Source organism: Manacus candei, unplaced genomic scaffold, assembly GCF_025592945.1.
Source record: "Manacus candei isolate 608988 ecotype Guabito, Panama unplaced genomic scaffold, ASM2559294v1 h1tg000109l, whole genome shotgun sequence".
NCBI lineage: Eukaryota > Metazoa > Chordata > Aves > Passeriformes > Pipridae > Manacus > Manacus candei.
In genome coordinates this window covers 1484750-1606645 of record NW_026138157.1, presented here as the reverse complement: position 1 = coordinate 1606645, position 121896 = coordinate 1484750, and the positions used below count along the sequence as shown (strand labels likewise).

General features: G+C 40.6%; 1 protein-coding gene across 5 annotated transcripts; it reads right to left on the bottom strand.

Moving 5' to 3' along the window:
• Nucleotides 1-1066: 1066 nt before the first annotated feature.
• CDC42BPB (CDC42 binding protein kinase beta) lies at nucleotides 1067-94243 on the bottom strand. Of its 5 annotated transcripts, XM_051769473.1 has the most exons (38): nucleotides 93847-94235; nucleotides 65901-65992; nucleotides 54705-54788; nucleotides 51113-51208; nucleotides 46789-46937; nucleotides 43398-43491; nucleotides 41402-41602; nucleotides 39316-39564; nucleotides 38281-38360; nucleotides 37129-37295; nucleotides 36921-37040; nucleotides 34906-35039; nucleotides 32292-32534; nucleotides 30644-30754; nucleotides 29942-30186; nucleotides 29661-29766; nucleotides 28970-29094; nucleotides 28129-28234; nucleotides 26369-26517; nucleotides 25702-25796; nucleotides 25535-25614; nucleotides 23001-23090; nucleotides 22489-22578; nucleotides 21989-22094; nucleotides 19483-19619; nucleotides 18767-18906; nucleotides 17125-17206; nucleotides 13781-13997; nucleotides 13317-13379; nucleotides 9994-10590; nucleotides 6920-7017; nucleotides 6724-6808; nucleotides 6449-6569; nucleotides 6238-6355; nucleotides 5262-5300; nucleotides 5024-5132; nucleotides 4861-4931; nucleotides 1067-2816 (listed from the first exon to the last, which is right to left on the bottom strand). In XM_051769473.1, exons 1-38 carry the CDS (start codon nucleotides 94022-94024, stop codon nucleotides 2685-2687), a joined length of 5199 nt encoding a protein of 1732 aa, XP_051625433.1. In that variant the 5' UTR covers nucleotides 94025-94235; the 3' UTR covers nucleotides 1067-2684. The 5 variants fall into 5 exon arrangements, 4 of the variants coding, with proteins under 4 accessions (XP_051625433.1, XP_051625430.1, XP_051625431.1 ...); XM_051769470.1 differs by lacking the exon at nucleotides 5262-5300 and having other exon boundaries at nucleotides 93847-94229; XM_051769471.1 differs by lacking the exon at nucleotides 5262-5300 and having other exon boundaries at nucleotides 22489-22563; nucleotides 93847-94228.
• Between the last annotated feature and the right edge of the window lie 27653 nt (nucleotides 94244-121896).

Here is a 121896-nt window from a genome sequence, read left to right as displayed (position 1 = left end):
GAGGACTTGGGAAGGAATTCTGCTTGGCCAGACTTGAGGGAAGAAAAAAAAATGAAAGAAAAGAATAATGTATTCATATGAGCAATTAATTTATTTTTCTAGAAACGTTCTCCTGCTTAAATTATAACCAAGCCCTGGCACTGCTGAGTGCTATGATTTAATACCCCCATAATTAAAGACTTTGTTGTCATCCTAAGTCCTCACTGTGCAGAGAAAAATCAGCTCAAGAGCAGGAGAAATCTTTTTTAAAAGTCAAAGGCTGATTAGCATGAATACTTGTGAGAATGCTTCCGGCACACAGCCTCAAACCTCCTGTCAGCTATCACCCCATCCCCAGGATGGGATGGGTGCACTCTCCCAAGCCAACCTGCCCCAGTCTGCCCAGCTAGGTTTGGTCAGGCAAGGAATAGCAGGGTCCAAAACACCCACTAAGGCCTTCTCTGTTAAGGGTGAGCCAAACCAAGAAGCAATTCAGGCACTCCATTATGGGTGAGGGATGTTTACCCAGAACACACTAGAGAAGATATTGCTCTGCTCTAGTTACAGTGGGCTCTCTGATGCTCAAATACCAGAGCATGAAGGGAGCTTTAAAAAAAACCACCCTATATGAGGGGCGGCACCATTCACACACCAATCCTTGAAATGTTCCTAAGCCTTTCTTTGGGACTACTGCTTTGACAACAAGTCAAAAATATTTATTGTTTTATCACCCTTAAGATGCCTGAATAGATCCTGCAGCCTCCTTACTGTGCTTCAGCCGTAAGGAAGCAGTCACATAAATCGATTAAAAAGGAACTAATAGGGCCAGTGACTCAATGAAATGACAACTCTAACACAAACTGAGGGCACAACATTTTAACACTGTATTCCACCCAAAGGACTTCTGTCTCTCCTGAACATTCATTTACCTGCAGCAACTTGCACCTTTCTCGTAGTGTTCGCCTACAGAGCTTCGAAGTATCTTTCAGTTTATGTAAAACATCCATGTGAACGAAGGGAATTTACCATGAGACTAAAGCAAGTGTCAGTGGCAGATTGTTTTCAGATGTCAAGACAGACGACTATGAACTTTAAAACCTCCCTCTTCTGCTTTATTGACAGGTAAATTGTTCAAAAATGTTCTCACAATTCAATAATTACAAAGACTTAGACTTACATTAAAAAAGTAAAAACCAGAAAACCCCCAAAGCAGTAGTGTCCAGCTCTAACTGAGCCCCTTTATCAAGAATCTGAGAAAAAGAGCAAGTACTGTCGAACACTTAACGTAACAGGATTAAATGTTGACTAGAACACTCAGTTTAAACTAAAGATAAGTGCACGTCCTATACAGTGTTTCAGAAAAGAACATTAGCCATTGGCATATCATTAGCCCATTTAAACCGAATTTTAAATAAGTGACATCCAACTGTCATAAAATTGGCACAGAAGGCACACTAGTGTGACAATGACAAACTGGATATGCCAGCCACGGAATTAATTACAAGCTTTTAATGAAACATGGTCACAAATCCTTGATTACTAAATGTATAATACATGGAAGCATGAGATTAAATATACACGCAAAACATCACTGCACGTGGGCCATCGCAAAATATACAGGAGTGTGTTGTGCATTTTTCTACATGATCAATACTTGATTAATAATCATGGGGTCTTCATGCAGGTGAGGATACAGTTAATGAGAAAAGCAGCACCCCCAGTTACACATCCTTCACGTTCCACTTTGGTAGCCAATAAAGCAGACTGATGTTTTAGTGCGATATAGTCCCTCAGGTCAGGCAGACTTCGAGGGCAATGCGTCCACGAGAAGGCTTGCTAGCTAAACAGCGTAGTGTGTCCTTACACCAAAAAACCCAGGAGAAACAACTTCTCAGGAGGAGATAGGCAGGAACTAGGAGTAAAATTTTTTTTTTTTCACAGCAGTAATTACCAGTATTTTAAAAGCCCTGACTAGTGACTGATGAGGACTAAAAAGCAGGGAATGGGTAAAGAGATAACTGGCAGTAGTCCTATGTACAAGACTAAAAAGTTGGTAGAAAGATAGAAAGACAGTTATGCAGCTGTATATGTAATGGCTAAATGATTTAAAAGGCCACAAAACTATAACCAGCTTTCATTTGACTTCCTGGTGATGTTGGAAACGACCTACAGCTTCCTAGCATTCTCCTTAAGATTTAGGAAACAAACAGTTATGGGAAAAAGGGAGAAGTGTATTCATCTGAGGATGTAACTAGACCTGCTCACATTTCCTATTTAGAGGTCCAAATTCTGTCTAAAAGGATTTCCTGCTAATCAGACATTACATCATTCTATAGAAAAATAATATTCCTGATATTGTAGCAACATTATCAGTATCTCTCTCTATTTCTCTTTCACCATAAGAATAAGACTATTTACTGGTGGCCTTAAATGCTCCTATGCAATAAAACCATGTCACAGCTGTGCAGAAAGGAACCAACCATAGCTGAGCAGTGAACAATTCTGCATAAAAAGCTTGATCGCTATTAGTAAAGAATTTTCTTCATTTCAATAGTTTGTATCTACAATCTGGATATATAATTATTCTTGTACAACACTAGAGAGTCTGTGTCAGTCTTGGCACTAGCATCTGAGTCAGCTTTGCCCTGCTCTTGAATACCATGGAGTAGCGGATGACCGGAGCTGGAATGGTGAGAGCGGTAGTGTTATGCGTCACAGGTTGACTGGTCCAGTCCATCTAGCGTAAGCTGATTCCTATGAGGAGAGTTGGGACTTGGGGGACCGCTTGGATTTGAGCTGTTAGATGGAGTAGAGTGTTTGGTGGAGTCTGAATCAGGCTGTTAACGAGAAACATTAAAAAAATTATGTTTACTTAAAGTGAATTCTTTACACTCAAGAGCTTTCAAAGGTACTCAAAAATTAGGGTGAGCAACACCTACGAAGCAGTGTGCATTACATTAATTTCATAGTTAAACATTCATGCAAGTACTTCCATTATCATCAACAGGCTGTAGTGTAGTCCCAAAGGTGACCTTCTGACGTAACAGGAATTATGGTAAAGTATGTGGAAATCGCTACATCTCCAGCTCCTCTCTGTTAGCCATTGCAAAACTTTCCTGATGGAATGCATCTGTCTGTTCACTGTTGTTCAGAACTTACCAGCCTGCAATTTCTAGGTAATTTTTATAGCCCCAGAGGAGGTTTATCTACCCATGTAAACATGTAAACAATTACAGCCAAATCATCCTCAGTTTGGTGAGAAGGAAGGAAACAAGCATGTGAACTGTCTACAAAACAGCAACAAGCATGTGAAGTGCCCGACAAAAGAGTGAAGGTTGCCAAGAATCAGGCTGGAGATCTGGAAACAGAACAGACTTACTGGATACATCCTACGTCAATATCTAATAAAGACTATCCACAGTTATTTCCCCAGTGTTAGATTAGTTGTTGGATATTTGCCTTCACAGCCTGGTCTCACTTCAACAGGATGGCTGGCAAGATTCCCACTATTTTGGTGAGTTACAACTCTGAGCACTGCACACATTCACAGCTAATGAAACACTGCACAGGAAAAACTGGTACCATTGCAGCAAGTTATTTTCAAGAAAGGGAAATATATATTTAGCAAATAGATTGAAAGGTAACATCCTTCGAGAACACTGTTCACAAGATTTTGCATGGCTTGAACAATAATAAGATCATCTATAACAAGATTATCCTAACATGATCCAGTTCATGCTGCAATAAAGCCAAAAGCTACGGGGAAAAAAGTATAAAGCCAAAAGGTGTTATTAGAGCCTCTTTCCAGTTTCACACTACAATTTTTGAACATTTAGAAAGTCACAAGATATTGTAAGATACACCAAAAGAGAAAAGATTGTAAAAAGTCCCCTTTAGAATCTATCATTTGTGCCTACAAACTGCAAGTATTTTTACAGCATGGAATATAATGGAATTTGGAAAGGATGTGCAGAATAACTAAGTCAACTAACATAGTCCATCATCATCACCACCTTTGAAAATCAAGCCTGTTTAGAGATCCCCATTTTCCTGTGCTTTTAATGGCTTACTGAAGGTGACAAAGGAAGTCAGAACATGACTGTAATCAGAACTCTGGACTTGGGGTGTACTAAGGCATCCTGCAAAGGTCTGGCTTCAGGAAAACATGCTTAAAAATCCAGAACGTTACATGGGCTTGCAGTTGGGTATCAAAAAGCACTAAAAAAGATCTTGATCTAAGCGTTTGTCTCGCAGGACCACTAACACTTTCTTTCCTAACACTTTAATTGCACAGACAGTCCCTCAGGAAAGCTTGGAAGAAGCTACACACATGATAAATCAAGGAAGCAAAAATCATATATCTTCTCTATTTAGATTCAAGAACACCAGTTTTGTACAGCCTGGACACTTTTGGTTTGGTGACTACTGGCATGTACTCTTACTAAAACCAATTTTATATATTTTAAAATATGATTTCTTCTCAAGTTACATGACAAAATGTCTTCCTTAAGGCAGCACAGAAAATTACTTAACGAGTCATATTACTTTGCTATTCTATGCTAATAGCACAGAGAACAATTTTAGGAGCTTTGAGGACATTTCATCAATTAGTCAAATTTGCCTTGCCTATAAAGCTTAATCCAAGACATAATACTTCTTAAAATATCACCATAAAAAGATCTTTTCACAGCTTTGCTTTTGTGCTGGCATATCTAACTTTCAAACGTATATTAAAGGCTGGAAAAAAAACATTTGTGGAAGGAAAACATCTCCATAAACGTCTCTATGAAATATTTCCTAGGAAATGTAATTTATTCGAAAAAGAAAACAACCTACGTCAACAGGATATCACCAGTCTTCCTTTAACAAAAGCTATTTTACCTCTTTGTCAAACTCCTGGTCAGGGTCGGACATACTTCGGGAAGGCATGGCCACTCCCACATCACTGCCACCTGGAGGGAATAAAGGAAAAAAGGCAGGTTTACACCTCTTGTTGATGCCACAGATTACAGTGCAGAACTGACAAGCTGCCTTCCAGCCTTACTTGATGAGGGCCACGAGATGTAGGTTTTGTTTCTCTGCTGCTGCTGCTGCCGTGAGAGGTTTGCTGCAGACGGACAGGTTTTTTCATCCTGTGCAGGAGGTAGGACACTCTACAGTTGAGATGAAACACCTTGTTAGCCAGCAACAAAGGCTATCCAACGAGAAGTTGTTACTCATGAAAACTTTACTGTGCTTTTGAAGCTATTACAACCCAGTGTTGGTAGAAAAACTGAACTTACTTGACCACATCCACATATTTTCAGTAACAGACACAAACCCTGAGAAAGACAGAGAAAAAACTAAGCCCCATAGCAGCCACTAGAACCTGTCAGCCAGCAAACCCTATATGAAGGGGCAGGGACTGTACCAACAGCTCTGCTTTCCTTCCTCCTCCTGCTGAAAGAACAAATGCCATACCCACATCTGGGCTATCTGAGAAAGACAAGAGAAAGCCTGACTAACAGCTATGAAATGGAGGGTACATACAGAATGTAGAAATGTACCTTCACACTTGCCTTCCCCTTGTGGACTTAACACTAAAATAGCTCACAAAATGATGTATTAGTTAAATACAAAATAAAATTAATGCTAGAAAGCACTGCAACTCACATGCATTTTAGTTACCTCCACAGCATTAGTTTTTTCCCTCTTGTTATTGCTCTAGAATTGGCAAAGTGCCACAAGCATACCATTCCAGTTCCTAACAGTTTGTAGCTACTCCTACCCTTGCTAGGGAAGCAGAGGAGGGACAGGAAGAGGAAGAAAGCAGAGGGGAGCCTTGCAGTGAGGAATGGTCACTCTGGAGAGAGAATTCAGCAGAGATAGGGCTCATGTGATAGACGTGCTCAAAGCCTGTTGGAGGTGATATCAAGAGCAGAATGTCGAGAGGATGAGGGGAAAGGAAATTCATTCTGTTATTTTAAGAAGAGAAACGAGAAAAAGGAAGGAGGAGAGACGGATTATTTACAAAACTACTAACAAGCTCCTGGCAGTGATATCTGTTTCATTCAGTGTCTCATTCATAAGCCAGCTAATAGTATTTCCTTGCACAGGATTTAGAAGCATTACACAGCAGGAAGGTTCACCTTTCTCAAAAGGCTTTAAAGAAGAATTTGGTACAGAGATAATACTTGAAGCCCATACAGCTCATCTTCACAGTTTTTGTGATCAAGAACAAATGCACATATATCTCTCTCCCTTTAAAATGTATTTTACCAGTGGGAGGTCCATGAGAACTTGCATTCCATCTCCTGGTCCCATATGAGCCACGTGGTTGAAATTTGTTGGGTTAGAAATCATCTTTGACCTTAGCTCAGGGTCTCTAAGCATTTCCCTAAAAGAACAGAGTGATTTTTTTTTAATAAGCATTCCCAGTCTCTGCATGTCATCATACACATTAAGTTATGTGCCACAATTAAATTCTTACCGCCTTTGTTGTAATCGCTCTTCCTCAGGAACTTTAAATACAAATCTTCTTTTGCTCCTGGTTCGAAGCATTTGCTTCTTGCTGTTGTCAGATGTTTCTGGTACACTGAGGCCAGCTCCTGCTGTAATACCACAATGCCATTTCACATATACAGGTACACACTGACCCAGATGTATCCAACACAAATTTCATCCGATGCAAAGGTAATAACACGGTTAAATTTACTCAGTTAGCTTCATATCAGTTCCCCATTTCTCCCCTTGCCCTTTGCTCACCTGCAAACTTGTTCTTGAAATATATTAGTCTTGGTGGCTCGCAGTTAAGGAGGTTCAGTGTGCCATCCATGTTTAATGGTCTGATCTGTTTTGAGGAAGGAGATAGCGAATTAACTCAAGCCCAGCATACACCATGAAGAAACATCTCATTTGAAATTAGCCCAATTAAGTTCAATATTCAAGGAAAATTACTTACCCTTCGCAGGCCAATAGTCTGGACCCATTCCATAGTGTTAACATCAAATACATCAACACCATACTCGCTATACACTGTTACATAAGAAGAATTGCAACCTGCACAGATTAAAAACAAACAGAAAACCCTAATGTCATTTCAGTAGTCCAGATCTGACATATATTTGAGCAAATTTCAATACTTACAAGTTTTCCACTATGTGTGAGACACATTTTAAAACACTGTTTCAAAGCCCCAGTTTCAAATAGAATTTTTTGTGATAATAGACTTGCTAATGACAACTACCAGCATCATGGAAAGATTTTCCATGTATTTTTAAAACTTCACGTTGCCATTTCATGAAATTGCAAAATGGCATCTGAAGTTTTCACATGCATACAAATTTGCTAGGTGGTAGGAAGTGAGCAGCTAGCTTTTCTATGGATTACTTCATTTCGGAAGCAGCAAACTAACGATACATCTGCTGTGTGCAGAGGAGATGAGAGGGCCACCATCTGTGAGCTGGGTCGTGAACTCATGATGCAGATCTGTTCTCAATTTCCTTCCTCTTTTGCCAACAATTATCTAGCTTTAGATATTCATGTATGGGTGCTTTCATCAGGTTAACATAAAAATGTCACAGTGCTTAAAGCCCATAACTCATTTTCTTTTCAACTTTTTTTTCTTAAAGCATAAAAGGCATCAGCAGACAACTTTATTTTAGGCCGAAAGAAAAGCGGAGATCTCTAGAGCTTCTGCTCATGTAAAGGCTGTGTTCTGATGTAAAGAGCAGTTACTAGAAACTTATGGGATTTAATAGAGAAGAGATGCTTCAATAAGCAAAATGAAAATAACCCAAAAGGACACTAAACACATCACAAAATCTTCTTAGAAAAACTGAAGTAAGGTGTAGTGCTAGTATTAAATTCATTCACACAAAGCCTTGGACAGCTATCATATATATGTATCACAAAAATAATTTATGGTCAAGTATTTATTACAGGGGGTCACAGTTGGCTTGGATGTTCAAATCAAAGGAGAGAACCAAGCATCAGGCAGAAACACCAGCTGCTTCTGCCTGACCAGCTTGTAGCCAAGGCTGGCACTTGCGAGTCAGAGCTGATGAGCTAGACCAGATCTTGACTGGTTCCCAGTGAGACATGTCAGTGTCTGCACTGGGCTTGCCCAGGCTACAGCCTGGAGACCTGCTGGCTCCAATGCTTTGCACTAGGCTGCACTTGAGCCAAGCAGCCCCACGACACCTGCACTGACTCAGCACAGAATCAAGCTGGTGTAGCAGCAACCCAGACAGGCCACCCGGGATAACAGAGCTGTGCGAATGCAGCCCCTGCCCTCTCCATGTGTGAGGGCACCAAATGCCCCAGAGACAAATTCTCTGCTGTACCCTTAAACCTCTGTACATGGTGCTTTACCACAGTAGAAACCATAACAGGGGGAGAATCAGTTCCACTTCAATGATCTCTCCTATGAAGGCAGATTGAGAGAGTTGGGGTTGTTCAGCCTAGGGAAGAGAAGGCTCCAGGGAGACCTTATAGCACATTTCAGTACCTACAGGGACTACAAGCAAGCTGGAGAGGGACTTTTTACACAGGTATGGAGTGATAGGATGTAGAGTACTGGCTTTAAACTGAGAGTGGGTTTAGATTGGATATTAGGAAGAAATTCTTTCCTGGCAGGCACTCAAACAGGTTGCTCAGAGAAGCTGTGGAAGAAGCTGCTCCATCCCTGGAAGTGCTGAAGGCCAGGCTGGGTGGGGTTTTGAGAAACTTGGTCTAGTAGAAGGTGTCTCTGCCCATGGCTGGAGAGTTGAAACTAGATGATCTTAAAGATTCTTTCCAACCCAAACCATTCTGTAATTTTATGACCTCTTGAAGGGAAAGTTAAAAAAAGCCACCATCACTAGTGACAGGCACCAGGACTGAGGATGGAGGACAAGCCTAATGAAAAGGGAAGTAATCCAGGTTCCTTTGGCAGCGAAAAATGTTGCTCTTTCTACAAAAACAGCCCTAGGCCAGTGCCACTCAGGATTGCACATACAAGAAGGTTATAACAAACACTTCTAATAATAACAGACAAGACCATTAACTAGCAAGTCTAGTTTGCTGAAATGCAAAAAACTGTAAAGCTGATTAAGGAAAAGGAAACATTAGTTTTAGCTAATGGTGTTTTAAAGTAAATTTGCCACTACATTGTTTCCTTGGGCCTTTCCTTCAGACTTCTGTAAAAAACTAGGTCAGTGTAAAGCAAGCAAACAATTTCAGTCCAAGACAATTAAAATTAAACAAACTGCTATTATGGCCTGGCCTGATCAAACCAACATGCACCTAACTCCTTGTTGCACTGTTTAAACAAAAAGCTATTTCTTGCCTTTGATCATTCAAAATTTTTTAATTGCTATTTGAGCTCCAAATAGGAATCCCAGTTTTATCATCACCTGCCTTTGACTACTGAATACTGAAAAATGCTCTGCATGTAACCTCTATCCTACCTAGCTGATAAATCAATGCTCCTGAAACATGCAGAGTAGTTGAAAAATTACCCTCCACCTACACTATTTTTGGAAATTCTCCCCCTAAAAAATAAAGCCAAAAGGAGAAAAAGTACTACCAGTTCTGCCAAAAAATTAGTACTTTTACCTCTTGTTATCTTCATGAACCTTTAGAGTTGCAGTTACATTTCTTCTTCAGCTTTCTATTGTACTTTGAGTACAGGACACAGAAGACATCCTACGGACAACTAGATATTTACACTCTCTAGGGGAACAAAAATCTTTATAGAATTTCACAGACAGGTAGTCTTGCACTGTCCTGCATCCAGGATTACTGTCTGTAGAAATTATTTTGCATTCTGCTATTTATTCTCTGTGTCCTGAACAAGACAGAGCTTTTCTTGCAGCATCCAGGATCTCCACATCCAAAACTACCATCAGGAAGAACTTATGTGTCTGTTAACTCACCGAAATTTAAACTGTAGATATTCAAAGACAAACCGAAGCAAAATTGAATACAATGCTGACTATTTTTAGACAAGTAAAGCAGCAACAGGGATATGGCAACAGAAAAACATATACATACTACAGGCAACAGGAGTTGCAGGCCACATTAGTTCCTGCATGCGTGACCTTCGACCTTGCGAATCGACGTATACTCCCATATGGCTGAAGCAAAGCAGGTATTCCTCATTACTGAGCTCCACAGCACAAAGGGCATCAAAAGACTGCTGTGAGAGGAAGATAAGCGAGGGGTCATTAGGATTTACCAGGTTTATAGATTGTCCATCTCCCTGGATGGTCAACAGAGAGAACCCAGACTGGTAGCCAACACAGAGCTTGTCCTTGAACACTGTCATCCACTGTACAATTCCCGGAGCCTGAATTTCACTGAATTTTTTGTGGAAAGGTTTAGTTCTGTGAATTTCATAGCAAAAAACCTGTCGCTTGACAGCCACAAACAAACAAGTAGAAGAACTCTTCTTTAGTGTTCCAGTTGTAATCAATTGGCAGCCTTTAGTTTCTGCAAGCTTAATGTCAAAGTTCCCTTCTGACCCATCCAGAGAGGCCCAGGGGTAAAGGTGGACGTGATGGTTCCGACCACAGATGAGGATGATAATTTTCTCTTTGGGAGCAAGCTCTATCTGGTACACCTTCTTGCAGTCAGCAGCTCGGACTATCACTGCAAAGGAAACAAGAGATGCCATAAGTTAAACAGGAAAAAGCATCAGGCCTGGAAACACTGCAGTATTACACAGTGATGTCTGAAAACGAATCTAAACACAGACATGTACCAGGTGAGGAAGAGCACTTATTACATGTGTTCAATCTCTGTTATCAATTCAGAGAGCAAACAATGAAGCAATTTATAATTTATTGATAAAAAGTCTCAACAACACTTTGTGGGAAAAGGATGCTTAACATGTGGGATAAATGGAGAAATTTTTTTATATAATTTTTATATAATATCATGTGTCCAGTGTCAGATACCACATTTTCTAAAATGGGTCCCACCTTCAGGAAAACATCGGCATCTTCAGTAAATTTTAGAGGAATTCCAAATTAGCAGAATACAATGAGAAGAAATATAAAGTATTTAATGCTGATAACTGAGGAAATAAAATGCAGGCAGATCTCTCAGCCAGATAAGAAAGCAGTACAGTAAGTGAGTGTAAAACACCTATATGGAAAGGCAAAAAATGCTGTGATGGGGAAAGGATAAGAAGGAATGGGTTTAAGCTGCAGGAAGAGAGGTTTAGGACAGGCACCAGGAAAAGCTACCCCACAGCAAGGACTAGTTAGGCTGCCAATGGCAGCTGGGGAGTTTCACTGTTTGAAGCATTTTTTTAAAGCTGGGTTAGAGTCAGCTAAGGGGGTTAGGTACAATGTGTTCTTCTTTTGGGATCGTGGCTGCACAAGCACTTTCAGGAATGCCATGAGTATTTCATGGAGTACAAATAGATGGGAAATACTAAGGTAGGAAACATAATAATCATAAGCCATATCTATATCAAATTATAACTCATTTTCTGTTAGCTGAATGCATTAAAAGTATTTGTAAATGATAATTAACAAAAAAAAAGGAGAAATATTAACTGGAAATTATATGCCATTTTTTCAGTAATAGTTGAGTAACGTAGCCAAGTTACCGAATTCTGTAAACTTGGTAACAAGACTTTGGCTGTTTAGATCACAAAGCCAAGTGCTGTTGTGGCATCCCTCCACTTGCACAAACAGATGATATGTCTGAAGAAATTCTATGAAATAATCAGCTGTTGGAACTTTGCCAGAGAGAAAAGATTTTTTTCTAGCTCCAGCTCTAGCTTATTTGTCAAGAATTAAGTGGTCTTCTGACCAAAGATCTTTGATATAAACATCTGGCAGTTAATTAACACTGAAAATTACAAATGCCATAAAATGAAAAAGAGATTACCATTCATAAGAATGCTATTAGCACACAGAACTGGCCATAGAAAACTCCTGCTAAATATCATTTACCTTTAAACCAAAATTGACAATTCATTTTCACATTTACACATGACACGGTGATGCAGGTAATTGTTCCTTTATGAAATAACCTTTCAAATTAGACGTACAATTTTCTTTAATGCAGGAAGCTGTACTGGAATCTCTGGAATTATCTGCATCTCAAGTTATCTTTATATCTAACTACTCAGAGAATGGTGACCACTGGAAGCTTACTCAAAGGAATGGCATTCATTACTCCTAAAAAGAATTTCAAATATGTGCTGTCTCCATGTATAAAGCAGTTTCTCCTGGAACTGGGAAATGTCTTATTCTAAACAAGATGAAGCGATAACATTTTGCTTTTTGACTTAAAATTACATCCCTGATGTAATTTAATTTTGGAAGTCAAAGGAATTAAAAACCTGTATTCATTAGTCTACTTTTACATTGAAATAGAAGTTTTAGCATGACTAAAATCCCGCTTTCAAATAGCCACATACTAAGTCACGTTGAAAAAGGAAATCAAGGAAATCACTGATAAGACCAGCCCTCAGGAATTATAGAATCACAGAATCAGCTGGGTTGGAAGGGACCTCCGAGATCATCAAGTCCAACCCTTGATCCAACACCGCCGTGGTTACTGTCTGAAATTCAACAAAGGGAAGTGCAGGGTCCTGCAATCTGGAGAAGAACCCCAGGCACCAGTACAGGCTGGGGGCCAACCTCCTGGAAAACAGCTCTGTGGAGAACAACTGGGGGACACTGCTGGACAACAACCTGTCCACAAGCCAGCAGTGTGCCCTTGTAGCCCAGAAGGCCAAAAAAATCCTGGGATACACTATGAAGAGCATCACCAGCAGGTCAAGGAAGGAATGGACACTGTGAGTCTTCAGAAAGAACTTCAGACTACACTAATCCCATTTTTCCTTAAGCAGAAGGCAAAGTGCACTAAGAACAGGAAGGAAAAAGCAGGTTCAGGATGAAGCATGGAGTTAAGGAAATAGATGATGGAAGGGAGCAAGGAAGCACTTGGCCATCATCGGTGTGAAAGAGAATGTGAGTGGTTGTCACATTTCTGGAAGAAACAGACAATGAGACATGGAGGCTTTGATGGAAAGTCTACAAACTCTGTGTGTGCTGTGCATGCTCTGGGTGCTCAGACATTTTGCTACCTGCTGTGGGAACACAGTTAAGGTGAGAATGTGTCAGAATATGCCCAGTAACTCATCCCTTTAATTTCAGCCAGTCAACTGAATGTAATGATAATGACCAAATTAGTGCTTATATCTCACATTCACTTTTCCTTCTCATCAATTAAGTGAGTGCTTAATACTTACTACACATGAAAGGCTGTTGAGCAACCTATATTACAGCAGTACTAAAAGTTATGGAGCTCATTATTCTGTATGTAATTACTGCATGCATTATGGCCTAACTTACCATCACGGGTCACCTCTATCACATACAGTCCTTCTTCTGAACCAATTGCTATTCTATCTCGATCTAAACCAAAAGAAAAAAAAAGAGCTATTAATTCAGCTACACTTAATCTTGTCTTCAAAACAGACTGTTTGATTTGAACACCTGAAAAAATTTCTGGACAAACAAGATTTTCAGCAGCAAATCGATTTTGTTCAAGTTCACACAGTCTGTCAAAAGCATGCTACATACCATATTGCTAAAACAACCTGCTAAACAATTAAACAGTATTATTTACCCCAAGTAGATGAAGAAATCTGAATCTCAATGCAAGATTAACATTTCCCCCCATTATTAAATTCCTATGAAGGAGTTCAGCTGAGGAATTTATTTCAAAGTGTCAGTGCTCTCATTATGAAGCACAAAAGCTCCATCTAAAAGGTCCAACAACCCTCACACACTTATAAAAGTTAAAACAATCATACCTACAATAGCAGCAGCTAAACTTGCTTTAATAAGAGGCAGTGTACTGTCATAGGCTTCTTGTGGAATATGCACAACCTGGTTCCTTAGTCTGTTTTTGTGAAGGATAGACTGCAACCCTTCTAGGATTCCAACCCATTTCCTCTTTTCATTCTCATTTTCCGTCAGGATCAGTAGAGAACAAGACTTTGAAGGCAAACCTAAGAGAGAAGCTGTAACCTTTTAACAGACAGAGAAAGTGAAATTAGTTAGAGTAATAAAAGCCCTTTTTGTCATGCAGAACTGTGAAAATGAAATACACTTTTTCATAACAATGCAATGATGTACGTGGGGGGGGTTGCACAACACAGCGAATACGGCCACAGTGCTTCAAAGAAACAAACTAAAAACAACCACTGCACAAGACACAGTGGTTTTGTTTAAAAGTACTCAGTCTTGCTTAATCATTCTGGATCCTAAAATAAGGGCAAGGAATGCTGCATTCCTATCCTTCAACAATCAATACATGGCAGTAAAAGGTTCCTTCCTGCTCTGAACTGGAATTTCAGTAGCATACTATAGTTTGTCCTGATCCCTCCTATCCATGACATTTTAATAACTTATTGAAAGTGACACACATGCCTTCTGAGCTACATGCATTTAAACCCAAAGGCATTGCTATGATCGGTTCTAGATCTTGATTTTGCTACTTAATTTTCAAAATATTTGTCCAAGGGGAGGAGCTCATCATATCTGCATTCAAAGCTCTGGTGGAAAGCGATGTTTGAGACCGAAGTCTGCCTTCTCCTACATGCCCTAGGTAAAACATCCTATAGATCTCAAAGCAGAATGCATTCTAAACAAAAAAACTATCCAGGAACTTCTGTTGCCTGAAGTATGCACTTACTAATTCTTAATATTAGTTCTGTGTCCTGCATGAAGAGCTTGAAGGGTTTGTGAGATCATGGGAACTATGCTTTCTGTCACAGAAAAAAGTAACAAAAAGTGCAAAAGGGCAAATCTGAAGGGTGTAACATGGATTAACAGACCTTCAGCCTATATGCTTTCGTAAGAAAATCATCATAAAGGTGGATAATGTGGTTATGCAACACACATATTTCCTGAAAAGAGAGAACTGCACAATAACACTCATGTAAAACATAAAATATATCTGAAAATAAACCTGGGACAATAGGATATCAAAGACAGGACTCCAGAAGTAAGATGAAGGCGAAGGGAGGTAGGAAAAAAACCAAGTAGTTTGCGATTGTTCACAGCTCTTATTACTCTGCATAGAGTTTTTTCATGTCTAAACTGTAACTAGGCATTATTATTTTAAAGACAGATTTAGGCATAATGGATAATATTTTTAAGTTAGAAAACAAAACCAAACCAGACTCCAGCTAAGGCTTTCCCTTTGAAGTACCACCATGTATTACTCCTCTCAGTCTTTTGAAGGTGGCATCTTACATATAGTCAAATGCAGGAAAAAATGTGAGAAGTCATATGCATATACCTTGCATTATTCATCATACAAAAATCCAGCATTTGCTAGGAAACTCAAGATTTCTTAACTCAAACTGCTAAGCTGTGGAAACACTCCAATACAGACTGCAGTATCTAAATGGCAGGACAGCCCAACATCCAGCTTTAAAAACTGGTTGCCAAGTAGAAATGTTGGAGTCTGAGACAAGTCCTTCCTCTTCTTGAATTCATGAGGGGTCAGAGGTGGTCACAGGTCATTTTAGTGTTTGGCAGCATTCTGGTATTGCTTTCTGCTGGTGAAAGATCCAGAAGAAATGAAAATCTGTCTTTGGTGGGCCGCCAATATCATGTGTTATGTTATATGGCACATATGAAAGAAGGACTACATTTTTACACAGATTACATGAAGTAACAGTTTTAACTGTTATGTAGAAGCTACTCTGTGTCTTTATGTTAGCAAGAAGCAAATCTAGAATTAAATGAAATTAAGAAAAGAGACTCTTGCACCAGATATTAATGGTTTCCAGATTTAGAAATTTCTTCTTTTGAAGGGGGACATAAAACTAAGAAAAAGAGGTGGACTTTGGCAGCATCTCCTCTGGTATCTAAATGGATTTACTCACACACCAGGCTTCCAGTTAATTTATCAGATCTCTTTAGCAGCAGATAATCTGATCAAACCATGGAGATATTTTGTAATGTCTCTCTCTACAAGTATTATTACATGCGGATATTTGACAGAAGTTTTATTTTTTTCTTAGATGCTCTTTCACTTAAAAACTGCAGGCAGAAATTAGAGCAGCAAGTCAGGCAGGCTAAATTGTATGGATGCCTTGTTCTTAAACGAATGAACCACCATTCTGCATAGCATATTTTCTCTCCTCAGAAGCTCTTTCCCACAGTATTCCACATTTGCTAATTTAAGAAGAGAGCAGGCAGATGGAAATTAAAAAACAAACAAACAAACAAAAAAACCAACAAAACTCAAAACAGAAACATGTAAGAGGAAAATTAAGGTAAAGGTAGTAGTAAACTAAAGCATAAAATTCCACTGCAGAAAATATTTCTAGAAAAAAGCAGAAAAGCAAAGACACATAGGCAGTCAAGTACAAAGACATTTCCTAAGTAAAACCCTAAAGGACCAAATGATAGGGACTGCATGTGACTGTCAGCTCTTTGCTTTCCATGTTTCACTGACTTGATTCTAAATGACTGAGGATCAGAGATGTTGAAAACAGTGAGTTTCTGTATTCAAATGCAAGGGATTATAGATACTGGCTACTATGTACTCTGCTCTAAATTTTAAAATTCCAGATTAAATGTAATTCACATAAAACCTAGGAAAGAAGTTCCTGTTGTTAAAAACTAAATACAGCATTCAGATAGAACCTAAATCAGCTAATTATTTTCTCTTATTTTATTTTTTCCTACTGTACTTAAATACGTAATTAAAGAAACTGAAATTTCAAATGTATTTCTTAAATACAAGATAATACACAGCAGACTAGAATCAATGAGCACAACCCAGCTTCAGAATATTCTATTACAGCATCAGTTCCTAAAGCAAGAGTCCAAAGCTAAGCAAGAAAAAACAGAATCTGGTAATACCAATGCAAGAAGAGACAAAACATACTGAATTATAATCAAGAAAATAAAAAAAGCCAAACTTTTTATACAAGGAAGCAGTGAAAGAAGGAGAACTTTTTTCTTTACAGTTCAGATATGAGTACCACCATATTGTTCCTCTACACAGCAACCCTTGTAAATTCTTACACTTCTGCATAACTCAATCAACATTATATATGGATAATGTATGCCATTCTCAAAACAAAACACTGGTATTCAACTTGCATTTCATTCATGAGTAAATTGGTTGCCATACCCTGAATATACAAGGGATGTCTTTACGAGTTGCATGTATTACATCCGATGCTAGGACAGAGCTCACACAAAAATCTTCATCTCTAGTAAGAAAGAGAGCAAGAGAATTACATACAAGCACACACTAACATTATTCAGCACCATCTAATCGGTATCACCACTGTTCCAATAGGCTGCCATCTCCTAACACCGCACAGAGGTCACAACTGCCATCACTGCTTTGTTATGCTCTAACCATCCTTGACCCAAACAACTCACAAGCTTCAGTTATGTTTCTACAGCATTTGGTAACTCAGTCCACCTGAAGTTAAGTGGGGTGGCTTTGTGTAGTTTTGGTGTACCAACCACACCTATTCTACAATTAGAAGCAAGAATATTGCTCTTCCAGCCCAGCAGACACATTAGAAATGAATAATTCATACCTCAATGTGTAGCAAGAGAGGGGCCTTTGGAAAAAAAGAAAAATCACATAAAAAGCTCTTGGCAACATAATTATAGTTTGTGGAATTCAAATAAGGGTTTTCAAAACAGCTAGATTTTATTCTCTATTACAGTAAAATAAACAGACATCAGAACAACTTTTGCATTTCAGAGTGCTCCACCCCAGAGGGCTTGTCTACACAAGCCTTTTTAAACTGAATTTGACCAAGTTGATCACCATAATTGCCAATTTTAGTGTAAAGATGACACTAATGTCTGAAACTTGCCCATGATAAAATTTATAGCTGTGGTGGTTAACATCTATTAAAAACATCTAAGAATCCTCAGAAGACAGCCTCAAAGAGGTAGCTACAATAAGCAGATAAAGGATGGGACAGTTGGTATAATATCTGGCTGAGTTGCTTCAAGCAATGTACTGATGTGAATGCTGCTATTTGCAATACTTCCACGTTTCTGCTCCCACTGCCAGCATGTCAGAGAGCTGACACTGACAGTTCTCAGTGACTGTGAGGACAGCACAGCACTACTGGTGCAACCCCACGCTACTACTGTCTGGAAAAAAATATAGATCAAGGTGCCTGTGAATGCAAACTTTATATTCAACAGAGATACAAAGGTGCTGTAACATTAAAAGGTATTACACTTTCTTGATATTTCCATAAATTTTAATAAAAAACCCTCTTGGTTACTCTGATCACTGTAAGTCTCAGATCTTTTGTAGACAGTGTTCAGTGGTTCAAATGATTCCCCATGAAATAATAACTCCTTTGAGATGGCAGGGTCAGAGCCATTTGCAGTGTAAATTAGCTGGTGCTCTTCTGCAGACTACTTCAGTTTTTCTAATATTGCTGAAATTATTTGCTATGGGATGATCTGTGACTCAATGTTGAGGTCAGAGTGCACGGGAAAAGCAATCTACCAAAGTACATTTGCTTCCCACAGACGCATATGGAAGTCTAGGAAGAAGCATGCTAATTCTGTAAATATTGGTGACAGTACTATAAGTGACTACAGAGTCACTTAAGTGACTTCTTGCTGAGCCCAATCTATCAGCCTAAACTTAGCTGCAGTCTATATACAGAACACACATATCTTCTCAGACCAGAGCTGTCATAATGTTATAGCTTCTTGTGTACTATAAATAAATACCACTGTTAAGAAAAAAGTACAGAGGATTTCTGCTCTGTCATAATAATACAAACCTGAGATCCAAGACTTGACTTGCCACAACTCCAGGCTGAGTGGATTTTCCTTCAGGCACATCATATAAGAAGAGTTTACAGTCACAGACAACTGCATAAGCCCTCTGCCACCCCTTCTTAACTCCTGTAGGCTTTGGGACCTGTGTATAAATAACTGATTGCTTATTAAATGTAAGCACACGTAGTAGACACAGAAAGCAAGACATTTAGAAAAGATTATACTAAGATCAATGGAATTACAACACATTCTACTTGCCCTTCCAAATAGTATGAAAAATGTCAAGTAATCAAGCAATCATTTCTCCTCTCTTAAATTCAACCACTCCTTGTTACAGTTTAATAAATATACTCAGGCTTGTATAAAGGTATTAGGCTTGTATACTGCACAGATGCCAAAATGGTAGCACAGTTTACCTTTTATATTGTGTTTACATCAACAATGACAGAAATTCTTTCTTAAACCATTCTTTTTTTTCCCTTGCTGCTTATGAACATTGTAACTACTAATCTACTGACCTTCAGCTCTTGTAGTAAAACCAAGTGTTTCTCCCACATCTAAAGCAATAAAGGTTAAATAAGTTACACGATGGCACACAGAGCCTTAGGGCTTTAGCACTATTTAGGTGATCTGTTTAAACATACTTAGAGGTTCCAAGCTGCATAGCTGTAAGTGAAGTTTAGTATTCTTCTCTTGTCCAAGAACAAAAGACTGTTACCTTGACATAACCTTTATAGGCGGTTCCTATTCCTCTTTGCACATCTACTCCAAGAGGCCTTTTGGCTTGCTCAGGGGGTATAGGGCAGACCTGAGGTGCACTGTCCTTGCAGGAAACATGGCATGCAAATGAACACACTAAGTACAAAAGAGAAAATTCACAGTGAAATGCATGTATGAGTCAACAGGTGATTAATGTAGTCTACACTCAGCAAATTAATTAATCACACTGAAACTGGTAAACAGCTCACTTGCAATAGCTCACTATGCTGAAGGAGTGAACACACTTAGATATTGAGTGAGACTCTCCAAAGCTCTTTTATTTCCTCTTTTTAGCCTATTACATCCACAAAGGGCAGGAACTGAGTTCACATTTCAAGGAAATGGAGTTTGGCAGCCTCACTGACGTTAAGCACCAACCAGTGACAGAAGAGAAACAGTATTAGTAAAGGAGGAATAAAAATTACAGGATAGTGATAATAGCTGTTTAATTTGATCCAAGTATGCAAGGACACTGCAAAGACAAAGTAAAACTAAATCAACTAAAAAGACAGAAAGGGTTAAACTAATAAATACAAGATACAGACTTGAAAGCATAAATGAAATAGAAACAACGGACAAGGACTGAAATACTGCATGAAAATGGCATATATATATATATTGCCCAGAGATCAAACAAGTTCAAATAAGCAGCAAACATCTATACTAGTCATTGCATGCTTTCTTACCATTTGCACCATTTTGTACCCCTTTATGCTGCACCAGTAAGGGACAAAGGTCTCTATTGTCTCTTGCCTATAGAGCACTTCATACAGAAGCAGTACACACAAAAAACTCATATGCCATTTTACATGAGACAGACTACAGGAACTGCAGAATGAGTTAATGTGTTATACTGAGGCATTCAACCCACAGCTTATTGGTCAGATCTTTCCACAGAGATTCTGCTTAATTTGTCCCAGCTACCCTGTTTCTACCAGTAGGCTTGGGAAGGCAGCAGGAGAAGGGCACAACACTCTGATCTATCCTGTGTATTTTTCTAACCATATTCTCAGAAGTGGGAATCTGGCAGCTATCCTAGGTACATTTAGTCCTGTAATTATGAAGTGTCAAAGGATTCCAAAAAACCTGGAAACAGCCTGCTTCTGCTAAAGCCATAGACTGGGCAACAAACCTCCTCCTCATGATGCCTGAGGGAAGAGACAGCAGAGAAGGCAGCCCCGAGCAGGCTGCCTGGCTTGTTCTTTGAGCTACTGTCTGCTCCCAAGAAGGCAGGGGTTACCAAAAAGTCATACATGCAAAGTACTGTAGGTGCTCCCCAAGACCAGGTAATAAACTCAGCTCTTCGAGGAGGTATCGTAACTATTTAGGACTGTGCATATCAAGGCACACCAGTTGTGGAATAGGGAAAATCCACAGGATTTTCACAGTCTGTTTCACAGGCCTTTGGAAGCGTAGCTGTATTTTACCATAGTCTCCAGCATTAAAAAGAGGAGGAACTGGGAAAAGCAAGTGATTGAGAGTGGAACATGGCAAAGTTTTGTTCTACTGGAATCATCTCTATTCTTATGTGAATGTGATTCTAGTTTTTTCTGTAGCTATTAATATCTGCTGTGGAATAGGCAAACTGGAAAACTAATGATGCAGAGCTTAATCAAAACACATGAGACAGAAGAGTGAAGCTGATAGCTACACTAAGGGAAAAAGACAGTTTCAAGCTTGTAGAAAGAGACCCAAAACAAAAGTTCAGAACTGTCAGCAACAGGAGACAAAAGGCAGCCCCAGGGCAAGTGCTGGCAGAGTGACAGGTCCTCTTGGGGAAGAACTGCCACCAGAAGATCTGCCAGGAAAAAAAGCCCTGAAGGGCAGATGAGGCAATCTAAATGTGATACTGAGGGTGTCAGTGGAGAGGGTGTCACTAGCAAGAACTAAGCTGGGCACAGAAATAAGGTTATTTATACTGTAGTGCCTTCATCGGATTTGTGACCTATTTAACTGAGTTCATGTGTCCAATCAAGATACAGTAAATATTTTCAAATAAAAATACCTCCCTATACTTGAACACAGAATTCAGTAGTGACACATGCATCAGATAAAGCATTTTAAATAAAACTAATGGACAGCAAGACAAGCTACAGATGAAATAATCTAGCAAATGGTCCTCTCAACATTCAGGGTTTATGATTAGGATAACATAAAATAGACATAATCAGATCATTCCCATAGTCTTCTCTACTACAGCAACAGAAACCAGTCCTGCCCTCCCCGCCCCCTCCCTCGCACTGTAACAGCACTAATGGTAGCAGAATTAATTAGCAATATGAAATCATACATCATCATCATACTTCTAAAGGGATGCAAAAGAAAGGAGAACCATTCAGTGGCAGCCACCCCTTTCATTCATTCCCTCCCCAAAGAAATGGGAAATGGTTGCCTTCAAATACATTAGTGTTTTGGGATGCTTTTCAAGGGACTTGCTGAAAATATAAAAAGTTTCACTGACTCACCGTCACAGGCATAACCTTGTCGAACTAATCCCACCATAAGAGAGGTGCAATGACTACACTGAGTAGGACTTGTGAATGACTTGATATTGAGCTGGTGAGCTTTAGGCTGAAAGATACATTCAGGATAAAAAATAACTTCATTTTCTGGACTTAGGTAATGCAAGCACCTCCCTTCACCACCCTGTATCAGTGCGCACATTATGAAACCTGGGCTTCTTTTATGTAAATGCAGCTTGTAAAAGGTGCTGCAAGACAACAGTATCAGTTTTATTTCCAACTGCAAAAGATACTCAAACTAAAACCTACAGCTATTTTTTATCCTCCCCTACAACAAAACAAAACCCATCCATACACATTTGGAAACATTTGATTAAAAACACAGACCTAACAAACACACATATGACAAACCCACACAGGACAAGAACAAACACAGAGGGCTAATTTATAGATTATACTTTTTTCCTTTGTTCTTTAGAATAAGGTCAGCACAGTCCCCCTACCTTTGGTACAGCTAGAGAAATGGACTGAATGGTGGGGGAAGGAGCAGCAGGCATCCTCTGAAGCCGAATTGGTTCCTGAATCACAAGAAACTGTAATTGAGCAAAATAAGGCTTCAAGAATTTGTGTCAAGATTGGGGTAGCAAAGCTTATTGTCTTCTGATTTTTTTTATTTTTTTGAATATGATCAAAAATTTAATTGTCGTAAACATCACCATTCTGATTTAATAGAAACAGATTGTGTTTTAAAGCACTCACAGGAAAGCCTGCACACTAACAAATAAGCAGCAATACAGAAAACATGAAAATGAGGTACATCAACATACAGAAAGGCAGCGAAAAGGCTTCATTTGCAACTGTCTTCAAAGCAGGTGAAATTAACACTGAGACATTGCAAATAAGCAGCATTCAATCCTGTTTCTTCACGATGAATGCTGCAATATGTATTTTTGTGAACAAGACAGAGAGACTTTCTAGTGAATTACTCTTCAGGGCAAAATAACAGCTTTCTTACTTCTTGTTGTTGCTCTGCAGTTACAACTGAAGTAGATGGTGAAACTTCTGACTTGGGACCCTGCATTTCCTGCTCACTAATAGAGCTGGTCTGCAAAAGCAACAGCAAACATGTTAGATTAGATACCACGTATCTGAATGAAGCATTCTCACAACAACAGAATGGAAACAAAACCCAACGTTGGTTTCTAGATGAAATACACAAACATCTAACAACCTTCCACTCTGAAAAAAGATCTTTTCTCAAAACAAACCCTGCCACCTGATGGAAAAGCTGGGCGTACTGAAGTGCAAAACCTCATAGCAGGCAGCTACAATGCTGCAAGTCATCTTCTCACAGCAAGGCTGTGTCTAATCTCTTGCATGCAGGTATGGAATAACGTTTGAGAAGCCTGGCAATCATCCCTAAAATAGCTGATTTCTCATGGTAGCTTACTACACTAGGATTTTTCTAGCACACAGCAGCCAGAAAGTCTGCCACAAGAAAAATTCTTAAAGTAGTAACACTCAATCTTTAAAAAAGTTGTTTAAAAATGTCTACTTAATCACAGTGTCTTATATTTCACTAAAATTTAAGACTAGCATCCATTACAAGCCATCTATTAATTTCACACTTAAATTAGCAACTACTAATTGCCAGCACAAGGGGGAAGTATGCTACAATTCCAGAGCTAAAGCAGCTGGGTGTGGAAGTAGGACTCTGCGTTACTGTACTCTGAGGAAATCATAAAAACCATGATTAACAAACATCAGATTAGACTTCACATCAGTGATGTAATTAGCACTAAAGGCAACAAGTAATGAATCACTCACTTCCCAGCCAGTTTAGACAGGAAGAAGCTTCGCTCAAGTTCAGTTAGCTCACTAAATATGTTCAGATACTTGTTATTTTTGTGTTGTTATGAACTGATCAGTAGGGTTGGGCCATTTAAGATCAAATTGTACCATTATGTAATATGAACAATTTCAAAATGCTAAGTGTGATTCAGCTTTAGCCATATAGATAGTCAAACTATAAAACAAGTAAGCCTCTAAAGAGGTTTAGTGGATTAAGTTACAGAGAAATTAAGGAAGCACAGTATCTAATTTTAGAGGGCCATTTTTACTATGACAGGTCACAACAAAATAAGGACACAAAACTACTATCAAAAACTTACTTCTTCCCAAAAGGCTAGCAGAGAAGATGTAGACGAAGAAGAAACAGAATCCTTTGTTGTAACAGATATGAGGGATAAAAACGATCGCTTATCACCCATAGGAAAACTTCAGATAGAATATTAGTTGGCTAACTAAATAAAATGTTTTATACGGCCAAATGATGTTTATTCAAACTAAATTAACCCCAGTGCAGATGATACAAACTATCTTTATAAGTACATGTGAAAAAAAATTGCCAATGTAAGTCATTAAGCACAGTATCAGCAATTTTAATGTAATTAATCAGAAAATGCCACCTGTATTTTCACAGAGACTATGTACTTATTTCAGGATCTGTAGAATGGAATCTTGTTTAGTTATGGGCTTGATATTCTACATGTTACTTTTTTAAGTATATTGGTACTTTTTAAAGCAATGTTTCCAAAAATCAAGGTCAGTAGATAAAAGTTATTATTGAGATAGTAGCATATATCATGTTTCTCTCTCTTCCCTCCACCTCATCCATATAGCACATCTAAGAAAGTCAGCATGGACATTCTGTGGCTGGGAACAGCATATACACAAATTGTATGCAAATATCACAGCATGCCCATAGGTTTTAACCTGAGCCCCCTTAACTCCGCTTCATAAACAGATTATTCTCTCCAGTTCGAGCTCTTGGTTTTATCCTTAACTGTCTATGCTTTGCAAAACAACATTTAAAAAAAAAATCCCAGAAAAATCTCCACGGATCAAGAGTTCATGAAGTAAGGAAATGTGATTCAATGTTGCATTTAACAGCTGCTTCCTCGGGGAATGCACAAATCATTTAAAGTGAAACGCCTACTTGGAGCTGTGATTTGTATGATTAGTTTTCTAAGGATCACAGGGTGTGTCACGATAAACTTATTATACAAACATCTGTGGGTCCTCTGATTCTCTTCCCAGCTCCTTCTACTCTAACCACTCCATTAAGATCTGGAGCCAACAATTTTACATATCTGTTTAAACACTCCTTGAACTGTGTGAACACTTTTCCTTGTAATAATCAGCATCTTCCAACTGCAAAGCATTTAATCCCTTATTTGTAACAGGGTGTGCCAGCATTTCCAAAAGACCCTGAATATATTTCATTTAGCCAAATGTTTGATATTAACCTAAACAAAGCTAGAATAGAAAATAATTAATGTGAACTTCTGAGAATATGTCCCAAAGATGCCAGCTTCTCTACAAAATGCCAAGCAATCTGACATCTACTGGGCATCCAATTCTGTGCCACGCTAATTTGGCTAATATGCCAGATCCAAATGTGCCATATAGTGCCTAAGAGTTACTTTAACATAATAAAAATATAATTTGGTTATCGCATTTTTGTAGTTATTTTATGTAATAACTCACTCTGAAAGTCAAATCACGTGTAAGAGGAGAGGTGTTGAAATAGTCAAAAATGGAATCTTGAAAATCTGGAAGTTTGAGACCTAAAACCAAAAGGAGAACAGGTTTAGCTAAAAGGCAACGTCACAGGTGGTGTTAGAACTTTGTTAAAACACAGTAACTCTAATTACCTGAATCTGTTCTGTATTTTTCTTCCAGTTTTTTCTTCAAACCTTCCATCTCTTCCAACAGTTCTCTATTTTTTGCTTCTGATTCCTTTAATTTACTAAAGCAACACAATATGATCAAAATGCAATCTGAAATGTCTCAAAGGCAGGAATGGCAGTGCACAAAAGTTTCAGAAAATGCCTTTTTTTTGAGGAGCTTGGGGTTTTTTTAAGAGATTATTTTAAGGCTGATTAATTTTACTTTTCCCATGAATAGACACCTCAATACTTGACTAGATATTTAAAACTGTAGATATTTAAAACTTGAGATTTCTGCTACCCTTGCAGATACGTGGTATTATTCTAATAGCAATTTGTTTTTTAATTCCCAAGAACATGCCTAACTCTCCAGTTAATCTACTAAATGGTAGTGAATTTGCTTTGAATTTGCTCTTATGCTTTTTTTCCTCAGATGCCCAAGATTTATATCTTAGTATAGCAGTGAAATCTTGAAGAAATTTTTACAGTTCTCATTTGACTATGGAAGAAACGTGTAGTCAGTAGAATGGGATCTTTCTGGCAAAGTCCAGTATCCCAGGCACAAGGGGCCATTTTAAGAAAGTTGCTACTATTCTAATCAGCAGTTCAGATCAGTATATTAAAACCTAAACAGAACAAAAGGTCTGATTACCTTTCAAAAGATATGTTTGCATCTTTAACTTTTCGTAGCTCTTCTTGAACCAGTTGTTTGGCACGAATTTCTGCATCAAGAGCAGACTGTAATTCCAGCCTGGCTGACATATCCAACTTCTGACTGCGTCGCACTTTCCAAAGTGGATCCTGTAGCATAAGTTACTGAATATTAGTATCAACTGCCTAAGGATAATTCAGTTCTTGTCCAAAGACATAAATTAGCTTTCACACTGGTTCAGAGAATGCTCTTTTAATTAGTAATGGACAGGATACCTGTTGCATGAAAATCAGTCAGTAGTTGGACCTCATTACACAAAAAATGAAGTAATGAGCTATTTTAATACTGGTTATACCATTAACACAATATGCTTGAAACCAAAATGTTAGATCACTGAGCATGGAAGTCAAACCAAGAGAACCCATTGAAAATGGCTAGTTTTCACTGTCCAATCTAGAGGAGAGTGTAAAACTTGCACAGTGACATAATGGACTTTCAAACATGAGATAAATGTCAATATTTAATGTAAAACATACTAACATAAAATACAGCAAGAGTAGCAAAATTATGAGAAAAAAAAAGAAAGAAAGAATCCGGGTCTTGAGATACCCAAGATACCTAGAACATTTGCCTAAGGAATTCTTATGCTTGCTAAGTAGCATATGCTACACTTCTGCATGCACCATGCAATTCTACCCTACTACTCCCAAAAGCTAAAATTCTGATCTTTTCCAGGCATTTTTCAGTATGGACTACATTTCTGATATTCCCTAATGAATGCCTCTCTAGTCACACACGAACTTGAAAATAACAGTCATGAAAAATGAGAGGCATTTTTTATGTTGAGAAGTAATTGCCTTAGATTAGGTCCTGCAGAAGTTACAAAACCAGTTGTAATAAGAAGAACAGACAGCATTCTTTATTCTGGCAGTAGCTAAGATGAAAATGTCAACTGCATTTGATCCGATCTTTCTTCCTATTAAACCTCTCAGTATTATAATCACCTCTTGACGATGTAAGCAAATGTTAGCTCACAGAAGTAATAACTTTCTCTTATTCTCCCATATTCATAGGTTTGGAAGGGGTGAGTAACTTCTTAAATGTATAAACCAGCAGCAGATGGACTCTGCATGGCAGACTGTGCTGACTGGCATTGCTAGGGATGTGGGCTTCCATGCCAAGCTGCAAATGGTTCTCCCTCTCCTTCTGTGGGTGTTTTTCTCTTTGAAACCCTACTCCTTTATGAGAGCTCTTACAATTTGCAGATTTTTTTGGGAATTCATGTTACTGCTATATGGGAAAACTACAGAATAAGGTTTCATTGTTCTGCATATAAATGAAGCTACATGCTTTCAGCATGTCCCTAGTTTGTGCCAGTATCAACCAGTTAATACTTTTTCACTGAAGAAAACATACTTCGTTATCTCACTGTAACAGCAGTTAAAATTATTCAGTTGCATCTAACATGGTGAGGTACATTTCTGTACTCCCCTTTAATGGTTTAAGTTATTGTTTCTTCTCTCCTCTGTACTGTTTAAAGCAGTTTGTGATGGCAGATATTAGTATGAAACAACTAACCCCTGTAATTATCAAATTCTGATCAGATTAGCTACTTGGATTTTACAAGCAATAACTAAAAACCAGAAAGCAGAGCAAGGGATTTATTAGAAAAGAATTCTGATTATGTACAGGTAGCCAAAACTAAAAATGTAGCTTCTCAGACATCCCCAGAACAGCCTGAATGCTTGCTATTTTCTTACCAGTGTTCGTGACCCCAGACTGGAACTTCTCAATGATTCTAGTTCTTCTGTCATCTTGGAAGCTAATGCCTGGAGATAGCCACGAGCATCCTTCTCATCACTTACCCTGTTGTGCAATTACAAAAACCTGTAACTTAGCAGTTTCATGGCTCATAGCACCAAATAGTGTATCACCAAATTATCAGAGTGTCTGCACTGGATTTAGGGACATAACAGAAGTGGACAGAGCAGGAAAAACTCTCCCAGCAACAGAAAACTGAATATATCTTAGATTGCCTACTTTAGATTTTTCTTTTATCTGATTTTCTTGATTGTAGCAGTTGCTAGGGAAACTGAAGTTTCCCTTTCGCCATCAGCAAGAGTTCTGCAGAGATTCACTGTTATAGTTTGGAACATGATCTGCATGTTACTGCTTAGTTTTTATAAGGGCTACCTTCCAGTCCTTTTTGTTTTGGATGCTGAAATACTTGCACACATATTGCTAAAACAGTGAATTAGAGAGGGAAGAACAGACCTAGGAATTAATTCCAAGTGTACAGCTAGTGAGGTTTTATATTTTAACGTGGACGTTTAAAATCATGACCATCTTCCTGACTTAATTTATCAAAATATTCCAGATTGGACGATTTAATAATCGCTTTAGAGTTGACACCAAAACTTTCTCCTTTGTACTTGTTGCAGTGGCATCTGACAATTTCAACAAAATCAACACTCAGAAGTACCATGCTTTTATTCATCTCAGACACAGAGAGAGGGCCTAGTTATACATTTAAAAAAAAAAAAGCCAATCAATATTTCAGAGTTGAAAGTGGCCATATCTGGATCTCTAAACAGCACATACCATTGAATAATTTCTGCAATCTGAGCTTCCCAGTGAGCAACAGACTCCTTCTTTGCTGCTAGATCTTGAAGTTCATCTTCTAGCTGTCTGTTCTGTGCTGTTAGTTTGTCCACAAAGGAGCAGAGCTGAAACAAAAGATTAGTTTCACCTGTGACTTATGCCAGTTTCACTGACATATATATAAAAGTTGTCACTTTTTATGTATGTGTATGTTTAAACACCTATAGAATCTGAACAAACAAGACCACCCTGGGCTATCTGGGAGCTCTAACACAGAGCAAAGGACTGGAAGGGGTTCTTTACTGTGGATCTGCCAGTTCACACAAAATAATCTAGAACAAAGGAAAAGAAAATGCAAGTGTAGAGGTCAGAGAGGAATAAGGTTTAACTGTAAGCCATCAGGAAGGCAGGCAGTCTATCAATGCTTCCCTCTCTGAGCAGCCTTCAGGAAGAAATCAGTGGATGATGTCCTCTGAATTGTGGGAATCAGTCCCCCAAAGAGCAGTACCAGGATGCTGAAGTCAGTATGTAGCGAAATCTGACATTTATATGGTGAAAATGACATTTGTTTTATTCAGATAGTGCCTGAACATTCACAGATCCTGTTTTGATCAATGAGTAGACTACTTCAACACCAGACTAATGACGTAAGAATTATATTTTGCTTAAAAATATTTCCTAAAGTAATTACCCTCTCATTTTCTGTTGTTAGCTTTTTGTTATCTTCCAAGAGCATAGATCTTTCACGCTCATATTTCTCTTTCATTGTTCCTACTGCTTCCTCCATTTCACTGTGCCTAAGGAGAAGGACAAGAAATAGGAACACTTTAACATTGCTAAACCTGTGGGATTTTCAAAAGGGAATAAATAGAGTTAAGGTGAAATAGCAGCCAGCACAGGTACCTTTGCAATGCAATACATACAGGCAACAAACAGAAATCCATAGTTTAGAAATTATGCCCAAAATCTTACCTCTCTCGCTTTGTTTTCTCTAGTTTATCCTTCAATATCATGATCTCTTTCTGCAGTGCAAGCTGATGGCTCTCTGAATCATGTACTTCCTTTTTCACATTTTTTACTTCTAAAACATGTGATGCTTCTCGTCGGACCAACTCTTCTTCATAAAATAAGATTTTCTTTTCCAGCTCAGACTTAATTTTGGAAAGTTCCTGCTGATGTTCTAGTGTGGCACCAGCTGCCCGGCCTCCCTGCTTCAGCTGCAGAAGAAGAGGAGAAACCATCAGGAAGAGGCCATGATCTTTATATTTTGGGAATATTCTTTAAAGTCAGAATTGTCCAATTGTGGCAATTTGGAAAAATTTTTATTTGGGCACCAAGTGATTTAAAAGAGACCTGTCTCCAAGGATTAAGCCCCAAGTAACTGCTCTGCTTACATGACCCTAATAAGGAGCTGAAATGAGTTGCAGAGATAACAGATTTGGACCACATTAGTTTAGTATCTGCTTAAAGTTTATATAAACTGGGTATTTTCAAGACATTAGTGTCCAATAAGTAAAGTGTTCCAAGCAAAAAAGGCAAATAAATCTGGACAGGTTAGGTCAGGTTTCTAGTAATGCTGTAGTTTTCAAGTCTCCCACTGGTATCAACAGTTGAGTAAGCAAAACTATTGCAGCCCCTGGGCCACGAGTAAATATTTGTCAAAAAACATGTAACCTTTAGAGCTTCCAGTTCATTTTCCAGTTGTTTGGAGAAAACCTCACTGTGCTCACGAAGCTTGCGTTCTTTTGATGCTTCTGCTACAACTTCTTCGAGTTGGGCTTCCAGCTGTAACAAGTAATTTTAGGTCACTTCAACCCATGACAGCATTATCTGTATCATTCATTTCCTTTCCTCCATATGGACTAGCAGCAAGTTATATTTATTTCTATTTTAAGTTATACCACTATAACAATCATCTCAGAATGTCATGATAATTGTTTTGCCTTCAGTGATTCAGGCATCCATCTGTCTCATGCAGCAAAACTATTATTTTATGACTCTTTGTACTGATATGAACTACATCAAACCCATTCAAGGATAACTGCACAGCTCCCATTAAAGCAAAGAGAAGGAAATGGCACTAGGACGTCACTGCAGTTGTGAAAGAAGACAGTCTCCCATGTTTACAGGTCAGCTCCATGCCTCAGTATCTAGTAAGGCAGCTTAAAAATCTCAATCTTTGACCCAAATCACTGCAAAATACTTCAAATATGAACACTGAACATTTTTGCCTTGCAATTATGGAACAAATAAGCTTGATCATCCATTTATTGACTTCAGAAAGCTTATCAGAAAGACAATTTGGATTTAGTGGCAACTAAGGCAACTTGCAATTCAAGCAATAGTGACACAGTTTCAAAACCTGACAGGAAGAGTAAAATTTGTTTTTCTGTGTTCAAATTAAACTCACAAAGTTGTTTTTAAAAGGCTTGTACTTAGAACTGTGGGACAAGATAATGAACTTCTAGACTATGTTTTGAATAGAAGATTGATAGAACTGTTACGAAAGGGAGTACAGAGGAATTTTTAAGAACAAAGACAGGAGATTTTAAAGCTCTGCATGGAAGCATTTAACTGAATAAAGAACAACACTTGAATGCCCGCTGCACTCTGCTCTAGAGACGAGATGCCAGAGCTCTTTGCCAGTTCCCAGTTATCTACCACTTCTTGTTCATGGATAAAAGCCTGAGAAACTTCATCTTTTACTACACTTTCATAGACTGCCCTTCAATTCATTTTCCAGTAGTTTATAAAGCTCTTGAATTTCTCTTCTACACTTCACCCAGAGAATACCTAAAACATGATGACTTTTCAGTGATGAAAACACTTTGGATTAACCACAGTAGCTTTTTCTTATGCCCTCTTCTGGTTATCCACTTCATCTTATGTAAAACTATAAATTGCCTTGAATACTAATTGGAAATTAACTTGTTTAAAGATATTACAGATATTCTTACAATGACTAGAGAGGAAGGAAAACCACATATTTAATCTGTATCACTATTCCTCCCTTTAGCTGAAGAGAAACATTCAGTTAAGAAAAACAGTGAAGTTAGAATACTCCAACCTCAAAGCACATGAAGAACTCACTGAGCTTTCTAGGTTTCAAGCTGACTGTGAGTCAGAGTCTACAAGAATCAAAACACAAGAACTAATAACCTGGGTATGTAGTAAAAACAGCTTCCTCCAGATTCAAATCTGAGTACAAACAAAAAACCCCAAGAAAACCCAGAAGACACTCCCAGTTTTTCAATACAATCAGATATGAGATACTGATAAGCAGCAGCTGAACAAGTTACTGCTGGTTGTTTTATCAAGCTACCTCTTTCCTTATCTTCTCGGATTTACGGATGTCCTGTCGCAGAGCATCAATCTTCTGCATGCTCACTTCCAACTCCTCTTCTTTGTCGCGAAGTTGCCGGGACAGCTTCTGCTTTTGAGACCGCAGGTCTCCCATCCTCTCACTGAGCTCGGAGAACTCCTGCACAGCCAACTTTCTTTGCTGGTGGGCATCCCTCAATTCTTTGGACTGCGTCTTTAATCTCTCTGAGGCTTCTACAAGTTGCTGGTTTAAATAAAAAATATAATAAAAAGAGTAATTTGAACTCCATATATTCTTTCCAAGAAGAAAGACACTGGACCTACGTAAGCATGACTTGAAAGCTCAACCACCTCACATAACTTCTAAAGATTATTTCTAATTCTTAATTTTTCACAATTGTTTGAGGTTTTTTCCTGGCTAAGCAGCTCCAGTAAGGTACCAAGACAGTCATTTCTCTGCTTCTAGTGTGGCAGCTCAAAGACTACCTTTGGTGTAGCCTTTCCTGTTACTCATACACTCTGGTTAACACACAGAAGAGAGACTGTTAAATTCTAAGGTACAAACAGCCCAGAGATTTTGGCCCACAGATTACTTTTGGATTCACGTGAATGCCCATGAACAATATGGCTAGGAGGCTTTTCCAAAACTAGTTATTCCAATACAGATAGCTTTTTTTTTTAATATCATTAAAAGTGGTATGTAGCATATGCAACTCCCTATTTACTTTACTGCAAAATATTTTGCTGATTTAAACTAAAAACTGATAAATTTTAGGAAGCAAACAAAGGTATAATTTACAGAGCAGCAAATAAAATCAGCAATTACGTAAAAGTCATCATCAGTCTTAAGCAGTAATTAACCTTTTGGTATAACAAAGAGCAAGTGCTCCAGGAAAGAGCTGGAGCAGTGACTTAGCTCTATTAACTCTTTCATATATATATAAAAATACACACACATACACATATATATATAGATCTGAGTTTAACTCCTGTGTATATTATCATAGAATCACAGTATAATTTAGGCTGGAGAAGACCTTTAAGATCATTGAGTCCAAATGTTAACCCAGCACTGCCCAGCCCACCACTAAACCATGTCCCTAAGTGCCACCTCTCCACGTCTTTCAAATACCTCCAGGGATAGTAACTCCACCACTTCCCTGGGCAGCCTGTTCCAATGCTTGTCAATCCTTTCAGTGAAGAAATTTTTCCTAATATCCAATCTAAATCTTCTCTGGTTCAACTTGATTTCATTTCCTCTCATCCTGTCATTTGTTACTTGGGAGAAGAGACCTACCCTCACTTTACTTCAACCTCCTTTCAGGTAGTTGAGCAATAAGGTGTTCCCTGAGCCTCCTTCTCTCCAGACTAAACAATCCCAGTTCCCTCAGCCACTCAAGGCCTCATAGGACTTGTGCTCCAGACCGTTCAGCTTCCTTGTTGCCCTTCCTCGGACTCATTCCAGCACCTCAATGTCTTTCTTACAGTGAGGGGCCCAGAACTGGACACTACTTAAGGTGTGGCCACACCAATGTCAAGTACAGCACAACAATCACTGCCCTGGTCCTGCTGGCCACACTATTGCTGATACAGGCCAGGATGCCATTGGCCTTCTTGGCCATGTGGGCACACTGCTGGCTCATGTTCAGCTACTGTTGACAGGACCTCCAGGGCCTTTTCTGCAGGGCAGATTTTCAGATGCTCTGCCCCAAACCTGGAGCATTGCAAGGGGTTGTCACGACTGAAGTGCAGGACCCAGGTCTTCACCTCGTTGAATCTGTTACAAGTTTGCTATTTATCCCATCCCCTCTTTGGGGAGAGAAGCCCTAATTCCTATGTGACCATTCTCAGGCACTTCTCTGGTTTTACCACATCAATAGCCCTTATGTCTTTGCTGCTGCATGGATCGCCATCCCCTATTTCCACTGAGATGACAGACTGCAGGGCCTTGCTAGCACATGATCCCCCAAACACTGGTATGCCACCCACCCCAGCTTATCTCTATTGAGCCTGGTTTTATCCCTTTTCCCCCTTCAAATCTAGTTTAAAATTCTTTCAATGAGCCCTGCTAACTTCTGTGCAAAGATCCTTTCCCCCCTTAACACAGGTGTACCCCATCTGTCACCATCAGGCCTGGTGTCATGTAAACCAACCCATGGTCAAAACCCCCAGAATTCTGCCAGTGGTACCAGCCAGTTATTGATCTGCTGGTTCTTCCTCTTTCCTCCCTCATCATTCTCTGAAATTGGAAGAATGGAGGAGAACAATATTTATGTTCCTGATCCCTCAACAAGTCATCCCAGGGCTCTGAAGTCTCTCTTGATTGCCCTCAGATTTCTATTGAAACAGTTAAGAATAATTAAACAGCTTAATTAAAACCATTCTTTAGGTATTCATTCTACCTAGCAGAACGCATCTGAAATAAAAAGCCCAGCAACTTCCAAAAGAGAAAGAGTGATACTTCGAGAAGCTACTGTATGCAGAACAGGTTCCCTAACATCTCAGTATAGTTCTAAAAAAAAGCATTTAAAACATTAAAATTGCAATCACAACATAACTATTCTACAACTACATTACATGACCATTTTTAAAAGTATCTGTCTTTGGATCAATACCTTATGAAGGTCCTCCTTTTCTTGCCGCAGTACTCTGCACTGTTTTTCTAGTCCTTTCAACTTGTGTATGGAGTCCTCATGTTCTTGTCGAAAAGCCACTGCATCTGCAAGCTGTGCTTCCAATTTACTTACATCTGTAGATTAATACATATTAAAGGTAAGTGGTCCCAAATTAACACCAATAAAACAAGCAACATCACTCATGCAAACTGGCATCACTTTGCTTGGAAAATAAACTTCTTTCCCATTCCCACCATTTTAGACTGTGTGAGGTAATTTTGGGGCATTGATACCTCAAAACAATTTTATTTTTCTCAGCCCCTTAAAGAAATTCTCCCAAAGACTGTGAACTCTAAGTGAAAAGCCTTAGCACAGGGCTTGGTTTTGTTTTTGATGAATGCAACTTCTAGCCCTTGAAAACATTAAATAAACTCGAGTTGTTCCAATTCTAGTTCTAGTAATGTGTTTCCTAAATAGTTTTTCACTATGTGACAAGAAAGGCTACAGTCAGTCCTTAGTGCATCCAACCAGACAGGCAAGATATTTTCTAGACTAGATAAGAACTAATAGTCTGGGAAGGAAAAACTATCCTGGACGAGGTGAGCTGGAGACTGGATTGCCCATATTACTGGCATTTTGTTCTCTCTTTACTCTCAAAGAAAAATAAACAAATTTGACTTGAAATTAACGCTTTTAAGTGCAAAAAAAGCCCAAAACCACTAATCACCTCTATATATTTCTGCTCAGTCTTAGAACTGGTAATAAAATGAACCACCATTCTCCATTTGGTTTTAATTACTACCTCTTTTAAACAAATAAATAAGAAATTGCATAGGGAATAACTGTCTCCCTCAAGTTTCACTGATGTCAGTGGCAGAACAGGAAACTGGACCCATGTATTCAGGAATCCCAAGCATTGCTGAAAGCTTGAAGCATTATTCCTTTCCTCACTTCTGCACAAACTTCCTCCCACCCTAGATGAACCAATGTCACTTCTTTTTAAATCAGGACATACTGCTAGAATTTATATTTAACATTGGCTGAAGGAGCTAGATAAACCTGAACCATCTGCAGAAGTAGCACCTTAATCTAACTATTGTTAGATTCAAACCTAATTTCAGAATACACAAGAATGGCTTTTTTTGGAAGGATAATCTATGTAGGAGAGCTGAACAGATTTTTGCAATGCTTACACCTACAAAAGGGGTATATTGCCAAAATGATGGGGAAAAAAAAAATAAATCGGCATCAGCAACTCCACATGTGAACTCACATATGCTATATTATGGGACCCTATAAAGCTCTCAGCCAAATCATTGAGATTCAAAACTAACATTTTGTTTATCACTGATTCCCACTTAAAAATTAGGTGCTAACAGGAAACTTGTATGGATAAACTAATAGCATTGTCAAGCAACAGATTTTCAGTGATATGGATGAGTCAGTCTTCCCTCAGGACAGATGCCAGTATTTGTTTTTCTGCAATGCTCAGTGATTCCTAATTAATGCATCACCAAATAGAAACACAAAGGGAGCAGGAGCTCAGAAATATTTAAATGTGAACTATTATTATACATCTCCCCATCTATTCCCTTATGTTACTAAAGAACAACCACACTTCTCTCTCCCCTATCTCTTACACCTGCCTCCAAGTAAAACCCCTCCAAAACAGTGCTCTCCCCAAAAAGGAGGAGTAAGAGAACATAATCTCCTGAGATTTTTAAGGAAACAAACATCACACAAAATATTTAACTGAATCCATGCACACAATTCATTGTACTCTAGACTTCCCACTCTAGTATATGCTATCAGGTCAAGCAAGTGGAAGAAGTAGTTAAGCACTCATTTGGAAAAACTGAAATGTCACTTCATATTGAAGGAGGATTTAAAAAACTCTTTTGTTTTTCAAGTACCTCAAGAACATTAATTCTACGTATTGCAAAAACACAGCACATCATGTTACTAGGAGAACCAAAATAAATTGCATTACTATAATTACCATGTCAGAGGCTTACCTGTTAATTTGTTCTTCAACCGTTCAATTTCTTCATTTAATTTTTTAATCTCCTTATCTCGGCTTGTATTTACTGTAACACACATTGGACCTTGGAGGCTCTGCACTGTCTGTGTAGATTCTTAAAATCAGAAAAGAAAGGAAAATATTTTCAATAAATATGTTCCAATGACCAGAAGTAAGAATCCAAACAAATACAGACCACTAACCTTGCAGTTTTCTGTTCAAATCCTGCTTTTCTTGCTCTAATTTCCGTATTTTCTTTTCATAGCCTTCTATTTGTGAAGTGTTCTTTAAGTCACGTTGTACATCTGTATCTTTGGTTACAGTGTCAGACTGCATCACACTCTTTAAAGTGCCTCTATCAGATAAAGAGCTGAAAACAATTACATAAGTTAGAACATTTTAATAAATACAGCAGTCTATAGCAGTGACATGCTGGGATTCCACCAAATAGGCACCTTAAATTTACAAGAACAATTAATGCAGTAATTGTTACTGTAGAGACAACTGTCAGGGCAAAGTTATTATTCCCTAACTACTGTCCATGCTGTTGTAGAATTAAGATACCTGCATGCAGGACTTCAGTAATGCAGACACACATTTCACTTCACAAACTGCCTAAATGATTGGAAATGTTAACTCTCCAATTCCAAAGGTTACTACTATCTGGCAGAGAAAAGGAAGCAGGTAAGTGTACCTGCACCGAGATAGCTGAGGGACAAACCCCAAAGTTTAAAGCATGACAAAGATGGATTTCAGTTAAGGCTTATGATCTCCCTCTGAAAAGGATGAGACGTGTATTTTGGGTTCACAGGGTAACAAACCCCAACAAAGAGAAAAAACAAAGTAACAAACAGGGCAGAATATCTTAACATGAGAGACAAGAACACGTTTGAGAAATCTCATGGAGATCTCTCTACATGGAGGCCATTTCAAAGATGTGCAAAGTGAGCCACTTTGTCCATGCTCAGAACCCTCTGTGTTAACTTGGCCTACCAGCAGGACATTGGAGCAATGAGATAATCCTGAACAGCTACTGGAAGATGTCCAGCGTGGACAATACTTGCTCTCAGCCTCACAGTGCAGGGACAGCAAGTTTACACCCAACTGCAATTGACACATCTAGTCCCCTAACTTTCTTTCATTTCCAATAGATAAAATATTAAATATAAAAGCATCTAATCTTGGCACATATAATCAAAATATGTTAAGACATAGGGGAAAAAAAGAAGGATACAGGTTTATCCAGAAGTATACCTGTGGACATCAACCTTTCTACATGTTTCTAAAAATGAGAATTTCCTAGAATTAGTTGCATTTGGGAAACAAGTTTAATGAAGAACAAATCCTTTGCTTACCTATCAGTTGTGTATGTAAACCCAACGAACGGTAAATGCAATCCAGAAAAGCCTGTATGAGAACTTGGTGGCACCACTTCCTGCATGAAAACAACATGCATGAAAACCCGAAAGAGAACCCACACAGAGTGAAAGGCATTTGACTGAGCCTCAACAGCTAAAAGAGAGACAGCTAGTGGAAACACTTTTCTTAGTACACCAACTGACAATTGGCAGTTATGCTCCATTGTCCCTGAACAAGCTTTATTTCAGATTAGGTCACTTAATATAATGACCTGAATTTAGGAGCCTCTTGAACTGGCACTTGAAAGGGCAGCATTTCAACAAGTTCAAAGCAGAATGTAGCCAGTAAAAGAAAATCTGAAATACCAAGTTCCTAATTAAAAGTGACCTGGCACCAAAATGCATGCTGTTAGTTTTAGTATTCTAGTTACTGTAATCAAAAAACGTGCCAAAAGCTCTTTATTTCTTGGAATACAAGCTGATGAACAAATTACCACAAAAGCTCTCTGCTCTTCCTGACACATTTGCAAACTATGACACAACAGAAATGCAGGACCAGAACTCCAATGTTCCCTACTCCAAAAACCAACCTCCCAGTTCTTAAGTCAGTGGAGAAGTAGCAGTGTGAGTCCTCTCACCTGGACAGCTGTGATTGCAAGCTGCATGGAGAATTTATGTGTATTTCTAAAGACAGATATTTTTTCACCTTTGAAAAGGAATAAATCCAAATACTGGCTCCTTGTAAAGGTTAACTGAAAGGGCAACTAAAGGTTTTTTTTCCCCACCTAAGTATGTTTTAACTTTGGCCATGTAACAATACTTCATTTTGGCAAGTGCTACCACTTAGAAAAGCAGCTCATGACTTCTAATAACCCAAAACATCAAAGAGATGAAAAACTTGAATTTTTCACCTTTGAAGTGACTTATTTTTCATCTCTCACATTATTTATTTTGAAATAATTTCTCACTACTACCTTTCAGTGCAGCAAGGTTGAACACTTCCATTAGTAATATTTAAAAACAGAGACTCACTGGATTTCTTAGTACATCATCATCTACATCAAAGTTTGAGGTGTCAGAAGGACTGCTAACTTCTGGAATGTAAGGTGCTTCTAGGTTTCGGATGTTATCCCAATTAAGTCCTTCAAAAAATGCATGAGACTTAAAATCCTCTATTCCATTCTGTCCCAGTCTACGCTCCCTGCTGCAGATAAGTCGCTGAATAAGATCTTTTGCTTCTTCAGATACATCTGTAACATGGGATGGAAACTGAAATCGTTCCTACAAAACAAAACAAATAAGAGAAGTTTTTAGAGAAGGAATCTATTCTGTAACTTCCAACAGTAGTTTCAAAAAGAACATGCTAGTAAAACTGGAAATGAATAGTCAAATACTGTTCTAGTTCCAGCGAGCAGTGACAGGAGCACAATTCAATACATTCAGTGATAGACTTTTTGTCTTAAAATGGATTTTGAGGACAAGAAATCATTTTTCAATTTCTTTAATACAGATATGTTTTAAACTAACTGTGGTTACAGTAACTCTGTTGGGAAAAGTAAACCTTTTTTAAGATAAACCAGAATTTTAACACACTGCAATATATTGAAGATTATACAATAAAGACAGGCCCCCACTGGTACTCTTAGTCAGAGATCCATTGATCTCCTTAAGATTTATTCCTTGAGATTTAATTAATTTCAACTCTTAAAACCCCATGATGACAGTTAATTCTTTACCAAATGTTGTTATGTTTAAGGATGTATTTTTCTAATTTATAGGTTAAACACCTGTTTTTCTTACCAAAATTAAATCTACATTCAGAAAATATTTATATTATCATAAACAAACATAAGATATAAAAATTGTAATTATCACTAACAACTGAAATTACCATAGATAGAAAAAAATGGGAAACCTTTATTTGTATTTTAGCTTGCTACTACTACCACTGCTGTATCGTCAAGAAGGGCTTTTTGGTGTTTGGTTGGTTGGGTTGGTTTGTTTGTTTTCCAGTAAAAGACAATAGCATATTTATACATATCATAGAATCATAGAATGGTTTGAGTTGGAAGGGACCTTAAAGATCATCCTAGTTTCAACTCCCCTTTCATGGGCAGGGATGCCACCCACTAGATCAGGTTGCTGACAGATATATATAAAAATATATATTTATAATACAACTTTTCAAGTTTAAAAATGAGATCATTAAGGACCAAACCAGCATAAATGAAATTAAACTTAAAAACTTCCAATGAAAAACATACAATCATATTGACTGTGTGTCCAAGTGAGATTAAAATATTAAGTTTGCAGGACAGGTTACATTTGCAATCAGTTCACGCATTGAAGGAATTAAAGCAAGAGAGATATTAATATTCATCACAGCAAGGGTGTTAGCTCTGGTAAGGATTTCATGTCTTATCCATCACTGCCTCAGTGCGAGAGTCAGCACTGTAAACCCCAGAAGAGTGCACTCATCCTGGGAAGAAGAAAATGCAATAATAACCCTATTGCAACAGCTTCTGGCTACCTGGGATGAGTATGCACATAAACATGTCCTTCTAATACAGCTCTTGAAAGGGCACGATGAACTGTTTTATTCTCACTCTCTAATGTTCAAAATGCACCCACAAGTTCCAACTCTTCTCTACCACTCTGACCCTGGGCAAATGCCCAACCTCAGGTTCTTCATGCAGCTCATGTCTACACTGACTGACTTGCCTGTTGCCTTTTTGGTACTGTTATCAGTGTGACAGAAAATGTGCACAGCTGTGTAAATAATGCATTACTTCATTTCTCCTGCACTTTCCAGAGGAAACTTGCATTGGGCCTAACATAACAGTAGTTTTTAATTTTGACTTTGCGATGACTGCTTAGATTTTCCAATGAGAACAACATCAGCATTTAGAGAAAAATTTCAACTTGTCAAACAATTAAATTTCTGCAGTTCAGAGAATTGAACATTCCTAAAACCTGAACCATCAAACCTACACAACATGGCTCTAAAACACCGTGAAAAAGCTAAGAACTACCATCACTTTAACATCTTCAAGTGATAAGTTTCTCTGTAAACATTATAAACTCTGTGTAAACACAAGACATGTAATATAGCTCTTACTTCATGGTTCATAATCTTCCCATAGGTTTCCACTAGTGACTCTGCATAGAAGGGTGTTTCCCCATATAGCATTTCATACATGCAGACACCCAGTGACCACCAGTCACATTCGGGCCCGTATTTCCCCATTCCGTCCTCCATTGCTTGCAGGATCTCAGGAGAGATGTAGTCAGGTGTACCCACTGCTACTGATGACTGTACCTTGAATATAAGGCAAACATAAGTCTCATAAGTTTTCAGGTTCTCTCAGCAACTTTTTTAATTCACACACTACTATTTCTGACAAACAGAGACAGCAGGACATGAAGGAGAAGGAAGAGATTTATAAATTCCCAGTAACATAACAAAGAAAATATTAAGAAAGTAACAAAGACTGCAAAGATTAAGTTCCAGTCTACTGCTACATAAAATCAGTTGATACGTTTTATTCTGTAGACAGTAGAAACCCAAAATAATCACAGCTATTGTGAAAGCAGAAAGACAAAATATGTTTTTCCTTTGTGTCTGTTTATACTTTAAAATTGCAATTGGCTGCCAGAAATTGAAATGAAAAATGGATAAGTAGGGAGACCAAGTCCTACTCCTGAATTTTACACTTTCATTTGAAGATCACAAAACAGGTTTCTTGGGTAAGTTTTATTATGTCGGAAATTAGCCAAATGTTTATTGCCTAATGTGCAACTGGATACAATACAGGGGTAAGGTGGGGAATGCCCCTGTGCCCAAGTAGTAGAGAAGACGTGACCATGAGGCCAGTGGCAGAACAGCTCTGATCTCTAGGAATATGTTCTCAATTCCAATAGCTCTTTCATTTTGCATTTTAATATGGTAAAGCCTTGGCAGGCATTTTATAACTAGAGAACATCACCAAGATGTGAGCTTGTGCCAAAATCAGTGAATGATGCTGCATGGCATAGTTTGGAAGGTCTGGCACCCCTGCAAGTGCCCTAAACTAGGCAAAATAAACAAAAAAACATCATGCATAATTTAGCTTTTAGAGGTATATCCAGTCTGGTGCACAAGATGGTCCATTACCATCATGTTGCTGTTCCATTTGTCAAAGGCATATAAAACAAACTGCTTATTAATTATAGAATCAGACAATCGTTTAGGCTGGAAAGGACCTTTAAGATCATCATGTCCAACTGTTAACTGAGCACTGCCAAGTCCACCTAAAATCATCTCCCTGTGTGCCACATCTACACACCTTTTCAATACCTCCAGGGATGGTGACTCCACATTTGTGTGTGTCTAAGTGGTGTAGTCTAAATGGTCACTGACCATTCCCCCTTGGATTGTGGGGACTTCATTTCTGCTCTCCATTACCATCTTCCAGCCCATGGGGCTCATGACCCAGAGAACAACTGCTCTTACTATTGAAGACTGAGGCAAAGAAGACATTAAGTACCTCAGTCTTCTCCTCATTCTTTGTCATCATATTTCCACTTGCATATGTCACCATATTTCCACTCCAATAAAGGAGGGAGATTCTCCTTAACACTCCTTTTGTTGTTAATACATTTATGGAGACATTTTTGTTTTTTACAGCAGTAGCCAGACTAAGTTCTAGTTGGGCTTAGTTATGTCCTCACTTGGGATGACTTATACTTAAGTCTGTCATGGTTTTTAGGGTTCTTGGTCAAATGTGATTCTAACACATATATAATATCAAATTTGTCCTTTTTTAATAAATTTGGATAGTTCATAAAAATCTCCTGAAAACTCCAATGATCAGTAGGAGAAAAAGTGAAAACCAGAAAAATATAGCAAAGTATAACTTTAAAAGTTTAGCAGCCTGTAAAACGAGGAGATGAAGACATCAGAAATGTGTTTAAGTACGTTAAGTTACACTCTTCCCTCAATTTTTAGCATATCAGATAGTCTACAATATACCACATCCCGATGCACACTGCTGATGTCTAATCTCCTTAAGATCAGCAACTCACTTAAAAGGTCCTACTACCAGCAACCCAATGAAATTTTACTTCATACATACTGTGCCATCTTCACTCATTTTCAGACAGGACCCAAAGTCTGCCAGTCGTATGTGGCCGTTCATGTCCAAAAGAACATTATCAGGCTTTATGTCCCTGTTAGAAGAGAAAGAAGTGAAAAGATTTAAGCATATATAGTATTAGCTCTGATTGTAAAGATTATTCTCGCATCAGAATAACACAGAATTTTAGATTGGATACCCCCTGATGCAAACGCTTTTTACTGTACTATTTATTACCCTCTCCTCCTGCCCAACTTCAAATTTTGCCTACAATATTGAAGATGTACACTACATCAGATTTTTAAGCTCAAAGTTCAACACTGAATGGTCAAATAACCAGGCAGATCAATGACAATGAGTCTACCAACTGTGACAAATAGGCAGTTTACTCTATCAACATAATTTCAAGATTATATGCATTGTAATACATTGTTTAGAGGCAAGAACAATAAAAAAGACAATCTTTTAATCAAATGTTGGGTTTTTTTGCCAAGACTTATAACTGACTTCTAACTTCTTATCTAGGACTATTTTTTACTGTGGGGAATTTTGTTCAGCATTTCTGTTCACTAGTATTTTTATTTGCTATTCAAGTCTTTCTATACACTATTGCACAGCATATTTGCTTCTAGGAATACCTAAGGATCTTTGCATCCTGTGTACAGGCAGCAGTTACCCTACAAGCCACTGAATTCATCCAGCTCTGGGCTCAGGGTAATACTATTTCAACAGGATACAGTAACATTAGAAAGTCTCCAACCTCAATCTGCATCTTTCCTGTTCTTACATAGATATAGCTGGGTATAAAATTATATACAGCATGATAAAGCTACTAAATTACACAAACTAACATTCCTGTTTCATTCCAGCTTATTACTTGATATTCTTTTTAATATCAGGAAGGTCACTAAAAGGATTTACTGAAGAGCATATTTATTTAATTTCGTCCACCAATTAATGACATTTTATTTCATCACTTTGCATTCAAATTCACATGAAGTGAAGTATCAGCAAAAGATAATCATTCAGACATTCACGTGTTGTTTGTTTGTTTGGTGTTTTTTGGTTGGTTGGTTGGTTGGTTAGTTGGTTGGTTTGCTGGGTTGGTTTTGGTTTTTTGTTTAGTTTTTGTTTGGTTTTGTGGTTATTGTTGTTTGGTTCGGTGAGTGGGTTTTTTTTAATTAATAGCCTTAAGATATCCCAAATGACTTAAGAGCACCTAGCCAATATATTGGGAAGTTGGCAAGAAAGGAAGAGGGAAGAACAAGAGCAGAAAGCAAAACCGACTCACTTTTGTACCAATTCTGCAGGTTAAAAAGGAGAAAATCCATTTCTTCCAAGATAATATATACCAGTCTTCTCCCTTCCTTTAGCCAACAATACCCAGGATCAACTTCCAACATGCCAGCACACCATCATGCCATTTTTGAAATATTATTTTTGATCTGAGCTAGCCAAGAAAAAGATAACCAAGCCAATAAATGTGTTGATTTGGGTGGGGAGAGTTTTTTGATATTATGTTTATTCAATTAATACTATCTACTTGTAATATATAAAATCACATGTGCTTTACCTTAAACCTTCAAAAGTGAAGTTCCAAATGCCACTACCTGTGCCCAAAACTTTAAATACTGTACAATACCTTCAGCTTGATCTTTGAGGAGATGACTAGAATTACTAGTTGTAAAAAAAACCCCCGTGCTCTAATACACCTTGCTACATAGATGTAGAAGCTCACAATGTTTGATTTTTAAGGTGCTGAATTCTGGTTTCACACTTGAGGAGACTTGTGAGAAGAACCGTGATAGGTTTAACAAAGGGTCCTCATATGTGTAAAAATCCTGCCAACCTGATACATTTTGATTCAACACAAACTTGCATTAACCTTTTTTAACCAAAGGTTACTGCTCTGCAATTAATTCCTGAAATGTCACTAATAATGTTGCTCATTAGCAGTATTAATACAAAATAATAAATGCTAATCTATGCCTGTCAACATAAATTTAAATGCATATTTATTTGTGATAATACAGAAAAATATGTGCTGAGAAAATTAGACTATGTCACTATGCTATTCCAATAAATACTTTAGCAATTTTGTATTGTTAAACTTATTCTGTACATTTCAGTTCCAGATATTGTCAACATTCCTTAACGGTCCCATAACCACAAGTGAAGCTCAATAGTTGCAGGGGACTATGAAAGCTAATATACAACTATACAGTAATTCATTTGTTTTTTAAAGAACACTGCTCACAGTGCCATTTGCAGCATGAGGCAATCTCATGCAACACTTCTCTGCTTCACATGCAGATCTCACTTGCCTCAGGGACCATTACTGCTGTTCAGAAAGGCTTAATTCCTCATCTCTGAGCTCCACTGTTTCCTATCTACAGCTAAAAGGTTGTATAAGCCTTTAAAGGGTCCTTGAAACCCTCTCCAGAGCAATCATGCTCCCTCCTAATCCATTCCAGTCACCAAGCAGTAATTTCTTGGGCATTCATACATCTCTTATTCAAAGCATATGTTTTGGCCTCAGAGTCATCCATTCCTATTGTCACAACAGACATTCACTCAGTCCCATGAAAAGATGTAGCCGGTCAGGTAGTCAGGTCACCTTCTTCAGAAATGGATGCAAGGTGCCTCTGGTGAACTTCTCCAAGGTTGTAACATTTTTAAATCCCCATATATTGCCCACATTTACTCACAGGAGTTCTGCAGAGTTTATATATCTTTTCTAATTGATTTTTAAAACAGCAAAGTCTGAACAGAAGAGTTCAAAGCATTATAGTTTGAGAATTCCCTGTGCTTTTCAAACATTAATTGTACTGTTACAAACCACAACCTGAGTTTACACGATAGTAGTCAGTGATTCAGAATACACATCCTGTGTACAAAAACAATTAGACTGATATGTGCCCACTGATTACAAAAACTGTCTGAGATGACCTCAGGTAAGCAGATGCACTGATGTTATCATGGGCTACCCGTGCATAAATTTTGCAGAATGTCCAAACATCTGTATAAAGCTTTCAAACTGCTTCAAACTTCTAGGTTGGCTTGGACAAAAGCAAATAAATATTCATTAGGTGAACTAAAAATAAGCCAAGAACCCTGATTAAAAATAGAAGCTTCAGTAAAAGGTTAGTCAGATAAATGTCACTGCTTCAAATATCAATCTATCAACACTTGATATTTAAAATGTAATAGCTTATACAGCTATTATAGAGTTACACTAAGCATGTACCCACAGTAGTTTGCCTGTGGCTACTGTGATAATTTGTATACGCAGCAGTATCTTTAGGATTAACTTCATATAACTGTACATGTATTTCCATGTACAGTTCCATGTACAGTTTCCATTACATTGCCAAATGAGATGGTATTTTACCTGTGCACATAATGCAGTTCGTGTATGGAATGTATAGCAAGCACCATTTCACCAATGTAGAACCTAGCCATATCTTCTGGAAGCTTGTCTTCAAACTTACTGAGAAGTGTCAGCAAGTCACCACCAACATAGTAGTCCATCACTAGATACTGAAAATGGAGAAATAAAGCAGTCAAGTACTAGGAGACAGTTGGGAAGAAAAAAACCTCAAAGTTCACCAGTTAATCTCCGAAAAAAAACTTTCACTACTTTTTTTCTGTGCCTGTGGAATGCAGTCAAAATTGGTGATCTTCTGTTTTATTTTTATTTGCTTACTTAGTATAAAAAGATACCATATTCCTTTAATAATCACAGTAAGAATGACACATCAGCATTTAGTTCTTACCATAAAAAACCTCCAAACAAGATATGGCAACAACAAACAAGTAAATCAGAGTTTATTGTGTTATCACACAAGGAAAATGATCTAATATCACAACTAATGCTCGTTATCAACTCTTTAAATAAGAGATGATGGAATTAAAAAACAAGTATAGTGAAAAGCGCTATTTGATGCAGCTTAGTCTAAAACATACACTTCATTACTACTGTTATTTTTGGTATAATTCCATACTATTAGTTGTTCCAAAAGTAGCATTTATCACATCAACATCTTCAAATACTCATCTTGGCACATTCCACATCATGGATGCATAACATAGCTGGCAGGAGCTTGACGACACTATACGTTACAGATGCCCATGACAAGCCAAAAGCGCTGTCAAGCCAGAGGCACCAAAGTGGGAAATTTAAAAATCAAAGATTAATCGTCTTTTGAATATATTTCAATGGAAAAGTAAAGAGCCTCCTAGGCCAAACAGCCATTACCCTATCCAGGGAAAGGACCAATAATGATAGGGTAACATGAAAGAAGAGGACTTGGGTGTGCTATTTGTTTTTCATGTCACAAAATAAGGATTATGTTTGAGTTATTCCCTAGCAATAGCCACCTAAATCCAGACCATCATTTTAAGTATAATGACTTTATCTAGTACTACCAGTCTTGAGCCATTTTGTTCCATGCTTCCCAAAATAATTTGATATGTGGGTTTAGGACTAACTTTGCTTATTCTGGAGTTAAGTTTCCAAAGCAGTCACGTTATCTTTCTCCTCAAAGTAAAACAACCTAAAATCCACTGTCCCTGCCACAGATTCATCTTCCACAAGGGAAGGAAATTAAAGAATGCAAAGGAACATAAAGTGCAATACTAACCGTTTCCTCACTATCTTTTGGCTTAAAAGAGTGACTCTGAACCATCAGTCTTCTAAAAGGGATATTGTCCTAAAGTATTTTCTCTCAAATTCAAGGCAAAGAGACCTTACAGAGCCTTTTGTGGTAAGTGAAATATCCTGCCTGTCAGGGACAAGGTAATGCACTTCCCTTAGCTCCCAAAGCATTTGTAACTCAACAAGAACTCAGCTGACCCAGAAGCAAGGAACTTGGATCAGAGAAAGATCATGAGACCTCTTCTATAAGAAAGTCAAATTTTATTCACCTTTCAATTCAGAACAATCTACTTGCCAGGAGGTGCTTCCTATGGGGTTAAAATAAAGGCTATTCTGATGCTGAAATCTAGAGGCATTGCATTTCTTCCAGGGAACTGACTACATCAAACAGGGTGAGAGTAGTTAGAAATCAAAGGGAAAAAAGGATATCAAAATACTCTTACGAGTACTCAGAAGCCTTTAAGAGGCTGACAGCAGACAAACATATATGCCCCTTCATCATGACTGAGACTGGGAAAGAAAACTAACAGATTTTAATCTGGAAGAGACAGAGAACTTCAGGTCCCATATAAGTTTTTAATGTTCATGGACTATGTTTCACCTACATCATATCTGCTTCAGCAGAATCACCAAAGACTTACTTAACTCATCTTGACTCAAGATGGCTCTATGAAAGCTTTCTAAGAACCAGAAGAAAAAAGTCATGTTACCATTCCCATGTATTGTCATTTAAGATTTGGCTGTTTAGAAAACAGTAATGTATGACGTATTTACTTCAAAGGTTTTAAAACTACAGAAGCAGAACCCGAAAATGAACTCCAGAAGATATACATTTTGTAGAATTTTGTATTTCTTGATTAAATATAAGTTCTGCATTATTGAATGCTCTATTAATATTAAATAGAGCCTATAAAACCCTAGTTACTTTTAGACTCTTCAAAGGCAGGTGCCTTTTCTACTTTGCTACTTTAACATCTTACCTTCTCTTTGTCTCATTCCGAACCCTTTGTCATGCAGCCAGAAGAGACAAAGCCCGAGGTGTGGGAAGACACCAAGGCTGTCTCTCTGCTTCAGATTTGGCTTAGGTGGTTTTGAATTCAAGAATCTCTAGCTATAATGCACAAGTATCACTGTGAGGAGATACTGGAATATAGAGCTTTCTCTTTCAGAGGGCCAGGTTGAAAAACTGAGCTCTGTTGTCTGTTCTTGTTTTGTTCTCAGCTTTGTATTCCATTCTACAAGGATCACAGATGAGCTAAAAAGTAAACCAAATCTGCCCGGGTTCTGAAACAAGGCAGCACTCTCCAGGATAATCAAAAATGTAGCTATAAACTTCTTCAAGTTCAGAAGAGAATCAAACAGAGATCTTTTAGCCCTTAGACAAGCACTAGATGGTATGGAAGAGAACCTTCTGTCCAGGTTTTTGGATGAATTTATTTCCCGGTGTGTTTCACCTTCTCTTCATGCATCATTTACAACAGTGACTGAGATGCAGATCCACTCCATCTGTGAGCACCACACATTTACAGGAGATAGATGCTGAGTAACAGACCAAATTGGAAGGCAGCATCTCAAGCACATGCAGAACCAGACCTCAGGCAAGCTGAGAATCTGCTGACTTTGGCTGTTGGGCAGAGCTGTTGCTTTCTCAGATACTGGATCTTAATTACATGCTAGATGTCTACATTCTGCTGGCGAGTGAAACTTCAACATCTAAGTGCCTCTGGGAACTTTGGGAAAACAAATGTATTTATATTGATACATCTCACTTGGAACTGATTTGTATAAAATGGTATTAGATCCCCCTGTCATCACTATCACTTGCTATCTTGCACAGCTAACAATTTCTTCTTAGGTAGCTCTATTCTTACAAGCTACTTGAAAATACAAACAGGATACTTTATGTTATTTTTCTGCAAGTCTGAAGGCTGTTTGGTTCTGTGGGAATTTGAAATTATAAGCTACCTACACAAGGCAGTGCCAGAGATAACCAAACTGTGAGAGATCAAAAACCTGGATCTATCACAAACCATTCAATGGAAATAGCCTGTAAATGAGGGCCTAAGACATGACTACTTATTTTCTTACAATGTGCTTCTTATTCTAAAAATACTTCAAACGTGATAAAGTAATGCATTTTGTTTCAGCATTTGTGGAAATGAATGTGCATCTTCTAACTCTTGCTTAGTTCCTGAACTCTTTGGCAGCCTTTTATCAATACATTTTTTCTTATTTATATTCATGACTTGCTACTGTGGTACTATCTAAAAAGTGTTAAGAAGGTGAAAACTTTCACACTACAACTCTGTCAGCTGTTACAGAAGTAGCAGGCTTGCAAATCCAGCCTCAAGTAGCCACAGGGAAGCTGTGTGGTTCAGCATGTTACAGAATGTGGGGACTTGACTGTCTTTGCTCCTAACCAGTACTCTCCTGTATTCTGTGACTAAGGTAAACACAGCTTATGTTACAGTTCTAGTAACTCATCATTAAAAAATGTCATAAGAGTATGGACTTTCTTTATAAATGGTTGCTAAAGTCTCTCAATCTACTGAGATGACCAATCTGCTGATTTAAAAACATACTTTATAAATACTTTTAAGAAATAGGCCTTTTTTCCCCCTAGGGCTTTTAAAATACCAACATTTTAAATTACTTTTGCCAGTTTTAAACAAAATCTTGCTTCAAAAGACATTCTGAAAGTTAAAAGTAAAATAAAGAGATTTGTTACTTTCACAGAGTTAATACCTCTCAAATTATTTAATTGCAGCCTTATCCAAAATATTAAACTTGAACATGATATTTTTTATGCAACGGTAGATTATTTAATTTAAAATGCTCAACTAAAGCTCTATATACTACATTACTGCACAACTTTCTCACTCTCCTGGAGTTACAGTCAGTCCCTTTGAAGTTTTTCTTCAAGGAGAAACAAGAATGTTGAAACACTGCTGTGAGGCGTGAGGTGGACTGATCTAATGCACTAATATCCTTAAAATATACAAAAAAATAAAGTTCTTTCATAACCCAAAGTTTTTATTAGCTGATGAATCAAACATACCAAATAGTTCTCATCTTGAAAGGCGTAGTGCAATGTAGTAATCCACTGACAATCTCCATTCACCAAGACATTTCTCTCCTCTCGGAAGCAAGCTGTCTAAAGGAAGAGAGGGGGGAAAAAGCCATTGTCAACATCAACAAGTAGTTTTCACAGGATGAATATATATGGATGTTTTATGGGATTATTTTGAATTACTGAACAGAGGTCTCTATTCATTGGAATTCAGTCTGCACAAGTGACAAGCCGAGGAATCTCTGCAGGCTTTAGTCAGGCATTCAGTCACTCTAATCCTGACTGGGACTTTAAAAAAAAACAACAAACCAAACCCAAAAAACTCGACACCAACACACAACACCCCCACAAACACCAAAAAGCCCACAAACCAATTCAAGTCAACACTAAATCTTTGTTTCATAAAGTATTTTTAAGAACCAGAAAATGATAACTTGTCACCGCCATCTGTAGCAGAAAGATAATGGCTCTAGGAAAGTAAGTCTGGTTCTTCTGATAAAGACCTTTATGAAAACAGTTTCATGTATACTTTTATTACGTTACAGTCCCAGTTCCAGACACTGCTAACACACTATAGGAAATAAGCAGATTTTACTGTCTTATCTTTGTCCAGTACAATACATTTTCATTTTCAATAATCTTTCCTCTACTTCAAACAGCACACTGCAACACTTCAGAGAAGCAAGCTCTGTGTGACAGGTTTTCTCAGCATCTTTACATAAAACCAACTTTCATAAACTTCAAGCGAGTCTCCTTAATAAAAATATATTAATGTTTTTATTGGATCAAAACCATCAAGACACAGACCTTGGGACTCTTCCACTACTCTCAGTTCAGAGAGGCATTATCAGGATATTCAGTAGATTCAAGTGTTAGGGTTCTAGACAAGAATTGACTTTTTTTGTTTCTGTCATTGCTATTCATTCAGATTTCTTAGAAAATGTATAATGGAAATGTGCCTGGGGAGACCAAGCCTTACCATACATGATTGCACCGTATAAAGGTATCTTGACCATTTTTCCCCTCAAAGGAAGCAAAATTCCATTTACCTTTCTACTGAAGAAGACCATGCTGTGGTCACATTGTAAAGCTAGTAATCATTGGTGCAAAGAGAAGTAAATTGTAATTAAATGCTAACTGAGTGGTTTAACGGTTTATGAATGCAAGGCCAAAGTAACACTCTACAGAAAAGTTTGGCAGCTACAGCAGCTCCAAGTAATCCTATTCCCTTCCCGCAGCACCAGAGCACAGCCCTTCTCAGATCTTCTGGCACCACAATGTGAGGAGGCTGCCAACACAGAAAACTAGTTTGTTTATTTTCGAAGACATCAGTTCCTTGATCCAGTTCACTGTGCAATCTCAAACAGTGAGGGAACGTTATGAACACTAAAAACCCAGCAATGCTGCTGAACACTTTGCATCATGAATTCAGAGTATAAAACTCTCCCTCTCTGCTTACACTAGCTTAAAAGGCCTTGAGACGTGACTCAAAAAAGCATGACAGGCTACCTAATCACCCAGTCAGGACTTATTTGGAACTGTCAAAAGTAATACAGTAATGACTATGTATTTTGCTGTCAGAACAATAAATGCAAATTGTCCTTATCAACACAGATGGCATGCCAATTTTGCTTGTAACCCATTTATCAGGTGATGTCAGGTGATATTCACTAATCTTTCCTTTATTTTAGTGGCTTCCAACCATGTGGGGCTTTTTTTTTCTTGCAGCCAGTACATGAATAAGCAGTATTTAGATAACTTCTTGCTAGGTTTAATAAATCATACACAACAAACATAAACCAGTAAAACAACATGCTTGTCAGACCACTCATACAGTGGATAATAAAACACCTGAAGTCTGCTTTTCGGTAGAACTGCCCATTTAAGAGGTTACTGTATTCTTGCAGCTTCATTTTAAAAATAACAAGTTTTACCACATTTGGGAAATTTTAACACCCAAATGTTGTGTGAACTTGATATGCAGGTTATAAAGTCTTGCTTACCCAGAAAAGCCAAATCAAGTGATCAAACTGAACAGGAAAAGACAAAGGGGTCAAGCAGAGAAGACAGTTCCTTTATTGCCTTTTGTAGATGTGAAAAATGAGCAGAAAGAGAACTTTTTTCGACTACTATTTATTTTAAGTGTATATTGGGAAAACTATTGCTTATTATACATTTTTCTTGGTGGCCAAACCTCTTCCACCTCATGCCTGTCTGAGAGGGTAAGAGGAGTTAGTTGCATGATTTGAAGACAGTTTGTAAATAGCTGTCTTCTCAGGACATCTCTACGTGCAAAAGTTGCAGTTATTTAGATAATGAAGTCACTTTAAAAATGACTGAAGTAAGCCAGCTTAGCTGCATTTCCATGAGAGTTTGGGAGAGAGATCCCTGCAAACATTTCTGTTTAAAATAACTCTATACTGACCAATGATTTAACACAGCTGAAATCTGCATAGAAAGGGCACCAAATTTCCCTCATACAGGGAAAGGCTTAATGTGGAACTGCTGATGCAGCACAGCCCAGAGTGTGAAATCTCCTGACAGCTCAAAGGAGAGCCGGGCTGCTGCTGCCTGTAAAGAAGTGCATGGATGGATGGACAGAGTGTGACTAAATCAGGCAAAGGCAGTGGTGAAGAGGGGCTTAACAGGAGGGAGGAGATTTTTATCACAGGAAAAGAGCTGGCACTGACTCACTGAAAGGAAGGGAGGCACTGGGAAGGGCAGGCTGGGGGGGAGGAGGTGTCAGGAAGGGGACAGAAGAATGGGACAGGGAAGGGTCAGCAAGCTCGGTCCTCAGCAAAGCAGTTAGTGCTTACCCCTTAACAGAACTCCTGCAAGTACTGATGCACTACATGTACTTTCTACTCTATTGCTGTTAGCTTATGTAATATTACATTTGCCATAAGGTTTTCCTCTAGTGTGCAAGCATAGGTATCCTAGGAATATCTATCCCACAAAGCTGCTTCCCACTGCGTATTCTTAGTAGGTCTTTTCCTCATCTGTGAAGTACCCACTCCCATTTACACGATTTGTTGTGACAATGTACATCTCCTTTCACAAAAAAAGTCCTTCTTAAACAAATTTACCTTCTTAACGTTTTGTTTTACAGTTTGAATCTCTGATTCCAAAATATTTAGTTACAGTTTCACTAGTTATACAAATCCTGTTACAAACTGTAGGATGCAAAGCTCCTTAATGTATGATTTCTGAATGGAAGAGAAAAAAGACCTTTTCATAATGTTTTTGTATACAGCTGTGAATATCACAGTAGCACCAATCTCAGCTTTCATGTAGTCTTTAACTTGCCTTTACCGTAAACAAAAATCTGGCCAATAAATTCAGGGTAAGAACTAGGGCAGACTGTCTGGTAAACGAATACACAGTAATGCTGAGAACAACAGATGCCTGGAAGGGACTGTCAGACTTGATTGCATTAAAACAGCTTAAGGAAAAAAAAGAAAAAAAGAATGAAGCTCCTATGCTCATGAAATAATTCTTCCTAATCTGGAAGAGCTTCAGTGTAATCTTCCTAATGTCATTTTAAAAATTCTCCATGTTAAAAAAAACCCATATTACTTACCTCTGCCCTTTTAAGCATTTCCCACTTATTCAGAATTTTCATTGCATAAATGCGCTCTGTACACTTCATTTTAACAACTGCAACCTGAAATAATAAGATATTTTTATTTAACAGAAGTATGGTCAGAAAAATACAGTTTTCAAACAGCTTAATGTTCACAAATCAACAAAATAAATTAGTCATGAGTGATCAATTGACACATTGATAAACCACAGCTTGAGTCTTTGCTCCTTCTATATTCCTCCTACATTAATACTATGTGCTTGATGCACCATGTGTGGTCAAGTGCTCGTGATGAAGTACATGGGGGATGATACAGGAGGAGCATGAAGCTTTTCATATGAAGATGTGTAGTAGAGCTGCATTGTTTCCCAAGAACAAGCAGGGCTTGTAGCCAGGCCAGCAGCCAACGGGGCAACATTTAAAAGGGCAGCCTGGGAAAACAAGAAAGGCTGGTGTCAATAGAAATACACTACATTTGACTAATTTGTTTTCACATTTCAGGTCTCAGAAACTTGAAAGATATTTGCAAATCAGCATGCTTTTGTGTACTGTATGCAGATACTTGAAAAGAAAAAAATAATCATTTATTTATTCACTATTTTGCTTGAAGCATTTTACTCTGCATCCTGTGTACAAGATTTGCTTACACTGATCTGTTATGAACAGTAGCTGTGCACATAGTTGTAACTGTGGAAGAAAAAACAGAGACTACAAAAACTTCAAGGCTTAAGAATGCAAAGACTTTATTTTGACCAAAACTTGTATTCTCCAAGACCAAAACTAATTCTTCTTGTGATAAAGACACCATTTCCACAAAATTCTTGCAGCTGGCAAAAAACCCCCAGGCATCATGACTAAGACAGTAACATTTTCACAGGACTATACATGGACTGCTTGAATATTTCTACTGCTTCTCAGCTCATCTCTATTTCAGAAGCAGAAAACCAACCAGCTTCCAACAGAGCTCTGAATAGCTGTGTGAAAAGTAAAAGGAATGACATCAGCTCGCCTCTTCTGTTGCTTAAAAACCCTTATCTACAAAGGATTCAGGAACTACAGCAGCTTTAAGATGATGCTGACTACAAAAAAAGGTTGGACTTATGCGTCAAGCAGAGCAACACTATACAAAGATGTAAGTCTAGAGGAGGGAAGGGGGAAGTGTCATACCTCCCTGCACCTTAGCAGTAAAGAAGCTCCAGATGAGGGGCACAGGGATTACTGCTTCTCCAGTAACACAAGAACAGGATATTCACATTTAGACAGATATCTCACCATGTAGGTGAATTCCTAAAGCCTTCCATGCATCAATGAGTGAAACTCCACTCACCAGGTCACATAATAGATAACAGCACCTTGTACACACCTGCACATTCCATGTAATGGAAACACAGCTCTAAAAAAGGTCTCATAGTTATCCACCACAGGAAAGACATGGGATTCTGGCCCTAAGCACAGCTGGCAAAGGCACAGCACTAAGAAGTAGCTTTTATAAGTGATGTAGAATATCCACAGCTACATTACAACCCCCGTGCCTCCTGGCCTACAAGCACCTCCTGCAGACACTGCTCATGCTGCAGGGGAAGGATGAGCAAGACAGGAGCATTTCAACCAAACACATGAGGTTCCTTGGCACATATGAAACCGTTCAACACTGACCTTCAGCAATGGCTTAAAATTTAAACAGCCTTGCTCCTTGCCTCATCACAGCTAAAAGTCACTGTAACAGCCTCTCTCCGTACACTTAATTGGGTCATTACCCTGATCCAGCTGAAGGTACACTGTAAGTCAAACAGCACATTAAAAGCTTTGAAAAACTGTAAGATGCTGACTACATTTCTTAAACTGTTCCAGGAAGAACATGACAACTCAGGAAAAGCCCCCACCTCCAGAGCAGGGACAGAACAGCACAGAATGCTGTTACCTGCTGCAGAGGAACAAAGGAAGGAACCCTCTGGGGCAGGTGCAATTTGCAAGTGCAGCTCTGTGAGCCCTGGAGTAGCAACATTCAAGTTTCACTACAGCACAGCACTAGAACTGCTTAGCTATTTAACTACAAATACAGTGCACGAACCCAAACCCAGATAGGCATCTACTACACTTCATCTAAGGCCATCACTGTCCAAAAGCACTGCAGGATAGTGCAAGTTTGGAGCGTGCTCAACTGGTGAGGAAGGATGGGAGCCTGGAGTGCTGGAGGACAGGCACAGCTGAGGAGCTATGCAAATGTTAGAACAAAGTAGGAAATGAAACAGGCCTGGAAAAAAGAAAAAAAGAAGAGAAGAAAGGATGCCAAATCTGTAGGACCAATTTAGCGATTCCCCAGTTGCTAACTATATATTAGTGCTATTTATTTTCAACTGAAAGGACTGCTTAAAAAAGATCCAATTTAAACTTTCTGGAGGAAGATAATTGTCTTCTGTGGAAGAAAAAGTAGAATTCATAAAAAGAAAGTTGAGTCATATTTTCATATTAAGTGGTTATCAAGTTATGACACCAGTAAACACACTCTGCTTTAGTTGTAAGGGTGACAGAGGGGCAGCTTCTTGTGTCAGCAGAAAAATTAACTGAACCATACAGCAAATTAGGTAATTCCCCATGAATTTTATCTCTGAAAAGAAGTCTGAAGGAAGATACCTCACAGAAGTGACAGAATTTCTGCCTGACTAGACCTGACTCCTCAACCAATTCAAATGATTAGGATTTTTTTTAAAGGAAAACAAACAGAAAAGTGTAACCCAAACCTCCTTGATGTCTGAACTGAAACAGGGAAGCACAAAGGAAATTATGCTCTGATATACTCAGTGCTGTTATAAGCAAGAGTACTTACAATAATGAAAAAAATCCTTTCTTCTATAAAACACCTCAGGGTTTCCTTTGAGTTACATTTCTTTTACTTTCTTCATCAGGTGGCAGTATTTCTAAGTTTACTATTGTCATTTACTTTGGCTGCTTCTGACATAGTGCAGTGGAGTTGTTTTTTCTTATTTTTGTATTAATTCCTCTTTCTCTGGCATACCTCAAATTCAATTACAATTTCAACAAATACAATTACAATTACATTCAACACTGACCACTTTGCAAGATGAAACAGAGACCTCTTTTACTGCAATTCTACTAACCATGCAAGATACCTGGTTTTAAATATAATGATTCTTAAAGTACATACTGATCCACCACATCTACTAAAGTTGGTGTTCAGAGATATTCCAAAGGACACAGATTTGTAAACTGCTACAAATGCCTACTTAAAGAACAAAAGCATTGCTTCTATCTTCAGAGCTTAAAAGTCTACTGGCTGAACAAGTGCTCATGTTATGCACAGACCAGGATTTAATTTTGGTGCTCACTCTTCATTTCCAAGGCTAATACAACTTATACTGTAATAGAAGTTAAAAAAAAAAGAAGTATATTGAGGATAATGAAAGGAAAAAACTGTACAAGCAGAGGTATAATAAAAGAGGAAGAATCTTCTGAAGAAGAAGATTTTATAACCTAAAATATTCCAGGCCTGAAAGAGATAACAGCTATGATGGATATATAAAACCATGAAGAAGATAAACAGAGAACAATAATTTGCTGTTTCTCATAACACAGAAATTGAAAAGCATCAAATAAAATAAAAAGGTAACAAGATTAAGGAAGTATTATTGTCACACAACAGTTCTGGAACTCAGCCACAGGCTGCTGTGGACACCTAGGTATTCAGAAAGTATTTAAGTACGTACATGCTTAACACCTGAGTAACACACACAGCAGTGTGGGTCTCAGTGACTGCTGACTGCTGGGTTAGGGAGTCCCTGAACCCTCACCCACTGGAAACTGGGAGGGTTCAGCTCTGCTCTGTCCTTGGATTTTGTTTCCTACACCTCTGTACCTGGCCAAAGGGATGGGATGTGGGCTAACTAAACCTCACACCTTTGACCCAGAACAACTACCTTTGATGCCTGTGTCAAACTAAGAAAATTAAAACTCACCCAGCTTGCATTTCATAATGTCAAGTTGGAATGCGGAATCAGGGGGTCCAAATACACAACAATCACAGAGAGGTTTGGTAGAGAGATTTATATGATTCTGTTTTACCGAGTCTTGAAACACTGGTAAGGAAAACTTGCAGATGCAAGGGTTCCCCCACCACTGCAACACCCCCTGCCAGGCATGTCCGTATGGGTTTACTGTCTGAGTCATTACTATCTGGTGTGATTAGCATCACTGTAACTCTCAGGAAACAGGAACACTGCAATAAAGATCAAGTATGTTTCCTCAAGGACCTCAGAAAGTCTAATGAATCCTAGTGCCTACCATTCAACCAACTTTAGACATATTTATGTCAAAAAATATATGAGCATTGGTGCTAAAGTGCAAGTGAGATCCAGCTATGGTTACTACAGGCCACAACATCCAATCAGATTTGTATTACTTCTGCCATCTGTTTTATTCCCATACTTTGTACCTCAAAGCACTGTTTCACTTGTACTGCAATAAAATAAATAAAGAACCAGTATAGCTAAAGTAACTTTTCTAGACTTCAGCAAGAGTTAGTGTTTTCCTTCTTGAATTGTTTTATAAAAGTATTTTGTTACATTTTGATCTTCAAAACCCACTGAATACTGACATTTAGGGTTGCACTGTACAAAGTATCCCAGGCCAATTTCCACCTTTCCTCATGCCCCAGTGAAACCTACAGGGTGGGAATCTGAGCCAAATCAGCCTCTACAAACATGACAGAACTTCCCACCACTGTACTTTGCCCTCTGAGTGACATGATCAGCATTAGTAAGCAGCATCAAGTTACAAATTTTCTTTTATGTAAACGATAAGTATGGCACAATAAAGTGCAGAAATCATTTAAATGTAAGACTGGCTTTCCAGAAAACAATTGAGACAGTTAACAAAAAGACTTCTTGGAAACTATGCTGGCATTAATTTCCAAGCAAAGATAAAAAAATGCTCACTAGGACAGTACTCATGCTCATGGTACTTTAATTTTCAGGTAAAACTTATCCTCAAGGACTGGACTTTAGTAATAAGGTGAAACTCAAGAACAAAATGTTCTCAGCTGAAAAGAAGAGGAACACAGACATATAGGCGAAAATACTCATGCAAACAGCTCATAATGGCAAGTGGTTAAGAAAAAAGGCAAACTTGATTTTGGAATTCACAGGTAGATAGATACACACCACTAGGGATGGGCAAACATTACTGCCTTGTAATACAAACTCATTGGAAACTCCACACACAGCCACACCTCAGAAAAATAAACTTTATCTGGAGCAGGTGTGAAAGAGGACTATTGAGATGACCAAAGAACTAAAGAGTGTCTCATACTACTGTGGGAATAGAGGAAGCTTTACCTGTAAAAAAAAAAAGGTAGATATTATTGTCATCTACAAATAAAATTGGGAGGAAGGACATCAGTAATGTGGGTGATAAAAGATCTGCTTAGGCTAATGGACAATAAAATTATGGATAAAAGAGTGTAAAATACCATGAATTAACCTTTGGCAGGAACTTGGAATGGCTTTAGACATTTGAGCAGAGATTTTAGTCAAGACTTTCAACCGGGAGGAGAGACAAAATGTCATTTCAGATGTAAACAATTTAGCTGTAATGTCTTATTACCAGATTCATAATTGAATATTACAGTCATTTCCCTCAGCTAAAGCCTGTGTATGCCATTTTTACTCTACTATTTCTGTCTCATGCTATTGATACTGTGGACACCAGCTACTGCAAAAACACCGCAGGAACTGCTTTATCCTCATAAGAGTCTTGGATATGAAAAGTCTTTGATATAGAGCTCATTAGTTAATAGTTTTAATACTGCATCTTGGAGGAAAAACTGGTCTGGGCTGCTCTATCAGGTTTATTTTATGTCTCTTTTACATATAAAATTAACAATCAGTATCTTTTGATAGAGCTCATGTGCCATGGTGCACATTTCCAAAGCAAAATCAGGTTTTTTTGAACATGCAGTATATATCTTCATGTTGTGCAAATAAGAAATGCCTCACAAGTGCCAGCCAGAAAGATTCTGCAAAGTAAAAATAAAGACCCCGAACAGCACCTAAGCTGTTCCTCAGCAGCTGGGAGGGGGGGTTTTGCAGAGACAAATGCTGGTCTCCCAGCAGCATTACAATGAACTGTGTCTCTCCAGCTCCTTGCAACCTGCCTGTCTCCATAGTTACTTGGTGCTGCCATACAAACATACACGGATCTGGGGAGGACTAAGATAGCAACCAGCTCTTTTGAAGCATTTTCAAAACAAAGCAGCTTCTTTCTTCATCCATTTCCACAGCAGAAAATAGCTTGCTTTGATTTAATTTTTTTTTTTGTGATGAGCATACTGAAGAAAAGCAAAGCTAATTAAATACTTCCACATCATATTCTGAATGCTTTGACTCTTTGAATAGCTCAATGAAAAGTGTCATATATTGTGTGCAATACTTAGGAATTCTGTTAATCCACAATGTAGGAAGGTATAGTCCCTGCTGGGCACCTAACACCAACCACCAAAGCTTCTGAATAAGTGAGACAGCCTTAAATTGCAGTCTGTAGCTCACTGTGCCCCAGGTTAATTTCTAGAACTACATCAAAACATTGAACTCAGTACCCTACAGCTGTGATTACAAGATGGAAAGGGCACAAGCAGCTCTGCCTCTTGCTGCCAAGCACGACTGACCGCAGGAAGCTTAGGTTTTACATATTCACTTTTGACTCTCACTGCGACCTTAACCAGTATCTCTCTCATTAGGAACCACATAACTGCTCAGAACCTGTGGTACACAGAGGATCAGTCTTATTCTCTCCACCATTATTTATTTTCTTTTGGGAACACATTTTTCTGTCTGCTGATTCCAGTTGAGACTGACTAAGCCTCTCGAGTCGAGGTGACATGTACTATTACTAAACACTACACAGATCAAGTCTGTACAGAACAGCACTTATATGAAAAGGTATTTCTAATCCATTCGGAGCAGTAATACTTAGGTGGGGCACATTAAGAGTTTTAGTTATTTTTGTCCTAAGCAAGACTAAGCAGTTCCACCCTTCCTCTGGAACCACAGTAAGCATTGCTCATTCAAGAAATCCTTGCTAATAAACAAGGGAAGGAAAACAATTGTTTCAATCCCACACTGCCAAATTTCCAGGAGGTGTCAGCCACGTTATACAATCCATGTTCTCAAACAAGGTACATCTTGACACATTCTTCTTCAACAACTGCTCTTCAACTGAAATTGCATACAGCAATGTGCATAAGTGGTCTTTTACACAAAATGAGGACACATGACCTTAAAGACTTACATTACTACATTACTAAGAGGTCAGACAAACCTTGCAAAGGAGCACATGCAAGTATTAAGAGCCACAGTCCCCATATACAGTGTCCTTCTCCTACCCCTCTCACCATACTGTAAGCAGGAATACTCCCAGTTCCCATGCTACAAGAACTTCCATTCAGGTAGGTTTTGCACTCGGTTTTGTTCTCATATTGCTGGAAAAAGTGTAAAGAACCAAGCTGAGTTCTGCTGGTTTGCAAAGGAGTAAGTAAGTAAGAAAAAGGTAGTGACATGCCAGTACAGGTATGCACTGGTGATTATACCAACCTGCCTTAAATTAGATACTGATTTTGCAGTTGTGTTCACAGGGATAAGCTCACATGTGGTCTCAATCCTCACTCTGGTCAAATACCACGTTTCCTTGGCTTATGTGTTGTCTGGCAAAAATTGACCACTGATCCTGACTAATAACTAATATCATGCTTTTATTTTGTTTAAGGTATACTTCTTCAAAGCTACTGATTATTGCAAAAGGCGTTAGGTAGGAATAAAGCTGCTGGCATTCTCCAAAAAGTCCAAAGGAGCTAAACTGAGAAGAATGGAATGTAATTTTCATTGTTTTTAAAGTCTGCCTTGTTTAGCTGTTCAGTGCTTAAATTAAAGCACTTAGTTCTAACAGGAATATGTTTAGTTTAATTCTGATTAATTTCTTTATACATTTAAACACATTGTATAGTTATTTAAAAAATTTACTTCTAGTAGATAAATCCCCTCAACTAATTTCTAACATAGTTCCCATGTATGAATGAACGTACTACGGAAAAATTACTTACAGCCCCTCCATTCAGTTTTATCAAGTGTTATTTTATACAAGTCAAATGCCACAAGTTCCTCTCAAGAAACTATATATTTTGTTTTCTTATTATGGAATGTCAACCTTTAAATAATTACTATTTTATAATGCCTACAATATTTGGCAGTTATAACATGTAGTATACACAAGGGTCAAAGGATGCTTTCATAAGCAAAAAGCGCAAAATACTCTGGCAAGAGTGCTTAAAGAACAGTGAACTTAAAATCAATTATTCCTGCATAACGTAAACTGATAAAAAGCTTCACACTGCTGCAACTATAAACTAAAACTTTTCTAGATAAGAGATGAACAAGATATGATATTGAGAGATAACTAACACCACTGACTCTGTGAGCGCTCACAGCTCTAACAGAAGGATGAAATTAAGATACTTTCTCATTTCACTTCTGTGAAACTTCATTTCCACTGAGGGGGATGGGATGTTTGAATTGCTTTAGTTAAGTTCCATACTTTTCCAAATGAAAGAATATGAAACACATTGTTGATTCAGGCACTCCAAACACTATTAATACAAGTTTTCACCCAGAATTTGTATCTTTTATACACCTTAAGACTTTTGATCCAAAGCTAAGAAAGGTCATCCTAAAGCCCCATGGCAAATATAAACTGAAGTCTCTGGAAGTGTATATAAATACTTCATTCTGCTGTTGTACTGAGATTTCCAGTTGGTCAATTCCTTAAGTGGAGAAGAGCATCTTTTGAAAAAGAACAGAACAAATACCACGGAAAACAGCCCTTCCTTAAAGTTATACTGTCGGAAGGCAATCCCAACACTGACTCCATCTGCAAGTCACTATAAAGGGTTCCCACTTTTGATAGCTATAGCATTCACAAGTCTAGCTCTGAAAAGATCCAGAAACCCCTTCTAATCTTGCCAAAAGACAAACTGCCAAAATACTAATCTAAAATTCTTTAGATATCAGTGGTCACAGCCACTATAGCAAGTAATTTGGCACAGCAAGACCAGAACAACATCAAAGTATCCTGTGCTGAGCCTTCCCATCTATACTGTGTGCAGTTCAGGAATTTTGTTTCAGACTGTATCCAGCCTGGTTTCCTGGACCAAACATGCTTTGAAGCTGTTAGGAGAGTCAAACCCAGTGATTGATTCTTAGGTACTCCTTGGGCCCAAAGTGCATTTGGCGCACACCTGGAATGGAGGTTCTGGTTAGTTTCCTCCAAAAGAAACCCAGCTCATGCTTAGTAAAACCATTCTGCAGTAAGTAGGGACACTGTCTTCAAAACAGTGCCACTGCTTTGAACCAAAACCCTAACAGAGAGGTAGGCACTTACCTACTACTGTCTTGATTCTCCAGGCCTTCTATCTACTCACAAACCTCTCTGCTTAGACCTCTTTCCTGGACTAAATTTGTAGTTTTTTTCAGACCTTCCTAGGACTTAGCAAATTTTTCCAAGTCTTGCTTTTTCCTGCCAAACTCTTTGCAGTAACTTTTTTCTCAAAAGTCATATTCGAATGATACATATCAGCTAAAAAGAAACACTCAAGTTAAGTAACTGATTTCCATGCAGTATTTCCACTGCCCTAACATTCCCTTTTTTGTAACAAATGTTGTACTTATCAAGTTCAACATCCACTAGAAAGTGAACTTTTGTCTTACAAGTCAAGACTTTACTGTTTATCTGCACATTTTACTTAAAATGCTCCAGTTCCTTCAGAAGTTGTATTCACAATAATTACATCTGAACTACATGTTACCTCATTATATCATTAGATGATAGTATAGATGAAGAGGTATTCTTGAAACACTAATTTCTGTCTTAGGAGTCCACTTTTCTCAAAAGCAGTCTCTGAAGTAGCTTAAAATTATGTGGATACGAAGCTATTACTTCATGAAGCTATCACTGCACATATAAACCTCATTACTTTCTGAACCCAGTCCAGTAGGGTCCTGGAATTTCTGGTATTTCTCCAGCTTAGTTTCTGGTCGGCCTGTGACAACCCTGACTCACAACCAAACCCTACATGGAAGAGTTTGAGGTGTCCAGGGCACAGCACGCTTGGAAGGAAAGGCCTGCACGGCACACAGTCCTGCTCTCTGGGGAGACAACAGGAGATGGAGATGAGGAAGCTTATCCTTAGCCACCAGCAGCAGAAGTTGTAACCAAGTGCTAATGGGCTGAAGTAAGCCACTAATGGCAGTCTCTAAATTTCACTTTAGTGTGGCACTACTTAAAAGAAGTTTCCTGGAAGAAATCTACGGGTTTTTTTCTTCTAGAAATTCTCTAGTTAATAACCTCTCTTGCTGATAGCTATGACTTTAGTTACCTGTACTTAAATGCTGAAAGGGTTGTCTTTGAGGTTCTCCAGAAGTCTCAGGTATCCTATGCCTGCTGGAGGGGATGTGCTCACAAATGCTTTTACCAGTGGCAAGCCCTACCAGACTTGTGTAACTGATGAGACTTTCATGAAGCATATTAAGAAGTAAAGCTTCAGTCCAGGGTCCTGGGACTGGCGAGTCCTCAAAACACAAGGCGTTCCTATCATCCCCACATGATTCAACTTGCTATCCAAAAAACAGATCCAGCAGCCTTTGATCTTCAAAGATGACAGGGAGCAGTCTTTGAGGCAGCCAAATGTGTCTTTCTGCATTACCAGATTGCTACAGAGACAGGCAGATGGGTGGAGCAATCTCTGCACTCCTGCCATAGAAGCAGCCCAGTTCTGTGTTAAATTAGAGCAGCACCCAGCAGTACATATGGCAAGTGGGAGAAGAGATCCTAAATTCAGCTGTGCAGCTTCTAGGTGGGACCACCCTCTTCATAAACACATTGAAGAGACACTTGTTTTGCTACACTGAAGTCAGAATGAGCCAGTCACAGAAACGGCAGAACTGGACACTAAATAACCTGCTTCAAAGGGACCTGGCACTAGTATCTTGCTTCATCCCACATTTGGAAGTATTTTAACACATCTGTGTGAATCTTTTGTCTTTAGGATAAGTACAGGTCAACTACAGCAAGAAATCAGATGCACAAACGATGAAAGTTATATTAGTACAACTGCGAGTAAAAATCTCTTACCTCTCCAAATGCACCTCTTCCGATCACTTTTATAATTTCAAAGTCATCTCGATGGAGTTGCATTTCCTTTACCAGTTTTGTAAATGGTTTTGCTGTTTAAGAAAAAAAAAAGAAAATTCAATTATAAAGAGAAACACTGCAATCCAAAATAATCCATAAACCAAAGGTCAAAAGTACTTGTTGCATACCCAGAGCAACAGTAAATATTCAACTATTAGAACTACAGAAGGAAAAAAAAGTTATTAACACTATTTAATTAACACTTAAAAAGTTTTTAAAAAAGTTCAATGGTATGAGTGGCTCTGCCTTGCTGCTAATGAGTAATGAGTAAAGTGGTCTTTCAGAAGGATTCCCCCCCCTTTCTTTAGGGCTTTGTGAATCACTAAAGGACCACGTGAAAGGGAGATAGCTCATTCATTATTGGTAAACCCTAGAGACAATCTGTCCTACCCTTCAGCCACTAGATTAATTCTCTTCTTAAGCAGAGTGCAGCTTTACTTTTTATTATTTCAGCTAGTACCAGCTAAAGCTTTAACAGCTGACTCTCAAGAGAAAGCTGTCTCTACTCAACAGCAATGAAACCATTTCCCACAAGATCTGTGGCTAATTTAGGATTTTTACTTTGAACTATCTTTTCTGTTAAGCAACATTCACCAGATCTCAATTAGACCAAGTACTGAAGGGCTCCAGCCTAAAAGATGTCCAGCGATTAACTAACCCACACTTACTTTATTCTGTGGTCCCACTGAATTCATGACACTTCTCAAAATATTTGGTTGATAAATACTACTGCACCTGCAGCTCCATCAATTTTCTCCTCTCCAGATCACAGCATGGGGATCACTATTTAGATACAACGTTCGTTACAGTTCACTACTCTGATTACGAAGATCAAATGAATAGGGAAAAACAGTGGTGCAAGTGCAAGCCAAACTGCACAAGAGCAAGTATGCACAAGCAAAGCAGCAGCTCACTCTTCAAACTACGCACAAAAAGATCGCTGGTCTTCACTTCATCACAAACATTATTAGACTAAAAAGAATGAAGTTTTTCAACACATGTATTTTTCCCATGTGCAACTGAATAAAATATCACAGAACTACTACTTGTAATTCAGCCCAGACTCCTGTTTTACCTCACCTTACACTATGATTAAGCTAATGAGTTACAAGCCAAACAGAATTCCTACAAGAGGGGTCATTGCCTTGACAGTGTATTTTGGATGATAACACAAACAAACGTATCCTTACAACCACACAGACAGAAGTCTGAACCGGAGACTGCAGACTTCAGTATAGAGTCTAACCAAGAAAGCCTGAAAACCTCTCAGCAAAAAATCATCAGAGCTAAAAAAATGAAGAAACAGCTGTACTGAAGAATAACCATGCTGCTTCCTTGTAGTTAGGAGAGGTGTTACTGAAAAGGTTTCCTCCAGAAGTAATACCCCTTTCACTGCATGTTTCTTGTCTACCCAAAGTATGAACTTTAATGATGAGACTCTACTAGCTATTCTGCTAGACTCCCTATTTCAGCTGGACAGAAATGCCTACCACAGTCTTCCTCACCACAAGGTCATTGAGACTATCACCCCAAACCCCCAAATTGTTTATAAACACCACCTCAAACCAGTTAGAGACCTATACCAGTCCAAGCAGACACCCATACAAGTAAATACCACTGCTGATGCCTGTGATATATGTCAATTATTCTGCAAGGTTCTCTCACCTCCTTCCCACCAAACCAAGACAGACTGAGGAAGCACAACAGCAGACAAGAAATAAACATGACAGTTCCATTATTAAGTATGAGGTTGCTACTACAGAAAGGGGGTCTTTGGACTAATTTTGCAGAACATCAGCTTCTGTTATTAAAATTCAAGGAGAGGGGAAATGAAATCTAGTAATTTTATTTCTAGAGTCACTAACCCAATAATAATTTTTGTTTTAAATAAATAACAAATTTTAGCAATAGTTCTGATAAGCAAACAGAACATCAAAATCATAGAATCAGAATGGTTTAGGTTGGAAGGGACCTTGTCCCTGCCCATGGGCAGGGACACCTTCCACTAGACCAGGTTGAACACTGCCAGCAATGGAACATCCACAACTTCTCTGGGCAATAAAATAACTGGTTTAAGAATAAAAAACCCTGTTACTGTAAATTGAACACAAGCAACATTCAAAGCAGGAAGACAACCTATCAAAGTCTAAGCTGTCTTGTGCACTTAAAAAAACCCCAAACCTATATTTTTGTTGACTGGTGACAAAACATTTTGTCTACAAACTTCCTTGCTTTGAAGTGTATCTAACTTCACATCACCAACACTGGGATTCAGTTTAGAAATGCATAAAGTGGTATAAAAGCAAGTAAATTCGATTAGTTTTATATTTCAAAAGATAATAAATATTACGTATCAAGCAGAGAACATACTTTAATTTCAGTAAGCAGAAGTAGTGTCTGCAGGGAAGGGCATGAACGCCACCTTCCTAGGAATTGTACCTTGAAGAAGGAAGGATGAGCAGCCCTCATTCTCCTGACCACCATTTCAATTAAAAAACTTCAAGAGTTTTAGTTGATCTTGTTTTTTCATCTCAATTGGTCAACTGAAGTAGTGCTTTTAAAATTAATTATTTTAATATACGTAAATGAAAAAAGTATTCTCTCCTAAAAGGAAGTTACTATTTTTACAAGCCATTTGTGCACTTAACTGATGTTTGCTTTTAGTATTTAGTAGGTGTTGGTGTTTGGAAACACAGCAGCTTCAGTGGCCTCTCTCTTGGAAAGCACTAAACATGAATATTTGAATGTACAGAAATATTTTAAATTGGACAGAACTTCTCTTAAAATAGAAAAATTTGAGTCTTATAATAAAACCTAATATCCACAGAATCTCATCATCACAGAGACCACAACAAAAGTTACACATCAAGTCAGAGTTCAAAGGAGGCAACAGACCAGTAATTCATTTAAACTCATATTTACTTTATTAGCACTTGTTTACACCAGGATGTGACCTGCTGCATTTAAGCACTGGATTTCACAATTTCTATCTCTTAGTAAGTTAAATCAAAAAATATTTCCTATTTGCTTTCCTACTCTCCTCCCAGGAGGCTGCTGTTCCTCAATCCACAAATATCCAGATCAGTAGCATGCACAGAACTGGCAAAACTGAGGGAGCAGAAACTTCCACCAAAAAGTAGCAGAGACAGGCTGTGTTTGCTGTGCTTGCCAGAACAATGCCAAGTGACTTATCACTATCTAACTGGTAAAAAGCTCCAGCTTCTCCTTTTCTATATCACTATTTGATAAATAGGGAACTCGAGACAAACTTATCTCCATATACTGGAATGAATAATTACACTTTACTGATTAGTTTTGATCCTAATATTGAAGGCAGAACTTATGATTTAGAGTTGATTTAATACTTAATGAAAGTATTTCATCCTGGCAAACAGAAGCCTTAGCTGTGCTGGGGGTTTTGTTGGCAGTGATTACTGAATTTTGTTATATATACACACTGTTGTCAGGGTAACATTAGCTGAGAGTAATTGCAAGAGTTTGTTTATTCATGACTGTGAGGATGTAATCAGAATTTGGGATAGACATTCTACATGCAAATATTTGTATGCATCACTGCCTTTTCTCTCAAGCTCATTTTGCATTATTGTACTTATTCTTGTTTGGAAGAAGGGTGTTCTCCATAAGGCCAGACAACAAAAAAACCCAACAAAACCCCAAAGAACTAATTTTAAGGAGCCAAGTAATGTACGCTCTCAGGAATATAAAACAAAACAGTAACAGTCGATGTTTTGATTCATAATGGGAAGTGAAATGCCAACCTTTATTTCTTCATTGAACAGAGGGGTACATATGAAAGACATAATTTTCCACACGCAATTTCTATTCTGATCATATTCTCCTCTTCCACTGAGAGCTGGGATTAGGATATTTTATTTACACAAAAACATCAATTTGAATAATTTGAAAATACAGTTTAAAGCACAGTCACAGGTAAACAGGTTTGTGATTTAGGTTTGGGAGCTGGTGCATCTACACTGCAGTCAATCTGTATTATACCACCTGATAGAAAATATTTGAAGGCTGTTTCAGAATGACTAAAAGCTGCAGGAAATGCCAGTGGAGACGATCTGACACAGCAGACTGGGCACTCTGCACCCAGGAATGGGTGCTCACCAGCCTCTCTCAACGTCAGAAGCTTTTGCCAAATTGCCTCTCATTTCTGAAGGCAGGTCAGGGAAGGATGGTGGTATTGTCAACATCACCCTCAAAAAATAAAAAGTTAACTCTTCCCACCTAGAATGCCATTAAAAATGAGAAGTGTCAGGGTATATTTTAAATTTTTACTTTCTGTTCAGATTCTGAATCATTCAATTTATGTCCATAATTTACCATCTGGAATCACACCAGCCAGCACCTTTACATCAGTGGGCAAAAGACTACCTGCTGGGTTTATGGTAACTACTGCTTCAGTGGTGGAATTATCCAATGCCTGTAATTTGAGGACTCCTCCATATTTTGTTAGGCAGTGCAAGTTTCCAGAAATTCACAAAAATCACTCAGCTGAAGCTGCCAAATGTTCAAGAACATCTGATGTTTTGTATCATTGGCAGCTTCAAGTTTTAAATAAATGTGACAACTGCAAGCAAACAATACACAGACTCACAATTCAAGTTGAAAGGGACTAGCTGGTCTCTAATCCAACCTCCTGCTCAAATCACTGTCAATACTGCTTTCAGACCAGGTTACTCAGAGTTCTGCCTGGTCAGGTTTCAAAAACTTCCAAGGGTGGAGACTCCATGGGCTCTTGGAGAACCCTGCTCATATACTGGACTGCCTTACACCAGGTAGTTTCACAGTTCGGAACCAATCCTGTAAGTGATTTGAGGTTTAAGTCGTTACATATCATGATAACAACACCGAGGTAGATCTACCCTGAAGGTACGTCCAAACCGTCTGGTCAGACAGAAATTCATCTGCCACCACAGTCCCTTTATCTACTCATCCCCTTTACAAAACATTGTGGTAGGCAACTATGTGAACTGCAAAAGATTAACGTCAGGGAAACAAGAAAATGACGCAGATAACTGTCTGTGGAGCCACATTCCCATCAGGCAGATACAATATTTTATTTAAGATGTTTTCTTTGGAGAAAGAACATGAAAGAGCAGCAAGTTTTACCATTTCTCTCAACCATCCCTCTTCACTTACATTCTAGAAATCAAGTAACTTGTTTGCCCTCTGTGCACTCTTTTCAAAGAAACAGCATTCCTATGATATTGCTACTAAAACAGAAGGCTGGCAGGTTTAACAAGTTAGTGCTTGTATACACATCTTGGAAGATACCCACACCCAGGTAGCCCCAACCTGCTCACTAGGGTGATAAATACCTGTTACAACCCACACTTCAGTTTTAAAGAAGTACAATCGCCTTGCTACCCATTTGTGAAATTTTCCCTGTATTTTAAAAATGTACATTTTTTTATTCTTCCATCTTTTGCTGACTTCAGTTTTAATTTTTCCAAACACAGACCCTTGCCTCCCTTTTCCTGTGCTGCCTGTTTCCTCTTACTGTCAACCCGAGTGAAAGCTTTCTTCCAATCTGGTTTCCTAAGGAAATAAGGTGATCTGGCAGCCAGCACACACCAAGCTGCAAAGCATCCATGGTCATGCAGGGACAGGGAAGCAATATAACATAGAAGAGAGAAGAAAGGAAGAGTGTAGCAGAAAAGGGAAGGTAGTACAGTGGGAAGGGCAGGGGGTTATTCCACTGAACCTAGTAAAGGAGGTAGATACAAATTCTACAGGGTTCAAACTTCACCAAAATTCTGCTGTTTACAAGCCAAAGGTGACACATTCTGTGTTCTCTGACACCTTTTCTGCTTGCCCTCCCTCCTGTTTTTATGACATACATACACACACTTCCATTACTCTGTCTGCCTCTTGCTCAATGATCCGATTCTTCGTCATTCATCAACATCCATTAGACCAGTGCAGTGGTGCAAGACTTTGGTAATCACTACAATGACACAAACTCCACAACCTGGCTACCTCTTGCAAAGTGCCTACAGCCCTTGCAGAACAGCCTCCTGATACGACACTGCTTCACACACTGTTAGAGTCCTCTTTATTGCCCGAGCAAGGGGCCATCCAGTTTTACAGTGCCTGGATACTCAGTATTTCCAAATTTTAAGATGTTCTAACAGCATTTATCGGAACTAAAATGACAGTAGAAACAGACATTAACACAACAGCAAGAAAGTCTGAGTCTTCTTAAGGTTGATTTTTAAAGATAGTAAGTAGTAGCTAATTATTAAATATCATATTTTTCTTTATTTGGTACCCAAATACTTAAAAAACACTCAAGCTCTTCTGAAGAACTACTGCACAGAGGTATCCATTTGCAGCCATGATTATGGATTTGTTTATTTTATAAAAGCTTTCTGGCATATGTGAAAGAGTGTTTGACCACTTTCAATCAGATACCTTGCTGACACTTAACAGAACTATGAACTGGGACAAGATTTGGATTAGATAATTACACGCAACCCCCTCAAAAATTTCAAAGGATAAAAAGATAATTAGTTTTAGGCATAAACCAAGACTGAGCGCTCATAGCTTCCGCATTTTGCTCTGTAAGTGGCTTTATCAATTACAGAAGACCTGACTGTGGTATTTAGAATTTGTACACTAGTCTGTGATAACTGCATGAAAAATTTATCACCAAGCTAAAGGGTAATGGCACTGGGAAACGCTTTGAAGAAAAATATTGAGTAGTAGTTCTGATGTTGATCCTATTAGTGCTGCTAAATTTGCCGGCAGAAGAGCAAGGCATTTACCTTGAAACATCATCTGTGTTCACTGTTACTCTTTTTGTGTGGCAAGCCCCAAGTGCAAGAGCCATACAGAAGGACTCAATCAGCAGCAACATGCCAGCTCGCTGATGAATGTTACCACAAACACTTAATAGCTGGCTATCTGCCTGACTAGCCCATTCACTGCTTTTCATGCTCACAATGAAAGGACACCAAAGATAATATGCAAGGTTTGAACAGACTAGAGGAGAGGAACACACAGATGGTTCCCAATAGCCCAAGTGAAAAACATGTTGCCAGTTTAATCAAAGCCACCCCATGTGTCTTTGAGAACTAAACAGTAACAGCGTTCTAGCAGGTGAGAGGAAGTAAGTGCTGGCTTATATACCCAAAAAAACCAACAAATGACTATTTGCTGTACTCATATATATGCAAGACCTTAGTTTACCAAAAGAAAAATAATGGTCAGGTAAAATAAAAACAACATGTCAATCAGACCTAAAGGTAATGGCATATCCCAATGCTACAAGGGATGCAAGTACAAGGAGAAGAACCTTAGATCAAACAGAGGGCAAAGCTCAGCAACCAATTTCTCAGCTTACTGTTGTGTTACTGTCATGGAATGATCCAAATTTAGGGAAGTATAACTTGGTCTCTAGAAACAATTCAGGCAGGATTTGTATTTTTATTTTTCCCCTTCCAAACATTGGAGTTGATCTTGGAAGATGGAACTATTAGTACTAAGATTGAAGAAAAACGTGACTGTGAATAGTGTTTTGTTTGGGAAAGCCAGAAGTGACTTACTATCCACACAAACCCGGTGAAGCTTCACAACATGTAACATTTCAGATACAGCAGGAAAAAAAGACTGAACAGTAAACAAGAAAACCTGCACCTTTGGAAGTGCTCATCAGGGCATTTCAGAAAACATTCAGCAGCTTGAAATGAAGTTCTAGCCCAACTTTCATGGGAGAATGAAAAAAGCTCCCAGAGAAATTATGTTCCTCACTGTACTTTGTAGTCCAGTTTTTCGTACCTCTTTCAAACTTCTCACATTTGTTTGGGAGAGGGAAAGCCAATATGCCTCTCTAACCTTTCCCTAGGGTTTCCAGCTCCTTCAGCAGACTATGCACCAACCATGGATTCACGGGTGGTTCATCAGCCTCTTCAGCCTTAGAGCCTTCACTGACTAACCTACCGAGCAGAAGCCCCGCCTCTGCAAGTTGTCACTCTCTGAAGAGACTGAAACAAATGTATCTTGCTTCTACTCAAATTTGGTAAGATTTACAAAGGTGGTACTTTCCTTCCTCCTAAGCCTTGCTAAAAAATGCAAAGAAAAGATTACTATTCCATAATAAAGAAACTTTTCCACTCTTATATAACTGCTGATACCCAACGCCTTCATAGGCTTCATCTTCAGTCCTTTTATTTTCCTCAAAAAGATCATACCCAGCCCAGAAGACACATGTACATCAAGTCCTATACAGGCTCTTTTGAATTATACATTTTCCTTGGAACAGTCTGACATTCCAGACATCTCAGACAACTGAATAGGGAGCTACATGACCACTTTAATTCATAAAGGAAATTAATTCTGCTACTGAAAGAGCTTCTCCTTTTCCTTCCCACCACATTCCACTCTATTGTTTGGATCAACATTAGCATTCATGTGTACGTCAAACCAGGAAACATTTCCAGGTGAAAGCTGACTTGTCTGTCCCATTCCATCCCATCCCACCAAACCATTGACCCAGTGGGACTCAGATACAGCTATAACGTTGGCACCCCAGTCCAAGGCAGGGAGAAGGACAAGACTGGAGAAGGGCAAAATGGCTTTTGGAATTGATGTGAATCTGGTCTGGACTGCAGTGAGCGTGGAAGTGCTACGCCAGAGCCTGTTTCTAGTCAATCTGTACCAAATTAGCACAGGATCTTCCAAGATACATGTCAAAACACTGTAAGAAATAGATATGACACACCACAGAATGCAATCTCTGTTTAGTATAGCTTTATTCATGCCTCAGTTTTTCTGTACTCCCAGTTCAGGGCCAGATTTTGCAGGTGTTGGAGAGGCCATTTAAGCCATAGCAAATGGTAATTGCATATTGAAGCACATCAGTAATGGAAAAATTGTTTCAGGGTTTTACATGAATCGCTAGTTCCAAACAGTAAAATTTCAATGATTCCATTTCTTTTATTCCATAACAACATTGTAAATATTGCTAAAATCCACTTATTTTACTGCATGATGAATAATCTTAAAAACATGGTTAATTATTTTTTTGTAGAATAGTTTGAGAATTATGACTGCTCAGAAAAAGAACTTTGATACATCACTTACTTTTCAGATGGTTTCAAAGCACAGATTAAGAAAATCTCAAATTTGAGCTCACCCAAATTTCAACGACATAGGATGAAACTAAATTTCATCAGACCTAGCACCTCTTGCACACCCTGCTAAGAAATAAAATAACTCCAATCTGATGACCACACTGTGCTGATATAAGCTTACATGCACTTACATTAATTAAGCCACCACTTACATCATCAATGTATGAGCAAAGTTCTAGTTCCTGACTGCACGCTTTATTTCACTTCAGAAGTAAAACTTAGCAAAAAAGTAGCATCAATTACTTACAGCGAATGCACATCTTTTTTTCTCCAGATATATACAAGATATTCTCTCAAGTTACTATAAACTTAATGCATGCATAATGTAACAGAACGATTAATACTTTACACTAGTGCTGTATCTACCACATGCCAACTCCTTTATTTTAGAGGTTAGAGGTTTCTATGAAGTTCTTCTAGCCAAAGCACCCTACACAAATGCACTTAAGAGTGACAGGAATGAAATCCACATAATGAGGTGTCCCTTTTAATGACGCAACCATAGTGGATTGTTGCAACCAGAGGGGCAGTTCTGGAGATCGCTCTCTTCCTTGTATCAGTTCCAACAAATCCAACTGGTCTCACCTCACTGACCTGATTCTACTCACTAAATCAGCAGGATCCTGAGACACACAACACAACTATCATCCTGTAATTTAACAAACTGAATCATCATCGCTGAAGGGTCGTGAGAGGCTGCTGTGCCAGCACAAGCAAGAAGGGTAAAGGAGTGCAGCTGTTCTTCAGAGGTCACTGTCCCAAGTGGCACAGGGTGTGATGAACTGCCCACACATCAGCCTTTGCTGGCGTCCAGTTGCTGCAGAGGTGGCCTGCCTTGGTGCTAACACCCATGGAAAGCTGGATCAGGGAGCAGAGACAAACAACAATTACCTTTTTCCTGATGCTTCAGTTCCCAACCATATCAACACCACAAACTAGGAAACATAAGACTAAGGATCAGCTTACAGTGCTACAGAACTGCACCTGATTTTTATTTTTTTGATGGCTCAAGGCTGCAACACTACACATATAAACACCCTGAGCTGTTTTTCAATTTCAAGAGTTCAAGCAGCAGCAGCAGCTACTGTAAGTACAGGTGTGGCACATCTTTCTCTTCACTTCCTTCTAAATGGCAGTGTACAGGAGGACATTTTCTCAGACATTACTCATCCTGTTTCAAAAGTTGCCTGGAGCTTGAGATCTAATTAAAAGGTCACTGAAAGTCATATTTTTGCCATAGGAAAAGGCCACGAAGACATGCGACAACAATTACTGTAACCAGGCATTAGAATATTTGGAGTAGCTCAAGTTACTCCGAAGGAGTGAACAGGGAGATTGCCTTTAATCCTGCAGAGAATACTTACAAGTCCCATGTTAAGATTTGCTACACATTATAGTGGATGGCTCAGAGTGGCTTTTTTATTATTATAAATACTCTCACTCAGTTCCCTCTCCAGACCAGGAAATCTAGAGCCAAGGCCATTCTGTCTCAGTCTACTAATTCCAATATCAGCAGCTGGGAGCAAGGAAGTGGAAGACCATTTACAGCAGCACTGTCTTCATGGACTCCAGGTGCTAAAGGTCACTACCAGCAAAACTCAGGGCAAACATTAGGAGCATGGTAAGCCACCTGTAACAGCAAAATCACTGGGGTCTGGGTCATTCAGAAGGTAAGCGCATCTCCAGAGGGCATGTCAGGATGTTTCTGAACACTTACTGCTCAGACAGGATGTAAAAAGTGTAAAAAGGAAAGAGAAATACATCTCTCAGCCTTCCAAGATGTGATGAAAACTTTATCCAGATAAGGCAACGTGCTTCTAATTTCACTTTGCAGCTTTTCCCTAATGTCTGACACTGACATAGCATATTTCACAATTTGTCTATATCCATCCCCAGGCTTTTCATATACTACAGTTAAAATTTAAAATGGGTAAGGAAGGTCTAAATTTTTACCAGGTGGAGGAAGGGGAGAATCTACCGGAAAACTTGGCCTTAGATACAGATTTCTAAAAATGGAGTCAAATTGTATGGTACATGGATCATTAGCTGTACAGAATTTTTTATAAGTAGTAATGGCTCAAAAAAACCCACCCTCAAATAAAAAATTCCCAAAATGTCATTATTAGGAAATAAATCAAGAAGCCTGCAGAATACTGTTTTAGAATATTGCCCATTCCAGCTATCAGTTTGCTAGCATCAACTAATTAGTCTGAAGTTTCAGACTGACCAAGATCATAACGCCTGCTATTACATAAAGAAAAAAAAGCCATTTAAATCTTGCCTGGAACCAGGGTTTGGTTTTTTAACACACATTGAATAGCCCTGAAAGAAAACATTTTGGATAAATGATAATTTAGAATATTAGATACATGACAGTTTACACATGTTTGAATTTTTAAACTGTCCTTTAAATCAAAAAGTCATCCTTAGGGAAGTCAAATCCTGGAACAGTTAGGAGTGAATTTTTAAAATCTAACTGATTTACAGCATGACTAAACAGCTTTAACATCACATATATATGCAAACCATACGGAACAAGAATCTAAAAATAGAACACCATGCCTTTTCCTAGAGACATTTCCAAGTCTCCAAGCATTATAAATTCAGTTTCCTCTAGTACAGGCAGGATGAAGTTCTTCCTTCTTCTCTCCCCCTCATTCCACATTTTTATCATGCTTTCCTATCCAAATTTTTGCTAATTTATGTACAGTACACTGAATAAGCTCTTTCCCCTTATCTCAGTATTTTGTGTATCAAAGAACAGTTTTGGTTTTGATTTTGTTTAGCATTTATAGCCTGTCTTTTCCTAACATCTTTGCTGTGATATCTTTTAAATTCTTAAATCCAGTTTCTGGATCATGATTTTAGAAAAGCTCTCAACAGACTGCCAGCCCACATGATGTGCTGTTTAATGGACATGCTTCTAGGCATTCCCAAACCTCCTGTAGGCTCCCGGACGCTTGTATCCACCCCACTAACATTCCAATGCAGAACATACCTCCCATTACTGCACACTCCAGCATGATCAGCAGCAGTCCAAGATCCCTGGGTTCTATCTTCTCCCTCCTTCTTGCCTCGTATTCTTAAAGCCAGTAACAAACAAAACTCTGTTCAATCACTACCCTCACAGTTGTAGATATCACATCTCACCTTTATGTCTTGCTCCTCAGTTTTTCAAGGTAGGCATATCAAGTGAGGATCATCCCAACAAGTTTTTATATCAGATGAAGTATCAGATAGAACATTCTGCTTTTAAGCTTGTCATTTTAAACACAACTTTACTTAAATTTAGGTGTAAGATTATCCACATGCCATCTGTGTTTAATAAGCACCACATCCATAATCCTTTTGCCCTAAGATTTATTTCCACACATTTAGGCGGACAGTTCCTTTTCTTTACTCATCTACAGCCCATCTAGACAGGTGTGTTGATTTCAAAACAGAAAGTCAATTACCAGGGCATTTAGAACAAGCTTGTAGTACCCTGGCAATCTCAAATCTTCATCTGTACCTCAGGCTCCATTCTCTTGGCTTCCAACCTTTTTCTTTACTCATACTTGGAAATAACAACCAAACATTTGGAAGCTCCAATGCAACACCAGGGTGAGCAGCTGCATGCCAGTACAGATGCAGCTGGAAAACCCTACCAGCATAGATGTGCTTTTACAGCTTTTCATTTCCAGAGTACAAACCAGTGAAGATGCATTAACTTCCTCCCACAAATCTTTTGACATAGTACTTGGCCTCTGAGGAGACCATGAGAAGAAGAGGTGACCACAAGCAGAAGAATGAGGAATTTCAGTCAATCCTCAAAATACTTTAACCTACTTCAATGCAACTGGAAACTCTGCAAAGTAGTATAGACATTGAGTCAGTATTTACAAAGAGGAAAGCCAAATAGTTGTCTTTCTATCTCCTTATGCATCATTGTAGCTATACCCCACTCCCTTCTTCTTCCCCACATAGAATTTAATATTTTCCTTTACTAATTTGTCTCCAGTGTCATCTAAGTAAACCTTGGCTACTTTGCCCATTCTCTGATTCTTTTAGCTCTTAAGTAATATTTTCCAATTGCATCGACTCACTTTAAAAAAAAACCCCAAACACTCAGTCCCAAACCACAGTTTATAAAGACTGTCAAACTTTTCATCCTTGATAATGTAGTTCAGACAAGTTAGTTTCTTTTTTGATGCTAGCTGAGGCTATGTAATCCTTTTCTTCCATAAACTTTGGGATTCTCTAACGGAAAAGTCTGGAAGAGATGTAATCTTTAATTTTTTGCTTTACTTTATAATCCCTTAAGATAATATATATGCCACTCAGGTAATCTTTTTTTTTTTTTTTAAATATCATGAAAAGGCTGCTCAGGACTGCTTGATAAATAACTTATCATTCCACCTTTGGGTTGCCACTGCGAATCTAGCAAGGACATGAACATTACCAAAAATGTTTTTAATCTCTTGGTAGTTTCATGGTCTTTGAAGTAACACACAAGTTTCAATCTGGTTCATATGGGCAGGTACACACACAACACAAGTTTGTGGCAATTGTCTGCAAGACAGAGATACCATGCAGCACAGAGGGGAAAGAAGGTTGTGCTTATAAACTTGCATTTTTGTTGATCAAATTGTCTGTAAAGGAGTTTAAGTCTTGAAGACTATTCTTCTGGCAACTGTCCTAATGTTTATACCTTAACAGCAACAAAATTTCACTTTTATAATAATTTCAGGAAGCTTAACTCTTGTTTCCTATGTAATTTGAATTTTAAAACCAAGTCCATAGCAGCATCATTAAAAAAAAATAATCCAGGACCATAAAAATCTTTAAAAAGAAGTAGCAGGAACAGTCATGTGTTAAACTATTCCACTTTATTATTTGCATGAGCAGCAAGTGTCACTTTGTCACTGTTTCTATTACTGTGCTCAGATTGCACCAGTAGTTACTCTTACACAGGAACAAAAATGCACCTAATTATTCTAAGAAATTTTACAATAGCAGAGTAGCTTGTGCAACTGCTGGCAAAAATTCGCTCCTGACTGATTGTTCCGCTGCATTTTAAAGGAAGGAAAGAAGCCAGAAGCATTCACAACTATATTATATGAAACCAAAATTTAAGAAATTATTCTTTACTGAAGATCCACTCTATGAGAGAGGCATTTTCAAAGAACCAAGAAGTCAACCCGAAGTCTCATCTTTCTTACATGAGCATATTTGAATAGATCAAAACACCCAAGTCTAGTAAGAATCTTTATCTCACACGAAAAGTTTTTTTTGAGTGCCATCAGTTCCATTGCTCCTTCAAAATCTTCCTTTACAGACATTTTAGTAAATAAACTCAACTTAGAAGTTTCCTTAAAGTACAAGAACTTCTAGAAGCTAAGATGTCTAAAGATATCTGGCCTGACCAATGTTTGTAGTATATTGATCAATATTTAGGACTTTAAATTATCTCTTTCCCACTCCTTTCTAATTCATGTACCTGCTTCATTTTTATTCCAAGACTACAAGTTTTAAATCAAGTACTATGACTCCTCAACAATCTATTTCTGGATAAGTGTTAAAAGATTACAAGCTGACAGTGTTGATTTCCTCTTCCACAAATTGTTATGCACACCTACAATTATTTCCCTGCCAATTAATTTTTTTAAAACACAAAAGTGATAAGTAGCAGTCTCCACCCAAGTCTCTCAGAAAATGGAGAGGACAGGTTCTTAAGTGTTATATGGGACATGAAGGGGGAGGAAGAGATGAGGGCAAGGAGATTGAAGTAAGAAGTAGGTCTTGCCCATGCCTTCCTCTTGCAGAAAGATAATCCATTATCTTTCACCAGCTGTCACCCATTTCAGAGCTCCCCACAGAGCTCTGAAGGTAAATTACTGGAGCACATTTTCCAGTAAAGTCTCTGTATTATTTATTCTGTAGCTATCAAGCATACACTTAAAGAAAGAGCTATCATTACTGATGTGCTAAATGACATATTACAGCCATTGACACAAAAGGTCATTGCTGCAATGTGTGCACAAGCGTGTATTGCTTTTTTAAAGACATCACTGCAAAGTGCCTTCTCTAAATACAAATAGGAAATGAGAAGTGAAGAGTCTGAACTAAATGAAAGAGGAAATTAAGGACATGAGAGGAGGAGAATGATATTTCTCAGTAGTTTTAACCAGCAAGACTCAGTCCAAAAAAGGAAGTTATTGCCATTATTTTACTATCTGCTTTTTCTTCCAAGGTACCTGCAAGTGTGCATGTACCAGAGCATCTGAAACAACTACAGAACACTTTGAAAAAAGTTTCTTCTGAAAAACTAACACACATTATAAACTGCTCACAGACACAGTCCTTGCCCCAGAAGGGCAGTGGACCATTACATTATATAGTACTGTCAATTAATGCCTTCATGACATAGCTGACAGTATATGTTCTCTGAGAAGGATGTCTACCAGACTTCTAGGTATTTAGGAATGTAAGAATTTTGAAGAATCTTATTATTTTCCAAGCAGTTTGCTGGAAGCAACACACTCAAAGACATAAATTCATTGTATGGAAAGTCGAATGGCACTTAGGATACCCTACAGGCACGACACACCACTAATAAAGGATTTAGTTCTTGGGTTTTGCCTCATTTATACATTGCTATCCTCATCACTGATAGCACTTCCTGTGCTGTTTTCCATATATCAATATGATTTTGAAACACTGAATTTGTTGTGCACTTTGCTTGGCTCACTGTGCTATCATCAGTAAAGAACATCAGCATTAAAACCATGTCGCAAGTCCAACTTCATGTAGGTCATAAAGCTCTTATTCTACAGAGGAAGTAAGAAACCCCAGCTACTATCTCCCATTAAATCTTTAGAACTATGAGGAAGATTTGGTTCACCCTGTTGTTAGCAACTGCTTAGCCAGACTCCTTATAATGTCAGATAGAAGGATATTAGGAACTCTACTAAACAGAGATCCCTTTGGGATATGAGAACATATATCTAGAAGAACAGCTAAACCTGTATTTTTCATAAAGGATGATTCAGGCTCGCAGTCATGCAGGGATTTCAGGCTCTTCTGACACCTCCATGGAATAATGCTTTAAAATACTTCAACTGCTATCAAGGCCAACAACCAGACATAAGGAAACCACACTTGAGAAAAAGCACTAGACATAAAACATAGGTTCAAAGTTCTTAAAACCTGCTCTGGCAATTCTCTGCTAGGAACAAGGAAACTGGTGCTTTCTTTAAATACATGGCAGAACAACATGAAAAAAATTTAGTTTCCCTTCATTTACAAGCCCAGTTACAAGTTTGTCAATACTTACATTCAGAGTGTGGTAACCACCGAAGATTATCAAAAATTAATAGTAAAGGTACACAAGCTGTGTGAACTTCTTTATCTACTACAAGAAGAAGATTCTATTTCACATATTTCTTTCCATTTTGAGAAGTATGAAGAACAACTGTTTTCTATTAGAGCAGCCATGATGTAAAATGCATTTGTGAACACAGGAAAAAATATTATACTGAACCACACAGTAAATTTAGGTTGGCAGGGACCTCTGGAGATCGGAGTCCACCCTCCTACTCAAAGCTGAGATAACATCAAAATTCAATCTGGTGACACAAGGCCTGTCCAGATGATGTTTATCCCTTAAGATGGAGAGACTATCACCTTTCTGGTAGACTCTTCCAATGCCAGACCACCCTCATGAGGAGTACTTTATGTCCGCCTGACTATTTGAATAGTCAGAATCCTCCTTGCCATAGCCTGTGTCCACTGTATCTCCTTTTTGGCAGTGCACCCAGGAAGCATTTGACTGTGTGTCCTCCCTAACCACACATCTGGCAGTTGAGGACCATGATCAGCCCCCCTTCTCCAGGCTGACCAGCCTCAGATATCTCAGGCCTTTCTTGCATATCTTGTACTTCAGGCCTCCAACCACATCAGTGGTTTACTGCCAAACTCTCTTCAGTTCCCCAGTGGTTTTTCTGGACTGGGAAGCCCAGAAGTAGACAAAGTACCCCAGAAATGGCTTCAGAAGTGCTGCAAAGAGACAAATAACCACTTCCCTCAGCCTGCTGGCTACAGTCTCACAGATGGAGCCCTCTACACAGGCAGCTTCTGTTTCTACAATGGTGCACCACTGACTTGTCCAACTAATTGTTTACCAGGATTCTCAAATCTTTTTCTGCAAGGCTGTTTTCTAGTTGGTCATTCCCCAGCTTTTACAGCAAGACTTCACACTTGTCATGCTGAACTCCTTGAGGTTTCACAGTGTGAAGGAAGCATAATGCTGGTATGCAAAAGGTGAAGGACAGAATGTAAGGTCTACTACCCACAAGAATAGGAAGGTTATACTTAGACAACCTATAGATTCAATTCTTTCGTGATCAACCAAGGTACTTCTGCTCCTGGTCTGAGCCACTCAAATCCATGCATACCTTTAATGTTGAGGAAAATTACTGAAAGCCCTTTCCTAAGGGCAGTAAAAGCTTCTCCATCATCGAAGTTTAATTTTTTTATTTAAACTTCTCCCCCTTCCCACCTTCTCAAAATGTTGAGTCTTTTATCTTTACAATTCACATCAGACAGAGTCAACTTCAGGATTCACAAGGATTGATTATTTCTAGCCATGGATGTAGACCTGCCTGGGTCAAGCCTGACTAGTATAGTCCTGTTCATAGAGCACTAAATCCAATCCAGTAAATCCTGCTGGCTCACAATATCACAAACACAGCGATAACCACAGTTCAGTTGCCTTAATAACCAGTAAATATTTCTAAGGGCAAGATAAAGACAGTGCATGGGCCTGATACAGCCTCCAGTTAGGCATCCCCACTGTATGTTGTCCTGTGTTATCTGGAGTATCAGGCCAGCAGGACCACAGTTTAAAAACAACTGTGTGTATATTGTCATTATTCCCAACTTAAATATAAACTGTTCAGGAAACCAAAGGGTGAACTTACTGGTAATGGAAATCTTCAGTTACATAACAGAGTAATTTAACACAGTCAAACTTAACTCCTCTCAGCAGCAATATGTTGCCACATGACTAAGGCATATTACTACAACTAGTTAAAGCTGGTCTGGAAAGAAAATGTTTGTGCTTCTTCCCTGTGACACAACTAATCTGCAACTTCTCAGAAAGTCTGCTCTGAAAGATGAAGCATTGTGAGTTTAAGAAAAATACCATATTACCCTTAAAAGGCAGAAAGGTTAAATACCACAAACTCCAGCCTTCTCTCTGCACTATAACCCAACATGTAGCAATTACCAGCCCCATTAGGACATTTAGATCACTTTTAGCCTCTCGTACATGTAAAACTTTTCTTCTCACAGCCTCCTGTAGGAAGTCACATAGGGTGAGGTTCTGAATCATAATAATGTAGTTTCCTTTAGGGTGAGTAACTTGAGAGCATTGCAAGACAACAAAGCCACCCTAAAAGGAACCACTGATAGCAAGAGCACAGCGAGATCTCCTCCTTTGCTTAAAGAACATACTAACTAAAAAGAAAGAAAATGTGGCCAGATATTACATGGCCATTTCTCACAGACATAATGCAAATGCTCAGACACAGAAACCTAATTTTAAAATTTTAATTTATTAATATCATTAACATTAATAATATGATATATATAATATTATTATTTTAAAATTTAAATCTTTAATTTAAAATTTTCAATAGAAGCTTCTTACTTAAGTACACCTATAGGTATAGGAAAAACACATTTGCTACTCTCCTTTGGACCCAGAGTCCAAGAACGGACAGAAGCCTGCAGAACAAAGCCTGCAGTGCCTGCACACTGGGCATCCATCTCTCAGGGTTAACAAGAGACAAGGAGGGCCCAGACATGCAGCCATTATACACAGAAATGGGGGTGGAAGGAACTACACAGGATGACCTAACTAATCCTATCAGAAGAAAGAGCTAAATTTAAAGACTAAACATGCATCTTAAAAAGCAAACCTTTGGGAGCATATTTCAAAATGATATAATAGGATCTTCATGCCTGAAGTCACCCTCCTGCTGTTTCTACTCTGCCTTAATTACAGTAAAATAGAGAGACACTCAGAACACTCACAGCTTTCCTCATTGATAATCCAAGTCACACGGGCAGCAGTAAAGCCAGCAGCAACACAGAAAAGATCCATGAAGAAGCCAACTTTTGAGGAAGGATACGCAAAATGAAGATCATAGAAGTGATGTAACTGCAGCAGAAATCCAAAGGTGTGCAAGGCAATGAAAACATCCCCATCCACCCCCAAAGTACACACGGATCTCTTGAAGAGGCAGAGGGGGAACCAGGGACAGAAGAATTCCTCAAGAGTGGGAAAAAGGTTTCAGATGCCTCACCATTACTACTATGCAATTACTAGAAAACTTGTCCTTCCTCAGATGAGGACAGAGATTTCATCTATCCAGGGAAGGCACACAGTTTAACTCTTAGGCTAAGGGACCATTACTAACAGGGCAATCATAATGTACAACAACCCCCCCCCATATTTCTGTAGTGGTTGCTATGTTTTGGGTAAAATTATACGACCTATAAAAAGAATGAATCCACAACCCGTGAACTACATAGTCCCAAATAAAAGTACAATATTGCCAGAAAAACAGTGGTTTAAGACTTCTTTAAGACCAACTTTCACATATCTACCTGAGTTTAAAACATGTGTCATCTTACTTGTTATCTTTCACCTAACTGTTTAATGACAATTAGAATAATATAACCCAGGTTTAAAATGAATTAAAATCCAGACAGAATTTTGTACAGACTTTTCTAAAACCCTAAGCATGCACATCTTGCTAAACTGGCACAAGCACATTTCAAGTAGGACTTCACAAAGTTTATCCACGTTTATTTTTATGTTGGAAAACAATTATAAATGGTGAAAAGAATTTGGAATTTGTGCTGCTTCTGATCTTTTCTCTTCTTGGCCTTTTGTAGAAAGGCAGCTATACGTATTCAGCCCTCAATGGCACTGCACTTAAGCAAATTAAGAACTATATCTCAGCCTTTATTAATGCACATCTGGTTAATAAATTCCATTAATTTTCAATGATTCAGTACTTGGTGAAGACACCCCACCAGTTTGTAAAGCTCGGATTCTCTTATAGAGGTCTCAGGTTGGGTGTCCAAAGATACTAATCACATTTGAAGCTTTAGGCCATGGTTAAGTAATAACAGGTTTCAGTGTTAAGACCCTGATTACATGAATGATAGAAATTAAGATCTCAGGCACTTCAGGATGCCTAAGGCCTCAGCTGGAAATGATGGATGCACACACTTAATCTGAATGCACTCTAAGTATATCTACAGACATGATTACTGAGGCCTATGCAAAATCAGGGCTTAAGAAAACAGTGTGTAGTTTCCTATTGAAGAAAGCTACATTCATTATAGTGAACAAGATCTTTATAAATGAAAGCTTGCATTCTGGCAATCTGCATACGCCGATGAGAAAAATAGGGTGGAAGATTTTAGTGTTAGGAGAGAGCTGAAATGAGCAGATCACAGTGAACCACAGAGCAAACGACAAAAATCCTTAGAAGTGGAGAAGCTTTTTAAAATTAAATCTCTTTTCTTAAAAAAAAATAAATAAATTAAAAAATAAAAACCATCACAAAACCTAGAGCTTCGCTGAGAGCATATTATTGAGCACGATACAAGCCCTTTGGTAACTACATCGAGAATACACTGGAATTCTCAAGTGTACCTTATGAAAGACCTAGGAAATTAATCTCAGCTCTGTTTAAGGCATTATCATAGGCAACAATACAGCAAAAAGCTTTAACAAGCCACTTCTATTTTTCTAAAAGGTTGGTTTATGGTCCATCATCCTACTAATCTTTTCAGACTTGGGTAATAAAAAAGATGAACGTATAAAACTTTTCCTAATCCTATTCTGTTAACAGCTCAGATAAATTTGCAATTGTTAAGGTAAGTATTATAATTCTTCCTTTTTGTAATACCCATCTAAAACTAGCCGGCATTAATTGCTTCAAATTACACGCAAAGGATAAAATATAATTTTTATAAATACAAAGAACCTGTAGTTTAACGTTCCCAACTAATCTCAACTACAGATCAACATTTTTAAAATCTGAAACATTAATATAGAACCATAAAGTAAAAGCAACTTGCTAAAAATAGCTAACGAAACAAGTCTCCTCAGTTCCTAATTCACCCAGTTAAAATCATTTGTTCTAGTAGGTGTGGAAGAAACTGACTCACTCCCACACGTGAACTGTTCGCAAAAACAGGTTAGTTCAACTTAATTTGATTTAAAAAGTTCATTGTACTGGATCTGTTGGCTAAACTGACTTCCAAGACATTTCATTGGTAATGCAAACCTCTGCCAACCACGAAAATTTTAAGAATGTAAATTAAGTAAATTTTTTCGCAAAATATCATATCTTAATATATGTGAAAAATCAATATGAAAATAAGAGTGAAACAAGTCAGAAAAATCATTAGATTTATGGATGCTTATGAAACCTTATTTCTGCATTCTATACCTTAGCATGTACCATCACTGAGAAACTCCTAGCTGCACACATTTTTTCCTACATGAAGACAAATTTATCCATGACTTACTTATCCTCTTCTGAGTTTTCATAGATAAACAAAATTAAAATGCAAAATATAGATCACAGCCTTTAACATAGCACACAATTCCTCAAGCCCTCACTAAAGACCTGTGCTATTTATTAGTACCTTTATCCACAGAAAAGTGATACTGACTTCCTTCTATGGGACAAAAGACAAGCTTCACCCAGGAGTCTGTCACTTTAACAGCACATGCCTATGGATCACTCATCTTCCAGACCACATTACTTTCCCACTACTAAAACATGACTGCACCATTCAGTACAATGTTTTACTGCATAAAGTTTTACAGAAAAAGTCATTAAAAGATATTGCCTCATTCTAAAAATAACAGATTAAAACAAATGTCCTCTAAAGAGTCCATCATCACACAGCAGCAGGGTTTGAACTTCATGCCCTCAGGTCATTAGCCCAGCCTACAATTCTGTCAAAGATGACATGGCATCTTGGGCTACTTCAACATGAATTAATGCTAACATACGTTTTTTAAAAGAACAAAACCAGTTTAAAGCAGAGAACTCGGGGAACTTGGATTTGGCGGCCATGCTCACACTAAGACTTCATTAGCAAAGGTGATCCAAGCTATGGTGTGCCATATCTGACCACAGGAAAGCCTTCAGGAACAGGTAAGGGTTCCAGCTGCATCCACACTGTACAAAGAAACTGCAGTGATCACCACCACTCGCCTTCCCAGAACCTCTGAAAGGCACCTGTACCTGTACACTGCCCTGGTGGGCCCTCAATCCATACCCTCCTGCTGTTGGCTCCAGTATAAGAGATAATAACAGGCTTTGCTGGATAGAGGATGGAAGTAGAGGAAATTTAGCCAAAATCTGAAATTCAGTTGTCTTGTTCATCAGCTGTCTTCATTATCTAACCACAGTCGTTTCACACTCGTGCCCAACAGGCTTATCACTCACTGCACAGCTTTTGCCTGCACAGAGAAGGACATTATACAAACTGGCAGAGCCTGAGGTCCCTTCCTGGCTTTTTATGTGTATTTCTGTAATCAGGAGATGGGGTAGGAGTGCCAAAGGGAAAGAAGAGAGGAATTTAAGCCCTCAAGTCAAGAGATATAACATGTTATCAAGTGACAGTTTTTCCTGGTGTAACCCTGAAAGGCCAAAAAAAAAGATCCTCATAAGCAATGCTCAAAGTCCAACAACTCTAAGATCATCTCAAAAATACTTAAGGATAGTTTCTGTCTCCTGTATCAGCAGCACACTCCCTCACACATCATGCCCCTGCCCTTACCTACCACTTTGTCTAGTACATCAGTAACTGTGGCAGTCAGAGGACCCTGTAGCTCGTTCTGAAGATGCTCTAATGCAGGCTGGGAAGATCTTTTCTCAAGTCCTCATCTACACTTCTAAACACAACTTCTTTTAGGTCGAGAGCAAGCTCTACACTATTCTGACAGAAAGGCCACCCTGCAAGATTCTCCCTTCCCTCATTAGGTATTCTTTTATTTGAAAGGTTAAGGTGCCTCTTTAAGAAGAACTGGAAGGAAGAGAAAGAAGGGCAGCAAATCAACTTGCAAAGTTCACAAAGCCCCTCCAAGCAGCAAGATCCAAACTTGAAGTACCAGTCCTGACAGCGACCCAAAGCTGTGAATCACTGCACCAGCACAACAGCAGCCCTTCCTGGTAAACGTTCTGTGTGTGATTTTTTCTATCTATGGTCAAGCCTCGAGTGTAACAGATATATACCCAAAAGTGGCAGCTCAGGGCTAGGCTAGAGGTTGCTTTGAGCACTGTGTGTGTACATTTTTCTCTCCTCTAGTCCACACTGGGAGCACATTGCTGTTACTACAACAGCATCCACTATTATGCCAGACTGTCTTCAGGAGCCCGGCAGCAGGTGCCCAGCTGGCCTACTTGTGCTAATCATCTGCAATCTTCCTTTTCCCCACAGCTTCAGCCCCCTTTAAGTTCCGCTCAGGAAAAAGTAAAAACAAACACACAGACAAAAAAAAACATCGCCACCTTCCAAAATGAGAACACCACTCCAGCTGAGTAGCAGACCTTGTACAAGCTGAGAACATAGAAGATAAGTCAGTGTACAAACAGGCAGCTCGTAACACATCAGGAGAAATAGTCCACAGAAGTATCTCATGCACCTGCTTCGAGCAAAAAAATCAAACACATTTCAGATCAGTTTAAACCACTTTGACATCATTTTTGAGGTGTTCTCCCAGAGAGAACCAGCCAGTACATAGTCCGGGAGTGAGACAACACCAAACAAAGTGTATGGGGACATGTGCCACCTTGCTCTCTGTAGCAGGCCAGCAGTATGACACAGGGTCAGAGGAAACAAAGGCTGGAGCAAGAGAGGCTGTGCAGTATCAAGACAATTTTGAACACAAATAAAGCCCATTCCTGTCAGACTTTCCCCTGAACATGCTTGCCTACCGGCTGCAAACTGTGCCAAGTAGCTGTCCAAAAATGGAGCAGCCGGTTGCACCAGTCCCTGCTGACTGGAAGTAAGGGGCAGTGAGCACCAGCCACAGCCAACTAAGATAACTCCTGAAAAACAAGGTGATGTCAGACCAGCACAAAACTGATGCCAGCCAGCAAGGTGCCCTGGCAGCAGCCACTCTAGCACAGGATTATGCAAGACTCAGATGCCTCAGTATGACAGAACAAGAGGCTCCATAGGGAGGAACGCGTTGTACCTGAAAGCTGAAGGACAGGTGGTGCTCGGACACCTGAGCTGCAGCAGTGCTGCTCCAGCACTCCTGTGCTTCTCTCCTTGTCAGGTTAAACAAGGGATAGCACACTTTTTTTTGCAGCGCATGGACAATAGCACCCCACAGCACCAAGGCACTGGTGTGCACCACAGTCCATCAGATAAGTCCAAAGGACATGTAGCCTCCTCTGTGCTTGCTGATAGCTTTAAGAAGTCTCACTTTCAGAGAAGAATGAGTAAAACCAACTAGAATAAAGAAGACTCCTCACTCCTCTCTATTTCCCACTCTAGGAGCAGCAGATGCAGCAACAGTTTAAAAGACATTAAGCACAGATTGGGAAAATTCTTACTGAACATGCAGACATAGGTCTGTTATCTAAGAGATTTGGGTTTAATTCACACTGAGAATACTGAGCATTATTTCAATATCTATTATATAAACAATATACTGATAATCAACTGGGTGGGATCTTATTCAACATAAGTTATAAATAAAAATAACTAGAAGAAAAGGACTTTGGACTCCTCACTTGCAGCTCAGCTAGCTCTTCTCCAAAGATATCTGGCATAAAGATATGTGTATTATACATCCACGATAGGGGAAAAAACAGTCTGAAAGCTCCAATCACCATGGGAAAGCTGTAATTGCCAAGGTTAAAATGGCAGATTCTTACAACATTTGTAAAGCAATGGAAGCCACAAGCTGCCTCAAGGCGAATGGCCACACCCTATGCTCTTCTTTGGTTAGAAAATAGGAAGAAGATTTTGAAGAAATAAGCCTGTGGCAGGTCTGCCAGGAAGCAGCAGTGGGATTTACAGGACAGAAGCAATTGGATCCACCATTTGGAGCTCAGCAGCCTCTGCAGGTAAGGTGTGAGGCTTCCACAGATGTTGAGTAGGGACAAGTTGGCCCAAGTATCACAAGATAAACATGGAGTTTAATTTTTTGGACTCCCCATTTCTCCAGCAACCAAGTGCCAGCTCCAGAATATGAGCAGCATCATGCTGCTGTCAGAGAGCAGAGATATCCACATCCAGACACTACACCATACGAGTCTTCATCTCCTCTGCACCACACAGCCAGAAAAAGCCCTGCCTCAACTACCACGCCTGAACTCTCTTTTCTCTTGGCAATTAAGAATGAGAGCAAGTCCATTAGCCACGCTGAATCATTTCAAGGGAATTTCACACCCAGTTTTAAATTCAAAATTTTAAAGAAATGCTTATTACATAGCTCAGTTTAATTCAAACTTAGAACCTATGCAGCTTATTTCCATTGTCAGTGATAAGTCTCCATTTTGTCAAAAGGAAATTCTGTCTGCAGTTGATAAAGAAACACTGGTCTTCAAAGTATATCCCAAATATTTAACTACACTCTCATGCTTCCACAGACACATAACAGCACAGAAAATTTGTGCACATCAATCCAGAATATCTTCTAACAGAGAATCAGGCTGTAATTAAGACATATCATGACATAAGGAAGATTAGCATGTTTGGCATGATAGTTTCCTTATAAGCTGGAGGCAGAAACAAGTTCCTTGTCAGTGGAAACATACTGTGAGGGCATTAGGACACAGATAAAAGGTGTCTCCTTGCTGGCATTCATTAGTTTTTAACAGCTTGAAGGAAAGGGAGGAGCACAGGGTATCAACTGTAATTGGTTTTAAGGGTATCCCTTGTTGATGGAACACAAATATACAGCAGTCCAGATTTAGGCCCACCCCCTTACCATCAAGAGCCTGGATTATAAACTTTTATCCCTACTCTGCAACACCAGATGGTAGCTCACATACATTTCAATTATTTATTGAATAGGCACTTTGTTATACCAGGGTAATCCCACACTGCAGTAAGAACTACACACTGTTTTTATTGCGAGCTATACTTTTCATCAAGTCAGTAACCTTTTCACATTCAGTGAACACAATAAATAGAATTAAAAGAAGCGATTTTATAAACAATTGGATAATCGGCCTCTCCATCACACAGAAAATGACAACGCAGGGATCAATCAGTGAGATACAACCACCAGCAGTGCTATAGAAAAAGCACATCATTCTCTGGCCTGCCCCAAATCCTTTCCTCAACTTCAGTGCTCAAAGTACCTTTGCAGTCTGATCTATCACACTTAACAGTTTGCTGGTGCTCACCCGTTCAAGCCATTGGCTTAAAAGCAAAACACCCTGAATGCACTTCGCAGAAGATGCACAAAGCTCCCACGACAAAACAAATAATCAATGTTCCCCGGGCTGCAGCCTTGGGGGGCAGATGTGATAAAGTGGTTAATTATTCAGTTGGCAATCGCATTACTGACGTCAATAGAAGAGTCCAGGAAGTGAATCCTCTTAGTTTGTTAGTGTATGACAAAGAGTGGTGGTCCCCACAGAAATTAAGGAGAACCAGCTGTCCCTTCATGGTAGTGCTCTGGTCTGTAGTGCTGAAGACGCACATTTGCATTTACTGAAGTAAATCTGCCCCTCCCTCTCCCTTAGGAAATCCTTTGTTTTCTTGGTTGTTTTTTGTTGTTTTGGCGGCTTTTTTTAAGAGTGGTCTTTTAAGGCCTAATTAACTGTACATGCATGAAACAGCTGATAAACGGGACAATGTACTCGTGAGCAATGATGTCTCCTCCCTCCCCTTCAATTCTCATTTCCATAGAGAAGTTAAGTCACCTTCATCATGCATTATTATTCATAACTTACTCAGCTGAATAAACCAGTCAGCCACCATGGCCGCTTTAACATAAATTCATTTAGACTTGCAGCAGGGAAGGATCTCTGCTCTCCACATACCTGTAGTCAATAGCCTTTAACTAAATAACACTGGATAGGAAACTTTTATCCTAAGTGTTACCAAAAGTATCCACATTTTCTTTTGTCAGCGCTCTCCGGACTACAGGAGGTCTCTCATTATCAGGCTGCTTAGGTCTTATAAAGGCCGCCTAGAAACGCTCTGTCCTTCGCGGGCATACCCAAATTACAAAAAAGACTGCATGATGAACGGGAGCTGTTGTTTCTTCAAGACATACACATACACGCCCTCTCCAAAGCAACGACCCGGCACCAGAGCAGCATTTCAAAGCCTGAGCCTGCTGTGCTCCCCTCCTCCCCTCCCCCAGGTAGGAAACCCTCCGAGGAGCGCCGGATTAGCCTGACATTTCGGGCTAAGCCAAGCAGGGTTTCAGGCCAAGGACACTCCGGTGCTCTTCCTGCCGCCGGCTGCCAAGCGGTTCGCCTGGGACCGAGGGAGGAGACCTGCGGGGTCAAGGCCCGGCTGGCGGCGGGGGTGTTCCCCAGGGAGGCGCCGCATCCAGGGGCGGCGTCTCCGGCCGCCGCCGGGAGCAAGGAGCACCGTGCGGGGCCGGGCCGCTCCCGGCCCCTCGCCCCTCGCCGCCCCTGGCCCCGGCCCCAGCCCCCCGGGCTCACCCCACTCGAGGAAGTCGGACACGTATCGGTCGCGGCGGAGCGGCGAGTCGCGGCTGCACTCGGCGTAGACGCCGACCAGGAGGTCGAGCAGGGTCTCCACGCTCAGCACGCTGTCGTGCCGCTGCGGCCCGTCCAGCACCAGCTGTTCCAGCCGCTTCAGCCGCACCTTGGCCGACATGGTGCCGCTGGGGCGGCGGGCGCGGGGTGCGGGCGGGACGGGGCTGGGGCGAAGGCCCCGGGGCTCAGCCGCGCTCGGCAGCCCCGCGCCGCCTCCCGCGGCCGAGCGGCTCCTTCCGCGGGCTCCGCCTCAGGCGCGGACGGTCCATGGGCCGGACCCGGCCACCCCCCACCCCGCTGCGCTGCGGCCTCGCCCCGGCAGCGGCAGGGAAGGGAAGGGAAGGGCCGATCCCGCTCCCGCTGCTCCTCCCCCGGCCCGGCGCGGCCCTCGGAGCGGCCCCGGCCACGCCCCCCGCGCAGCGCCCGCGCGCTCCGACGTGGGCGGGGCCGCGCAGGAAGGTTGGGCTGAGCGGCGACCCGTAGCGGCAGATTCGCCGCGGAGCGGGCGGGGGGCGGCGCATGAGGAGCGTCCGCGGCGGCACTTTCGTGTGTCCCGCTGTGTGTGAGAGAGAGTGTGTGTGTGTGTGTCTGTGTGTGTCTGTGTGTGTGTGTCTGTGTGTGTGTCTGTGTGTGTGTGTCTGTGTGTGTGTGTCTGTGTGTGTGTGTCTGTGTGTGTGAGTGTGTGTGTGTGAGTGTGTGTGTGTGTGAGTGTGTCTGTGTGTCTGTGTCTCTGTGTGTGTCTGTGTGTGTGTCTGTGTGTCTGTGGCTGTGTGTGTGTGTGAGTTTGGGTGTGTGAGTGTGTGTGTGAGTGTGTCTGTGTGTGTTTGTGTGTGTGAGTGTGTGTGTGAGTGTGTGTGTGTCTGTGTGTGTCTGTGTGTCTGTGGCTGTGTGTGTGTGAGTTTGGGTGTGTGAGTTTGGGTGTGTGAGTGTGTGTGTGAGTGTGTGTGTGTGTGTGTCTGTGGCTCTGTGTGTGTGTGTGTGTGTCTGTCTGTGTGTGTGTGTCTGTCTGTGTGTGTGTGTCTGTCTGTGTCTGTGTGTGTGTGTCTGTGTGTGTGTGTCTGTGTGTGTGTGTGTGTGTATCTGTGTCTGTGTGTCTGTGTGTGTGTGTGTGTGTGTGTGTATCTGTGTCTGTGTGTCTGTGTGTGTGTGTGTCTGTGTGTGTGTGTCTGTGTGTGTGTGTCTGTGTGTGTGTGTCTGTGTGTGTGTCTCTGTGTGTGTGTGTCTGTGTGTGTGTGTCTGTGTGTGTGTCTCTGTGTGTGTGTGTCTGTGTGTGTGTCTCTGTGTGTGTGTGTCTCTGTGTGTGTGTGTCTCTGTGTGTGTGTGTCTCTGTGTGTGTGTGTCTCTGTGTGTGTGTGTGTCTGTCTGTGTGTGTGTCTGTCTGTGTGTGTGTGTGTGTGTGAGAGAGTGTGTGTGTGATTGTGTGAGTGTGTGAGTGTGTGAGTGTGTGAGTGTGTGAGTGTGTGAGTGTGTGAGTGTGTGTGTGTGTGAGTGTGTGTGTGTGAGTGTGTGAGAGTGTGTGTGTGTGAGTGTGAGAGTGTGTGAGAGTGTGTGAGTATGTGAGTGTGTGTGTGTGTGAGTGTGTGTGTGTGTGTGTGAGAGTGTGTGATTGTGTGTGTGTGTGTGTGAGTGTGTGTGTGTGTGAGTGTGTGTGTGTGTGAGTGTGTGTGAGTGTGTGAGAGTGTGTGAGTGTGTGAGTGTGTGTGAGTGTGTGAGTGTGTGTGAGTGTGTGAGTGTGTGAGTGTGTGTGTGTGTGAGAGTGTGTGAGAGTGTGTGAGTGTGTGTGTGTGTGTGTGTGTGTGTGTGAGTGTGTGTGAGATCTCCTTCGGGAGGGCCTCTGATGTGAGACGTTGGTGTACTTTCGAGCCTGAGAAAGGAGATCTAATCAGTGGAACAGCATCCCTTACTCAAGGGCATGGGCGGAGCTCACAAGCTTTAGGGATGCAGTAAAGCGAGATGTTGACATGTCTATGTTTACAGAATCACATAATGGGTCAGGTTGGAAGGGACCACAGTGCATTGTCTGCTCCAACCTCCCTTGCTCAAGCAGGGTCATCCCAAAGAATATGGCACAGGGTTGCATCCAAATGGTTATTGAATATCAGCAGTGAAGGAGAGTCCACACCCTCTTTGGTCAACCTGTTCCAGTGCTGGGTCACTGCACAGTAAAGTAGTTCTTCCTCGTGTTCAGGTGGAACTTCCTGTGCATCAGATTTTGCCCATTGCCTCTTGTCCTATTGCTCAGCATCACTGAGGAGAGCCCGGCTCCATCCTCCTGGCACCCACCCTCCAAATACTTATAGGCAGTGATGAGGTCCCCTCTAGGCTGTCTCTGCTCAAAGCTGAACAGCCCCAGCTCCCTGAGCCTTTCTCGTAAAAGAGATGTGCCAGCCCCTCAACCATCTTTGTTGCCCTCCACTGATTCCGCACCAGGAGCTCCATGTCTCTCTATACATTGCTAACTTGGCAAAATACTCAAGGTCCATGTATCCTACAGCTGAACTATCTTAATTGTAATACTAAAAATCACACCTACATGTCAAAAAGACCCCTGCCCAGGTGAAGACCCTCCCTCTGAACATGCACAGAAGTTAGCTGGGCTTACTTAACTTGTATGGAAATTACTAACAAATCCTAATAGACGGGTTGTATTTAGAAAGTTACTAACTCTGAATTTCTGTATACAAATAATAGGTGGACAGTCTGGTGGCAGATGCCTGATTTGTGCAATACCACTGGGCACCCAGGCTTGTGCAACCGTGAAATAAATAATCAATGTCTCTCCTGAGTGTGCAATTGCTGGCTTGCTGCACATCAGGTGACGAATCGCATTTTCTGGACAACTTGTGTGTCCCAGCCTGGCTCTCCTGGCTCTGTGTGTGTGTGTGTGTCTGTGTGTGTGTGTCTGTGTGTGCGCCCCAGCCTGTGCCATCCCAGCAGGGCTCCAGGGCAAAGTCCCCTCTACCCAGGTCCACACCTGGCTTCCCACAAAGGATGAGACTGACCCCAGAGAACTTCACTGGGCACTATGGGCACTGGGAGACTTCCCTGGCTGGAGTGAGACCTTCTGTTTCCCAGCCTTGGCCATGATTCCCTGCTCTGTGGCTGGGCTTGCCTTAGTGGCAACAGATGTGGGGCTGACAGGGTAGACATGGCCTCACAGCAGGACATGGTGCCTGGAAGCTGTGGCTTTCTATAGCTTTCAGAACATCCCTGGTGATAGGGCTTTATTTCCCAGTAGCAGCAGCTTGCCTGGGCAAAGAGAGCCCTATGTAGTAACAGCTGTTGTCCTCATTCCCTTGAAGAGAAGGGACCTGGGTGTAAGGCACTCAAAACTTTCTGCAGTGCTGCTTTTTTTCTTTCTCATCACAACTTATTCTGAGAACTGTTTTCTGTGGAGCCTGCAGCACCTCAAGGCAAGATGCTGAGTAGCTTGGGATGGGAGTTTACTTCTGTAGGAATGCAGCCAGTCAGGTCCTGATGCAAAGCTGAACTGGCAAGGATGCCATTTCCTTGCTTGTCTCCCCCGGCAAGTAGTTGGAGTGCTGTGTGCTCAAAACCATCACACCGGAAAGAGAGGCAGCCAAGTGCTGGTTCTGTCAGGGCTGGGAACCCCCTGCCTCTGGCAGCAGGAGCTGGACGAGGGTTTGCACCATGGTGGCTGCAGTTGCCAGGGCTCCTTCATAGTCAGATGTGACATGTCAGTCATTGCTGAAAGACCTGAACGTTCTCATCCATCACCTTCAGGGCCAATGGCGAGGCCAAACCCAACCAGTGCTGCACACAGGGAGCTGCCCTTTTCAAAGGGTCAGGAGCATAACCAGGTAGAGATAGATGGATTATTGTGTAGCAGAAAGTATTACTTCTAATGTGACAGAGAGGTCCAGCTGATGATTACAGAAATACTTGTTGCCAGGTATGTTTGATATCTCTTTGGCACCAAACACTTGTTATATCTGAGACCTATTCATAATAATACTGTGCTGTGCATTTGGACCCATACCTGGGTCTAGAAGATACAGGCATGTTAGGACCTGTTCATTCTAAAAAATGCAAGTCGATAGAAGATCCTGTGAATCATACTTTTATACTGAGAACCTGTAATTTTAAAACAAAGAGAACCCACAGTGGACTAAAATAGTTTTGTTTTTCCTGAATAACTTCTATCTCTTTGTACTTCCTTCTGAAAACATCCACTTGGAAAAAAAAAACCCAAAACATTTCACAGCAGATCTCAAAGTTTTCGTTGTTCTCTCTCTGTGTTCCTCCTTGGTTACAATTGTTTCACCTGACCTCAAACTGTGTCATATCACAGATACATTCATTTACAGGATCCTTGGCATTTTAACAGTCACAATTGTTTTTCTGGTGCTGTTCCTTTATTTAAAAGAAGACCTTAACATTTTCTGCTTATTCCCACTTTGGAGACTCATTTTCCGGCAGTTGATCAGAGTAATGGCTGGGGAGAACAGAGTTTTAAAGATCCTGTTACAATATCTATCTTTCCCCTTCTTATCTGTTCTTGCAGGTGTTGATTATCATCACCTCCCTCGGCAAGGAAGAGATAAAGGAGGCGGCAACTGGGTGAAGAAATAGCCATTCCTGCCCACCAATTGCTCTATTGTTTCCAGTCTCCTCAGTCTGTTTTACATTAGTAGAATTCAGGGGTTTTCAGGAGCTATTCTTGACTTACACCAGTCAGAGGGAAGAGCCGGGTCCAGCGCCGGGAAAACGACAGATGGGTGACAGATGATATTGAAGCCGGCTTTAACAGCTATGGAAGGTTTAGTACATCAGACCAGCACGTGCAGGATTATTTATGAGCAAAACTGTAGGTATTCCAGAATGAGTTGAAATTTCATTTAAAGAAACCTTGCAAAGGGTTAAGAGCCTTGTGCATTGTAAATAACGCCGGGTGTTCACAGTAAGGGTTTCAACTACAAAAAAACATACTGACCTGAAAAGTTGGTAGACATTTGGTATTCCTACTAGGAAATACATGCAAGCTTGGAAATGTAGCTGAAGGTATTCTGCTTCTGTTACTCATCTGTGCCAATTCCATAGACTAAAAATAAATGTGATCTGGCTAAAATGAACCAAATGATCCATCTTACCAGTTCCTTTTTTTCCTGTGGCATATTTTAGTGGAAAATTATTTTTAAAAATTCTCTCTCTCTCTCTTTTTAAATTATTAATTTATTTTTTAATGAGTAGATGGGTTCTCAGTTGTTTACCTGGAATTATTATAGACCTGCAGAACTGAATGCACAAAGTCCATATGGCTACTGAAAAGTTTGTTTGGATCCAATCAACTTAGGTCTCTTTATTATTTTTCTTTTTTTGTTGTTGTTTTGGCTGTTCTCCCAGTAACTTAGTAACTAGAAGAGGGAGAAATTCTGTTACAGAATTTTGATGGCAACAGGAAATAGCTGTGTCACCGCTTTATGACTTCAGGAAAATCCACCCACCGATCATTTTGGAATTGAGGAGAATGAAGAAATACAAAGAGTATGGACAGAAATTGCAAACACAGCTCATTAACAAGGAATACCCCATGCTAAAAATAAAAAGAAAAAAAGTGAAGATGTTGCAAATATCTCCTTTGTCCCGTTCAGACAGATAATTCTAGAAAAAGAGAAAAAACTCATCAAGTTGCAATATTTTATTTGCTTTTTGTTTCAATTGTTTTTACATTAGTGAGCAAAGGGGAGACTCTAAAGAGCTAGAAAACCTAGCTAGAAGACCTAAATATATTCTACTAATTAACAAAATTAGATGAATATTTTAACTGAGAGAGAAGATGACTAATGTGCATCAAGGGAGGAGTTTTTCAAGGATCCAGAATGCAAAATATAATTAAATTGAAATCAGAGAAAGCTCATAGTAACAACTTCCAAAGGTAGAATATAGCAAAAAGTTAAATATGCCTAAAAACAACATGACTGTTTTGTTATCAAGGACTTTCCTTCCTGGAATTATTTTTTAGGAAACTGTCACCTTTGCAGCTCTGTTTGTATTTGGCAATATTCTAAAAGATTCTTTCTTGCCAAAAGCAGTGTAAATCTACAGCTGTCATCCATACTGGGAGCCAAAAATAATCCGTCAGTGGGGCTGTCTGATGACGTTGCATCATGTAAGCCTGAGCATTGAGCTAATGTACTCAATATTAAAAACAACAGCTAAGTCACCACTAGTGTGATATTAGCTGTGGTGGGAAGTACACAGACAATTTCTCGAAGAAGACAAAGTCTCTGCTCTTTTGGTGATCAATGCTGGAATTTTACTTCAGCTTCCACGGAGCTCTGTCTGCTTCAGCTCACTGGTAATGCACTAGCTGAGCAAGGCAGTTTCACAAATGCTCTTGCCTTTGCACATGATGATGAGTGAAGTGGGAGGAAAGAAAGGGCAGTTGTTCACGGGAAAGTGCTGGGAAGGGCTAAGAGTCTGGTCATGTCCAATTTTCAGTAAAATGCTTTCTCATAACAATAATTAAAAAAAAAAAAAGGAGCAGCAAAGCCATTTGGCAGGCTACCTCCTGTTAAGTGCATTCTGCCATTACATGCATTTGTTAGCAGTGCTTCTGTATTGCTTTTGTAAGCATCTAGATTTTAGTGATGGTATAACCCAACATTTTGAACTGAAAGTGAAGCAAACTGGGATATGAAAAGTTTTTTACTTGGTGCATGCTTTCTTAAAGAGAACAAAAAATAAAGAAGCAAAATATCATTAGGTGTGTTAGTAGAGACTTTTAGGAATCTTATCACTTCTGACTGGTTTGCTTTGCAGGATTTAGGGAGCAGAGTGGTATAATAGGCAAAGAAACCATGCTAATACCTTACTTCTTCCAGTCTAGTTGCAGCAGGTTCCCAAACACATAATTTTATCCCTCAGTATTTTTTCTTGCTCATATAGTTGTCTTACTCAAAAATTTCTGCCTATATCTCTACCTGAAAGAAGGGAACTTGCCTCTCTGCTGCTGTTTCAGGAAACTGTCAGTCTTATTGATCTATATGTTTCCTGATTACAGGCAGTTTAATATAAGGACCCTGAAATGGATCCCATCAAATTAACAGGCTTCCCATTCCATTCACGCTTCGAGAGCAGCATTAACTGAAGTGGGCAGCTGCTTTCATCAAAATCATTATGAGATCACTTGTTCTTGTCTTTCCCCTTTTTTCCTTTTTCTTCTCCCCTCACCCCCACCCCAGGATTTGTCTGAAAATGACTGAAGTGTACAAAACTAGGGGTTTAGATGAGGTCATTGTTGTGGACATCTGGAACAGAATGTCATCACCACATTTAGGCAAGACAACAGCTCGTTTTTATTCCAGTTCTGATTTCAAGTCCACAGTATCCTAAGAAAAACATTGGCTCAATGATCCTGTCTGTTTAGGCACATGGCAGTATTGAAAGACTGACAAAACAAAACATAAACCCCTCCTTAGAGTTCAGATCTCTGCTTCTTTAGGGATCTTCCAAGAAGGTGGAAGAAGTGGTACGGAGATGATGTTAAAAACCCAAATATTCATCGCCAGTTATGACACCTTGCAAGTCACAGCACCACGTCTTGCTCTCTGTACAGCTGCCATTTTGTCATTTAATAGTGTTGTGTTACTGCAACTTCACATCTGCCAGACTCAGTCAGATCAATCTCTGTACAAAGTGTGAAAAACATAGTGTTCCTAGAGGCGATTTTTTTGTGCCTGGGTTGATACTAGACTAAGACTATCTGATTTTGTTTTGTGGGCTTTTTTATTTTTTGCTAGATACTCTGGCACTGTGGTTCAGCCAAGCTGAGAGTCACACTTTGTTGCAGAGAATTAGAGGAGTTTTAGGTGCAAATGATAGGTAGAAAATGTATTCCTTTTTCTTGGCTAATCTGTAGGATTAGTTCTCCTGAGTTGCTGAGAGTAGCAGTGTTATTCATACTGCATTTTAATTTAACACTAATTAATAAATTTTATTTTTTTATGCCTTAAGAGGAATGACTGAAAAATAAAACTTCTCCAGTCTCCTCTCTTGAACCTTTAAAAATCTGTCACTGACTTTAATAGTAGTGTTCCCATGGAGATAAGCACAACTAAGTCTATCTAAAGGGAAAAGAAGTAATCTGCTTTGAATGAAATATTTTTGCATTTTAAGTAATGTTACTTTAATACACACTTCTTTCTTCTCTAACAAAGTGCTCTTTGATTTTTCAGAAAATGCGTAATCAAAATAAAGAGCAAGTTCTATTGTATTCTCTTCCCTGGTTCCCTCTCCACAATGGACAATCCATAGATAATAATTTTGTGGTAATGAGAAGTTGAGATCAGAAAATATTCCAATCTCTTTCTAAGATACAGGCAGAGCATAAATAGCATTCAGGTAAAATGCAGTTGTACACTGCCCTAAAAGCAGCAGGAGACATTGTACAGAAAAATGCTTTTACTTCTTCAGTAATGACGACCTGGCAAACCATTCCCAGCTGATGGTTCTTTATTACAAATTTCTGAGCACTATTCAGAAAAGCAGAGGTGGGACAAAAATGGCTTCAATTCAGAGTAACCTGGGACAGTGAAAAAATAACTGTACCAGCTTCAGCATCAAATATCCTGAAAGGCTGCTCCTGATAATTCTCACTTTTCTGTCCTATAAAACCTCTTCCAAAAACAAAGTGATTTTTCTGACAATGTGCAAAAAAGACATTTTGCTCCTATTCATTTGCTCTGAACAAAAATTTCAGCCAACCTTCAGGCTGATCTTGACTGCACCATTACACATCAGAGCTGCTCAGTCTGGATTTACAGACTTACCCCGCCTCAGCACAGAGCTGCGCCAAAGCCCTCTTCTCACACGTTAGCAATTACAAAGATTTGTAACAACACTGACAGCAATTCAGAAGAGATCTGAACTTCACAGCACTACGGGGAAGTCTGAATGATACTCCTACCTGACTCCCCTTCTCAAAGCCACCGCCAGTCCCCCACCCACCGGAAATATTTGATCCCCCACTTCCCACCTCCCTGCTGAGGGCTGGCTCCTTGTTATCCCCATGTTAATCCCCTCCTTGTCCGGACTAGCAATTGAGCTACTCATTGTCCAGTAGCAGATGCTGAAGGAGTAAGTGGTGGCACTTTTCAGAGGTCATGCTTTTTGGAGATCAGATAGCAGGTCATGCTGTCTGCAGGAATCAAGGGGAAGGACAGACAAAAAACCAGAGAGGATCCTGAAGAGCTGGACATGCACCTGCTAATTTGGGGATGGGGGCTGTATGGTGGCTGGCAATGCACCTAGTAGTGGATTAACCTCCCTTGGAAGGAGTAGCAGCAAGGTTTGCTCTCCAGCTTCAGTCAAGAAGGAAAGGATAATGGCTAGTTCCACAGAGGTCTCCAGCTGGCTCTAGAGTTGCTAGCCCTCAACCACTCCTAGCATATAAAATTATCTGCAGCTTCTGCTCTTTTATCTTGTTTTCTTTTTAGCTTTGTATAGTTGTCTCCATATCATGTTGAAATGATGCATGAATTTTAGAGCAACTTGAGGTTCTGAAAATTGAACATGTGATGAGCTGCCTCGGTTGGGTTTTCAACTTCAAAGACAAGACCAAACACTGTATATGCAATTCCTAATACCATGGGGGTAGAGACTGGATTTGCTAGTGTGTGTGACGGTGTCAAACATACATTTTCATGGCATTGCATATGTCCTATCAAAGCTCTGTTTTCAGAGACAAAAGACGAGGCAGTGATCACCACACATGCTAGGAGCCCATAGACCCAGGCAAGGAGGTCTTGGAAGCAGCAAGCACCATGGGAGGAGCAGCAAGGAAGGAATCCCCAAGCAGCCTTGTGTGTGAGAGCTGCTTCCCTGCTGGGAGATATAAGAGCAGACGTATAGCGTACAAGGAGGAAGCTGCTGTGGTTATCACTTGTTCTGAGCCTGTTAGCTGTGATGGGGAAAGGGGAGCTTTCCTGAATGCAAAACTGAAGACTCTGGAGTGACCATTGGCACATACCAAGGACTCAGGGTGGACAGCCTGGAGAGCACGAAATTGTGATCACTCTTTTTGAGAGGATCTTCTTGAATATTGTATGCTGCTCTGGTCCCCACAATTTAAGAAGGATGTGAGGTCCTTGAGTGTATCCGGAGGAGGGCAACAAAGCTGATGAAAAGGCTAGATGGAACGACATATGAGGAGTGGCTAAGGGCTTTGGGCTTGTCTGGTTTTGATAAAAGGAGGCTGAGGCATGACCTCATTGCCTCCCACAGCTTCCTGAGAAGGAGAGGTGGAGAGGGATGTGCTGGTCTCTTCTCCCTAGGATCCAGTGACAGAACACACAGGAATGGTTCAAAGCTACATCAGGGAGGTTTAGACTGCACATTAGGAAGCATTTCTTTACTGAGAGGGTGATCAAACACTGGAACAGCTTCCTTGAGAGATTACTGATGCCTCAAACCTGTCAGAGTTTAGTTGGACTGGATAATCACTGTAGGTCCCTTCCTAATAGACTGAAATAGTTTATAGTATTCTATTCTATTCTATTTCAAATGGATATTGCTTCTGTTCCTGATATTAAGTGGGGACGGGGGAGTAGGTCCTCAGCTACAGTAAATTGCCATGCCTTCATTTGAGTCAATAGCAAATTGCAGTCTCACTATGTCAATAACTAAACTCCCCAGGGCTGATAGAATTGGTCATAACTTCATTGAAATCCACTGATGTCCATCTGACTCTGAGGTTTTGCTATTGATTATGCTGGGAGCAGGACAAGACCTAAATTGAATTTTGTGATGGTCCAGGAACAGGATACATTGTTTAAAAGCATTTGTCATTACTGCAGTTAATTGAGGCCTGTGCTGGACAAGGCTGTCTCTTTCAGTCATTAAAATGCTGCTTGCCAATCTATGATTTGCCCTGGAGATGTGAAAATCTGCACTGACATAATATATGTAAAGCAGAAGGAGTTTGACTATTTCAGGTTTCATTTAGGTGTGTAGCCTGTAGTTGCCTCAGGTAACACTGAGGTACTACTTAATCATGATAACATGATTAAGATGCAAATCCACATGCCTAATTTAAATACATTTGTTCTCTGAACCATCCACCTGGGTGTAGTTTCTAAAAGTAAATGCAAAGTACTCACAGCAGGCTTCAACTCAAGCAGAATCTCAGGGACAGCTTCCAAATGTAATCACTCATTGTCATGGTAGAAAGTTGAGGTCACCTTTTTTAGAAGTCCAGGTGTTACACACGATCCCCTCTGTATTACAGAATAACAGATCACAGAATGGATGGAGTTGGAAGGAACCTCTGGAGGTCACCTGTTCCCACTCCCCCTGCTCAAGCAGGGCCATCTAGAGCCAGTTGCCCAGGGCTGTGGGCAGTATCTATAGGGATGAGAGAATATTTCTAGGAGTGGAGACTTCATGACCTCCCTGGGCAATCTGTGCTGGTGCTTGGTCACCCTCAGAGAGGAAAAGTGCTTCTTCATGTTCAGATGGAAACTCCTAGGTTTCCATTGGTGTCCCCTGCTTCTTGTCCTGTTGCTTGGCACCACTGAACCTGATTCCATTCTCTTTACATTCTCAGGTATTTATACACATTCAGAAGATGTCCTCAAGCATTCTATTTTCCAGGCATAACAGGCCTAGCTCTCTCAGCCTTTCCTCATAAGAGAGATGATCCAGTTCCTTAATCACCTTAGTGTCCCTTCACTGGACTCTCTCCACTATGTCCACGTCTGTCTTGTACTGATGAGTCTAGAACTGGACACAATGCTCCAGGCAGGGCCTCACCAGGACTGAGTAAAGGAGAAGGATAACCTCCCTCAACCTGCTGGCAACATTCCTCCTAACATAGCCCAGGAAAACTTGGGCTTTCTTTGTCACAAGGACACCTTGCTGATTCATGTAACTGCCATTTTTTTTTCCTGGGGGAAATGGACTTTGTGCAGGAGTGATAGGATATTACCCCTGGAGCCAAGCCTGTGGCTCAGCAGGGCTGACATGGTCTCTGCTCTGAACATAAATAAGACAGCCCTAAGCTAACCAATGGATCTACCTCTTCAGGTCTTTCCTAGTCATGTCTACCCATCTGTCTTGCCCCAAAACTGTCTGGTGTGTTACTACTGAGAAAGCCTCCTCAAGGAACAGCCACCACTGAGCAAGGTGATGTGCAGTTCCCATTGTGGATCCTGCTAGACCCCTAGCGAAGCATGAGGATGGCATTGGCTGCAGATATGGGAATATGGGGCAACAACCCAAGGTCTGAGCCATGCCTGGCTGGACACCTATCCCAGGATTTTGTCCCTGACGACTTGTAGGCAGCCTCACGTATCCAAGGTGCCTGTAGCAGCCCCTGAGTGGTGAGACACAGCCTGGTCAGAGTGGCCATCTCCCCTCTGGCTGTGAGTAGCTGTCTTGTCTGTGTGGGGCAGGCCATGATATTGGTGGTGGATTTGACAGTGTCAGGTTTACAGATGGACTTGTTGACCTGAAAGATCTTTTCCAACCTAAATCCTTCTATGATTTTAATGCAGTTGGTATGCAGTCTTGGATCTACAGCTCAGGTTAAACCCAGATGTCCTGCAAGTTTACAGCTTGTCCTGTTCTGCCTGCACTTCCTCCTGCCTACTGCATTTCCCCTTGAGAAATAACTTCTGAGGCTCCAGTGAAGGTTTGCTTCATTTTCACTACCCTGAGGCAGGGCTGTGGGCCTCACTCATACGAAGTATGAGCTCTAATGGTGTTTTAATGGCCTTTTCTAGCTAGTGTATGGCCCTGCAGAAGGGCTTTAGTATTCCCATGGGCACACAGCTAATCCTCCAGTAGTTCTACTTGCAGGTTCCTTCCCCCATCACGCTGAAAGAGAGTGTCCAGGTGAAGAAGCCTGGTCCTTTAGACTGCAGGCTGGGCATATGTCGAACATTTCTCCTATAAAAGCCCTGATTTATATGAAACTCAAGTACACTTTAGGAAATCACCAAGAATAATGTGTGTAAGTGAAACTTGAAATGTGAGATGTTTTGATCCAGTGGAGTTCAGGCCACCCCCAAAGCATGACATTGCAACCAGAGGAATATCACAGCCACGTAAAAGTTGAAAGAGCTGGAATACTCTCATTTAAAAATGCACAAACCCACTGTTTTGTAGCAGAAGCAAGCTGGCCAGGTATGCAGCGTGAGCATGTATTATGATGAGCCTGGGTTATTAGCAGTCACCAGTTTGGAAGCCCTCAGTGAATAAATTTGCTGTTTCAGGATAAAAAAAGGGAGCACGGTATCTGCTTTGTCAGTAATCACTGCAAAAGCGAATAATGAAATAACAGGAACAGTCCATGAAGAACTGTACAGATCCATGCTGGGTTTCTCAAGTTTATCTTAAGAAACAGGCAAGAGAACTACAGTGCTAAAATAGAGGAAGAAACTAAGCACATGTTAAAAGAGTCCTCGGGCAGTGAACAGTTACAAGGGAATGAGATCAGACACACTTAAAGATATTATGCAGAGATCAGGTCACTGTTATTCAGGTCACTGTTAATCATGTCAATCAGTTTGTCAGTAGTGATCCAGGATGGAGAGTGTTTGTGAGCTGCAGAACTAAGGAACCTTTTTCCACTGGATCTCTGCCCTTACACTAATGATCATTAATGAACTCTACTCATCCTCTCTGACATTTCCACATCAGCATCCTCAGAACCGCTCTACATCCGGCACTCCAGTCCCATACCTGCCTTTCCCACCCATGCTTCCTGTGCCTCTGTCCTCCAGCCCTCCAAAGCTTTTACCACTTCCTTCTGGCTAGTGTCAGTGTTTCCAGAGTCCTTCTTGTTTCCTGCCTACTTCTTGTGGGCTCTCAACCAAGTGCCACAAGCACCCTGGCTGTGCTTATTGCCAGACCCAGTAGGTGAGGGCTGGAGATAGTCTTGCCTTTCCCTTGCGTAAAAATGCAACTTCTCTCTCTTCTATTAAATCACCCATTTGCACAGAACATGCAGGAAGAGAACGTCTTTGCTATTTCTTCGCTTTTGACAAATTTGGCAGAAATCAGGTTCCATAAGTATCAGTGCAGAGAGAACAGCAGACATACAACCAGAAGACAGTTGCTAAGGAAATCAGAAACGCAAAACATGAGGCTGCTGAGGAGCTCTGACTGTGACTTGTAGGAATGTCAATAGCAGAAATACCTGCATGATGAGGAATTAGATGAGGAACAGCCACAGAAATACCCCAGAGGCTTTGAGAAACCAAAGTCTAGAAAGGGACATTACAGAAATGCTGAGCTTGAGGTTTTAACTGAGAGTTGTGAAAGGTGTTGGTACCTCCAAGATACACCCAACACAGGAAGGATGACACAAAAGCATCTGAGGATTAATGTGCAGTGTGACTGATTGTTTGCATTCAAAATCCAACTCAGTCTCTTGCAGAGGCATATGATATTGCTGCAAGTGGGTACAAAAAGCTGACAGAACGAAGCAAAAGATATTTCTTTTGTGGCTTTCTGGACATGATGGGTCAGAGTAGGAGTCCTAACAGCATGTGAGCGTTTTACAGAAGTGGCAGTGAAGGGAAGATAGCAAGTGGGAGTGAATCCTCTAAAGAAGAAAAATGGAAGCTTTTAGTTCTAAAGAATTCAACTGCAGAAAGGCAGAGGAACACTTTAATGAGGTCCTTAATAGAGAGGTGGGCAAAGGTGAAGAGTAAGTGGCCATTTTCTGCACAGCTGAGCTGTTTGCAGAAGGATTTTTTGGGGAAAAAAAAAGATGCAAAAGGCACTTGGGAGGCTCAGGACCAACAGTGGAGTAGGGCACAGAGTGTTCCTGCTGATTTACTAAAAAATGGATTGTAGAGATAACATGAAAGCATTTACAAGCTATTTTTACTGGCTTGGGGTTTAAAACAATAATGGAAGGGTTGACTGTGATCTAAATTGCATGGCCAGTTTGGAGAAAGGAGTAAAACAAGAGCGTAGGAACATCAGAAACTGCTCTTCAAGGCTTGTAAAATGTAACGGTGATGCTCAGGAGAGGCAGACCCCTCAAGCCAGGGACCTAGTCAGGCTTTCCTGAACACGAGACTCAAGAGAGTCCAAGTCAGTTTTGTTGCCTACATCCCAGGAGGCTTTTCAGTCAGTGCCTCAATGTGAATGAGCAGTTCTCTGGATTCAGGCTGGACAGGCACAGGGACACAGAAGCCCTGCACTTTCTCCTCAGCTGCTGGGGCTGTGCTTTTAATATATCTTTTTGTGTCTGTTTCTGGATGACCTGCGAGTTTCCTCTCAGTCTCTCAACCCTTGTCACTCAGCCTCAAACACTACCCAGACAAAACCACACTACCCAGAACAGCTGAATTCCTGAGCAGCCTCCCCTATATAAATCATATGTTTACTGCCTCTTAAAGATTCCTTAAATGGAAGAGCAGCATAGAAACCTACCATAGCTCATGAGATTTAATCCAGTCCTAAAACAACATTTGTGTAACTTCTGTGTTTGTTTTGTGCTGTAATCGCAGCAAAATGCACCTACCACAGGCCATATGGCACAGATTCTGCATTCTGTACCCCCAGCAACAGTTATTTCTCCCAGTTTTATTGCAGTGACATACAATGCTGATGAGCTCAAAACTTTTCTGAATAGGACTCTCAAATACTTGGCAGTGTATTGCATGACAGTGCTATTTGCAGCTTGGCACTTCTCCCTGATTTATTGTTTCACATTACTCATCAACAGTAAAACCCATCTCTCCTTTATTGGCTTCGGGTTAGAGACTGATGCCCTGATTCACTTTGAGAAGCACCCAACTCTACAAATATTCCCACTGACGTTCACGGATCTCCTGTTCAGTTTGCAGAGCAAGTGGTTATGAAACTATCATTTGCTTTTACATGAAATACAACCATGTAAAAAAAAATTCCAGTATATAATTTTCACAGTCACCTTTCAGATCAGAGCTGTATTGCACACATACCAGCTCCCTTCCTGCTTATTAGATCCAACTGTTGTTTTAACCTGCAAATTTTGGTAACTAATATTTCGTATCCCAACCTAGTCATTTAAACATACAAGACATTACAGATAATTAAAGTCTTAAAATGAAATGCTTGCTGGTTTGCTCATGTCCTAGCCTCCCCTTGTAAGCTGTTTTTGAGCCAGTTGTCTATCTAACTCAATGCTTTAGTACATTATCATACCATAGCCAATAGTCAATTAATCTCTTTATGAAGTGCTTTTTAAAAACCTTGGCACAAAATATCCTCTCTATTTTCTCTTACTATCATCCCACTAACAGCTCTGAAACATTGCAGTGAATTAGCTATGCAAGACTTCTTATCATTTCACATCATGTCTCATCATTGCAAAGAAGGCACTGAAGCACTGATTTACCAAGACCTGTCTCAAATAGATTACTGCATCCTTCAGAAAGAACAGCATTTTCTTCCCATACAGTTCCCCGTGCTATTTGACTGCATTTTCTTTTGGGAATACTGTCTCACTCTGACAGGAATGGTTCAATTTTTGAACTCTGCAAATTCTACGCTAACTCACCTTTTATTACCTCTGTCTTTCACCTTTTTTGCTGGACTGGATGGCACGTTCAACTAGAGAAAAACCAAGAGATTCTGCAGCTTCTCTGATCATTCCCCTCAGAAGAGTTGCTGAAAGGCTGAGGAACACCAGCCTTCATCCTGGCAGCATATCATTGCTTAAGCACACTTCATAGGTACTTCAACTGCTAGGACATATGGTGCAAAATATGTGCTGGCAAATAATTTCCAACTGTCATGGTCTTTAAGGCCCCCAGATACCTCGTTTGGCAGTCTAGGCTGTGGCAAGCACATCACTGCATCCTGTGGCATCCTCCTTCTCCCTGACTTATATCCACTTGAGCAGGAGGAAAACAGTAGCAGCAGATTGATTGCAGTATAGTTACCACTTTTCAACACAGAAGGCTTTATTTTAAAATTACATTTACACTTTATCTTGTATCTTGCTTGTACTTGTCATGTTGATAGTTACCAGGTAGGGAGAGGAAAGAAATGCAACCCTAGATAATCCAGCTGACAAACATGTGATAGGCTAATTTTTACTGAAGGAGTTTTTCCACTTTGCAATGATTCAGCAGCAGCTGCCATAAAATCTTTGAACATTTTCATATATATTTTTTAATGATAGTGGCATAAATAACTAGTTATTAATGCTCAGGATAAAAAAGCAAACCAAACCCAGAGATTTTCTTCAGCTTGCTAATAAACCTGGCACTTTGCTGTTCCAACAAAAGCAATATATCTAGGAAAGCAGCAAGTACAATTTATTCATACTTGACGTGACGTGAGTATCCAAGGACACAGAGTGATCTGAGTCGCAAGGAAAAAGCGACTTATTTCTTGCTTTTAGAACACTATAAACTGAATGAAGTATCCTGAAATGGCTTTCACAGGCAGGACACAGCAGGCCTGCCCAGCAGCTGCCCATGGCACAGCTCATCCTTTGGTGCGAGTGCTCCCACTTCATTCCCTCAAAGCTGGCCAGCCTCCATCGTAGCTGATAGACTGGCAAATCCCTTCTCTCCAGGGCTCTGGCACAGTGTGCCACATGGCATAGTGCTGGCAGACAGCACTTTTGGTGTGCATGGCTGGCACAGTGTGCCAATGTGCAGAGTTAGGCTGTAGCCCACTGCTTGCCTGGCTGAGCCTGGACTAGCCTAGCCACCAGAGCCTCTCCTGCCTCTCCATGGCTGTGTTGGGTGAAGGAGGCTTCTGGTCCTGCATCAGAGAAGCCTCCCTGAGCACGAGCAAGAGATGCCAGCCCAGCTGCTGCTCCACATCACTTGCTGCACTGCAGCAGCAGGTTTGGTGCTGCAGGTAACCCCTGAGTCCTGGAGAGGCTCATGCCCTCAATGGTGCAGTCTAGTGCATCCTCCCTCCCTACCCCCTGCCTTCTACACAGGTGTCTTTTACTTCAGCTTGAAGAGAGCAGCAAAGGAAACAAAAGCTAATACAAGCCCTTGGAAGGGAGAGAGGGTGGGTTGAGGGCCCTGTAACACTGAGACTGCTGCAGCCAACAAGGACAATGCTCACAGCTCTGCTCCTTCCTAGAGGAGGCACTACCGAGAGCTGGCATGGTCACAGAGCTCATGGCTCCACCCCAGTGGGATGTTTGAGGGCCAGGATGTAACTCAGCAGGCAGTACAGGTCACTTTTTCCAGTCTGAGGTAAGATGGGTATCTGTGGAGAAGGGAGATGGGATGATCCAAGTCAACCCATGGCCAACTCACCTTGGAAGGATTCATGCCTGTGCGTGGGAAGGGACAATGGCTGGTGGCTGTAGAAATAGAGGAGACAGGGAAGCTGTGCCTAGTGGGGCCTGGGCTTAAGACCAAGCTGCAGCCTCAGTCTCCTGAGAGTCTCTTTGCTTGGCAGAGAGGGACGGGCTCCTCTGGGGCTCAGTAAGAGCAGAAGTCCAATTTGGATGGCCAGATGTGCCCTCTGTCCTCGTCCTGTGTGGGCATGGAGAAATCTTGCAATACATGCATGTGTATGTGTGTGACATGGACAAACCAGTCTCCGTAGATGCTCAGGAACATTTGAAACGTGAATCTAAGCAGTCAAAATCTGGAAGTAGACACAGAAACACATAAAAAATATACAGAAATACATAGTAAATAGCTAATCAAGAAAGCTGCAAAACTATGGGAATAGTTTTGAATTAAATACCACCTAAATTGTGATGGTTACTCTAACCACAAAAAGGACGCAATTTGGTCTTACTCTGTGACAGTCACAATGTCCAAGCACATGAGGGATGCTGGGAGTGAGCACATATGATGCAGCTGAGTCACCGTGGGGAAAAAGAGAGAGAAATATAGAAAGGTGGGCTAAACCCTCAGGTTGTGGTTAAACAGTACAAGACCTCCACCAGTGAGACCTCATCCTGCTGCTCTCTTCTGTATGGGGCTGGGTGCACTGTGCTCTATCTCTGCACTGCTGCTAGCAAGGTTATTTGTAGCTCCTCCATCCATTTCATGGTAAGACCAGGTAGGGACAGGAATGGAGGGCACAGAAACCGCTGTTGTGTCTCAGAGCCATCTGGGAAGCAAATGGGGGCAAGGAGGTACCTGTAAAAGCACCACTGCTGAGACAATGTGTCCTGCATCCTCAGGCTTGGTAGGACGGTTTCATAGAGAAGTGAGGCACAAGGTGCTGGAAAATATCTGTGTTTTCTCCCCCTGGGTGACAGAGAACATTTTGGGATTAAATTGAAAGAATTCTTTCATTGCAATTGGAGTGACAATTAGTGACAATAGCAGGCAGCTGCTGTATTCTGACCGTGGGTTATTAAGCTAATCATAATTGTCTCCCTGTTACCTTGTGCTCCTCCCTGTCTGTATGGGGCATTCATCTGTTGTCACTCATTCTGTAATTAAACCGGAAGCTCTTTGGGGCAGGGACCATTTTTTCATTATGTCTTGCATGAGGGGGTCCCAATCAGAGCCTCTAGCTGCCACTCCAGCACAAATAAAGTGGCAATAAATAAGGGAAAATACTCTACTTCTCTTGGATTTGAATACCAGTTACAGCTTAGAAAGCATTACTGTCAATGAGATGTGGTTTGTGAGAGGGAAATGTGCTTCATCAGAGGAGATCGACACGCGCTTTCCTGCTGGCAAAGACCTGAGGGTCACGGTGAGACCAACCCCACTGTGACTGCAGTGTGCCAGCTCTGGCATCCTGTGGGAAGGCAAAGGCTTTGCTCCAGCCATCAGTGAAGGAGGCATCCAGGGAATTTGCCACAGGTCGTGTACCCCCTGAGTCAGGGAGGACCCAACATCTGGGGGGACCTGGGAGGTGTAACCATCTGTGTCCCTCCCTCACAGCCTTGCTCCCTGGAGCTGTACCCTATGCCAGCTGCTGGCTGCTCCTGCGCCATGTGCCAGTGGGTGCCCTGTGTGCTGATGTGTGTGTGTACGTGCCTGTGGGCAGGACGTAGTGGGGAGGATCTGGCATGGGACATCCTGCAGCTGGGGAAGTGCAGAGCATGGCGCTGAGCTGGGGGGGCTGGTGCTGCTCCAGCTCAGGACAGTGTGTGGGCAGTGGCTGGGTCCTCTGCTCCTCTGGGGACACCAGAGTCAGGGCAGGACACCAGGAGCCTTAGGGTCAGCTCAAAATAGACGAAAAAACCCAGTTTAAGCGAGGCATGCAGTGCAACTCCTTGGTCCAGCCAGATCACCACTCACATCTCCTATATCTCAAGGATCTTTTCTAGGCCCCTAAAGAATTACTTCACTTCTGGATTAGCAATCTGCTTCAGAGGCAGGAATCAAAAGCCCACACTACTAGTTCATTCTTCACCAGGCATCAAGCTTTGGACGTGTCAGTGCTCTTATTTTATTTGGAGCTCTAGGAGGCTGTGAGTTTACACTTTACTGAACACCCTACAGGGCCAAGACCCATCTCTTCCTCCAGCACCATCTGGAAGTGCAGGAGGACGTGATCCCACGTATGGCGGGCACTCACATCCCATGCAGCCCACGCCGTGCCCGCAGCAATCCTGGCGCTGCCGTCAGCTCCTGTGGCATCCCCGCCGAAAACAGGAGCTGCCTTTTGCATTCGCTCCCGCTCCCTGCAAAACAGCTGAAAAAAAAATTTCTCTTCTGCCGTAAGAGAATATTGCCAACCCGCCCCAAGAGCGCGGCGCATGTTATGAATATTAATGCTCACGGCTTGGTGGAAAAAATAACCCGAGTGCCCTCTAGTGACACAGGATCGGAGCCATGCCGGGGTGCCGGGGGGATCGAGGGACTCGAGGCACGGCTGAGGGGTGGTGGTGGGAGCCTAGAGGGGCCTCAGGGGGTGATTTTGGGGAGAGATCTTTGCAAGGGTGAGGTTTTATTAAAATAACCCGTGGTCTTGTCATTGTAGCCTGCAGGAAACCCCGGTTGCCTGTGGCAGCCATGCAGCCTGGGATGCGAGTGCAGGAGCATGCTGACCACATAGGAAGCCCACCGGTAAGGCACTGGCACGGTTCCTGACTTGCCTTTTCCCAGTCTTGTTACCCAGCTTCTCCGATTCTTCAGCTTTTTCCTGCCTTGAATTCATACTCCCTCATGACACAATATTTTCCATGGAAACCAGTGATAAAGTCAGAGACAAATGTTCCTCGTGGTTCTGTCAGCAGCTGCCCTTTCAAATAAGTGAGGTAAGCGAGGAGGACAGGAGCACCTTCCCTCAGCCTGCTCCCTTGCCCCTACAGCACCAGGGCTCTGAGCCAAAGCCCACTGCCCTGAGCTGGGCATCTCTCTCCTCCCTCCCTTCAGCCCTGCACACAGCCAGGGCAAAGAAATCTCTCTTCCTCCAGCTCTCCCATGCACGGGGTCTGTATCTATCCCAGGCAACTCTCTAGTTTTTATCATGGTTTTTTTGTATCATTCACATTAGTGCAACTGCAGCAGGCTCAGGTAGGAGCCTACCTGTTCCTGGTCTTCCCAGGGAGAATCTATTTACTGGCATAAGTTAAGTGAGAAGATAAACAGTTGAGCAAATTGCCAGCATGCTCAGCAGGCAGATCTTTGCTCCACATGCTGGCTGGACTGGCAGCCACTGCCATTGCTGGGAAGAGGGAATCAGTTAAAATGGGCGGCTTGATTGCTGATATATCTTTCCAATCCAATGTGGTTGCTTGGAATAGAGAGAAGCTCTCATGTAATAATGCAAATTATCATCTTAAGTCAAATAACAATAATAAATAGCTAGCCTGATAATGCTGATTGTATTTATTTGTTTATGGCAAAGCAAGATGAGCAAAATGCCACTGAGCTGACCTCATAAGCTGTCCTTGGCCCCAGTGGGCTGCAATCCCAACACACAGCCCTGCAGGACGGCAGAAGAAGGGGGATGTTCACATCAGCCACACATGGGTCCTTGGGAAGGTTTGCAGGTTGTGACCTGTTCAGTCAGAGAAACCAGGTTGTCTAATGACTCCAAATATTCTGATGAGTTTGTTTTAAAAGGAAGCTTGAAATAAGTGAGAGCTGAGTGGATTATTGCTTGGCTTTAGTCTGCTGAAGGATGAGGCTTTTAATATGCATGGGTAGTTTGCAAAGCTTTTCTTTTCTATTGCTCTTTTGCAAAGCATTTAAAGATATTGACTTGGAACCATAAAGCAGACATTAATTCCTGACAAAAAACCTGTTTTTCCCTGGGAACTCTGGGAAGATGTAGCTAGTAGATGCACTTGATTTATAAAGGAGCGTCCTTGCAGCTCTGACCCCTTGAATATTGCAGCTGCCTTGTGAATATGAGTTTTCAAGCCCTGACTACCTGTGAGAGGCCAGGATATGACTGCTGTGACTGCTGGGCTGCGTGTTATGCCAGAGGACAAACCCAGGTTGGGTATCTTGGGAGTCAAGAGTGGGGGCCTGTCTCTTCCCAGCCTTGGGGACTGCACAGCAGCACTTTACACCCTTCAGCTGATGCTAGCTGCAGCCTGCATTGCACTGCAGAGGAACAGGCAATCACTTCTGCATGTCTCAGTCCATAAACCAGCTCATAAATCACCCCAGCAGCCTCCCAGGGAGGGGACAGGAGCTTGTAATAGTATTTCTCCATCATTTTCAGCCAGAACTCTCTTTCTGAAGTGCCATTTTCCCATTTTGAAATGCAAATTCAATGCTGAAGATCCTGCTTACTGCAGCAGAAGACCATAACCATGTCCTCTAGCTGTGATGGGGATGTTAAGTGCAGCCCTACGCTGTAGCTGCAGCAGGAGCAGCAACTGTGTTCGCAGAGCTTCTGGCTGCTTCTCCCCTGTCAGAAGCGATGTCCTTCCAGGATGTTTCTCGTAACTGTTAACAAATGAGATGAATGAATTGAGCAATAAGATGCCACATTGCTGCCTGTAACTGGACTTCTCCAGTCTGACTAACTGCAAACGCTCTTCTAAGTCAGCGACCCTGAGCCCCTGGGGAACTGAGCTGTAACTCAGGTTTGCTGCAGACAAAGTCACAGTGCCACTGCTGGTTTTGTGCAAGCTGATGTGTGTGGGTATGAGCAGGGCATCCAGTTCGCAGCCACTGGCTCTCACAAGGCGCCCTGCATTTATTAAACGGTCCAGCTTTGCAGCTTGCCACCAAAGATGTAGGCTGAAATACGTTATTTTCCCCACCTTCCCCTTGCAAATTATTAATAAAAAGTAAGTATAAAAAGGAAGGAAATGTAACTTTTGGTTTTGCGTTGTAAGATTCCGTAACATCAAGGCCATGCCATTTTCCCTCTTAGCTCAGAAGCCGTCCTCCAGCCACAACCCGGGCTCTGTCTTGAAGTCATGCACTCTGCCATCTACTCCCTTGGCCATTTTGCTTCCCCCATGTAGGAAATATTGATGGCTGATTTGTGGTCTTCTGCTGCTTGTGGTTATGCTTTTGTTTCCCCTTTCAGCAGCTGCTAGAAATCCTTCCCTAAATCTACCTGCTGACTGCAGGGGTCTCTCTTAAGTCATCTCCAAAGTTTTCTAACAGAGGTTTTGTGGTGAATGAGGAGGAATGGAGAGGAGTTAACCATGGGCAGCAAGGGGACTAGTTTTGCTGCTGCCCTCTGCTTTGTGGCCATGTTGCAGTCCCCTGTCCCATCCTTCGGCATGAAGACCCTGGAGGAGGAGGGGACCATCCTTTGGGAGTGTTTGCACAGCACCTCACCCCGCATGGCTCACCAAGGCCCACCCCTCCGGGAGCCCCCCAAGGTGCATACCCACCAGGTTCAGAGGTGTCACCAAGGGGGGCTCAGTGCAGAGGTCTGGGTACAGCTGCAGGGCAAGGACAGCACCTGTTTATGTGTCCTCTAAGTACCACCTGGTTGCCTCTTCAGGGCACAGGCTAGAGAGGACTTTGTATTTTTATGAGATATTAAGTTGATATATACATATGTGTGTAAAATAAGAAAATAAATAAAAAAAATAGAAGTAAGCTGTCTTTGAACCAGTATCAGTGCTGGTGAACAAAAAGTGGTGATCAGTGATGAACAAAAGTAAGTGCTTGTCCCTGCTTGGGGCTGTAGGCACCTGGTGAGAAGTGAGTGAATTTACTGCCCAAATGAGAGGTGAATGAACTCCATTTACCTGCCTTCACCTTTGACTTTGATGTGCTGAATCAAAATCTCTGCCCCTTCCTGCACAGACGGAAACAGTAGAGAGATGCCAAGGCTTCCTCCTCAGGACCCTTATGGTACTGAGATCTCCTCTCCTTCCCCTGCTCTCTGCCCCTTTATCTGCTGATCAAAAATCTGAATTCAAAGAGACTGATCCTGGGGTCAGAACTATGTCCTCACTCATTTCTATTATACATCAAGAGAGTATCTGCTCACCTGAAACAAAAATAGATCCAACAGCAAAGGAATCAAAAGGCAGAGCCCAGCTCTGGCTGCGGCCTTTCTCCAACTGGGAGACCAACACCCAGCCCTTCACTGCTGCTCCCGGGCAGTAAATAATTCCTGCTGAAGGGAAAGGAGATGAGGTGGGTCAGACAGAGAGCACATGGTGCTTCATTTAGTAGCACATCCCCAACTTGGAAGACACCGAACAGCCAAGCCACTGGCCAGCATTTATCCCTCTGGTAAGAGAATGCATTGGGAAGTGGTTGCAGGCTGCCAGGATGGAGATGGCAGTGACATGAGTGGCTACTGTCTCTAGCAAACACTGACAAATGAATGTCACACACCTTCCCCTATGTGTGCATAGGGGCTCTGTGATAGGGGATGATCAGCACCAGGAATGAGGACAGGGAAAGGGGTTTGCTGGCTGATGGCCCTGCAAGGGGCTGTGCTTCAGTGCATTCACTTTGGCAAGGGTCAAACCCAGTATCTACAGACTGCAGTGAGAATCTGGCAGCTGGACTCAATGGGAGCCAAGCCAGTGCTTTAAGGTAGTAGCCTGGGTCCCTCCAACACGGCCAGCTCTGTGCTGGAGCCCATGCCATCAGCACTGAAAACATGTCTCACACTGGTGGCAGTGACAGCAGGAGCAGGGTACTCTTTCCCATCTCATGATGGCATCTCATCTGCTTAAAGCAGAAAGAGTTTGCACTCTCACAGCAGTGGTTGGGCAGTGGGCAGTGGCTGGTGCTGTGCTGCCTGAGGTCAGCTCTCTGCTGGTGATCCTGGCAGTGCCTTGGAAGGATCTGCTGGAGAAAAGGCCAAGCACCAAGGGATGATAAAAGAGAGCTGAGTCTTTCTGTTCACCTCTCTTACCTCCTGTTCACCTCTTACCTCCTGCTCTTCTTTGGGGTGCTTGGAAAGGCATGCTTATCCTGCCCTCAGCCCAGCACTTTGCATCATCTCCTTTTATTCCATGAGGCTGGTGAAACATTGGAAGAGGTTGCCCAGAGAGGTGGTAGATGCCCCATCCCTTGAAACATCCAAGGTCAGGTTGGATGGGGCTCTGAGCAACCTGAGGTAGTAGAAGATGCTGCTGCTTGTTGCAGGAGCTTGGACTATGTGACCTTTAACTGTCCCTTCCAACCCAAACTATTCCATGATCCCAGGACAGCTCAAGTGCAGTTGATGTTGCTGAGACCTGGATGACCAGACTGAAGGAACACCAAACTAGTCAAAGCAAAAATTATTTTCTCTGACAGCTGTGAACTACCTTGTTATGTAACAGTGAAGTTCCATCTTGATAGGGAAACCCTTCAGTCTGAATGACAGCATTCAGAAATAGCCTTGCTTTGTTTTCCAAAGACTTCAGACATCTCTAACACACACAATCCTTGCTAAATTTTCCAAGCAAGTGACATGTAAATAGTGACTCTCACGGAGAAAGAACACGTATTTTCCACTTCACTTACACCCTTTTTACCGTGAGGCAAAGGAGCTCTTGGATTGATCAGCAGGGCATGCTCCTCCTTGCTAAATGCTCCAGTGAGCCCAAAGAAACCTAACCGGTGAGAAGGGAAAGGCAGATGCATCACCAAATGGTATAATTCTCCATAAATTTTCAGTACTTAGTGATTTATGTCTCTGAATAAAGCACATCAAGCATATTGAATGGCTTAGTGACTGTTCTACAACAAAACGCTTTCCAGCTCCTTTTTCACATACTGTCACTAAATCTCATGGAGTATCTCACATAAAAATGAAGTGGAATTGAAATAAATTGTCCTGGAGGCAGCTGCAGGCTCAAGGGTGTTTAATGTGTAAAAGACTAGAAGGCATCACTTCACTTTCAAGATGTCCATTTGCCAAAGGTTTATTTCACAAGCACTACATGCTGCTGTTATTAATTGTGTTGTTATCAGGCCTTAGATTCACACAGAAAATGGGACCTCTTTGAATCTATCACTTTACCACAAGAGAATAAGAAATTGTCCTGCACTGGGCAGCTTATGTTTGAAATAGAGAGAACAGATGAAATGGGGGAAAGAAAGGCACAGGAAGGTTCATTTACCTTCCTGAGTTCATGCAGTAGAGCATAAGACCCTAATTCACAGCCCTGGAGCTGCAGGCACGTCCTGATCCTCACATCAGCTCCATGTCCCCAGTGCAACTTTGGGTGGCATGGCTTGTCACTCTTTGCATCTCAGAATGAGTTATGGCTGGAGTAAGGGATACAGCTGGGATTGAAACATGAAAACATGAGAGGGGAAAGAATAAAAGGAAGGACTGAAGGATGAGGAGCATATTTTCTGGTGACTTGGCATCACAGGGATGAAAGGAAGGGGTCAGCTGAAAAAAACAGACAGCAGTGCTGACAGTGCCCTGGCAGAGAACAGTGTAGAAGGTGCAGAGAGAAGGAAGAGGTGTGAAAGGGCTGCCACGCAGGTGCAGCATCATGGCTAGTGAAAAGAGAGGTGAGAGCTGGGGTGCAGTGGGTCAAGAAGGAGCAGAGGAGCTTGCGGGCAGCCCGGGAACAAGTAGGAAGGTGACAGCTCTCTGAAAGTGCTGCAAGCTGAAGACTTAGATGAAGATTTAAATGAAGTTGCAGGATAGATGGAGGATGCTACAGGGACAGACAGGCTCAATCCCATGGGACAGAGGGTAGCAGCAGCAGATGGAAATGTAGCAATACTGCCAGGGATTCAGCAACCCTAGACTTCAGCTTGAGGAAATGCAGGAAAGGGCAGAGGAGTGACAACTGTGGATGATGTTTTTGCTTGGGAGAAAGCACATTTCTCCCTAAAACTAGTTGTAAGGCATAAAGGCAGGAGCACTAAATGAGGAACCCTCCTCGCTGGGGATATGAACACAGTAGTGAAGCCAACATACCCTGGAAAACTCAAACTACTGCCTTTTACCTGGCAGCCAGAACGATGCCTCTGGCCGGGTGCTGCAGCCCGAACTCCGGTTCTGTATCACACTCACTCCCGGAGCTGAAGGACGACCGGGAGGCCAAGGGGCTGCGGGCTGCTGCCGGGGCAGGGGGTCCCCGAGGCAGGAGCTGCGAGGCGGCCGAAGTTGTGCTTTTTGGGGAGGCCCACGAGAGGGAGCCAGGAGTAAAGGAACGGCGGCTGCCTCCGCCGCGGAGCCCCGTATCCCGCCCGGCGGCCGCGGGGAGGATGCGCCGGGGGATCCGCGGGAGTACCCGGACCCCCTCACCCCGCGGCCCCACCACAGCGCCCCAGGCACGACCTGCGCAGCTGGAGTTGGCCGTCAAAGGGTTAACAACATATTTACACACGCGAGTACTCGCGGCATAGATTTTGTAGGGAACTTTTGCTGTCAAAGACAAAACTTGGCGTAAGGAACGTAGGTGAACGCCTCTTGTGCTCGCCCCTCTTCCTCCTGCGGCTCTGCTTCAGGTGTGCAAAGAAACGGGCCTTTGCCATGGCAAAGCGGTGTGATCTCATCCCCGTCGCCATGGCCTCTCTCCCGCAGCAGGGGCCAGAGGGTTGGGGATGGTCCCATCAGGCACCCTAAAGCCAGCATCTTCCCCCAGTCTGACACCGTGGAGGGAGGATGAGGAAGTGAACGTGAGAAACCTCGGCACTGATGGTGCGGATGAAAGCTGCCTCAGCACCTGTTGAAGTCTTCACCTCC

Bases quoted from the DNA above. Each gene is read 5' to 3' on its own strand.
- CDC42BPB (XM_051769473.1), bottom strand. From the start codon at position 94,024: ATGTCGGCCAAGGTGCGGCTGAAGCGGCTGGAACAGCTGGTGCTGGAC. The intron at 54,789-65,900 runs GTAAGAGATTTT...TTATTATTTCAG, and splicing joins GAAGAGGTGCATTTGGAGAG to GTTGCAGTTGTTAAAATGAA. The intron at 28,235-28,969 runs GTATGTGCTGTT...ATTGCACAACAG, and splicing joins ATTGCAGAAATTATTCAATG to GGTAAGTGATGAGAAGGATG.